The 135650-nt window shown below is 42.8% G+C and overlaps 4 protein-coding genes and 1 long non-coding RNA gene across 7 annotated transcripts; 1 reads left to right on the top strand and 4 right to left on the bottom strand.

The window, feature by feature from the left end:
- Positions 1-21723: 21723 nt before the first annotated feature.
- Positions 21724-26827, bottom strand: prdm14 (PR domain containing 14). The gene is made up of 8 exons (XM_085763155.1): positions 26106-26827; positions 25771-25824; positions 25516-25676; positions 25134-25404; positions 24752-24954; positions 24212-24313; positions 22866-23085; positions 21724-22433 (listed from the first exon to the last, which is right to left on the bottom strand). The coding sequence occupies exons 1-8, from the start codon at positions 26776-26778 to the stop codon at positions 22273-22275; spliced, it is 1845 nt and encodes a 614-aa protein (XP_085619281.1). The 5' UTR covers positions 26779-26827; the 3' UTR covers positions 21724-22272.
- Positions 26828-29132: 2305 nt separating this feature from the next.
- Positions 29133-83847, bottom strand: ncoa2 (nuclear receptor coactivator 2). Of its 2 annotated transcripts, none has more exons than XM_085763449.1 (22): positions 83624-83847; positions 70105-70190; positions 61008-61115; positions 59822-59994; positions 56155-56258; positions 53013-53190; positions 51200-51388; positions 48650-48751; positions 47248-47388; positions 46775-46922; positions 44884-46237; positions 39043-39280; positions 38630-38833; positions 37800-38003; positions 37167-37296; positions 36890-37055; positions 36498-36791; positions 35738-35815; positions 35361-35586; positions 34104-34281; positions 33783-33987; positions 29133-32537 (listed from the first exon to the last, which is right to left on the bottom strand). In XM_085763449.1, the coding sequence occupies exons 3-22, from the start codon at positions 61094-61096 to the stop codon at positions 32526-32528; spliced, it is 4413 nt and encodes a 1470-aa protein (XP_085619575.1). In that variant the 5' UTR covers positions 61097-61115; positions 70105-70190; positions 83624-83847; the 3' UTR covers positions 29133-32525. The 2 variants fall into 2 exon arrangements, with proteins under 2 accessions (XP_085619575.1, XP_085619574.1); XM_085763448.1 differs by having other exon boundaries at positions 30839-32537; positions 34104-34286; positions 35123-35586.
- A 1535-nt stretch (positions 83848-85382) lies between these two features.
- On the bottom strand, positions 85383-92384 carry tram1 (translocation associated membrane protein 1). The gene is made up of 11 exons (XM_085763679.1): positions 92104-92384; positions 90447-90510; positions 89288-89409; positions 89059-89175; positions 88793-88851; positions 88594-88678; positions 88283-88353; positions 87952-88056; positions 87644-87787; positions 86924-87075; positions 85383-86779 (listed from the first exon to the last, which is right to left on the bottom strand). Exons 1-11 carry the CDS (start codon positions 92224-92226, stop codon positions 86709-86711), a joined length of 1113 nt encoding a protein of 370 aa, XP_085619805.1. The 5' UTR covers positions 92227-92384; the 3' UTR covers positions 85383-86708.
- Positions 92385-94511: 2127 nt separating this feature from the next.
- On the top strand, positions 94512-96477 carry xkr9 (XK related 9). The gene is made up of 3 exons (XM_085763678.1): positions 94512-95057; positions 95376-95590; positions 95691-96477. Exons 1-3 carry the CDS (start codon positions 94729-94731, stop codon positions 96317-96319), a joined length of 1173 nt encoding a protein of 390 aa, XP_085619804.1. The 5' UTR covers positions 94512-94728; the 3' UTR covers positions 96320-96477.
- Positions 96074-130357, bottom strand: LOC146966543 (uncharacterized). 2 transcript variants are annotated; one of them, XR_015034534.1, is made up of 3 exons: positions 130185-130357; positions 113619-113779; positions 96074-96265 (listed from the first exon to the last, which is right to left on the bottom strand). It is a non-coding gene; the product is annotated as an uncharacterized LOC146966543 (long non-coding RNA). The 2 variants fall into 2 exon arrangements; XR_015034535.1 differs by lacking the exon at positions 96074-96265 and adding an exon at positions 98578-99070.
- Between the last annotated feature and the right edge of the window lie 5293 nt (positions 130358-135650).

The following is a 135650-nucleotide window of genomic DNA, read 5'->3' as shown; positions in this document are numbered from 1 at the left end:
CCAGCATCCTCGCTGGTCCGCTTGTTTAGTAGCCTGCTACGTCATCCGGACAGCTGGGACCGTTGCTGACCCAGCAGTGATTGACTGGTCACAGGCTCATATGGACAATGGGCTCTGTGCCTGGTGGTCCTCTGACGCAATAAATTGGTTTATTTCTTCAGAGAATACTGCCTTCCAGTAACTAATGAAAAGTGCTTCAAGCACAGTAGAACACTGAAGGTTGCAAACAAAAACACTGCCACATCCCCACTTGGAATGGAGAAATAGTTAATGCACCTGTTTGTTTGTTTTTTAACCTTTCTAATGAGATATTTTCATATTATAGCCTAGTACAATCATCATGATAACAAATTATGATTAGGAGGAGCATTGTGCTTGTTGGTTCAGTGTCTGTGAGAACATTTATAGGGAAAAAAGAATATTATTGTAAAATTAAAATGAAAGTTAATGATTCCAAATTTCTCATTTGCACATCTAAATTAACATTTTATTTTTCAGTGATAAATCTAAGGACATCACTGAAAACATCTGTGCTGGCGGGAAATAAACTGTCCCTTTTATTAAGTATATATTTTTTGGCTTTTTGTGCCTTTCATTTATTAGGCTAGATAGTGCAGGAAAGGGCCGCCCAATGCGGGATTCGAACCGGGAACGCCTGCAGTGAGGACTGTAGCCCCTACACATGGGGCGCCTGCTCAGCCTACTGCACCGCTCGACACCCCAAACTGTCTCTTTTTTAGTGAGAATTGACTCTCCGTGCCTGTCAAAGGGATGGATGACTTTCCCCAAGGTCATTAATTCATTTCCTGGACTAGGTAAGCCCAGTGATCAATCCTGCTGCTGCTCCTCCTGCTCTCATTCTGATACTCTGTGGTTCCTCCTCGGAGGAATAGCACCTGACAGAGGGCTAAATGTCAAATGTCTGCTCCACCAACCAAAATGGCAAGCACAAGCAAACATCCTCTACTCTAGTGATGTCTTCATACACCAAAAACACTTAATATCCTAAAGTGACACAGGCATACGCAGTCTACTCTCTCTTTGGCATCTAGGAGAAAATGAATATCACAGTCAACCAACATAAATCAATGAGAGGCATCATGGTCCATTATAAAGGCCTCTGTCGCCTCTCTTCAAGGGTTTATCATCTCTGTCTCTGGGTATCAGCACCGCAGGCTGATCAATATCACAAACCGCCATGAATGCACAAGAGCATAAAAGTATATGTGTAATTATTTAACAGAAAACAGCACTGGCATTTTTTTTGTAGTCCTATTGTTGCAGTTCTGCTAGTGTGGCTAAAGTAGACGGTTGGACACAGAGGTTTTTGAAATGCTTAGTGTTACTGTAAAAGCCCGGTGCAATTGCAGCTTTAGGGCCCTATTTTCTGTTCAAACCAAGAGTTACATCAGAATCATTTGCAAAAATAAATATTCTTCATGACGAGGAGGCAGTAAATGGAATTCAATTGGGTTTATTAGCTGACCTGCAAGGCAATAAGTGACTCAGTGTGCGTAGGTTCTCTAGTATCGATTTCCTTTGTGTGACTGCACATTCAATTTGCAAACACAATCCATATAGTATTGTAGTGATTGTTATTGGGAAGGTCCTGGCTTTTGTTCTAGATCACAGTTACCATACCAACTGCGCAAAGATACTTCAGGACAGATTCCCGAATCTGGCTTTTCAACATCTTGCTGCTGCTCCAACAAAATGCTGTAGCTCAAATCATTTGTATCTAAAAGAGGGGAGTTGATTAAGTTTAAGCAAGAATATGCAAAGCACTTTAAATATTCAGTGTCCATGAGAGATTTCTTTTTCCAGGCCAAATGCCATGGCTTTGGAGAAGATAGTGAAGTTGTACTGTTGGCCCAGGGACATTTAGTTTAGCCCATGACCTTTCCTTAAACAGAGGGAGAGAACGAGGAGACTTCACAGATGACAGGAACAGCCTTTCCCAAAGGTTAATATGTTCATGCCTTCTCAGAAATACTTTCAGTGGAGTTCTGTCTGGCTTCAGAAGAATTTGTCCTGAATGCCACAGCACTTATGAGAAGAACAAAACACGTCTGTTTTTCAGTACAGAAAGACAAACAGAAAACTTCCCATGTGAACGAGTGGATCGGGACAATGGACGCTGAACAAGCAGGCCCACATTTTTAAAAGGGGGGATTGATACAAAGCTTCCCTCGTATCAAAATGTTCCCACACTCGTTGCCAGTTGTTATTGTTATATTGCATTTCTCATATACCCAGCAATAAAACACACAACATCTTATTAGAACCACTGCAAAATGGTTTATTACTCATAAGGGGTCAGAAATAAAAACCTATTTAGAATATCAATAATGTATGGCACTGTTCCAACTGGTGCTACACAGAAATTGGTCATTCTCCGTTGCAGCCAGTGATAACTCTTTACAGTCACAGTCTGCTGTGGTCATTTAAATATGGTGTGATGAAGTGTTACAGAGAGAAAATTCAATCACATAGTAAACTCAAACTAATGGTGGCATAGGAGGCCTTAGATCTAATGCTGTTAGGAATATTTATGATGTGTCGCGGCAGTGTGCTGAACTGAACCCTGAGTCCACAGAGGAGAGAAATACAACACCACCCTCTAGTGCACAGACTGCTGCAGTGAAGCCAGGCGCTGCAGACTGGTTGTATTTTTAACTGATGACCAACAGATGGTGCTTTGACCTCAGGATTCTCAGCATCAGAGGTCAGGGCAGCAGATCCTGAGCAGGTTGGTGAGGTAACTAAATTACAAACATTTTGCAGGTTACAGTGTGACTGAACCTAAAGCGTTTGTTATGTAATAACAAATTTAGACAAAGTGTACTTTTCTTTACTTTACTTTCTTAATCTATCTAATTATATCTTAAATGGGCCTCTGATTTTAGATGTGAAGTTTGCTTAACCGACATGCACCCGGTCCTTGAACACTGTTGCATAGTGTCTTCTGTGGCTCCTCACATTATCTCAGACAGGGTTTGACACTTTTTTTTCAAGCTGAAACAAACATTTCCAAGTTTTGTAAAGGATAAATAATGTAATGCTCTGGTAATAAATTGTGTATTAACATTTTTTTTTAATCAATCTAATGGATTTATAAAAGCTGTAGAAGATAAAATGGTTATAAACAGAGACATTTTTCTGTTATAGCACTATTATTCAACTGTTGTTGTGGAAATTTCCTTTAACTTGTGAGAGAGAAAATCAACAAAGAAAAGTTTCACTTTAAGTACTTTATTTTTATCTTGGAAGAGGTGGACTGTCACACACACAAAAGTCTGCATGAGAGTGCACACTGAGATTTGGTTACATCAGGTTACATAGGCACAAGAGCGAGACGGAGCCACGTGCTCCTTCTCATACATTGTCATACATTGCCCAATAACATTCTTGCATTCTTGCAGAGGTTTGCATAGTACAAGTTTGCACTTAGCGCTTTTGATTTATCATTGGGCTATTATAAAATCAACACATGTAAAGGCAGGAAGCTAGTGGTTGTCTGTAACTGAAGGTTTGTTGTGGTTTTTTCACACCTCAGCATGTTGACATCTCATTGACATCTCACTGTGGTTTTGGATATGGAGACAACTGCTTGCTTAAGCGTAATCATCACAAAATAACAGGAACCAAGTCGGACACCTGCGTACTGCCCTATGCACAGCAGACACTGCAACTTGCACCTTCTTTGGAGTTCACCTAAAGTTCATGAGCATACATCTTCAAAGTTCAATCAAGGGTCATAAACATAAAAATTTCCATTACAATGTTAATTTTCTTTTTTAGCATTAAACACATTGTTGTACAACAGTTTGTTACAAGGATGTTGTGCTGGTGAGATCACCTCCAACGACGACGGGTGATGACATCATCATCATTATCATCCTCTGCAGTCTGGTCCGACACCTCCCATGGCCTTGGTATGGGTCGGTCTCCCCCCACCCCGGCTCCATCCCGCACTCTTCCTGTTAACCATTCCAACTTTATTGACATTACAGGAATCACTAATGAAACAGCGTCTGTTCCTCTGCCCTCTGCGTCTGCCTGCGGAGCTGTTAAAGGGAATCACACACAAACAGATATGCATGTTCATAAATATACTGTACGCCCCCATCCCCCACAGTTCACATCCACACACAGTGTCCTCTTCCTGTATGTATAGCCTTGGCTTATCATGTCCAGCGAGTGGGATACGGGAAGATGCAACGATGCCAGACACTGAGGTGTGTGCATCTGTAACTGGAAGTCATGGGTGCTGGATTCCTGCACCTCTGAGAAAATGTGACACCTGCCTCATAGAAACACATAACACAGAACCTAACTCTTCATCGGGCTCTTTATCTTATGACCCCGTTGACTCGTTGCTGTTTCTGCATCACTGAAAAGATGCAAAGGAAACAATCCAGTTTTCTCAGCTTCATCAGCTAATGGCTTTACAACAGCACTCAAAGATATAGGAAGGACTCTATGCTTGAACTATAACTCTCTGTGGTACCGTTTTACCACATTCTGCTTCCAGGAAGGCCATTCTTTTAAATTAGTCTTCCTCTTTTTTTTGTTGTTGTTGTTGCTTTCTAAGTTCAGCGTTCGCCTGTTGTGGACAGACTCCCTGCTCTGTGGTCAGGACTACTCCCCAAATTAGTTTACCCATTCAGGAGCTTGCAACTGGAAACTTTGCAACCTAGAGAGCGGCTAATGCATATGAATAAGGCGAGCAGATCAGGACAGAAGGGTGGTGTAGTAATTGTGTTAAAAAGTGCAAGGGCTCCAAAATAAAGACCCCTAGTATAAGCCTGCAGAGGCCCCCTCGCTGTGCAGAGCAATCCCAGCAGATTGGGCTCCATGCATATGTAAAAGTCCTCACCCCCCCTCTCCTTTACACCCATCACCCTCAACCACAAGCTTCACCAGGAGGCCAGGTCACCCAATGAGCGGACCTTTACACTGGTTCCTCCGTGACAGAGGCAGGCTGAATGTCTCTTTCCTAATAAATCACGAGGACATTAACAAATATGTGCCCTGCTAAAGAAAAGAGCACAGCACCTCCTGCCTCTGCAGGGATGTTTAACACTGATCACATACGGCTTTGATTAACAAGAACAACCTGAGAATTGTTCCCTGCTGAGCGGAGCATCGGAAAACGTTTTCATTAGATCTGTTCATGAAGCACTGCAATGCTGTCACACTTAAAATCGAGAAAACCTTGAAGAGTCACTGAAAGTTAAAAGTTAATACATTTTGTGGGAGACTTTACTGATTCACTTACATGTCTAGCCTATCTTACATACTGACAATCAACTACACACACTGGAAATCAAATTTTTAAATCAATGCATATAATAAACTAAATGTAAATGAATAATTGGTGTTTGTGTGAGTGGGGATGTAATACAGACCTATTATTTTCAATTTCATTATGTAAGCATATTGCAGTCAATTTAGCATTGAACAGCAATGGAAGCCAATCATAGTCCAGCAGTTATAGTTGATAATCAAACAGTGAATTCTAATGGGTCAAAATATGATAGGAAAATGGTAGGAAATAATCTCAGCACATGTTGTTTAACAGCACCTGATGGGTGAAGGTGCGGGAGTGGGTTGCTGCCATGAGTTGCAATAAGTATTTGAGCTGTATACTCAGCACTCTGTCCTTCCAGAAGCTCAGAAGAGACCCTGAGTTTACAGTAAACAGGGGGCTGTTTCAAGCCCACCTCAATTCCCCTAACACATATGGAAATGGGCCATACCTTCAGGGCTTTGTCCTCCTCCAAGAACATCCACACAGCCCTCACAATGTTAAAGGAGGGACTGCCAAACATTTCATATTCATGGGACACAATTACCTCCATATGAATGGTATAATTGCTCTTTAAAGGCTTAAGCTACCAAGTGAGGTGTGTGTGCATTTTCCAAGCCCTTGGGCTAAGGTGATCACCATCAGCCACCTAAGCAGAAGGCTCTATCATCTGTTTAGAGGGAAGGGAGGCTTGACTGTTGCATCTGTGACTGCTATAGCCTACCTGCCTATAGCTGGTCAGATTGCTGATCTGATTGCTTATCAGCTGAAAAGAAATGCTGAACTGTAAACGGATCATTTCTTCTGTTTGTTTTTATTATGGAAAGGAAGCAAATTTGTCAAAGATAGCAATAAAAGAATTTGATTTATCTCATTGACTGATGATAATTAACAAATTCACCAATACATCTGGCATTGTTTCTTTTTTGAGATGTAAGACATGTTTGCGATAGATGTTTTTATATATATAACAGGATCAGTTGATGACTATGACACATTACACCTGAAATTAAACCAATTTTGGGAAAACATGTGCTATTCATTGAAAATCAATAGGTTTTGGTGACTGTCACTCCCTTTCCTCTGAACAGGTTGAGTCCTACTCAGATAAATCTAAAGGGAAATCCCTATTGTTGCCACACCAGCCTGACACACATCAGCTCGCCTGGTCTTCAGAAGCCAGAGGTACTTGAGCGTGTGCCTTCTTAACCCCTGAAGAGGATCCTTCTGCCCGGCTCATCCCACTAATTACCTTCGAGCCATACTGTAAATGGGCCACTCCTGATAATCAGCCTAAGCTGGGAGGAAGGCTGGATAGAGGAGCAGACAGAGGGAGGCATGGGATGGATAGGGGTTGAAAGGAATAGGGGCATTTCAATGAAACTGATTAGCTGAAGCCAAGAGTCTTAGTTTGACAACTTGTTAAGTTTTGATGACATCATCCCTGCTGCATACGGTGACTTAAGATCAATCCCCAACTGAGCAGCTGATTAACTTCTAATCTTAAGTGTGTTTCTGCGCTCAGAGCTGGGAGACTCTGGTATAGCAGTGCAGAAACCACTTTTATGTGCCTGCTGCTGGTTTCTCTCCAAAGAGACCCAGTTTAAACTCCAGAGACTTTTGTGCAATGCACTAATGATGTAAAGTAGAAGCAGCTCCGCAGCAGTAGAGAGTGTGTGGCCCTGTGGTTTGCCAAATCTTAATATGGAACACATTTGTGGGTTCACGTGTGTGCTGTGAAGTTTAAGGGAAAGCATTCAAAGAGACGTGGAAGATAAGCACAAACAGGCCTCTCCTCATTGTGGTGTATGGCTTTTTTTTCTATTCCTTTTTAAAATTCTTGTCTTTTTTTTGTGAATTTGTTTTGGATTGAATGGTGAACTGATGAAAGGTGGTTGTTGTATTTTACAGCAATGCATGATACAATAGTGCTATTATAATTAAGATAATTCCATAATTTGAGGTGACTTGTTTCTTCATTAGGTGTTTGTTTGTCTTTTTAAAGCTGAACTGTAATTGATTTCTTGCTTGGTGAACTGATGAAAGATTTAATAAAACTGTGTTTTGTTTTTTTCAGATATCTGAAGTAAATCAGGTAATATTCTATTCAATGTATTAGAATCAACAAAGGACTTTAAATCCATCCCATTTAGGGAGCCCCACTGCTGTAAATACTAATGCACCAAATAAGCAGGTGAAAATAGTCGCCAACAAATACTAAGTGTGCTCCTCTTTGTTTAATGTTTGCCAAACAATAATGACAAAAAAAGTAAAGGAAATGCAAAAGCTGCAGGTCCCTCTTCCCTTGTTCTTCATCCCTTCGGAGCGGCCCCACACACACATCCTCTTCTTACAGTAATCAGGTTCTTGAGACACAGCTGCTAATAGAGCAATGCCTTCTGCCCCCGATCCACATGTCAGTACACACACACACACACACACACACACACACACACACACACACACACACACACACACACACACACACACACACACGTGCACACACAATGCAGTGGTGTTTGCACTGTAATTACTGCAACACTGTCTTTGTCTGGACTATAATCCGAGGGATCCATTGTTGGTCATACGTGCCTGTTCCTTCATTATTATCAATACTCACCCTCCTCCTTGTCACCCCCATAGCCCCCCCCCAAAAAAAAAAACCCTGCCAAAGGACTGTCTCTCTTTCAACCCCTCCGCCCCTACACACAAGAGAAGTGTGCTGCGTCTCAAAGGGGCCGAACAGAAGCACAATGAGGCCTGTGACAGTAAGCCCCGGCGTGGGCCAGGAAGCATGCCGCACAAAGGGCCAAACTTTTATATGACACCTTAATGCAAACACTGGAGTGTGCTGCCTCGTGCCTCTGTGTTTAGAGCCTGGCAATTAGAGCCTGGCCACTCTCATCACGGGCCTTTGTGACAAACACACAAGTGGTCATTCATTTCATTTATTAGTTACCCATTAATTGGGGAAGGCAGAGTGTTGCCAGTGAGGGAGATGGTGTTACATGGGGTGGATGGAGAAAAAAAAAGAAAGAAAAAGAAATAATCAGTGGGCCGAGCCTTTAATTGAATCCCATCCAGTCGTTCGGAGATTGCTCTGTCAATGATTATATGGGGATCAATGCAGTGAGGGGTAACTGCGACTGACATGGGATGAGCAGCCAATGATTTCAAGCGAAACCACCCAGTGCAAATGAATTGAGCTGTATTCACAAACTTCCATCCCTCCTGTAAAAACCTCTTACATAATCCCATCCTGCACAGAATCACACATCTCGTTCTGATCTTGTTTGCGCTGCTAATCTGTGTCGGATCACATCAACAGGTCTCCACTGCTGCTCTGTATCTGCACTGCAGGACCCACATTAATGATCGGCAGGCTTAAATAAACCCTCTGTGGTTGTTCTCTATCGATCAGGTGATCTGACTATCAGATAAGCTAACAGATCTATGAAGGGCTCGTGCTGTAATTGAGTTGCTCCCTGGGAGTGTGTATGTGTGTGTGCCTGTGCCCCTTGTTTAAGCACATGTTTAGGATTATCAGCACCCCTTAGATACATACAGTGGTGTTGCTTTTTTTAATGTGTGTGTTTCATGTTGGTGACCCAAATGGGAGATGTGCTGCTCCCTGTGCTAATTATGAGTTGTAAAGCAGGTTGTGATTGTGGTTGCTGGTTTGAGTCCCAGAGGGGGATCAGTATTCAGTCTGTCCACTGCACTGTGTGATTAGAGGGACTGGGGCAAGGAGGAGGGTAAAGTTTGGATTGAGATGTTGGACCAATTAATGCAAAGACTTTCGACATCAGCAAGTAAATCTCCTCATATATGTCATTTAATTCTATTTAACTGGAGTACATGCATCTTAAAAATCTGGTCTTCTTCATCTATTAGACAGACGGGTGAAACATTTCAATTTTTTTTTACTGTGCACAAGACAAAAGCCTTTATGAGACAATATATTCCTAAAAGACTTGATGGGATATCTGATCTAAATGTTAAAGGCACTACTGTATACAAAGGAGACACAGACCTTTGACTAAATAAGCAGCAAAAATAGCTATTAACAAGAAAATGGCAAAAAGTTAATTATCCAAAATGGACCAATGGCTTGATCTGGCTCTGAAGAACTGACCAAATATTTAAGAGATAAAAAGGATATTTTGAAAAAGTTTGGGAAGAGTTAACAAAACAGGTTATCATTTAAATAGGCATGGTGGAAAACAATATTGTACACATCTCACTCTTTGTTCTTTTTTATGTTATCCTTACTGCCTCGTCTTATTTGAGTTACTATAAATCAGCGTTACTGACATGAATATGAATTGTAATTAGGTCACAGTTTTTAACAAAACACACAAATATGGGCACCATTAGTGTGTATAGACCTCAGAGGGGATGCTAAATAAGTTAAGCAAGAAGTAATTGTGTCATAAACTGCATTTATGTGTGTGTGTGTGTGTGTGTGTGTGTGTGTGTGTGTGTGTGTGTGTGTGTGTGTGTGTGTGTGTGAGGGTATGTGTGTGTCTGTATTCCCACTTGTGTGTGTATGTGTGTGTGTATGGGACGTTTCCTCTGTGGATCTTCCATGCTTCCGTGGCCACCTTTGATCCTAATGTTACCTGTCAGCTGGCTCACCACAGAGGCCATCGCAGTGACATACACCGACTAACTAACACACTCACACACGCACATAGGCCCCAACCACCTCTGGCAGGAGATGGGTTACAAGACAACAACAGTCACAATTAATGGACATTCAGTCTGGGAGTTGCCTTCATTAAGTGTGTGTTTTTTTTCCACAGGAGTTGAAGGGACAGTCTAATGGTCAGGTTTAAGGCTAATAGGGCACAGGGGGATAGGAGCACCTGAGTGAAACACATGGACTACAGCAGGCATGACACACAAAAGAGAATAAAGAGGCATCATAGTGACTGTTACAGAGGCAGAAGCCTTTTTATGTCGATAGAGGCAGGAGACACAGAAAAAATAGACTGAAATGCCATTAACTCTTCAGTAGAAAGTCATGTCAGTAAAGCATTTCTCATAGAGGCTTTTTTAATCTCTCTTGAATCCATAACCAGCTCTACAGTAGCCTAAGCACCACAAAGGATATTCAACTCAGAATGGGATGGTGGCAATTATATCAAACTGTTTAAACACAACAACAGGATTGATGGAGAAAAAAACTGAAAATGTCATCATCTGAGATTTTCTGGATTATTTTAACCGAGTCTGTGACAAGGGATTTGAAAATTGTCCTATCGCTCATTCAAATATAAAAGGATTAGTTCTCATTTTTTTCTAAGCCTGTCTTAAAACAATACAGATATATGTAAATTTAAATAGTTTCTGGTCACTGTTACTATATTGTGAAATGATACCTGATTTTGACCTTAATAGTTTCGGACTGTTAAAAAATGTCATTACTCACAGCCTTTATGCCGAATTAGGGATATTTGTGCTAAAAAGACTGTAACTTTACACACTTACAGTCATTTGGCTTCTAGATTTTTGCACTGAAACATTACTGTGAATGTTTCTCCTCCATTCCCATTGAAATCACATTAGTATATGCAGCTGAGCATAGATAAATAACTACAGCTGTTTAAGTGTTAAGAATTTATGGCTTGTGAACGAATGTGAACCTACCTACCCTCTAAAACACTCTCCAAAGCAGGATGCCTATCACGAGTGACCCTGACCTTACAGAGCAGCTCCACTCTGCATAACTCACACACATTTACCAACAAGGATCCACATATCAGCCTCTCAATCAGGGCCTGTTGCCCATTAGAGTTCCCCCCCGCCCCGCCTTTCTCCTCCTCTGCTCTGCTCCAGACACGACTGATGGCTTTTGTTTTGCGGAGGAGCATCCTCACTCACAGCTGCTGCTGTAAATCTGACCGGCTTCAGCCATCCGCCATGTAAACCAAGATGAGCTCATTCTTTTGGCCACATGCTCTGTTGCAGTGGTGAAACATTGAGGGTGATGATGATGATGATGATGCTGATTATTAGTGATTTCCTCCCCTGTCTGTGTCATCAAAAGGGGGGAGGAGGGGGTTGTTGTTCTTTGTCCCTCGGCCTGCTCCAGGCGGGATGAATTGTCTGTCCTCAGGTCACTGTTTGGATCACCTGGCTGATTGTATTTCAGCTGTTGATTAACTAAGGCTAGATTAATGCTAGAGGTATATATGGCCAAAAAAAAGAAAGAGTGATGACTCCACCTGTGTCGTTCCTCAGCCCCTGTCTATATAAACTGCTGTATTATAAATGGAGCACTGAAGTTCTCTATCTCTTTCCAAGACAGACCCTATAGACCTCTCCTCTCTCCTCATCTCCATGTTCCCTCTTCCTTTAATTACTGTGTTCATGCTTGACGGGCACTGATGACTTGATTAAGCCTGCTGTGCGCAGTTCCAGTCTCTACCCTGCTGATGAATGAGCCTAAAGCTTATTAACTTACTCATTCTGATCAATAAGGTGCTGGGCCTGAACGCTGCAAGGACAGAGGAGGAAACCGCTGCTGCCCTCCACGTCGGCAGCCCCGGATGAAATCAGCACACATGATTAGCATGTGTAACCAATTCCTGCTGCTCAGTGGACAGAGGAGTACAGGTGGATTGATTTTGTGGATGACTCTCACTTGCAGAGGCTGATAGTGAGAGATATGATCAGGGCCGTTGTATAGGGGAGAACGGTGGCCCAAAAAAACCCCAGTAGTCTAATCTTTGTATGACTGAATTATTCTGCATAAGACCCTGACTAATACTCATAGTAATCCTGCATTAGCATCAAAACAAAGTAGGCTAAATAAAAAATGATAATACGTATACGTACTCTAAGAAAAAAAGTGGAAAAGTCAGGGGGCAGGGGCCCACTTTAGTATTCTTTCAGGGGGCCCAGAATTCCTAGCAACGGCCCTGGATATATGCACCTTTTGGAAACTTCTTTAATTCCTTCCTTCTTATAAACATGATATCATTTGACATATGTGAATTTAAACAGGAGATCAGAGAGGGAATGTGGATTTACCACACAGCCTTACATACATTTTGGGGATAATGGAATAACCACCACCTAACCACCACCTAAATTCAACCACTGACTTTCACAGCTGAAAACCTGTCATTCAGTAACAGTCTTTCTATCACCCATAGAGAATACCACTCATACATTAGCCATTCTCACACAGCTTATTCGTACTCAGGAGGCCTTGTCACAGCATCCAGGAGGCAGCGGCTGAAGAAGGGTCACATCTAAACCCTATTCCCCCGAGGAGACCTCTCAGCTCCACCAGGGCCTTTAGAAACAAGAGGCTCATCATTGGAGCTAATTTGAGCTCCAATGGAGGCAGTCAGCATGCATGTGGCCTATACAGTTGTGTGAAGAGATATTGTTTGAAGGTGACATCTCAGCTGCTAATCCTCAGAACAGGAGATTGTGACTGAGAAAGGAGCCATGTGTCTGTCTGCAGTCTGGTGCCACAGATAGAAAAAAAACACACACACTTCCCTTTTCTTCACATATCTGATATTGATCATTTTTGTGTGTGCTGGCAATTGAGTCTTTTTTGGTAAGAGGTGCCAGTATTGATGTATTGTGGTCAGTAATACAGACAGCCAGCACGCACACACACATACACACAGACACATAGGCACACACAGGCTCATACATGAGGGCTAAAAGGTGTTTGATTCATTTTTCATGTCAAGAAAACAGATGCTTCCTGTTGCAAGGAAGATGCAGATCACATGATACCACTCTTCCCATCAACACACATACACACACACACGCGCGCACCCTCATGTCTGAGGACTATCTCTGGTTTTGTCGGGGTCCTTAATGAACAGGATTTTGTAATGTAAGCCTTTAACTGTAAGCAGGCACGGCTTGGCTGCTGCTGCTGCTGTGTTTGGAGCATGTGTGGGAGTGTGAGCAGGAAGGTCTTCTGGTAAAGAGCCCTTTAAGATGTGCACACCATTACTGTGACTGCAGCCCGGCTCCATTTCAGAGACATTGATCTGCTGCTGAACATACAGAGCTGTGTGGAAGGAGAGCACAATTGGAACCAGGGAGAGGGACCAGAGGAGGATGTAAAGACGTTGTGCAGGGTTTAGAAATATTATGTTGATGATGAGTTACACTATCCTTTTTATATATCAAAAAAAAGAGAGAAAATACAAATACATTTTCTGCACAACATTTAATGCTTTTTCTTTTGAACAAAATGTGTGAACAAATATTTCATGGGTAAAATAACTGTCATTTTCAGGTGTCATGTATAATTATAAATGTATTCAACTTTAATGCCACATACAGTAGCAAAACATAAACATTTTACTGACGGAAACTGACTTTACTCAAAACATTGTTTTCTATGGAGATAAAGTTGGTATTTATGATGTGGATGTGCCGAGAAACTCTTGGCTTCTTAGACAAAGAATCAACTTTTAAAAGAATTATGTGTTCACAGGATAATGCGTTATTTAAAAAAAAAAAAAAAAAAAAAAAAATCAATAAAGAAGCTAGGGAGGGAGTTTTATACCCGGAATCTAGACACTCATCAGGCACTATATCCTGACTACAAAATAAATCCTGAAGTGAAGAAAATTCTTGCAGAGCTCTGCAGTTTTGTTCTAATGAATGTACATTATCAGAGATATAGACTGACTCCAGGGTATCCGCAGAACCATCTTCTGTGACTTCTATTACCTCAGTCAATAAGAGCATTGTCAATAATGTAGTCTGGGATGTATGGTTTGTATTAAGTAAGGCTTTGTGTCTTTATAGTGCATAAAACACATGGTCTATTTTACCAAACAGTATTTATGGAGTTGCATAATGTCATAATTGAAAAGGGTAATGCTCATGCTGTGATAACGATTGACTACAAAAGCAACGATGATTGCCACCACTAATTAATTGGTCTGGTGTTACCAGATGAATCAATGACCATCAGAAGATTGTCTGTGGCCGAGATGAATCTCATGTGTTGGAGATTGTTAAAAAAGCATAAACAGATCAATGGAGCTCCACTTTATAGGCTCGGATATGGCTTTAGATATCCGTCCCGCTTGATGCTGGAGTGTGTGTGTGGGGCCGACGCTGCGCCCGGTAACCAGAGCCGTAACACAAGCCCATTTAGCATATGGCATTTTTACCACGGAGAGGTAAACACAGTGGGGAGGCCAGGAGAGTAGTAAAACACACTGCTCAGGCCAGATCTCCCTGTGGACCCACACAGGGTGGACACACACAGAGGACACAGTGTCGAGTCCCAATGACAAGCCGAGGTCATTTTGCTCAATACAGGAAGATTGAGCCTTTCTTTGTGGTATACTTTTCTCTGATTTTGTTGTTTTCTTGGTTTTTTGAGAGAGGTAAAATGACAAACATGAACTCACCTTCTATCATCAACAATCCTCCAACTCCTAGCCTGTCTGACTTCACTTTTTTGGGGAGGTTGGAGGAGGGGGTCACAGTGCTTTTGAAGCTGTCACAACACTAAAGGATGTTGATATCAACTGTCAAACCTTAAACCCTAATGGGGCTTTTTCAAAGTGACAATCTTAACAGATCAATGCATCCTCTATCGGAGTCCGATTACAAAGACCGTCAATGGCCACACGTGAAGGAGAGGAGAAACATGGAGGGGAACAACATGAAACTGGAAGCACACGACAAAGTCAGCCTGAACTGCCCCCCAAAGACACCAAGCAGAGACGTGTGCATATACCGACACAACCGCAGAGCTCAGTTACCGAATGCCTTTTAGTCATTGTTTTGCAGTCGGCTGAGTAAAAAAAAAACTTATCAGGGCGAGGCTTCTACAACAAACTGCTGAACGGGCGCAAAAAGACCGGTGGTGGCGGGGTGTTAAGAAGTTAGATGCCGGGAAGCAGCACTAAGGTGGCGCTAGGCTAGAGAGGAGCCATAAAGGCCTGTTAGGGTACATTAGGTGGAGGAGAGGGTCATAAGGCTTCATGAATGTTTCAACAGGACGGGGGGCATTTGTCTTCCAGCTCTACTGTCAAAAAGCCATCACGACTCAGAGCTGGGGGTAGGGTGGGACGGGTGGCTGCGGCTCCAAGGGCCAAGACACTCTATTTTCCTTGTGGCAAAGCAAGCATACACAATCACAGACTTGGACAGACACACACACATGGCGTGACACAATTCACAGAAGTACACATTCTCTTAGCTGTGGTGCACTCAGTGCCCGCCTCATCCTTCGCAGTTTTCATCTCCATCACTGTCAACGCACACTTGGTGTTGAATCATTGCCTCTCGTGTCTGTTGGACAAGCAGCTTTAAGACCTTTCAGCTTCACACTCGCTAATGTTTGGCACCGTCGTGGCGCATCAGGTGCTTAAACAGTCATTCAAGCCTTGAGGTGGGCTCGTTGCTAAACATCCGCAGCCCGGGGGCCGTCAGGGTCTTCGCTCCTTTGACCCTGCAGACCTTTGGGAGCTGCCTGGGGTCACGGCCAATTGTCCCATGAACAATGGAAGTGTAGTTGTGATAGGAGCATTAACTATATAACCTGCTTTTTGTAAACTGATTTAAAAGGGATATTGACCCTGACGTGGGTGCTACAAGCTCTAATGCATCTGGTTTTGTGCATGAATCAGGAAGGTGCAGGGGCCAAGTGTATTTGCATGTTTGTAAGGCTCAATTCTGCATAACCACATGGTGATATGCTGCGAAGGGGATGTGGCATAAAAGTTACAGATAAACTCAGCAAAGCTTTGTAGCAACTTATGATGAATTACATAAAATCGATAAGCAATATGGCCTGTACTCACCTCAAGGGGTTTCTCCAAACACTTCCGTGAAAATGTCAGATGCCTCACAGGAAACAAGAGGGTCCTTGCACCAATTTTGGGAAGAAGGGCTATCTGGTAACAAATGATGCATTTTCTGATGTTCAATAACCTGAAAAAACAACATAAATACAAATAATAAGAATTTAAGAAAAACAGGGGAAACCTTGACAACAATTACACTGGACAGGACACGGGACATAAAAAGCCAATAAGAAACAGCAACAACCAACAACCAAAAAATACAGCAAAACATGAATTCAAGTTTGCACGGGCTCACATACACACAAGAGTCATCATCTGTGTTGTTGTTTGCATAAATCAGACTACGAGGTACGTAATAGAGCAGCAACATTAGAGTGATTAGAGAAGGCAAGGTGGGGCAGAGGAGGTGATGAGAGGAGGAGGGAACTAAGTAGCTGATAAAGCAGTTGTCCTCCCTTGTCTCTGTGCTGTTAGCTCCGTTAAATGTGACTGACAGTTATTGATGAATATGTTGTTGAGCTGCCCCCTCTCTGTCCATCGCTTCATGTGCATTCTTGTGTGTGTGTGTCTATGTGGCATGTTATGAATGCACATGAACAGCTATGGGCATGCATGTGTGGATTTTTTTGTGCATTTGCATGCATATGAGAGTGTGAGGGTACATTGTGTGGCTTATTCTCATGAGGGAATCAATCATCAGCTGTCCTCTGTGCGGCCGGTGACTGCATTCTCCACGAAGAGGAGACGAATGGAGCGAGGTAGGTGAGGAAAGGACCAGAGTGCTCATTAGCTAATCCACTTCAAGAGGTTTCAAATCTCCCACTTCCATCACTCTCTACACAACACTTACAAACATAAGGCATATGGTCGGAGAATCTTTCTGACTGGTTTTGTCTCATACTGTCCTAAACTCACTCAGTATCCCACTTGGCTCCCCCTCTCCAACAGAACAAACATCTCAACAGCCGACAGGATAGTGAGGGGTCGATGACTACCATACATGAGCGCTGCCCTCTAAGTGTTCATCTAAATGGACAGCTTAGTTAGGATTAGTTGGACCAACAGCAAACATCTTTAGAGGCAGCGAGGTCATCTTGTCTGTGCATGGATGCGCATGTGGCCGGAGTACAGTGTCCATATGTTGTAAATCCTTCCCTCAGGGACAACACATGCAGCCAGTAGAGAGTACAACATCTTGAGCTTTTGACCATTTAAACCCCCCTCTTCAGTCTCTGAACACCCATGCTATGAAATCTCAGTTGCAGATGCTTGCAGAGAGTTGCACAAGAAATGGATGCGAGATGTCTCAATGTAAAGATTTCAGAGGACTCACGCACCCAGCACCAGTATGCGTCTTTCTTTTGGTCAATAGTGTCACAGCAGCATGTGGTCCCACTGTCCTAAAGTATCGGTTTAAGATATCCCCGGGCCTTTCAACACCACCACCCCATCGAGTGAAACATTCGCCTGAGAATAGACCCCGGCACAACAGGGGCAGCCAAACAACATGAGGCAACTGTCACATGGGAATTACATGCTCACGGTCTACCAGTGCCTTACATATGAAGCATTTGCATGTTTTTTTCACCCGCAAAACAGGAACCAAGCGCCAATCTATGAAGCAGCATATGCACACAAACACATGGCCAGAGAGGGAGGATAGTAAAATCATACACACACTGGAGTGCGTGAGTGTGAGTGTGAGTGTGTGTATGTTGGGGGGTGGGTTGGGTGTGAGTACTGTAACAGTAGCTCCTCTCCTCTCCCTGCTACCCTATTGCTAGATTCATCACCCACAGGAATAACAGTTGGATACATACAATGGCCTTGCGCATAAAGACACACAAATAGCACACTGAGAACCATTGTAAAGCGTGACGCATGGGGAGAAGAACCCTATAACACTTTCTAACATCCCGCATGACAATGCCACATGTCAACCGACAAGCATTTTTACTCCTTTCAGCATAGTTACATATGAATTGGTCTAAAAGAGGAGCCCAGCAGTCCATCAGGGGTTAAACAGTTCAAACAGTAGCAAGGAATAATACTTTTTTATTTAGTTCTCTTACACATAGATAGATAGATAGATAGATAGATAGATAGATAGATAGATAGATAGATAGATAGATAGATAGATAGATAGATAGATAGATAGATAGATAGATAGATAGATAGATAGATAGATAGATAGATAGATAGACACATTGATCGATCAATATACAGTAGACTTGTGATGGGTTGCTTTAGGGCTTGAATGGAGTTATGGAGGAGTGTGTGTGTGTGTGTGTGTGTGTGTTGGGGGGCAGGAGGGCAAAATATGCAGCCCCACGGGACCACAGTGGAACCTCACACCAGCCCCCACAGAAAAGGATAAGGCCATCTGCCCACTTCATGCGTCAATCCCACCTAGAACACACACACACACACACACACACACACACACACTGAGTGCTGGGCAGCAATACGGAGAGGCTTTGCAGACAGTGTTTGATCTGCCTTTCATCCAGCCAGTAGCACGCAGGCCGCTGAGCCTCTCTGTGTGTCTCCTGCTGTACTGTCCAGTGTCCCAGTGGAAATCACTGAGCGACAATAACAACTCCAACCATGAGACGTGAATGGCAGGACACAAGCTGATCACACAACTCATCTCCTGACTGAGGGAGCGGGAGGGGGCACAGTTCAGAGGATCCATTGAAACTAAATCACTTAACTCAAAGGTTTCAGGGCAGAAGTTGCACCAACATAATGATAATGAATGAAGCAAAGTGTAACACAAAAAAATCTCAATGAAGCTTTAGGCATAATAAATAAAATGAAGCTGAGCCAGTTGAAAAATATCAATCATCAGTATGAATGAAACAAAATCTAAAGGAAACAAGCAGTTCCAGTGCATTTACATGTAATTTTAGATTTAGATACCATAATCTATTAATTTGGGGTCCATTTAGGATCACATAGAGTTACTATTATAACAAATGGTTGAGAAAACTGTAATATTCTACCGACTGAATAAAAAGACATATTGTTCACAATGGTCTTACATTATATAGGGAGAAAAGAGGCCATTACTACTGGGCTCAGTGAGACTTCCAAAACTCATGTCAGTGAATAAACCACATAGTGCTCAAATAGACAGTTTTTCTTTCTTCTCTTTAATGGAGGTGGATCGGATCTTAGGACTCAAGTCAGCTCAACCAGAGCAACCCCAAAGAGATTCAGTGTGTTTGAGGGTATGAGCAGATACATTAAGGAGACAGAGCAGGAAATGGCAGAGAGGAAGCTCAGCATAAAAGCAAAAAGTAACAAGTTTCAGAAATCTGCTTAATCTTCATCATCAGTGAGTTTTCATGTGGTTTGAGGCAGACAAAGACTGACAGAGAGCTGGTGTGGTTATATATGAGTCCACTCAGATGAGAGTCTGACCAGGACAGGAGCTCAACATCAGCCCAACTGCAGCACACGCACACACACACACACACACACACACACACACACACACACACACACACACACACACACACGCACACACACACACGCACACACACACACACACACACTGACAGCTATTAGGCAATCAATAGAAGCTAATACATCAGAGCATTTGACTACTCAGCTCCACTAGCGCAGGAAGAGAAGAGAAGAGAAGAGAAGAGAGTTATTTTCTTGAGACTCATTGCTCAATCTCTTTTTTATATCAATAAACATTACGAATTAATAACAATACTACAATCAGTTGTGCGTACATTTATGAGATGGATTTGAGTGTCTGTGTCTGTGATACATTGTTTTGGAAAGTTATGGCCTCTTGCTTCGACCTCAGAGGGAATTAACCTCAGAAAACCGAAGCCATAAAACCTCACTATCATTAATATCACATTAATACAGAGATTAATCTGATGGATAGTTCTCCAGAGGCGCTGTTAACTGGCAGAGAGGTTAAGTGTGAAATCAATCCGTATAAACAACCTAGATGCAAATTCTTCCATGGTGTAGGGTCGAGTCCTAACTCAGCCAATCAGAGAGGTGCTAGTAAAACCAGTCTTTTAGTAGGGCTCGCTAACAATCTCAGTATTTCAGCTCTGGCAGCTCATTCTCCTTTTTCTCCTTCTGTCTTTCTTTTTGTCTTTGTTTCTTGTCCCATCCTTCTCCTCCACCCCTCTGCTCCTGGAGGACCACAAAGGGGAGTATCCTCCTTTTTCACAGCAGGCCCCCTCATGGACGCTCGGGGGTTGTATACGTGGGAGGGGCAGGTCCAATGAAGGCTGATCTACACTTGTTCAAGCATCCATATTTTGGCTATTTAAAGGGAGAGGGAGGCTGTTAAACATTCAGTGAGGAGGTGACCCCTGACCCTGAAGTCTGCTGTCCATCCGTTATAGAAAATAAACAGAGAGGCCGGACAGAGTGGTATACTGACTTCACTGCTCTCCTCCTCGGACACAGCCCAGGAAGAAATAACAGAAAGTCTAAAGGTTCAGCATCTTCTCACTGGCAAATGAAGATGTTGTCAGCCTCTGTCTTACACACTAAGAAATATATTTAATCTTTTAAAAGCATTTCACTTCCTCAGCCACTTTGTTTTATCTTTTTGCTTTATTCCCTTCCCCTGCTGCTTTAATGTTTGTTGTAGCCCTAAAAACACTGGAGCGTTGTTATGTCAGACTACATGTCCTGATTGTGAAGTGTGTTGATGACCCAGAGGTTAAAGGTGACATAACAGAACACCACAACAAAGGCTGGACACTGTGTCATCTGTCAGACCTCATGCTGCTGCCACCACCGTGGTACCAATTGAAGCTTTCCCCAAATTAACAAAGACACAATGACTCTATCTATCTATCTATCTATCTATCTATCTATCTATCTATCTATCTATCTATCTATCTATCTATCTATCTATCTATCTATCTATCTATCTATCTATCTATCTATCTATCTATCTATCTAATCTAATCTCATCTCTGGAGAACATGGGGGCCAGTTGGTGACAGTGTGAGGGCAGATGTCAGTCATGGGGATCTTCTTTGTGCTCAGAGCAATAGACCACCTTACTGCTGCAATCTATTGTCATTCATTTGGTCCAGTGGGGTTTGTTCATTTTTTACAGAGAGCATGCAGCCTGCAATTCATCACATGGCTAAAAGACGGCAGAGTGTGGGGTCTGATGCACTGAGTGGACTGGTCTGCAGGTGAAAAATGGACCACAGCACACACATGTCCAAATGTTACCTGCATAATTTGGATAGTTCAACTTTTTTATGGTGGGCATTATTATTGCCACTTATCCAGAGAAGACACAAAATATACATATTTTACTTTCTATTAACCATTTTGTTTCTTCTCATTTATAATTTGTTGTAACATTTATTATAGAACTCATCCAGTTTTCTCAGGCAGACTGTATTAAAGATGCACTCATGCATCTAAGCAAAAGTTTATTTTGTCATTACCAATTCATTTGTTCTTATCTGTTTTTTAAAGATAAAACTGCTCAATTCAAATATAAACCAAGACAAGAATTATTGTTTCCATGCGCTTATTATTTTTTTTATTTGTCAACATTAAAGAGTGAACAATCATAGAGAAACAAACAAGGACACATTTGATTGCTTTTCCAGCATTACATTACAGTAAAAAATATTATCATACATTATAAATTAAGGGAGCGTTAAACATTTATTTTATACACAAATAGGCTCAAATCTACAATAATAAAAATAGCTTTGCTTTTTGAAGCTTAATTGATGCGAGAAAACCCAACGTGTAATAATAATAATTGTTATAATAATGATAATAATTGTTGTTATAATTATTTTGTAATCACACTGAGCTCACAAAACCATTGCAGAGTGAAAGCTTTAAGCCACAAAACAACACACAACGTAACTTATAAATAGATTTAGACACATTTTTGACAACAATTTAAATTATTAGGAGCCTATTTCAATAGGCTTGTTATAGAAACACATTTTTGTGTTAAGCAGCATTTACTCAAAGGAAATCTACGAGCTCCTACCTTGTCCTAGGCCTTTTATTTATGGTCCTGTTATAGAGTTTATCCCCCTGTGATATTTATATCATCTAAAATCCTCTAAAACAGAACACACGATTAGAACAAGTGAGTGCAGTTTTAGCTCAGATAGACTAGTTCCAGGGCCGGTATTCCTGATTTAAAATGGTTAGCCCGGTGTAAGGAAAGTTTTGTCCGCTTTTTGTCTGTAGTGTTGGATTGTCCTTCACGGAGTCCTCCTTTAATACCGTCCCCGATGACGGTGGAAGAACTGTGCTGTCCAACATTTGTCTTTCTGCAGATATAAAAAAGCACAATTAATGAACTGTTTTCAAATCAAAATGTTATCACATATTTGTTTTTTGTCGCCTTAATAGGCTCATGACATCTGCTTGTAAATTACAAACGAAAAAACAACCATCAAAGCCTGTAACCTACTGCATGAAAAAAAAGAAAATCACTGACATCTTTTCCACATCATTGCGATTTGTTAGGAATTTATAACCTAATATTATCCTAAATTGTATCTCATTTTGTTTAAATTAAGCGACTTCAAGTCTTTTCTAGCATTGTTTTTATGTTTAACATCACTTGAACGTCGAATTCAATCCACCAAATAAAAAGAAAAGGAGTGGAACAGAAGACCACAGGATAGATCTGCTAAAAATCAAGAGGAATAGGCCTGGTTGGGCCTTTAACAGACACTTAAAATAAAAGAATTCCTTACTTTTGTGACTTTTCGTGTGGTATAAAAGCTCCTGCTCCTCCTGGAAAGTAGCTCCGCACAGGTCGCAGGCGTGCGTCTTGTCTTTGGCGTGGGTCCGCCGGACGTGGCTGTCGTGGGCGGCGTGGGAGGCGAAGGCCTTCCCGCAGTGCTTACACTTGAAGGGCCGCTCTCCGGAGTGCTGGCGGATGTGTGTGCGCAGAATACTGGAGGCGGTGAAGGCCTGGACGAAGAGGAAATTAAAACAGTGAGCATAGGTGAATAGACTGTTATATTTTTCGCTTTTCTTTTTGTTGTTGTTACATTCACAGTTTTAGCTGGAAAGATGGACTGATTCAGGAAGCAGGGATACAGTTTTGATATGGTTTTATCGGCTAATCCAGAAGACAAAATAGACCCTCTTCAAAGCACACCTGTGTTGTACAGTTCAATAGGCTAATCCAAATGGCTTTATAACTAAAGGCACAGCACTAGAAGCATTTGCATCGTTTAAGGATAACAATTATCAGACATTTTAAAAAGGGACATTTTGAGTAATCTAACTTTCCTTCTCGTTTTTTTTTTCTCCAATAAAATGCCTCTTAGTTGGTAGACATAAGTGACTGTATTTGGTTGGTCTCATAGCGCATTGCTTTACAGTAAATGGCCCGGAGAAGGAGAAAAGAGGATCAGTTAAACAAAACCGTCTCTGGGTGCATTAAAAAAAAGGGGGAGGATATCGAGAACAAAGAAGGAAAAAAACTTCTGCTCATTCCAGGGTCGTAAATTAAAAGTATAATCTCGGCAGACAAAAGGGTGGGTGTACATCTGGCGATAATTAGCATGTAAGTGTCTCCGCGGAGCGTGCCCGTCCGCAGAGACAATGATGAGGCGCTCGAGCCAAATGCACCATGAAACGAGGCAGCGCTAAATGGATCCTGAGCACTGAGAGGCTTTAAAGACAAAAAGTATGGAGGAAAAGAAGTGAGGAGCAGAAGAAGGCCTGCAGCCAGGTCCTGTTTTTACAGAGCCAGAGGGGGGAATAAAAACATTAAAGCTTTAACTTCCATTAGAGGAAATGACTTGAGTCGGAAATAAGGAGATTATTGCTGGAAATTTCTCTGAAATTGTGGTAAAGTTTCCTGTATAGTTTAAATTTAATACAATATCACAAACTCTCATTCACAATTTCAGGTTGAAACATTTCATTTTAAAATGGACTACTTCAGCCAACCTCTTGTGGTAGCCTATTTTAAACAGGTACAAAGTTGTTCTATGTTATTAGAGCAGCAGCATACATTAAATTCGCGTACTAGGAGCTAATAAAGGAATAGTGGTCTAGAAAAAACAAAAATAAAACGGCTTCTTACCTTATTACAATAGACACACTTGTATGGCCTTTCTCCAGAGTGCACGCGCATGTGTTTGTTGAGACTGGAGGACTGGGAGAAACTTTTCCCGCACACAGAACACTGTAGAAGAAGAGAAGGACGTGTTAGCATGAAAGAGTATAGATGTTATTTATTCATTTCATAATTTGCCATAATTACATCAAAAAATGTTATGTAGCTAATGTGAGTTATCTGAGAGAGTTTGAGAGTCATTTTGACCTTTATTCAGTTTAAAATAAGAGTAGGCCTATTCATAACGATTGATTTCTGAAGGTAAAAAAGTAATTATCATGATCATTTTTTTAAATAAATAACTTATCCTATATCTATTTATCTATTCTGTGTGCATACCATCAAACAGAGGTTTTAGGCCTAATTTGTCTTTTAACGAGGCCTAATAAAAATCCTGAGTATCCGGTTTTGACTGAGCCTGCAGGGAGCTGTTCTTTCAGCACCACGCCAACTTGAGCGTGCACCTATAACACTATATGATGTAACGGTGTGCAGCAGCATCCATACCTTGTGTGGCCTGTGTTTCTCGTGAACGTGTAAAATGTGGATCCTTAATCTGTCCCTCTTCTCGAAAGATCTGTTGCAGAGGTGGCAGGGGAACTTCCTGTCGCCCTGGTCCACACACCGAGTGTACTTCAGGTGCTTGTCTCTGTAGTATTTGTATGCGAACACCTTCCCACATCTGTCGCACTTGAAGCCTTCTCCAGAATCTGCAGAAACAAATAGGATACTAAGCATATGTGTTTTTTTTTATTTTTAGCCTTTATTTAACCAGGTAAAAGACCCGTTGAGATCGAGATCTCATTTTCAAGGGTGACCAGGGGTGACAAGGGGTTGGTAATACAAACAAACAAGCGGACGTTGCTTAATGAAAAGGTTAAAGTCTGACCTTCTGTGGGGGGAACCACGTTGCCGTCCTCTCTGGGGTCTTTCAGGGTGAGCGGGATGCCGAGGAACTGCATGTAGCAGTCTCCATACCACACCAGCAGCTCCTGGCCCGGCCTGATCTCCTTGCAGGCCTCGTAGAAGATCTGATTCTGGACCTGCACTGCAATCAGGTTCTGTTCCTCTGGGAAACGAGCGCACTTCACCAAGGACATCCAGTTCCCCGATCCTCCTCTGCCGTCCACAAAATGACTCAGCCGGCCGTTCTCAAACACCTGCAGGAGGAAAGAGAAGGTTTAACCACCACGATCAGCTTGGAAACTGAATATAGCCTATATATTATTTAGATATAAATCAGGTTTGAGAACAAATTCATTAACACACACCTCCCACATCAAGGTGTTATCATCGTACGTCTTCATCTCGCTGGTGTTGACCAGTTTTCCTTGAAAAGGTCCGAAGCGCGTGCCTTTAGGGATGCTGCTCTTGTCTGTGAAAACTCCACAGTGGGACACGTTTCCCCAGGATGCCTGCAGGATGGTCAAACCTGCGACACGAAGGCGAGACATGGTCAGACTTAAACAGTTCAAACAATCAAACACACACACAAATGAATGTGATCTGCACAGGTTTGTACATACCCTCTGGAAGGTCCAGAGTTTCTTTGTCCAGTGGGAGAATGTGAGAGTCAGAAACTAAAGGGAAAAAAAGACGAGGGGGAATAAGATTAGTTGGGAACTCAAGAAATAATTGTTGGATAACTAGATATTATTATTCCATCAAATTGACAGATATACATTTGACCTACTGGGACCAAAAAGATGCTGAGATTTTTGGACATTTCTGGAAATGTAATTTCTTCCAGGAGGAGACATGAAATTGTAATTCAAATAGGCCAAATGATGCAGGTGAATAATTTCCTAATAAACTAAATGAACACCCAGTCATTTCATCACTGTTAAAGCAAAGGTCTCACCTGAGTTTTCGGGCAGGGCCACTCCTGATATAGCGTGACCCACGCTGCGCTCCTGGCTGCCAGAGTAGCCATAAAGCACCATGAACAAGTCGTCTTCGCTAAAATTATAACATGTGCGTGTTTTTTCCGGCGACAGGTCCACGCCACGTTGGCGAAACAAAATCTCCTTGGGCGGTGAGGTGGTGGTGGAGGAGGAGGAGGAGGAGGAGGAGGATCTCTCACTGGACGGGCTGCTGAAGTCCGAGGAGAGCGGACCGGCGGCGTGCTCCGTCACCACCGCGGCCAGCTCCTCCGGCTTGGAGAACAGCTGCGGGTGTCCGGGCAACATCTGGCTCAGGTAGGGCACACCGGCGGCGCTCAACACGTGCTCGTGCAACACCGAAGTGTGGTGGTGGTGGTGGTGGTGGGCGCCCTGTCCGAGGAACGGAGCCGCTCCGCCGGGCAGGCTGAGCGGGAGAGACGCCTGGGTGTCGGACACCAGACGGCCCAGGGACTTGAGCGGATGGAGGAGACTGTGCGTCTGGTGCGGGAAGAAGTCCATGAAGTGGTGCTGGTGGTGGGCGCCGGGGAGGGGCGCATGGTAGAAGCCCCGGGCCGGGCTGCCCTTCAGCATACCGGCTTGGTAGCTCTTGTCCTTCAGCACGACGGGGATGCTGGACAGAGACACCGACATGACAGCACGGAGGTGGAGCAGAGGTGCAGTGAAGAAAAGTGTTGTATCCTTCAGAGGATGAGAGAGAAGAGGAGGGGGGTGGGAGAGGAAGTGGGGGGGTGAGTTATAAAAGTTTAATGCAAGAAAACTAAAAAAGGAAACATGACATCAAAAGAGGGTGACCACACATGGATTGATTATTTGAATGCCATTAAGCTGTCACTTTAGCCCTTCAACATGTATAATCCTCCATTATTACACAGGGAGAAGAAACTGTAAACTTTAAGTGGACGACCACAATCCAAACAGGCTGTAGTCTCTACATGGAAACTTAGTGTTACTGACTGACTAATATTTATTTTTCATTTCATCTGCAACTTAAATTAAGAGAAAAAATATTAGGAAAATCTTGTGTTTTATAACAAACTAAAACCAATCAAATCGGACTGCTGCAGATGAGACTATTGGGCAAATATTGAAAAAAGCATAAGAACCAAAAATTCCCAATGAGGAAGTAAAAAGCAGTCCATAGTGAAACTGGTAAAGGCCGATTTTGCAATATTTCCAGCTGAGAGGACACAGACACATCATGAAGCTGTAAATGAGCGGCTGGGAACGTGTAGTGCGTTTTTTTTTAGGAAGCGTTCACCAGTCAGCCAGTAAATAGAGAGACAAATCAGGGTCATGACACTAATTAAAGAAGAGTCAGCTCGAGCAGAGGTCAACATTAATGAAGCTTAAAATGGACTTTACAATCAACGCTCAGTCAGTAAGAAAAAAAAAAAAAAACATCAGCAGGGTAATTGTTGGAGCAAAAATATAGGCTGTAGGAAATTACGATTGTGTTAAGGAGAAGGGGAATTATAAAGAAAAAACTGCAATAGACAAGCTATAATTACAAAAAAAAAGAAAATAATCTTAACTCTTGGTAAAGAAATGTTAAAATAATATAGAATACATTTTGAATGAGCATCACAGATCGTAATATCTTGTAAAGATTTGGCTATTAAGGTGCAAAAATAAAAAAAAAGCATCTTACCTTTCTAAAGCTGATGGTTCAAAGTGAAGTGGTCTGTGTCATGTCCACAGAGTTCAGTGAGTAGGATTCAGAAATCAAATCTCCCAGTTGTGCAACTTCAGAGTGCTGCAGGAAAACTGGTTTCTGTGTCTGTGGTCATCTGAGGGCATCTCTACTGTATACAGTCAGGTCTGCACGGAGATGCTCCCCAGCTCCTTCTTCCTATTGGCCAGGAATCAGCTCGAGCTCATGCATCTCAATGGCCCATAGGAATACATCTTCTCTATAGGACAACCCACCGCGTTAACTTCTCCACACCGGTCCGTTCTCTCTGCTACAATGAGAGCTCCCCTAAACATTTCCATGCGGAGACCCTCCCCACCCCATTACGGACACTCGATAAGATTTTATCTGAGGGACCCCCATGGAGTATAGATGGCCTATTTGTTGTTAGTGGATGTGGTGAGTTAGGAAGAGGCCAAACAATAGTCGTAATCCATTTGACATTTACATCTTTCTCTCTGCACCAAACCTCAGTGAGAAAACCGAAACGAGTCTCTATCAGTGCTTTGGTTCACACCGCATGTGTTTATCTTTGGGTTTTGAAATGATTCGATTATAATGTATCATTAATTGTTTTTGTGCTATTTCGCGTGTATTTTCTAATTGACTTTGGTGTTTTGTAGATAATGAATTGAAGAGTTTCGAACATGCTTTTTGTATGAAGGCAGCACGCACAGATCTTATTTATTTGTAGGCTGTAACTAGTTTTAGGCCATAGCCTACTACTTAAAGAATACAAATTCCACTGAATCGAATAATAAACAGGCCTCGACCTATCTATATTTCAAACTCTTCCACTTCTGTATTTGCATTTAATTATTGCACATTGCAGCTGTATCCAAAACTAAAACTTCATAAAAATCTTTCTAACGAAATTTGTTTGAAAAGAAAATTAAAGGGGAAAAAAAAGTGATTTTCGATTAATCTTGTCTTGTTGCTGCTTTCTTGGCCAGGCCTTGCTTGGAAAAGAGATTTTTTTTTTTATCTCAAGCAATCTGCCTGGTAAAATAAAAAAATAAATAAGGTTATCATTTTATGCCATTTAAAATTCATTATTATCATCGAAAAAGTATGATGAAGACAAAATTTAGAATCACTTTGTCATTTGGTAAATTAATTAAAATCTCATAATGACAAAACAATTACTTTTTGGTATTAGTCAAAATGAGCACATTGTCTCTTACATTTTTATATGCTGTAATACAATGAAATGTACCTGGAGGCCTTACATGGTTTTTCCAGAGCTCAAACCTCCTTCTCTTCAGCCACCTGAAATAAGTCACATGATTAAATATTGCAATAACAGAATTCTTTATTTACAAGGCAAATAGCATCAGCGAAGCCATATTAGTTCACAACTTGCATAACTGTGGTTTTAACTTCTCTTGTATATCTAATTTTGCATAAAACGCTCACACACTAAGGGGTACAAAGGTGGATGCGGGTGTACAGTGTGATTCCTGTGAACAATGCAGAAAAAAAAATATCTTGGGAAAACACAACAGTAAGCTTTCTTCAGAAAGTCCATATAGTATATTACATATTGCTTCAATATCCCTATGTATCATCTTTTCCATACAAACAGTGGAGGGGGGAAATGAAATAACAGAGTCAACTTCAACCCAACACACAACGGAGAGCAATGATGAGGGGAAAGTCCAACTGTGATCGAGTCTCCAGCAACTGAGAAGAGTTGAACTATGATGCACCCATTCAATATTGTACACAAGTCATTATACAAATTTATACAGACAGCGGTGTAATGTACAAGAACGAGAACGGACGAAATCTAAGGCATTATGCTAGGGTTTTTAGCATTTCAAGGTTGCATCTTAGCTCTAAGAAATTGGCAGACAATACAAAAGGGCATTTAAAGTTCTTCAAAACCATAAGTTAAAGAGAAAAAATATTTTGTTTAGTGGGTCCAAAGCCTGGATATTTGTAAGGGGCAAAATCATTTCTTTGCACCTGTCCTCATTATAAATGCTAAAAAATGCATTGCTACCACATGGCTTTAAGTCTTCAAAATCTTGACAATCTTTGGAAATTTGCAAAGGGCTCTGAATCACTCTTTAAAATGGCTCAAAAAGGCTTGATCTGCACGACTGTATTTTACAATCAAAACAGCATTTATCAAAGAAGTGTGGTCTCCTGTTAGGCCTTACAGCGAAACAACTGCACGACATCTGCCATGATGACAACCGAAAACACTGATGCAGACTTCCTCTGTCCCAAAGTTGGCTTGCTACAGCTTCAAACTTTTGTACAGAACTTGATTTTTTGTTTTTTTAAAAGAAGCAACGATGGGAAACTTCCTCCGTTTAAGTGCTGAGAATTGCGTGGTACAACACCGCGGTCCCAACGTGTCGACAGGAAAACATCATCAGTCACATCCTAAGGCCTTTAATGACAATACATTCAGAATGATTCTCTTCCCGTTTTATGCTGCAACATCTATATTAGACCCTGTGAAGTGACATCATCATAGGTTTCTTGATTTCTGTGGGCCTCAAAGCGTGCTAACCAACAGGTCGTCTTTCTCACGATGAAAATAAAAGCTGGTAGAATTCAGAAATCCAATTGAAAGGTGAGGATTATTTGGCTTTGCTCCAAGTCTGTCCTGGGTTTAAATAGCTGATATAAAAAGTTTTGTTTCTTTGAGGAAAATGTACTTTTGAGGTTAGAGAAGATGACTTGCTCTAGATCTTGTGAAGGTCAAACCAAACCCCTACTGGGGCACAAGAATAGCATGTCATTACTGAACACTTTATAGTTGAACTAACTGCCTGAGGTCATAAAATATGGCTAAGTGTCTGTCAGAGCAGGTCTCATGAACCGTGCAGTCTTAACTCTGACCTCTGCTATAGAAGAATGGCTGGAGGCAGAGAGGGCATGTGTCAACAGGGGGATCACAGACTACCTCCCCTCTCCAGGCCTCAGCCGATGCTGCATAATCTAATAGGAACGCTGTGTGTGGATGTAGACTTTCTTGGTACAAACTGCAATAAAAAACTGTGTTTAATACTGCATCCAAACATGGAGCAAAAATGTGTCCTTTATCTTCAGGAAACTGTACAAAAATTACAAAAACAAAAACACAAAAAAACCCCAAGAGATTCTCAAGTAATCGTTATTGCTTGTTTACATCACACCAGAACAGTTTGCACCTAGCAGCTTGTATGAAGCATTTTTCACTCCAGACAACATAGAAAGCACACTTCTGTTATTTTTATGAGTTATTGTATGGCTGTGTTGAAGTTGTCCTGTTGTTTTTTTCTTTTTCTTTTTTTTGTGTTCTATGCTAAAAGCAGAGAAGCAAGCGATAATCTGTACACTGTATACACAGCACACCCCCTTACAACCCTTCCCTACTTCCCACCCACACCCCTGTCTGCATCGTACCAGAACATCAGAACACAAAGGCTCCTACTCCGCTTCCCATTAACAAAACGAAACAAAAAAAAAGAAAAGAAAAGAAAAACAAAAAACCTGCTCCGTTTCAAGAAGCAGTTGTGACCAGACAGGGGGAACCAAACCATAAGGAATAAAATAAATAGGAAAGAAAATGTCTTACTTATTGGTATGTACAATCTCTGTAATTCATTTTAAACCATATTTTACTTCTTCTGAAACTACAGGACCAAAGTATAATCCATTATTCAGGTTAACAGAAGAATCTTGTCAGAAAGAATACAACCATTACTGTTAAAATGATAAAAAAGTGCCTCTTCCACACTTTTAGAAACATTTTTTCTTGTTGCTACTAGGATAAAGAATCATCTACAATAATTAAAATGAATCTATACAGAAAAATAAAACTTAATTTAATACACTATAGAAACCTCTTGACTAAATTAGTCTAATCATACAAATCACCATTCCACTCAAACCATTCTTCTGCAGTGTTTTTCAAGATCAGTTTTTCAACCATATATCTTCAATCTACATTTTATTTCTCACAAGAAAAAAAAAAAAAAAAAAAACTAAAAACAACATCAACAACAACAATAATAATAATAAAATAAAGAACAGCAAAAAGGCAAAACCGGCTAAGTGTTTGAGCTCCATCCATAATTGTGAACATAACTTGGAGTCTTTGCTGCCATTTTGGAACTATGTGGAAATGTCACAATTGTGAGAAAAGTAGGACATAAAAGAAAGAAAGAAAGAAAGAAAGAAAGAAAGAAAGAAAGAAAGAAAGAAAAGAAAAAAATCAGTGTACGTCATTTTTGAGATGAGATTGTAAATGGCCGCTGTCCACTGAGAGGAATACATTCATCAGAACGAGGGATCCCACCCACTGCTGTCCCCGTAAGTCAGCGTCCCCCACCAGGAGGCCTACAGTAAGTCACACTACGGTGAATGCAGCTGGACAGGCAGACAGACTGGCTCATCGTGAGGCTCTCCTCCAGGAGGGATAGGCATGTTGGACAGAGATCCACGCTCCTTCCCCAGCCCTCTTCACACTCCTGTGTCTGTTCGTGGGCCGGGCTCCTCCGGCTCCTGCCGGAGAGGCCCGAGCGGGGGACAGACGGCAAATTTTGGGCTGGGGAGACGGGGTCAGGGCACGGCCTCGCTGGTTCAAGGGGCCGTCGGTTGGTTTTACATGTTTGTACAATTTTTAAAGGGCCGACGCGCTCCTTGCACCAGCTGATCACTGAGGTTCAGGTTAAGAACTCCATGAGGGTCAACAGTACTTCTGCAGAGAGATGACAGACATGTATTCACAATTTTGTGGATCATTTCATAAAACACACAATTGTACAACACAGGTGACTGGTTAACTTGAACCTGCAGAACTTGAACTCATCGGCCACGTGTGCAAAAGACTATAAACAATTAGGAACCATCTAAGAACACTCATCCAGCCTAAAGCAAGTCAGTAAATCACAAAAGCCTGCACTAATGGCCAAACAGTAAATAATTGAAATAATCTAAGTGCCAATATATTTCTATAATCCTGGAAGGGGAATAAATCAAGTGACAGATATACTGGTATGTTACAACTGTCTGAAGTGCAGACAATCAAACAGCAGCACCTTGGTTAAATATTCATGGGCCTTTATTGGGCTTAAAAGCATCATGGAAAGCAGCGGTGCATTCTACACACTGAGCTAACAATACCAGGGAGACAAAGGAAGAAGGATTAACCTTGTTGATATTAATCGAATGATAATCACCAGAAACAGCACCATAGTGGACAAAGTGAATTATTTCTATGTCAGATAAGATGTAATCGCAGCTGTCTCTGTGCCAGCAAAGGTCTGACTTGTCATTTTGCCAGATCAAACTTTGCAATGTGTCTGAGTGTAGACAGAATATGGGTTTGAGCCACAAGAGTTAAGTTTTCCATGTTAAATGAAGCAGCTGATGAGTCCACAGTCCAGACAGGCCAGCCTTTGAACATCATATGGTAACATCTATATAGTCTAAATGGTCTGGCTCTAAAGTGCCTGCTGCTAATTACATCATTGTCCTCTAAGTTCAAGTCAAGTAACAGAACTCTGGCGAGAGGAGTTACGTAAACTACTGAGTAAATTATTCACTAGCACGGCCGTCCAATAAGTGTACCCAAACACTTAGGGTCTAACGATAAGACAAACACATACAGAAGCAGTGTGGAGTGGAGAGAAAGAAAGATGAAGCTTTTAGTTTTTCTTGGTCCCCTGACTGCTGTGTAAAACTGGAAAGGGTCCATTTTGTTAACCTCCGAGGCTTCAACTCTGAAATTGTCTGACTTTACATCACCACAGGGCACTGGTGTAAACAGCTTCAGGATATTACTGGGCAATGTGAAAAACTCTAATTTGGTCTGGCCATGCTGCCTGACTGAAAAAGACATTTCTCTAAAACTACATTTTGGGTAATTCTTCTAAAAACACCAAAAGATTCCTCATTTCCCCCCCTTGTTCAGGCTTTATGTGTTGGGACTGGTGGTGTTTACCTGTTCTTGCCCCATGGAGGGCAAGCCGGGTGAGGGCCCTGATGTGACGCTCATCTGTCCGGCCATCTGGCCCATGCTGCTCATGCTGCTGGTTGCCATGTTGGTGGCCATGGAGACGTTGTTGAGGTTCATACCATTGCCGTTGTACATGTTGCTGTTATTCTGCTGGGTGAACTGCGGTGACGCCTGCTGCTGTGAGAACATACTGGGGATACGGGAGGAGAGAAGAAAGATGTGTTAAGGAGTCAGATGAGCTCTAAAGAAAAGTACTGAAGCACAACAGAGGGGAGGGAACTTGAGGGAACTTGAAGCCATTTTTACCTGTTGCCTCCCATGTTGCCCTGTGGCCAACCGTTCATGTCAGGGGAGCCCTGAAAAGCAGCGTTTCCTTGGCCCTGCTGCATCATTGGGGACTGTGTGTGGGCCATGCGTGGAGAAAGCAGCGGGCTCTGTGGTGTGCCGGGACCTCCAAAGCCTCCATCTGCCTGTTGGCTCATACCTGAGGTGGATGCATCAAAACAGTACACTTATTTGTAGTCGAGTCTCTGCAGGTCCTGTGTGGTCGACCTGAGGGTAGTCACTGTTAGGATTCCACATAGTTTACACAAACATGCCACATGAGGACAAACCTCCGGACAGGCAATCGAATAGAACGAGCAGGCGTGATGACTAGTGTGCAAGCGCACATATATTAATTACTGACAAGGCAGTTGATATTTCCTACATGCATGTGAGCAGTGAACAGGCAAAGCAACCAGGAAGTAAAGGAATAAGGAGATGGTTAAGGAGAGAAGGGAAACAGAGGTCATTCTAACTGGTTGGTACAAACCAATGGGACAAAATCAGATTGAGGAGTGAGGGACAAGTCAAACGTGTCATTAGACAAGTGAGAATTATACTAGATTACCAGATCAGACTGACAGGGACAGGCCTGATTATTGCCCTGTCTGGTCACACTCTTTAGAGCCAGGTGTCAGTTGTATGCCAAGTTAAGCTCTGTGTTTTGGTGCCCCCTGGTGGAGAAAGGAGTGTATGGCCGAGGCACCATTTTGGACAGTGCACAGAACTATAATTACAAAACAGCACTTACTGATAACTACTCATGTTATGAAATTAAAGAGTAAATATGCAGCATGATTTGGCTCATTCCATGGCACCTGATTAATGCAGTCATCAGCAACATAACAAATCAGATGATTGCTCCTTTTTCAAAAGCATGTGATGCTGTGCAACTGTAGTCACATCAACACAGACACAATGGTGCGCACTCACACACACACACACAGGTTGTAAGGGGTAGAGTGTGTGTGGTAGGCTGGGGTGTGGGAGGAGTACCTGAGTTGGGAAACTGAAAGGCACTGTGCTGCATTTGGGGGCTGAGTACGGCCCCGTACTGTCCGCCCATCATGTTTGTGTTTCCCATCATCATCTGTGAGGAGGAGGAGGAGGTGGAGGAAGAGGAGGAGGTGCCATGCAGGTGGAGCTGAGGGTTGGGAGGGAGAGAGGGCAGGCTGGGGGAGAGAGGGGAGGAGAAGGGGCTGGTAGGGGGAGGTGGCGAGGCCAGGCCTGTACTGGTACCGTAGCTGGGCGGGTAGGGGAACTGCTGGGGGTTGGCCTGGGGGATCCGAGGGTTACTCATGCCTCCGGCGGCCATGTTGGGGGGCAGGTTGAGGCCCGGGCCCCTCATGGCCATGCTCCTTTGCTGCTGCGCCTGCTGGACCTGCTGCTGCTGCTGCCTCTGTCTCAGGTGATTACTCAGCAGCTCCCGCTGTCGCTGGGCCAACATCTGAGCGTTGATGGTCCCCTGGAAGAGAGAGGGGAATTAAGACAGCGGAACAAATAATAAATCAGCTCTACATTATATATATTACTCTAGATTTGTATGCCAACATAAACACCACCTCAATGCGACAGGTCTGTGCAGACATACTATATATAGTGCAGCAGGGACCTACCTGGTTTGGAGCACTGGCTCTAAGAGGTAGGTTCACATTTGACACACTACTCATCTGAGTCATCATTGGCTGACGGTTCTGCAGGGAGACAGAAGAGGTTTAGTTTAGTCAGTTTAAAAATCCACCAATGAACTGAAATTCATCTAAAATCTTGCACATTTCCATTTGATGTCTAAATGACCTGCATTTATTTCCTACATCTTACAAATAGTAAAAAACAAAACAAAAGACTGTATATTTCAGATAACAAATCAATGATTACAGGTGCATCTCAATAAAATGGAAAGGTTCCATTGCTAGTAGTTCAATTCAAATAGCCCCAACCAAGTATTGAATGTATATAGTTGGACATACTTTTCAGAAAGCCAACATTTCCATGTTAAAAATTAAAAATAAATAAAAAGACATTAAGTGTTTCACTCTGTGTGTAATGGATGTATATAATGTATTAGTTACACTTTTTCAATTGAATTTCTAACATAAATAAACTTTTCCATGATATTTTAATTTACTGAGATGCGCCTGTATATTAAACTGTTTCATAATAATTTCAGGCAGACATGATGAACATTATTCCAATAAGTGAACTGAAAGACCAACAGGTGGCAGGCAGTAGTTGTGTGCACAGATAAACTGCCAAAATGTCAACTTGACAAAAGACGTCAAAGGATAATTTCGCAACTGTGCTGAGAGCTGCTGATCAAACAGAGTGGGTAAGTCAGAACAATCGATACACAGTATCACTAGATGCACGTGTTACCTGCTGTGACTGTAACCGGTGCTGAAGCTGCAACCGTAGTGTGTTAGGTTGGTTCGGGGTGACCGCCGATCTGATTCCGGGCCGCGCCTGCATCCTCATCATGGGGTAACCTGGCCGAGGACCCATCTGGCCAGACATGGGGTGGAAGCCTGGCTCTTGCATGGGAGCGCCAGGGTAGCCCCTTTGGGCCATATGGGATGGTGGGGGACCAAATTGCTGGGTGTACATAGGGGGCTTCTGGTCTAACATCATTGAGGGGTCCTGAGGGAACTGGTCTGGCTCCAGGGTTTGGCTCTGAAACAAGTGGATACAGGAACATTAAGAAAAATAGGTCCGATGAAGAAACCTCTTCAGAGGGAGAGAAATGTGTCTAACATAAAGATCTGTTCTACCAGTGCAGGGATCCCGAGGGCACGATCGATCTCCTCCAAACCGTCAAAGTCTTTTAGTGCGGTGTACAGCTGGGACATCAGGGCCCCCTCATCTACTGCACTGCCATCACCAGAGCTCAGTCCCGTACTGCACAACAAGTCGTCCTGTGGAGCTGAGTGCACCGGCCTGTGCAGAGAGACCACAGAGAAGCGACTTAGTAAACTCCATATTAACCATGGTGAACTCTTTGCAAAATGAATAATAAATAATGATAATGTAGAAATCTAAATAGCTTGCCTGTTCTGGTTTACAAATGCCGTCTGGTCGATGGGCATCATGCTGTCGGGCCATGGGGCTGTCTGGTTGGGTGGAGCCTGTTGCTGGGAGAAATGGTGGCTGACCATACCAATGTCCATGTCAGCTTGGGCTGAATGCGGGGAGGGGGCAAAAAAACAAATTCAGTGAAAAGAGTAGACAATTCAGGAAACAAACAGGCAAACTGAAAATGGTTTATATTTCCCATAAAACCCAGGAAAAGGCAGACTGCAAGTTTCTGCAGTTTTAAATGAGTGTTATACTCTCGTAAACCACCAGGTGGCAGCCTTTCAAATTCAGTTAATATTTGTATTTGGGGTATTTTCACTTCAGCGTCATCAGACACCCTGCATCATGGACCACAGCTGATGATTATGCTTAAATGAAATGAATAATATCTGACAAAATGAAATGCATCAAATGTAAGCACTTAAACCTGGCTTCTACATATAATATAATATAATAACATGCTTTAGAATCTGTTGTATTGTTGGGGAATTTTACTTTGTCGTTTCTGTGTCTGGTCAAGCTCAAATCAACAGCGTGTTGTCAATTTCTTAAAAAGAAAAAGAAAAAAAGAGAATCTTGTGTTTCTAGACTAAACAATGCACTCACCATTGGCCATCATTGGGGACTGGAGCATCTGTCGGGGCCCCGGCTGGCTGTTGGGCCTCATGGAAGCACTGTTTGGCCCCATCCTGCCCTGCATGGCACCTTGCTGCCCAGGGCCGGATGCTCCCAGAGGAGGGGCGGAGGCCGAACCCACCCAGCCCTCCTGTTGCTGCATGCCCGGCCGTGGACCACCTGGAGTCATGAGTCCTGGAGGAGCACACAACACACAGAGGGAGACAAGAAATAAGTGAGAGATGCCTGCGAACAGAGCTCAGGGGATATTCTCTGTCACCATGATGCAATATCATCGGAAAAGCCACCCATGTAGCGCCGGGGCGATGTTTGAGGTCATGCTAATATGTGGGTGCGACAGTGAGAGGAACTTTGTGCCAGTGCAGGTGCCTGACGACTTCCTGTCACAGGAAATGAGTCACTGTGCCATTACATAACAGATAATAGGCTGTGAGGGTGACAGATAGAGGGGAAAGAGGTGTTTCCTCAGAATTTGGAAATCAGCTACATGCGTTTTGGCTGTCCTGAAAAACACCACATTGAGAGCTAAAAGGAGATTTACATTTGATAGTGAGCCAGAACTGAAACATGGCCATCAAACAATGATACCTTTAGTTAGAATGAATCCAGTTCTTGTTGAATTGTAGTCCTTTTAGTTTGAGGCCTTCTAGTTTTTTTTAGGTAGCTTTGTTAATTTTTTTTAGGTAGCATTGATGAAAGTGTGACTATGTCCAGTACATTTAGAAACAATGTTAGCAACACCCACAGATAAACAATGACATTATGAGCTGTCACTGCAAAGGTATGACCGTCACACCCACCTGCATTGACCATGCCAGCCTGGTTAGTCATCATGCCGTGGCTTCCCACCATGCCTTGCTGCTGTTGCTGCTGCATAAGCGCGTATGGGCTGGTGGCCCTGATAGGGTACTGTAATGAGGGCGGTTGGGGGGACACATTCATGTCCAGCGACACACTCCTGACAGGACCCCTGGCTGGCTGGCCCGGTCGGACACCTCCGAAGTCTGGACATAAGAATAGACAAGTTTTAGCTAAAAAGCACAACAGCTGAAAAATCTTGTGTGGAAGTAGATCACCTTTATAGATACATACTCAAAACATCATAACCTTATGACTGGAGCATTTTCTGAACACTTAAGTTTTAGTATAACGTGGTCTGCTGTGAGGGGAAACATTTGTGTTTACTTCCATTCCTAGTAAGTATGACACTCACTAGTTGGGCCCATGCCAGCGCCAATGCCCCTGTGCTGCTGCTGCTGCTGCTGCTGCTGCTGCTGCTGCTGCTGCTGCTGCTGTTGTACCATGGCCGGATTGGTCTCGGACATCTGCAGGATGTCATTGATGATGTTCTGTTTGTCCATGGGACTGGGCAGCGAAACGGGCCGCGGCTCGCAGAAGAGCTGCGGCTGAGCATTCTGCAGGTCGTTCAGGATGTCATCCAGCTCCGACGACTAGAGAGGACACACGGAGACAAAGAGTGAAAACAAGAAATGACGAATCTCTTAAACCCTCTATTTAGAAAACAACTGCTGCTTCACCTGCAGACACACACACACATACGCACACACATAAATATACATGCTACAGTCTCACACACTCTCCGAGAGCAAAATTGGTTTGTAAGCATGACAACGCCTGCGTGAGGACTCTTTATCTTGGAGATGAGAACAGCAGGATTGGCCTTGTTTATAACAACAGCAGTAACCCGGGGATAAAATGGACCGCTTTCCATCAAATCTAGGACACACTTCACTTTAACTTAGCTTATAAGACTCACAGACTACTCCTTGCTTACCAGCTGGTGTCGGGCAAAAAACACTACAGATGCTCTCCTTTTTTATAGTCCACAATATTTAAGCACGCAATGAAAGCCATACTGCCATAAACATTATTGTTTTACCCACTTGAAGAAGAAGAAATGGTAAAAACCTGGGCAACTGAAGCCTTATGCAGAGTGGTATGGATGTGAGTTGGGGGGGTGGGCAGCATGAGGCAGCAGGAGTTTGGTTGGTGCCAAAGTCTGAGCTGCTCTCTGACCTGCTACTGTAAACAGCTGGATTGAGCCAACTCAATACAGTCCCAAAGCTACATTCACATACAACCAAGCTTTGGACTGCCTGGACAGTTTTTGTTTAGTTTTTCACACAACTATCTTAAACAAAGACAAAACCATGCTTGGGTCTTGTTTCACTGCTGGAACGATGAAAGATGAATCTCCCGGAGACAGATTTTGTTTTAGGACACTGGCGCGGTCTCTGCTGCCTTTCTATGACACATAGTGGGTCGGTGCAATAACAGGGACACCTCAATAATGCAGTCACGTACAACACCCAGACAACCAAAGGCCTCCAAAAATGTATCGTACCGTTGACGAACACCGACCTGGCACAGCCCACCAGAAGCAAACGCATTATTACCTTTACAAAAGCCGAAGCAAGAGGCGGTGTTATTGAAATGAATGTCATTTTAATGGCAGACAAAAAAAATGTAGGTTAGGGTCAAAATTGAACTGCAACATTAACACAGGTGATAAAAGCTCTTCACAGAGTGGCCTGAGGGACTTTAGATAAATAAATTGCAGTGACTGTGAGAGGCCACCAGAGTGCAGCACGTTCAGTGAGTCAGTGACAACACACCAACAACTGATCGTGACTGTACAGCAGGAAACCAGCACACTGGCCACTGGTTCAATGTTATATTTCACCATTGTAGACAGGGACATGGATCTTAGGTATGTGAATGCTACTGAAGATAACAAGGCTGCCAAAAATGCCTGACAGAACAGTTATCTGTTGTGGCCAAGGACTATAAAGCCTTGGTCCTGCCTTGGAACACTTTTTTTTTTTTTAACTGCTGGATCTTTTGCTCCTTCGCCTCAGAGGATCCTGCTTCAAAAAAACAAACTCTCTAGATACACAAGGAGCAACAGTCACAAAATGCTGATAGTACAGAGCAGACAAGAATACAGGATATGTGGGAGAGCTAGAGAGAGGAGCAGAGTGGGGTGGGGGGTGGTGGCGGTGGGGGAGAGAGAAAAGCCCTAATGAGGTCAGGAATGATGTAATGCTCCTGTACGCTCTCAGTTTGCTCTCTTCCTCCTCCTCTCTAATTCTCTCTCCTCCTACTTTCTGTTCTCTCGACTTCTCTCGTTGCTTTTACCCTTAATGGGTCCTATTTCTATCAATCCCTGTTACCCTCTACCTCCAATGCATGTCTCTGCCTGTAATGTAAACCATGCAGGAAATGCATTTTGGCCACATACAGTAAGGTTACAATAGCAAGGATTTGTACAGCAACATGACGATTATTAAATATTTAGCTTTAAGCCATGTCCCATTTAGAGATCACAGATTAAACATCTTGACAGCAGAACGTTACTCACTCTGGAAGAGAGCAGCTAAGGATACTGTACATACATTACAAGATGTAGTTTGTTTGAGGGCTTCTATGCATATTTAAAACTCAGACTTGTTTATTTATCTTTAACACACAAGATTGCATCACTACCTAGCTGGAAAACTGGCTGGTGATGAGGGAGAGAAAAACAATCTTAGCTTTAATTGATTCTTGTCCTTATTTCATTGTGATTACTTTATAATTAAAAGAAAAAAAAGAACATCCCTGTGCATAAATGTGCACGTTATAATCTAGTCTTTTATTCCTTACCTATCCATTTCCCTGATGTCAATACAGACTTGTTATTGTGCCCTTGTGACCTGGTCCATGTCATTTTATAGGAAAGGGAAATGAGAAAACTGGGTAAAGCAGAAGTGCCACTGTCAAGAGTGGCAAAAGGAAAACTCATTTCACCCTAGAATTGTGTTGTGTTGGTCTTTGTGAGCAAAAAAGTAACAAAAACAACTTGCACAAACTCTATAATTTGCCCTATGTGAAAGAGCTTAACTGGCTGAATTATTAAAGTCACAAGACTTCAACATTGATTGCGTTGATTATACATGCCATGATGAAGGACTTCCTTTTTGCTGTTATATGAGATAAATGCAATTACAAAAACTGAAATAATTTGTAATAATAGATTTTTTCCCTTTCGTAATATCTTGTGCTTTAAATTGTCCATCCACTAGTTTCTGCTGGCCCCACTATTAGAAAGTTCTTTGCGAAAAGAGGAAATCAACTTAAGTTGCAATTAATATGGAAGAGGAAATTCGAGGAAACCCAGTTTTTCTATGTTCAAACATTCATATTTACATATACATGTACAGCCATGGCATCACTGAGTAATGATGGATGAGTTATGTCACCAATATTTGACATAAATATAAAAATACCTCCTTCCATGTCTGTCAGATGATTACTGGCTCACCAGGTTTTGTAAACCCTGCACATACTGTACAAAGAGACGTGTATGAGCTCTGGTACAGTGCGTGAAATTGCCCGAGAGTGAGTGCTCATGGAAATTAGTTTGTTTTGGGATGCAATTTGACATTATTTCTTACTTTGGAAGAAGGAAGGAAAGCTGAAGCACTGAGGCCAGCAGAATAAACTCTTAACATCATGTACTGGCTTGTATGAATTGACTTTATTTTATTTACCCCACTCACTCACATGCAGGGTCAATGAGGGGCTGTGGCTATTGTGACCTACATCTGTCACTTTATAGAAAAGAAATACTCAATAGTGAGCTGAGTGAGTGATTTCACAAACCAAAGCCATGAACAACTCACACTACCACCATGTAATTCAGGATCCTTTCTACAATATTCCTCATAAGAATGAACTTTATCTGGTATTTCAGTATCATCATTTCCAACAGAATAAGGAGAAGGTAAAACCATTAACTAAATTAACTGCATGCAAATTCTGGATTATTTACTTTTGGGAGACAGTATGTTTACATGAACACACACATGAAATCACAGAGATAATCCTGCCACCCACAGGCCCATGGGACTAGTCAACCATACCTATAGTTCCTTCAGCCATCAGCTAAGCCGCTACTGCTGCTCTCTGCTCTGATTTCTCATTTAGCTCTGCTCCAGCCATCAATAATTCAGCCCTCACACAATAATGAGGAGGAAAGGAGGCAGAGAGAGAGAAGAGAGGCGTAGCAAGAAAACAGTGGGTGAGGTTAGCAGAGAGAAGGATGAGTGGACTTTTTGACTAGTACAGTCATCTTTCACACATGAGCAAGCAGCGATTCCCCCAGTAAGGAAGAGAAACCCACTCACCACAAAATGGCTCTAATGAAGCCGTGGCTTACTTTGCGTCTAACAAATGCTGCTTTTCATTGTTAGCGGTATCTGTTAAAACTGGAAACACCCACCAACCATGAAACTATCAGCACTTTTATCACCATTTAAACATGAAACCCAGGATTCATCGGTTTCATTTGTCCTGTCCACACGAGGCGGAACTTAAACCAATTTATGTAATGTCATTAGTTTGTATTATTAAGTACACTGGCTCTTTATGGAGGACGAAACCCTCAATATCAAGCCATATACATGAAACATCTATTTTTCACAATTTCTATTTCCCTCTATTGTTTTGCGTATGCAGCTTGCTCTACAAACACACCACTCCCTCTCCCCTCTATCTCCATGGCAGCAGAGAGGACATGCAGGAGCATATGGCTCATCATTTTCACTCTGCCTGCCGAGGCTGGGCTCTCCTGGGGGTATCTACACCTCTCTCATCTCTCCTTCTTTGTTCAGTTCAACAGCAGTTCTTATTACTCATCCAATCACCTTTTCCTCTTTTTCATATGCGCCCAAGTGGCCGAGCACATACTGTACATACAGAGCCAGCAGGCACGGCTCTCCGACATTTGGTACCACCATCCCCTCCGTCTGAACGGGGAAAACAACAGCGTGTCTACAAAAAGGTGCCACATAGAGGGAAGGAGATAATAATAGAGTGACAAAGTGATGAAATCCCATTTTTTTCCTCCAGTACCCTATAGAAACCTACACATGTACGCGTTTTGAATGGCTCAATCGATACTCCATACCACGATGTGTTTTCACACTCTGTTCCAGCTTAGGATCAAGACTGGTTTGAGTACTGCTTTGCTGTTTCATAAAAAGGGTGAACTTGCATTTATATAAAGGAAAAACCTTTTGTTCAACGTTAGTGACATTTAAACAGTCACTATGTAACTATGTAGATTACCCACTGGGTCTAAGAAGAGGAGGATAATTAGAGAAATAGAGTGGAAGGGCATTCATGTAATTTTATGTAATTCTGTGGTTTTGCAGTGAGGGGTGTGATAGAACTACATTTGTCTAGAACGTGTGTTTAGTGGAGCGCATCATACACAGGTTTCCTGTGTGAACGGTTAAAGTCTCACCAAGCACTGGTTTTCTTTCCTGCATTAGAGAAATCAGAAAGCTGCAGCCTCTGCTTTGCAGAAATGTTGCGTTTTACCAGCAATACTCTGCCTGCTCACTCCCTTTTACTCTTTTCTCCTCTTCTCTCTTTCAGTGCCAGGTCTGACCTGAGCCTGGTGCCAAACCTGAGGATTCTGGCCAAACGCAAACAGGATCAAATGGCTAGAGAACCACAGGGGTTCCTTCCAAATGTCACAGTTGTTTGAAGCTGGCGGATTGCTTCCCTCAGCTTGTGCTGCCAACACAAAGGCAGTGAAAGGACCAGATGTGTTTATATATGTGATTAAAAAAAACATGCACCATGTCTTAAATGTATATAACAAGAGTGTAAATCTGAATCTGACTGTCAATAGGCCACAAATCCTGTTCGACCTCCAAACAGCCAGACCGTTTGTGTATTTAGCTGCAACATCCGGTATGGACATGGGACTTGGAGGAGCCAACATCTGCTACCTAACCCAGATTAGTGCTCAGATAGAGAGAGGAGGCAAGTGGAGCAGGACAGGGCAACAAGTTTTGGTTTTTGCAGTGGGCTTAAGAGAGGGAAGTTTCAAAATGACTTTTGGGGCAACTTTAGCACCCTTCATCACTTCAGAGAGGGAAATTATTCAGAATACAAGCTGTTTTTCAAACAGGAAGACAAAATGTAAAACTCAATAGCTCCTTTGTGCACACAGTAAAAGTAAGGCATGTTAAAAACTAACCTGCTCAGCCCGGTCGTATCCTGCATCTGGTTTCTCTGCTTTGACGTGGGTGTTTTTACCCCCTTCGACCTTCACTTCCCCAGGCTCCAGCTTGGGGACCTTGTCCTTATGTACAGTGTCGTCCTTATCCAGCAGGTAGCGGAGCAGGGCATTGTCCTTCTTCTTGGGGCTCAAGGGCTCCTGCTTGGGAGTTAGTTCTGCCCCAGACGTTGTACTACCAGCACCCTGGGCTTGGTCTTGGCCAAGCTCTTTGCCCGTGGCCTCTGCAGTGAGTTTGGCCAGGTCTACAGGAGACGTACTGTTCTGAAGCAGTTGATGAAGGATCTTGTGTTTTTCTTTGAGGGATGTGGCGTGAGTGTTCCCGCCCGCGTGGCAACCCCGGACCCCTGCCCCAGCCTGGTCTTTGCCCTCACACCCTGCGCCGGGGGACAGGGGCGTCTCCAGGGGCTCTGGCTTGGTGGTGAGCAGTTGCAGTAGCTTGGTGTGGCCCTTGTTGTCGTGAAGACGGTTGAGAGCGTCGTGGCCATCGGGGGGGCCTTCCCTCTCCTCCTTGGGCTCAACTAGGTTGCCCTCTGGCGGGCCTTGGGCATGCCCCTGCCCCATGTCTGTGTGAGGGCCAAATGAGTCTCCTGCACCACCAGCGGCGCCACCTCCCCCCATTTTTGACATCAGATGAGAGTTTACTCCTGACCCTTGTGTGACCCCTGCTGGGGAGCCTATCTTCCGGTCTGGAGACCCCAGTGTATGTGCATGAGGGGGCCCATGCCCGTGTCCTACACCGTGGCACTCGCTTAGAGCCTGCAGAGCCGACAGAGAACTGCTCGTGTAGCTGTTAGCGTGACCACCAGTCGCACTACTACTTCCTGCTCCACCAGGTCCACCGCCACACATCCCCGCCGGAGACGGCGAGTGCAGGCCTCCTGCTACACGAGGGCTGCCCGCCCCTCCAGGACTTCCTCTGTGCCTGGGCGACAACATAGAGTTCTGTTGAGGTGGGTGGGGTCCTCCTGCCGGGCTGGGGCTAGCGCGAGAAGGGCTGTTCATCCTCCAGTTCGGGCCCTGCTGTGGCGGTTGCATGCCCCCGGTGTGGTTGTGTGGCGGGGGGCAGCCAAAACGGTAGCCCTGCATATGGCCCATGGCCGCTGGTTCTCTGGGGCCAGCAGGACCTGGAGGGGAAAAAGGCGTGCTGTTGCTGCTGATGGTAGTGTCTTGGCCCTGAGGCCCCGAACCTGGCAAACTGCCTGGGGTTGGAGGAGTCATGGAGGGAGTGGAGGAGTTCATTGGTTTTGGAGCCATCCCTGTGGCCTGATTGCCAGGACCCATATCCTGGCCCATTCCACAAACTGTCTGCTCCCTAGAGGTTGAAAACAAACACACAGATAATCCAGCTGATTTATTCAGTTTTTTAACCAAGAATTTACTGTAGAAGTTAGGAAATTGAGAAAATTGCACGGCAGGGTCTCGGGGTTCATCCTGAGAAAGTGTGACCTTGCTGTTGATTTTTTTCCAGTATCATTTTGCTGTTCTTCAGGCACAACACACTTTGGTTGTTTAAAATGCGCATTGTATTGATGGCAGAAATTTCAATGGCAACTGGGTAAACACAGTCAGAAATATATGAAATATATATGTACACAGGGAAAAGGTAAGAAAATGTGTTTTTTGTTTTGTTTTGTTATAACTAACCCTCGAGTCTGATTTCACTGTGACAATCTCCTCTGAGATCCAGACCACTGGCAAACATGAAGTTGCACATTATTCCATCTCTGACAGAACACACAGAGCCATCAGGTTGTGCTGCAGGGCGTTAACAGGCTAAAACATGCAACGCAAGTTCACGCTGCAGAATTTGTCTCTCTGGTTCCTACACAATATGGAAAGTGAGACATACCTCTGTAGAATGTGCAGGGACATGTAGAGCTGAGGTTCGTTGGTGGCAGGCGATCGCACCAGTTTGCTCTTGGTGTGGGCTGACACGATGGTTCCATCGGAGAGGGAGAACCGGTAGATGGGGCTGAACGCTTGACCATGGCGGAGAACTGTGGACACATACGTACTTAAATCAGTAAATAAACATGCAAAACATCTTCACTTGATGATTCATTTGTGTAGATATGATGTTTTTTTGTTTTTTTCCCCCTCATTGAAACTGCAGTAAAATTTGTTTATTTGGACAGTGGCTTGGAGTGGATTGAGGAAGTCGAAGGAGAAGCCTATAATTTCCCATTAGCTTTGGTTAAAAGGGATCCGTGATCAGCATAATACTGTGCACTCTAACACAATCTGACGAAGGCATCAGAAAAACCTAAGTGTGTAACCGACAGGAGCCAAGAATTACACAGTACTTGCAGTTAACAGCTTTACCTTCCTGCTGATGTCTCTTGGCAAAAGACATCTCTCCATCGTTCTGTAAGTGGAACCTCTGAATGCAGCGCCTCACCAAATCCTCCCATCCTGGTTTCATAGATGCCCGCAGCAGACTGGTATCCAGGGATGTTATCTTACCTAAACACAGAGGACCGGATTAAGTAGGCCTTAGTCAGACATGGAGGCACAGATTTCTATACACATGCACAAACCCACACTAGCTGAGCTGATGAGGATTTAATGTCTCTCTCAAACATAAATATGTAGAGCAGCTTGTTGACCAGAAGATGTTCTCCACCGGGCCACTTGGCGCAGCAGCTTTGTGGTTTGACACCGCTTGAGGAAATGCTGAGGATTTATTCATTTTACATTTTAATTATAATTAATGAAAAGCTTTAGCAAGAGATGTACTTTGTGGTAATGAGAAATGTCCTGTCCACAAAAGATTAAAGAATTCAATTAAACAAGTAAAAACACTGCCAGTACAAATGAAGTAAGATCACCGTTAAGACACTTGATACAACAGGTAGAACAGCTTAGGCTCAACTATCTTTAGAAGTCAACAAATGCTCCCACTCTACACGTCAACACACACATACACACTTGTAGCAATGTAACAGTTGTCCCTCAATGGACTGCAATTTAAACAGAGGCAGCGGTGCATTTAAAGGGCTGACAGGCAGACTGCTGTGTGAATGACAGCCATAGGGACTGGGTAATTTTTGTTCCATAAACATTCACAACATGAGCTTTTTTATAATGTTGCACAATACGCAGCAAGATCTCTCAGGAAGAAAAAGGTTGCACTACTTTTTATGAAAAATGTTTATAAAACAACCACGAGAGAAGAATAAAACCTGCAGCTTTGAATATGAAAAAAATAAATCACAGGCACACAAACGTACTGTATGCATACATGGACACCTACAGAGGTCTGGGTGTGGCACGACAGGAAATTACTATATGTTACCGAGTTACTGTGTGTAGATATTATGCTGAGAAATAGTACAATCACATCAAAGACCAGGTGAAACACAGACAGCTGTCTACGTCTCTGTGCCAGTGTTCAGACAGGTACTTTACCTCCCACAGCGTAGACAGACTTTACATGCTCAGTCCTAAGGACCTTTACCAACCATATAATAATCTTTAAATACCCAAACTGCAGTGTGAGGTGATTTATGGGCTGGTGACGTGGTGGGATGAGGTGACGTGGGGGGCGGTGCACTACATAATTGTTTTGCAAATATTAAGTCAGGAGGGGAGTCACAACAGTAATTGGTCGCAATTATTGGCATAACCTTAAAAAATGGGTCATGGGGAAGAAATGAGGTTTGATGTGTTTTGTTTGTTATGATACTATTCTGCAGCTCCTGGCTGTATGACCGGTTTTGTGTACCTTGCAGGTCCTGGCGCGTGGTGAAGCTCTCATGCGTGGGAAGCATGGGTCTTTCCTTCATGGGCACCCTGCGAGCCACACATATCAGGCACGACTGGAAGTCTAAAAAAAAAATGATAGAGGAGGAGAGGGAGAATAGAGGAGCGGAGTACAGAAAAGATGATGTAGAGGATGTAACAAAGGGGACAGGACAGAGACATAAGGCATGAAGGGGGGGATGGGAGAGGGGAGGAGAGGATGGGGCGTAAATGATAGAGACAGAAGGAGGGAAAGAAAATGAAATGCATGTTATTCCCAGGCAGCATAATTAATACAGTTATTAATGAGCGCGGGGATCAGAGCTCCGCTCCTTTCATGAGGAGGAGCAACTATCGCTGGCAAGGGAAATGATGAAGTGTGACCTTTGAAGGTGTGTGTGCATGAGTGCGTGTTTGCGCAAATGTCTCCGGCTGGTCTCACCTACAGTGCCATCTCACACTGATGACACCTCCCATGGTCCAAACATTAAAGATGGCCATCGCTCAGTCGTGACAGTCGCCTCCAACACACACACACACACGCACACACACACACATAATATGACAATGCCAAGTTCAGGGCTGGGATGACCCCAAAAAGTCAGCCATCTAACTTTCCCGTGCCAGTAATACCCATAATCCCACACATTTCTGGCTAAGAAATGCATGCCAGGGCTCCCTCTCTCTCACACACACACGCACGCACACACGCATACACACACCTCATTTTGACTTGTAAACAGTGCCTTGTGGGTGGTCTGGCCGATGGATCTGCAAATCTCTCGCAATTCCTTCCTCCTCCCTTGTCTCCGTCTATGGCTACAACTGTAACCACTGGCCCCGTGTTGCCACTCAGTCAGACCTCAGAGGACATTACACTGACTGATATCAATTTCCTGGAGACTTACTCTAACTTTAGCCGTAACTACTACTTGCTTAAACCTAACCCTACCCTAACGTTTCAACATGTCTTCATTGTAAAAATTCACGGCACGAGGGTTTGACTTTTGTCCCTATTAGTAAGACGAGTAGCTATAATGTGATGGTGTAAACAGATTTAGGTCCTCACAACATGAGAAATACCTGGACCACGCACACACACATACACACACACAAAAAAACCTCTGGCCTGGGTCCTAGTTAGCGTATTTGCCAAAGTATGGTTGGCAAGCAGCTGGTGCACAAAGGAAGCCAGAGAGGGGAAAAGACAGGTTGAGACTAGATTTGGAGTGAAACACTTGCATTTTTACTTTACCGTTTTAATTAACCACTGAGTTATAGTTTGGCAGGAGGGAATTATGGTCTCTCATCAAAGCCACTGAGCAAACAGGATTTCGGCAGTTAAGATGTATAATATTGCATATGTTTTGAGAGCACTGTGAATCTATGCTTTACACATTTTTGGACGAATTACAGTCTCTTGTGATGGAAATTTTCTCAAACTACAGGATGTTGAGTTCCTGTCTGAGCCCATGAAACCACTGGAAAAGCCCAGTGACCTCTCAGTGACTGAGAAATCAGAGTCAACATACAATTAAAATAATTCCCCAGGAAAGGTCAGCATATGTTTATACTAGTGGCTACCACAAATGCAGCTTCTTCTCTTTTCTACTTCCATATTCGTCACGATTAATACGCTATTGTTGAGACCTATATGAAGCTCACCAGAAGACTGGTTCCCCGATGCTATACACATGATTAAATCGCATCCTTCCCTCTGAGTCATAAGCTCTGATTTGTGAGGAATGTGCATGAATTATAGATGGGCTTTAATGACAGCTGCCCAGCCTCTCGTCTCCCTTGTGTCACTTAACTTTTCATGGATGTAAGCTGAGTGGCACCAGCGCTGCTCTTCAGTAGTTGCTTATAACCCTTTTCTCATACAACACTGGCTATGAGACTGAATCTCAATCTGTTCATAAATGTAAATTCATATTTAAACCCACTTTCCATTCTGCATTCAGAGCTTACTTTGACCCAGGAAAGTCTCAAATCCCTTTTGTCATGATCAAGGTACAGGAATTCTTTCATCTTACTGTACACTGTCAGTGTGATGTGATACAAGGTGAAGATGCTTCTGAATTTGTCTTCTGATTTGTTGATCTTTGTCTGTTTGGCTTCTTTAATCTTTCTGCCGTGTTAAAAAAAATCTAAAACAATGTTTCCTTCCTGTCATTATGGTGTTTTAGAAATCTTCCTACCAATGTCATTAACTTTTGTATTTCAGGAAATATCAATTTAGAGGCTATAAAACTTGAAGCATTTTTCACAATTCCACTCTTAAATTTCCTGCTTATAATTACTATAGCAATTCTGAGGATATTTAGATCTAAGCATTTATTACTGCTCCAGATTTAATCATAAACATTAAAAAGGTAAGACTGACTAATACTATATTGATCAGGAATGGAAGCAGTTCAACAGATCTCAGAACTAATCTTGTACAAGTTTGTTCTGCAGGGTCACTACTTTAGTATCGAATGATGCCCCTGCTCTCTATCCGCTCTCACAGACTCTCTCTCTTGTTGCGTACCATCTCCTTCCTCCTTGATGGACTTGGGCTCTGACACGGCGAAGCATTGCATGGTCTCATATTTCTGCTGCTGAGGCTCGTGCTCGTGCTGCTCGTCCTGGTTCTCGCTGTGGGGATTGACCAGCATTCGGCAGTTGAATGTGTGACTGTTCCTCCTCGGACCCTCACTGGACCACGGGACGCCATTCACTAGAGGGGAGCGAGAAGGGGGAAAGAGGAGATTTTTCAATGTAGCCTCCTGGGGATTTTATTTGACAAATTTCAAGGCAGCCAAATTTGAACAACCAAACGGGGAAATCGGAAGCGGCGCCGAGCGAGCCAAGAGAGGCTATCACACTGCAAGTGAAAGACATAATGAGAGCAAGACAGAGAGAAAGACGGTGGAAAAAGTGGGGAGAAAAAAAGAGAAAAAGGAGAGAGCAGTTGCTGGGGAAAGATCAGTCATAATGAGCAGTTAAAACCCTGAGCCCTATGCCATCTATCCACAGCCATGCCAGGCTTCCATATGCATGTCCTCTAAAATATCATTGCCAATCTTTCTTCTTCTTTCCAACACTTGCACAGGCGCAGGCAAACACACATGTGCAAGCAGACATGCACACGCATACACACACGAGAAAGAAAAAGAATAAGAGCCGCACAGTCGCACACACACACACAACTCATCTCACTCTCGCAAACTCCCATCACACTCCATCTGGTTTGTGATCTCATTCAGTGCATTGATAATCTCCCAGTATCTGGGACACAGCCCACTGATCGTTTCCAGGGTACTCTGCTCTGTGCCGCTCTCCCACCCAGATGGCTGGGCACTCAGACCTCAATCCGAAGCACCAGGAGAGAAGAGAGGAGAGGAAGGGGAGAAGGGACTTAAGAGAGAGAGCTCCTGATGGGGTGCACTGACATACATTACAATCACCCCTTGAGTGAAGGAGATGTAGAGGTTGGGTGCTAAATAGACGTGATGGGTATAAGAGAAGAGATGGGGGGGAAAGGAAAAGGGAAAAAATAAAAAAGAGAGAGAAAAAGGTAAATGTCTATCACACAAAAATAAATGGCCTGTTTTCATGCGATGAGTAATGCTAGGATGGAGACAATGATTTTCATAGAGGGTGGGGGTGGGGGTATAGGAAATGGGAAAGTGAGAACATGAAAATGGGAACTTGGTGATGCTGTGTGGCAGAGAGAAAGAGTGAATAACACACAACAGGAAGAGAAGGGGGAAGGAAGGGCATGAGATGAGAAAATAGGGAGCGATGCTGCTGACAGGGGAGAGGAGCCGAAAAAGGAAGTTAATTAGGTGAAAAGAGAGGGAGGAAGAGGAGAAGAGGAAGAGCAAATGTCTGGGTTGAGCATCAGCGAGAGAAAATGAAAAACCTATAGCTCTTACACACTGTGCCAACCGTGTATATAAAGCTTACATAACAGTTTGTGTTCGGCAGCTTTCCCACAGCCTCTCCGGAGCTGTTTAACCATGAACAGTTCGCTGTTTTAATTAAACTGACACCACTATCAAACAGCCACCTACAATATACCTGTCTGAACAGGGAGAAGAGGGGAAGTGAGGGTGTTGAGAAACAGAAAGAGCACACTATGTAAGGAAAAAATAAAAACAGGAGAGATGAGGCCAGCGTGTAAATGAGAGCAGAGGTAGGAGTGATGCAACACAGAGGACATACATGCGGAGTCAGGAAAAGAGAGAGAGAGAAGAGAGACGCGAAACACAAGTGACACAGCGAGACCGAAACTGACAGGTAGAAAAAAGCCGGAGAGCGAAGCGAACACTGGCAGGGAAAATAAGCTCGAGGCTAACCAAGGGATTTGGGCAGCAGGTTCTTGATGAACTCAGCATGATCACCGACGTGCAGCACGCTGTAGACACTGGTATTCATCAGCTCCTCCTGGTTGTAGCGCAGGTACTGGGTCACATTCTCAGACACGAACACAATGTTACCCTCCATGTTCACCACGAAGAAGAAGCCGTCCAGGGCCTGCAGGAGAGAGAGGGGGAGAGAGACAGAGAGAGAGAGAAAAAGAGAGAGCATTTAGAGACAACGTTTGTTTACTGAATTCATTACGCCAATATAGAACAAATCTCTCACAGTGAAATGGAAGCGAAAGCAGGAGAGTGAAAACATGTTTAAGTACATTTACCTCCCACCACCACCACTCTCTGCTAATACAAATAACACTGCAGCTGAGTATGTTATTTATAAAACCTAGTTCCTACCATGATGTGCTTCTTGAAATCTAAAATTTCTGGGGTAATTACATTGTGTTAGTACTGAACTCTCATACTTGGTTCATCAACAGGGATTTGCAGTGTTGTGGGCAAATTAAGCCAAAATAAAAACATATAGAGGAAACTGTGCATGTCTGGTTGTCTTTGGTCACCTCAACAGTAGCAAATTTATAAAAAAGAAAGAAAGTGGGACAACCTATTCAAGCTGCACATAGCTGCAGAGTGTCTGAAAAGAGGTGATTAGTGATCTGCGTGCTCCGTATATCCATCACCTCTGCAGATGCTCGACATCGGTGCGGCTGATAGAAAGCAGGATAAAAGCTTGTGCCGTGCAGAGCTTGGAGGACGTGAAGGAGGAGGAGCACTTAATTGAAAAAATACAGCCCCAGGTCAGCCATTACACACAAGATGGTGTCAATTAGGCCATCAAATCACCCAGAGCCCTTAAAAAGGAATTCTGCTGGTTGTAAAACTGTAAAAGCTGGTGTCAAGATAAGAGACAAGGGACTACTGCCAAGGTGTCAGCTCCACACCTCTGCTTAGATAATCATTACCTCCACCTTATACACACTACACACACCTTTAGCATCAATTTGCATTACAATATTCATAGCAAATAATGCCTTGAACTGCATGTCTCTATTGTACAGCAACCCAGGAATCGAGTAGCAGGCTAAATTTTGGGGAGGAAAAAAAAAAACCTCAAAACATCCTAGATTATACATGATCTGATGGAGATGGATGTTTTCCCTGGCCTGTATCAACACAGCATGGTCTGAAAATAGACTTAGACAGATCCCATCTATCAATGCATAGAGCGAAATGGTTCCAAAAACGCAACATGGTTGTGTAAGTCCACCCTGTGTGAAGAAAGGCCATGTACTGGACAAGTAGGGCAAACAGAAACAGAGCAAACACTCTCTAGTGCCAACTCTTGCTTTCTTCCAGACACTCTTGCATAATGTTTTTAGACAGTACCTTAATTTACAATGCCCTGATTATATATACACTGTAGAGATGACTAAAGCCATTACAAATGAATATACTCTAAATAAATACACTTGCAGCCACCACACTCTGTGTACCTGTTCAATTTTGCGCCGAGCCTATTGTCTTGATATATGACCCTGTGTTGCTTTTCTTCCCAGTGCAATATACAGCAGGTAGTGAATTGTTACGGCAAAGGGAGTAGTCTCTCCTCCCCTCTCCTCTCTGTTATTAATGACTTGATTCTTATTTTGCAAACAGCATCTCTCTTCACATACGTTCTTGCTGAACATGGTATATATTCAGCATGTCAGAGCATTACTGTCTCGCTGCAATCAATTCTAAATATGTATGTATTCTATATGTATGTTTATACTTCTTTCCTTCACTGCACTGTAAGAGAGGTTCAAATATGGCTGTTCTCACAGTCTTACCACCAATGATAGCCTGGGACAAAAAGGTCACAATCTCACTATTGGCAAGTGTTGCTTCAACCCTGAGTTTACAAACCAACCAAGAGAAATGCAGCATGAAATGACGACTGATAAATATGTTGCTGTTCCGCTGTTTACTACCGTCACAGTGCAGAGTTTATTATGCAATGATTTGTGCTGCGGCCTTTAATATAAGTGTCACCATCCTGCAGTCTATATACATCACACTTGATGACGTACCAAAGTTTATTGGGCCCATGTCTCACCGTGTGAGAATTATCTCATTAGATTATAAAATCTCAATATAAAAAAGTATTTTTTTTTTTAAAAAAAAAGTTAAAATCCTGGAATCAGTGCCAAAGCACTTGATACTGTATCTTTAAAAATTTGAAGCATACTCGGCCCTATAATGATTTCGTCATACCACGCAACAGTAACCATACGGGGCAGTCTAACAGGAATGCCAACTATTTGTCACAACAGTCATGTGACGGAACAGGACTTGCTCCCAGAGGGTTAAAACAACAACACACTGATGTTTTTTCACGGCCTCCTTCGTCTTTCTGTGCTCGCATGAGCGTGGGCAGCGGACAGCCTCGGAGGAGGGTCATGGGGTGCGTGGGTGCGTTTCCTGCTGACAGCCATTCTCCTCGGAGCATCCTGTAATGAGCCCGCGCTGGCGGACGGGGACATGGCCAGAGCGGAGCAGTGTGAATGGCCGATCGCTGTGTTTTGGGGCTGCTGACAGATGGGAAAGCATGCAGGCTGTGCTGGGCTATATTTAGCCGCGAGTTAGCATGTCGATTCAGTGACGCTGGACCAGGAGAGCTATAAATATTCCATGACAGGACAGATCTAGAGGCGAATGTAGAGAAGATGGGGAGGCAGGGAGAGAAAAAGAGAACTGAACAAGTAAGAGAGAGAAAAGGGAGGGAGGAAGTGAGTGAGAGGACGGGCTCAATGGACTGATTCATTCGCCAGGCTGTTGCTTTCTTCCCATTATACGTAAGCACTTCAGTGGCCCTCCGTGGGACAACGAGGCCATTGCTCCGCTCGGTGATTTACAGCCAATCCGGGGCAGATACAAGATGCTGGCAGCTTTAACTCCACACAGCTACACTCACACACAACCACTACTGGCCCATTTGCGATTGTTCTCTGTGGATGGCACTCTTCATTATACACCAATCATGATTTAAAGAGTGTATATCCTATGTGAGGGTGAGTATGAGGTTCCCCAGTCTGAGGGTTCAGTCTGTGGTATAATAAGCCAGAGAAGACCCTCCACTCACCTCCAGCATCATTGGTCCCAAGGCATCTTTGTCGATCACACTTTGGCCTGTTGATGAGACATCGGCCTTCTGTACCTCCTCCTCATTTGCTGCCGCAGCTTTTTCTGTTGATGGGAAAAAGGTTTAGAGGCAAGCCAACAAACAAAACAAACATTTAGCTGATTCAAGACAATGTGGAGACTAGTAACTTAATACAGAAGTTATTCTATTCTAAAAGAAACAAAGATGCATCCCCAAACATGACACCAAAACATGGAAGTCAAGAGAGAAAAAAAGAGAGAGAGAGGGAGAGAAAAAAACAGCTTTTCCCATGTAATTGACCCACATACTTCAAAGAGGTCACTTGTTTAAAAGACCTTCAACAAATATCCATCTGGCTACAAAGCCGACACATTTTGTGCCTTTGTCAAAACAAGTTGCCATAGCTCAAACCCAAGCACAGAGCAGCGAGCGGAGTGAAAGGTTATTGTAAATGAGTGTGTCAGGGCACGCAGCTGCCACGCTGGTGGCAGCCACTGGATGGATTGCATTGTCATGTGCAAAAAAAAGGCTATTATGGAAACACAGTGACAGTGTGTAAACAACTCTTGTTCCAAACAGAATAGCAAGTTGTTACGATGTGGTCAAGCAGCAGAGGGTTGGACCTTTTAACTGAAAGAAAGTGACCTCTCTCATTTTAATTAACCATCATTAATAATTAATAATAATTATAACATGCATTTTTAAATGTTTTCTATGGAACCACTGTTTAACTTTGGAATTTACTTTGGCAGAGATTCTCTTTAGCCAGGAGCCGTCTTCCTTTTCACGTGTACTCCCTCTCTCAAATAACTTCACTGCAGTAATGCCTTGTGAGCTCTTATGCCTACTGGGTTTCCAAGTATGGATGCAGGGACACTTGCTGCATATACGTACAGACATGCAGAGTCTGTAGTATTACCTGACTTGACATGTGCACAAAAATTTTATTTGACAGGTACATACTGATTTTTCAAAATAATATATGTAGCGGGGCGTTGTATAGCTCGGTTGATAGAGCAGGCGCCCCATGTGCAGAGGCTATAGTCCGCACCGCAGCCGGCCCCGTATCGAATCCCGACTCGGGCAGCCCTTTGCTGCATGTCATTCCCCCTTTCTCTACCTCCCCATTTCCTGTCCCTTTCTCTACTACTACACTATCCATTAAAGGAAAGGCCAAAAATATACTTAAAAAAAAAAAGAAATAATTATATATGTAGCACCATTACGTCCTCGGTCTAAAAAGCTGCGGCAAATCTATTAATCTCGGGGCTCTGTGATTGGTTTAGTAAGAAGTGAGATTTTGGAGTATCCTTTAACTCCTGTACCTGCACTATGGCGCTGTGCATTTGTCCATGTGAGTGATTGGGTTAATAACCATGCAGAGAAGCCTTATGTTCAGCGCGTAGGCTGCCCTACTTTTAGAGATGATGAGAGGCGGAATATGAGTGGGCTGTTGGGGGGGACACATTTAACTGTCACACCACGCCGAGAAGATGGCGGACTATACGGTGAGAAAATGCTGTAGTGAAAAGCGACCAAAAAAAAAAATCACATCCTTCTTTTATTAGATGTAGATGTGTGGAATCCGACACAGATCCAGGTTTTGCCGCTGCTCTGTGGGCTCGAGCAACAGCACACAGACCCACATTCATCTCTTTCAGCATTAATGATGTGTGTATCAGCAGGACCTCTCCAGGCCCAGCTGGGACCAGTATACCAGCACAGCTGCCCTGGGTACAGACCCATCACTCAATGTCAGTGCGGCCCTCACTGGCTCTCTGCCCGCCTGCAGAAGTGTGCCACAGATATAGGAAGGGATTGATCACTTACATCTAATGATTCAGTGAACTCTCCCTTTAAAAAAAAAAAATTACATCCGATGCATTATCAATTTTTTCCATGTATACATAATGAATAAAAACAATGTATTTAACAATTCACTGGCTGCAGCTCCACAGCTACTGTACATCCCAGCCTTTGAGCGGTGGGTTTTTTACTATGTTGGCAAGAGTGGGAACAAGAGTGTTAAGGAAGCTGTAAAACCCTCGGCTATGCCATTATTTTATAGGCTCTATAAAGATATCATTACTACATACTGTCTGTTTACATGCAACAAAATGGAAACAGAGGAAAAGCCAAGCATATGCCGAGCACACAACTGGTGACTTCAATGAGTCAATGAATGTATGCAGACAACATTAGAGGAACAAACAGGGATGAATTAAAAGCTTTCAGTAGGAAGCCACTTATTCAAAGGCTGATCAGGAAGTGTTACAATAAGTCACATTAGTTTAACTTAATCTATTCAGTAGTGTCACCATAAACCTGCTACTTTTTATGCAGTAATAGCGCTGTCTGGGGGGGGGGGGTCCTGGGCCTATAGAAAAAAAGATGCACTACAAACAGTCCAATACAGAGTCAGAACATAACACTAAGCAGATGACAGATGAGGTGTAATGGCAGGAACAAATGGCGGTGGAGATGATCTCACATCTACTTATAGCATAAAAAACATCTAAATGAGTTTTCAGTGCACCCCTGCTTCAACAACAAGGAGAAAAAAAGAAAATAATGGCAACTGAAAATGCTGCCCCGTGTACAATAGGGTGAAGCAGCTTTCTGTGTTAAGTACAAAAATGTGTCTCTAGTCGGCCATTGAGAACAAAGCAGAGAGCAGAGGACTGTTAGCCCTCAGTGGTAGCTGTACAAACACAATTATGCCTTCAGAGGCAGGCAGAGGACGTCACTTTAGCCTGGTGTGAAAAAAAGGGAAAAAAGAAGAGAATGAGAGGAGGATGGGTCTGAGGGAGGGAGGGAGGGGAGTATGGACAGAAGAGTGGGGGGAGGGACCGACAGACGGTAGCCAGAGTTTGTGTGTGATTTTTTTTTTTTTGCATCACATTGCTCATCATTACATAACGCCTGGCTCTGTGAGTCATAAAACAAGATGACATCATCAGCTGCTCTGATTCATGTATACCTTGAGTGGGCCTTTTTTTGTTGGCTGGTCATACAGCTGCTTTTCATATATGAACAGTGAAGGCTTATTCATAATTTAACATCTGCCTTTATGTTCACCTGTAAGCTGAAGAAATAGTGTGATTTCATTGATCTTGGTTTTTGATAATTTTAACATGGAAAAGTAAAAAAAATACACCTCAAGTAATTGTTAACGACTACAGAGAAGGAGAAGCTGGCAAGTACAACTGAGCGCACTGATCCCTTTGCCTGATGTTCTGGCTCAGAGTGGAAGTGGGAAAAGACCACACAGCCAACAACAAAAAAAAATACCTCTTAGGTTCATGCAAATGATATGATGAAGTGATGGAGAGAACATTAAATCAATTGTGCTGGCCCATAATAACAACATCAATTACTGTGTGTGGAGCAGATCCCAAACCATAGTATTTATGCCATCAAATCTGACGGATCTGCCAACAGAGTGCCACCTGTGGCACTTGTGGTCTTAAAACCACGAGACCCTTATTGACAACAACAGTTTTAGTTTAAGCCATGGCTGAATCCATCTGTAGATATTCACTTCGCTATAGGCTGAAGGGGAAGCAAGTAGATGAACAGAGACTTTGCATGAAGTTATTCAGAAAAAGCAGCCAGCTGAAAGGGAACTCCAGGCCATAACTCGTACCTTGCTCCTTTATTTGTCTGATTTGTTTCACAGTTTCCTTCAGGATTGCACATTTGTCAGGCTTGACATTGAAGTTGTCGATGTCATTGAAGTTGGCAAAGATGAGCTCGGCGAGCTCTTCGATGTATTTGTTCTCGTGCTCGCGGTTGCGCTTCTCGTTGCTCCTCTTGGGACTACAGGGACAAAGAGAAGACTGGGGTAAGCAAATGCAATTATTAAGGTAAAAACAGAAGGTGAGGGGGGGTATGTATATAGAGCAACACAGAGGAGGGAGGCAAAGAAGATCCATCTACAAAACTACTCCGGGGTTGACTGTACACGCAATATCTTTGGACATTACTGAGGAGGCCTCTCATTTTCATAGCTGCCAAATGAAGATGTGTAACATCTACTGCAAACCTTGGCATAGCAGACAGTCAGAAGAGGAATAAGGCTTGGGTCAATTATGCTCCGTATGGTTTGAAATATATCCCTGGGCTTCTTCATTGTGCCAACATGGAGCACTACATCAGTAAGGAAAACCTACATTCTTGGCTGCTCGTCTGCGGATGAATTATGCAGATATATTGTACATCAGTGCTTCAGGGTTAGCTGCCACAACAGCACACTGCTATTGTTGGCAAATACTGGCTTGCCACTGCGCATATAACAGAGGCTGGGGCTTTAATTTACAATCTTGCAGTTGGTAAGAAGTGGTGCAGGAGGCTTTAGTTTGAAGCAGACATTTTGGCAAAGCAGTGAGTGACCAAGGTTATTGACAATTTAACCTGTGGTGGACTCGAAAATATAAAGACTACGCCCCTTTAAGATTTCTTGGGGGGGGGGTTGTCCTTCTTTTAATGACTAGGTGCGGGTGCCAACCACAGGCAGCCGCAAGAGAAGAGACAACTGTCTTCATTTTATCCTGTTAGATATTTCGTTAAATGGTGTGACAATTCATTTATGAGGCCTTACATGTTTGTTCGTTTTTTGTGAGGTCACACTGACTTTTACTTTAGACTGCCTAAATCTAATCACTTCATCCTTGAGTGAGTCCAAATGCATATTTGTGCCACATTTGGAGTAATTCCCTCAAGGTGTTGCTGACATATCTCATTCATGACAATGAGGGGGACAGAAAAACCAGCTAAAAAACACGACACCTCCTGCTCTGGCTGTCCAATACATGAAGGCACTGAAGTCTTACCTGGGTCCTAGAAGTTCTGCAGGACATTCTTTGCGTTTCCGTGACTCTGCCCTTGCAGGGTCAGATGGGTTTTCACCGACTCCACTCATCCTCAATGCATATCAGCGTCTGGAAAACGAAAGGCAAACAAGACAGTTTTTACACATGAGATACTGTATTCCACGAAATTTTCTGTGAAAACCACACATACAGGTGTGTGAGCATGCCAACACGGACATCTGCATAAAACACACACACACGCGCGCACACTCAATTGTGTGCTCGGGGCACAGGTTGATCCACTCAACCTGGAGAAATGAGCGAAAATGGAGCGGAGAAAGAGATTCAATCATTTCTCTCTGATGGTGCAGCTCTCCCCAGAGAGACTGAAATGAGAGCACGGCACTTTGCCCACAGCACCAGACTGCGCGCTCAGCCATGTACCAAGAAAAACCCATTCGTTACACGAAACCGAGCAAAGCCAGCTCACAGTGGGCTAGAGTGGCTTTACAATCACAACATGTGTCCGTGTTTACCCAGTGCCTCTGAGAATGCTTCACCTGTATCAGCTGGTAAGACTCACTCAAAACTGTACATGATGCGGGACTGATAATCTCGTCTGCTCTTTTTGAAGCCGAGCTACTGAGAGTACAATTTTAGTGAGTAAGAATTTATGTTGTGACTGTTTGGCGCTATCCAAAGTGACAAGCTGGCTGAGGGCTGTTTCTGTTACCAACATCCCACATAATACTATCTTGGGTTTCTCTGCAGCTTAAGTTAAAAACGCCATTAGGTTACAATATGAATTTGCATCGCGTCCTTCAATTTTAGAGCTCGGAGTAATTTGTGATGAGTCAAGAGCTTTCTGGAGACTCGGGTAAGACTGCCCCTATGCATGCATGGTGTTAAGCTTCCACAACACCAGCATATTTTGTTCTGCTCCTCCTCTTAACCCAGCGAGTCAGCATGGGCCTGAACTTCATGCCACTTAATGAAGGACAATCAATTATTGATCAAAGTGATATCTTATTAATTGCCACCATCATCTGCACCAAAACCTGATGTTGGCTAATGGACTGGGATTTCAGGGGGATTTGAACACATGTCTTTTAAAACGAATCATCACATTCGAGGATATGCATTAAAATCATTTAAGATGTGTGATCTCTGGCGCTTTGCTTTGATTACGGAGGCAGGGAGATGGAGGGAGGGGATCAGAAATAAAGCAGCTACCCAAAAGAGAGAAATTAAGGTCTCTCAACTCATCGCAGTGCACAAGGTTGGGGCATGCTGTGTTGTGATACACTCTCAGCCACTCTAACCATGGAAACGGCTATGACACACACCGCTCGCTGCTCAGCCATTACATAAGACAGAACGCAGCAGCAGAGTACAGCACTGTACAATGTAGAGCAGAGTGGGAGAGAGCATAGCTTAGCAGAAGCAGGCTAAAACTAAAAAGGGAGCTAGTGACCATGCAAACTTGAGTCTAGCTCCCTCCTGGCCTGGAGTGACCTACTTTAAGCTAATGGTAGGGTCTGTGCTTGAATGGATGAAGTCAAAGCGGCGGTGACTGGCCGGAGAGGCAGAGGAGACTCTGAAGGGTAAAACACATTTCCACTGTTTTGTTGACAAGTGACCAGAGCGCCATTGTTGTCCTGTGCAGCGTATGGACAGATAATGACACGCGCAAATGTAATCGGGGATGTGTCCTTGCATTATGCCCTTTCGAATGCCATCAGGGCGTCTTTATGCTGTGGCACTGTGCTGTCCACTGGAATTATAACAGCCTCTATAGCAGAGGTTGTGTGCTTTTATTAATGACAACAGAAACAGGCCATTAAACTCTCATAGCTAAGTGGCACTTTCTCTTCCTATTGGCTGCGCCCGGGCTTTCCAGCACAAGTTACCATGGGGATTCTGGACCCGATTGGCTGCGGCTGCCCCGCTCGGCCGGATATGATTGGTTGCCTTCATCTCCTTGACATGGCAGTAATGATGGGTCATTGTACGTTGAGACGAATAAGGGAGACTGGAAATACTAGGCACGTTTCAATGACACCAATGCAGACAGGCAGACGGGCCGGCCAACAGGCTGGCAGGCCGTTTGTGTTGCTGGGGTGGGGTGGGGGTCCGATCTTTACATGGGCAGACTAGTGAGGGATTTCTAATCCTACAGAATGCCCTGAATCCACGGGGAGCCATAAACAGCTGGGCAGTGGTGTCAGCACTTCCTGTAAATGTCACAGAGTTAATTATCAACATCAGCCACTAGAAGAGTGTTCCTGTTTGAGCAACAGTAAACCTGGAAGCACATGAATGTAGCATGTTGCATCAGTCTTGTTGTGTTTAGGATACTTCTAAGAAACAGCATCTTTTGTATTTGTATTGAATATATCATGTACATCACATTTTACCAACATACAGATGCTGAGATGCTGAGGTGTTGATGGAGCTCTCCGTAGTAACACAGACAGGTGGGGGCAATGATGATACCTGCCAACCTCTTAAAGTATGACACCTTCATAAATTATTCAAATCATACTTCAGCCACTTAACAAAGAAAAGAATAATCACCAGGGGTATCCTGGGAGCCAACAGCTAAGTATGAAGTTGGTGCCAAAATTCTGAAAACATGACGGTACTTGTTTTTCTACAGTCCAGTACGGCCGAGAACAACATGATAAACATGCAGGTGTTTTAGTTTGTTACATTAGTAAATCAGAAAATAATGAATCTAAACAAACCTTGGTTGTTTCCTAATTTTTTCCATATTAAAATATGAAAATGATATAGCCTATTTGATATTGATATCTACCAAATGTCTGATTTTGTGAAACCTCTGATAATATAACTAAGGAGCTGTGATGGCAACTTAACAACATGGCTCAGAGAGATGACAAGCAGGGTGATTGACAAATAATTTCTAATATTTAGGGATATTTAGGATTCCTTACGAAGAAGATCAAGGAGAAAATTCCACCTCACATTATCAACTGAACTCTAAACAGTAGCCTAATATAGAGGAAGTGCCATTAAAGAAAAGCACTAACCAAATGGAGAACATTTTAAAAGGGAATAAATTATATACCATTTTAACATTAACTGAAGATTGCGCTTGCTTCAGCATATAATTTAAATGCCACATTAACCCGTGTTAAAAGCTACAGCACAGTAGATATAGATTCACGCATGTGTACCATTCATTGCTACACCTGTTCTATATGTATATACTATTGACACATAGCAATCTAGGGTAAATGGGGGTGGGGTGTGTGACCTCATTATGTACAAGACTGACTGCCTCTACCAAATTTACAGTTCATCAAGCTGTCAGCTCATTTAGTTAATTTGTTTTGTAAGTTGAGACATATGAGCCATCAGCTACCGCATGCTACCTTATGTTAGTCATAGAAGGTGTGAAATCAGTGTAAGGCTAATTGGAGATTGATAAGATTCACACAGACGGAGATGAATGAAAGCGAAGCAGCTTTCAAACAGATGTTCTTCAGAACTCCTTGCCAGGGGAGTGAGGGGTAGGACCTCAGCTGGTCGTACCATATTTCCACTGTGGTGAGAAACAGTGAAAGGGAAAAAGCGGCACCTGGTTTTACTTAAACTTCCCCCCTTTATGAACTCAGACAATGCATACCTGACGGACAAAATAAAACTATAAGAAGAGGACATATCACACCATCCTATTGACAAACTAAGGCCCATCAGGCTTTTGAGGAAAAGGTCATCTATAAATGGACACCAAACTGAAAAAAAAGGGAAGCAATTCACACTTAAACTACGAACTTCTATTTACAGCTGGTTTGGCCAACTGCTTGCTGTTGTTGGCAAAGGCCTGGCATGCTGACGGTCACTAGGAAAGAATAAACGCAAGATCTGACTGGAAATGGTGCTGGGGTCATGAGGTTTACAGGAGCACATACTCCTCTCCATGTTGCCGTTTAGCTTTTACTATAAAGGTTGTGATGAACTTCGGTTTCCGCTTACACAAGTGTAGTAAACGCCTCGACGAAGGCAGACTCTCCCCTCTTCACATCTCTTTTACACACACAGTAAACATAATTGTGAATTTGTGTGATGACAGGTCAGCTCTGCCAGCGTGAACTCAACACCTCTCACTTCATTACAGGTTTTCATCTTCACCGTGGTCTATCTGTGTGTCTGACTCACGAGGCTAAATGGGGGGTTACGCTAGTTAACCACAGTAACAGCCACAACACTGCCTCAGCAACACAACTTTGATGATTTTCCAATATTCACAGTGTTTATCAAACTGATGCACCACAGTGAGATTTGAATACTAGGGCTACATCTTGTATAAAATGTATTTTTACTATATAACTTTGCAGAAATGAAGTGACAAACAGGTAATTTGACCAACAAAGAGGAAGCACACAACCAGGATAAACTTGTGAGTGAAAGTTTTAAAAATCAATTGACTTTGAAAGCACTGGGTGCACTTGGGGGAGGTGATCATAGGTGTGTGTCATTGCTTATATCTTAGGTGTCACAAGAGCAGACTCTCTAGGACTGAGCTGGAGCCAACCAGTCTGGCCAGGGAGGAATGCAGAGACAACAAGGGGGCTGCTGCAGCCCGGAGCGCTGGAGACGACAACGTTTCCTCTTGTCAAACTCAGCTGGTACAACCTGTACACAACATGGTGTATCACACTACAATAAACACCTCAAAAGCTCAACAAATTAAACCTTCAGCTATCCCTGTGAGGATGCCAGGCTGTCTGAATGACAGGCTGACATGATGCACCTGACAGAGGACACACAGTGCCAGGCGGGCGGTGATGCTGCGCTGCACAGGCGTGACATGGTTGCTGCAGGTTGAATGGGGGCTAAAGAAAACCTGTCAGAGTAGCAGTATATTGCTAGTGTACAATTTCATGTTTAGAAGTTAAACTCAAGGTTTTGTTTTGGCTGCAAATAGACAGCTCCACCACATGATGTGTCGCTGCGTTTTCTCTTGTTTGTCAGTTTTACAACATGTAATCCAGAAAGTCTAAAACTGTGTCACAAATTATTATTTTTAAGTACTGAAAAGGGGATATATCTAGCAATTCTTACTAGGTAACAATTAAATTCAAATGGTGAAAGGTCTTGTATTTGTGAATGGTTAAATGATAACATTTATTGACCTTCAGTCAATTAATTATCAATTTATCAGTACATAAATCTCTGTGTGAAGTTAATGATTTCATGCAGGCTTTAAATCAAAGTGAAGGTGGTGCTCCACCACACAGTATTATACTGCAATATAGTCATTCAGCTACCATAAATGGGGAGGACAATCATGACACACTTCTCAATAAAATGTGTTCAGGTTCAACAACACTGCAATTGACAACTTCAATAACAAACAGTTCAATTAGATAGTGCCAAAAAAAAACTGAACATCATCATCTTTCTAAAAGTAGAGAATTGATGGCAGAGATTGTGATGACAATTTTAACTGCAACTGTTTTTCCCCCACATTGGATGCATTTATAACAACAGTATTTGTCTTTCCAAGAATAACAAACAAACATGTTGACACCACCTTCTAACAATCACATGTACGGTCTACTACGAGACAACAAAACTCAGCTGCCATAACCACAGGAAGTGAGCCAGGCTGCAGGCACATCACTGGACGGGGGTCTCCAAAAAACACTGAATCACCAATTCCAGTCATAGTATTATGGAGGGAAAAAAACACATGCAGGGGTGGGGGGGAGAAAAAAAAAATCAGTGTCTGATTGCCAGGGGGAGAGGGCATGTGCCAGTGTGCCATTCCTGTAATCATGTGGGTTAGCAGGGCTTTGATTATAGAGACACACCCAGTGCTTCTGGAGCTCACAGAGTGCTGGGCATGACTGTGCATTAAACTGAATCAAAAGCTATTGGGGAAGTGTTTGAAGTCTCCTGCACTATAATAACGAGGGCCCTTCTGGAAAGTGCAAAACCACTGTGGGGCTCTGAACAATGTCTCGCTGGTGTGTAATCTGTCCTCACATGGCTTCTTGGCACAACAGGCCCCGAGAGAGAAATGGAGAACAAGAGCGCACCAATAAAGCCTGCTTCTGGAGGAGTGCAACATGGGCCATTTATTTCCCTCCAAAGTGAAGAGGAAATCGTGGCAGGGGAGGGGCCCAGAGGACTCAGGTCTTCTCGTTTTACATCTCAATATTTGCGAGGGTGAGAAAAAGTGCTGAGAGAGCCAAAACACACAGACACATGTTGGAACCATGTCAGATGGTATTAAAGACAAACATGTATTTAAAAACAATATCGATTTCAACAGAACGCAACTTGGGTGGGGGTCTACAGTGAACTTTCGCCCCGCTGACAGCTGCTGTTACCTTGAACCAGATGTTGTGATATTAGGTTTGGGTCGAGGGAGAGGCACCGGGAAATGGGGAGGGAGAGATGTGATGATGGATTGAAAGAGATTAAGAGTAGCTGAAACCTTGAATCTTGGGTGAATTTAACAAGACCTGAGTGATGGGAATGTCACTCTGAACATACAGAGGAATCCGATCAATGGCCGACAGCGAGCTCGGGAGAAAATGAGAGATCAGAGTGGTGCGATAGGAGGAGAGGAGGATGGGGAAACAAAGGGAACAAAAGCAGGTCATGGGCCTTTTTCACAGTAAGTGTATGAGGTGTGTTGAGTAGATTGTGGGTTTAATTTTTCTGAGACTACAATCTGTAACCACAGTATAATAACATTATTTAAGTGCATAGGTTAACCATCAGTTATCTCATGCTACATTACTCTCCCTTGTGTGCACTGTGCAGTTTGCAGAGTCAGCGAAATTACATCGACCCCCCCCCTCCCCAAATGTATTTTATTCAAATGATGTGTCCAAAAAAACCTGACCAGAGGTATGCACCTTGCCTTAGTTCTACCAAGCCCCACTCAAGAGCCTGTCCACTCTTGAATCACTGCAAGGTAATGGCTCTAAAGTGCTGGAGTGCAACCCAGAGCCAGGCCACCCATTTACTGAAAGCTGATCACGCTCATGAATCTTTAACACAGGCAGCCACTTCAGGATGTCGCAGGATGGGAAGGGGAGGGGTTTTCTGTATAATAAGCACAGAGCAGAGTCCTGCATGGCGTCGGTTTTTGCAAACCCGCACCCGCAAAGCTGTTGCGACTGTCTAAATCAAATCTGGTCCAGACCCATAACGTTGATTAAACCCGTAGGCTGCGCAGCAGTCGCTCGGCATCGTGGAGATAGTGTTTAAACAGGGCCTGCATGACGGGCCGGTTAGAGGCTCTTGTTTTATGTGATGCACTGTCCCGTGCAGATGTGAAATGCGCTCACTCAGTCTGCTTCCACTTGTTGATGTAATGCACAGTGACACGAAGATAACCAATTTTGCAGTAATCATCTGTCCACATATTCTGAATGAGTGCCCAGTTCAGAGTGATGAAGAGGTTGCACTGTAAGCATTCATTAAAATTAATAATAATGGCAGCTAATTAGGCTTGATGTTTGTTTGTTTTTTTTCAGCCCACATTTACCTGTGCCCATACAATTAATGTAATTATTTGTTTTCATCCATTACATCTCTTTTTTGTGGGTTACCAGTGTAAGACACTGAACGATGAGAAAAACATTCAAAGGAAAAGAGAGCTGTAGGAGGAGGAAGAGAGACAAAGATCAAAGGAGGGCAAAATTGATTAACTGGTATAAATAAGCACCTCTCCACAACAATACAGTCAACAGTTTGTCTGTGGCTGAGAGCACTGCCAGGGGGAAAGAGTCAGATGTCACTATGGTAATCAGATTATTGTATAAAGGTGAAATACAGTGACGTCCTGAGCCGATTCATCATTGTTATTCGTTTTAATTGATCAGGATTGCTGTATGTCCGTGTCCATGATCCTTTTTGTTCATTGTAAGCTATCGTGCTAACACCCTGCTGTTCTCCATTTGAACAGTGGACATTATTCCTAATTCACTGTGCCTCTGTGGAGTAGTACAAACAACGAGCTAGCAGTTTCAATTCATGACACCGACAGACTGACAGAGTGTAGCTGCTTTAAGCAAATAAATACATTTGCATTTTTTCAGTTGCACTGTCAAGTGCTTCTGTTGGCAGAAAATTGCATTTGAACCTCTGCATTTTCTCCATGACACTCACTTGTCAACAGATATTATCCAAAACACAGCAGGACACTAAAAGGCAGCTGAATTAGCTTCCAACATTTTGCTGCAGGTCATCTTTAAGATACATGTGCACTGTATCAGCTCCAGTCTGACAACATACTATCAGATGACTCATACCAAGAGCAAGAAAACAACAAAGCTACACATATTCTGATACGCAGCCAACTGCGACCAAACCCGTGTCAGTCAATGCAAATCATTATTCTGATGATAAATGTGCTTAAAATGGTTTTGTAAGAACAGCTGGCAATAAAGTAATCCTAAAAGACTTTATTCTAGCCATCACCAGCTGAACTGTAACCTGTAAAGAAACACAACCCTGCAGCAGGAATGATAATTTTAAGAGTCAAGCTTTTTTTTCATACAAGACAGATGAATACCGCAGACCAAGGGGACTATTGGATGCAGCCCTTACAGTACTTTTACAAAATCGGCTGGATTTTGGACACAAGCACGCTTAAAGAAAAAACATAAGACTGTAATGGGAGGAAGAGAATTCAGCAGGCCTCTATCTGACAGCATTATCTTTACAAGTCAAGGAGATCCTAAAACTAAATCAGTTAAAAACAGAACTCTGGTCGGTAAACAAAGTTTTAACTATGAGGCTCGTTTCTTGGCAGTGGAAAAATGCTTCGGGGCCTTTGTATCAAAACCATCATCAAAGGTCTTCCCTCGTAACGAGACCTATCTCCTAAGAAAGACTTAAATTAAACAGCACAGATAAGGACACAAGCCAATAAAACAAATGTAGCGGGAGGGGACATGTGAAATTGTTTTCACTGACACCAATAAGTGCAAGTTTTTTTGTTTTTTTTGTCTAGATGTTTGCATCATCTGTGCGATTGGTCATTTTGTGTTTGGACAGAGGACCCAGTTGCCACACTGCACAGAAAAGTTGCGTAAAAAGGAGAGTTGGCTCTGGCTATGCCTCTCACCTTGGTTTCAGTCCAGAGAGTCCCTCAGGCCATTGCTGCAAGACGGTAATGCTAGGAAATCTTTAAGCATCATCCACTTCTCCCTGCTGGAAGAAATAACAGCAAAATTGGGATATATAGCACACAGTATGAATCAGCATAGAGGTAAAACAGTGTGTCATGACGCAACACTCTGGGACCGTAGCTGTAATACACTTTGCTATTTTTATACTGAGACGTATGACGTCAAGAGAAGATGTGATCATATATTTAGAGCAGCAGCTAACAGTTGTTTTCATTATTGATTCATCTGCTGATTATTTTCTTATGTTAATCAAGTTCAGAGGGAGACGGCAGTGTGGCAAATCATGACTGACAAGGTGGAACCAAAGATTTGTTTTACAATTTTGCATGATTGACATGATTAATCAGGCCAATTAATTCCCTTTTACTGATATATTGTTTCGCTGTTTATTTTACATTTCAATAATGATAGTCTTCTTGTTTTGCTCATTTGTGTAGCCTTTATTCCCTGCTCTGGTTTCAATGTTCAGCATCATTCACTTGGACCTTCACCTCAGGACCAAAAATGAGCCTTGAAAGAAGAACTACTCAGAGGGGGATACAAGGTCAAACAATTCAACCTCATATGCTGTTTATGTTTTATCGTTACAAATAACTGAAAGATGTACACCCCTACAGTGAATACCACACAAGATGGACATAGAAAAATACAATGCGATACTGTAAACTCTCACAGCCAAACCCCATTGAGCAATATTTTCTGAGTCATCAGTTTCAATACAAAGCTGAAAAAGGGCTAATTAGAAAGAAATCAGGTATTAAAACAAAATGCTGTACTTTTGTACTTGGATTGCTACAGTAATCATTCAACAGAATGCAAAGCCCCAGTGTATAATACACCAAAATGTCAAAGGCATTTTCCAGCGAACTAACTTCAGCAACTATATAGGTTAACTGGTAATGAGCTTCAAACTCACAAGTCATCTTATCTAGTGCTAACTGTTTGCATTAAGTTGGTATAGAGCTGTAAGTTGAGTGTCTACAGAGTCTTTTCATTTCCTTTGGGACCTCAAGGTCTATTAGATTGTGGAACACAGTGTGCCTTTTTAATCACGGCACACAATTAATTAGACAGGAGAAAAGTTTCAATTTTAAAACATATTCCCATTTGGATAATTACAAAAAGCAAGTTTTAACGACAAAAAAAAGGACTTTGTCAGGCTATTTGGCCGTGCTGAAATAAAGTTCCAATGAATATTATTTCTTTGGAGGAACTTGTCTTACTACTACATGTAGTCTGATGCAGAGAGAGCCAGCCAACCCCTCTTGGCCTGGGTGATTTCTCCCAAATACCTGCCAAGTGAGCCAGCTGAGGAATGCACTCACGTGATGTCATGTGCTGACATAACTGAGAGTAAACCGATTCCCCTTTTGAACCCTGCACAAGACCATAGCTGGAAGCCGTGTCGAAAGGTGATATTCAGTATTCTGAATCGCTGTGCACCGACCGCACACAAACAAGCTGAAATCTGTGATGAGTCAGAGTTAAAGCAGGAGGCAACAAATTGCACACCTTAAATATAAATTCAATCTTCTGCTTCTGTAAACAAATAAACATCAAATATAGTGAAACTGTATAAAGTGTGACGGTCATGAATGACGTGGCCAATCTGATGTTTTTAAATGTAATTTCATAACTTTATTTCTCAACTCCACCTTCCTCTTTTCCTTTTCCCTTTCCTGCATGGCTCTTAGTTCTCATCCTCTAGAGGAATTTCCTCTGGGCTTTAATGCTGTCACATGCTCAGTCTCAGTCCAGCCCTTGATCTGTGGACTGAGTGACAGAATAAGGCAGAGTGTGAAAACACTCCATTGAACTACTTTAACAGTAATCATTTTTAAATGGCCAAACATGATCAAAAACTTCTGAGTGATAGTTTTGTGAGACGAGTCTGTTCTTTGATCATAAATTTAAGTCAATTGCTTAGAAGATCCACTAAATAATAGTGATTTCCTCTCAAAAAAATCAATGAGCAGCTACAGTAGGAAGAAATTAATCAGATAGCAAAACAGAAAAAATACTGTTTTACAAGCAATACTGCACAGTTACATTACTAAAACTGACTACTTGCATCCCATGATGCTAGTGTATTCACCTAAACCATCAATTCCCTTTAAATATACTTTAAGATGTGAGGTCAATACTCTGTGTGACCCTGTGTTGACAACATTCATTGTTCAAGATTGTAAACAAACACCTTCCACGTATTAGACCAGCTGAGCCAATGCAATGTTTCCTGTGAGATGAAGGGTGGGGACCTGCTTGTGACATTAGTGGAGAGTGATACAACACCGGCAGCAAGTCACACCAGAAGTATGCATGCACAAATGCCTCCAAGCAAGCCTGCACGGCGTGTAGACACAGTGCAGCAGAGGATCTCGTAAGGAAAAGAGTGTGTTCCTCGGGGAGCTCTCTATCCTTGAAGGGCTATTCTACTTGGCACAATAGCGCTGACTGACACATGGTGTAACCTAAACAAAACAAACTTTCCTGCCAAGCCTGACACTGAGCTTCAGCAGCAACATTAATTGAGTTTCATGTTACCCTCCGATATCTAGCATGACACAATCAGTGACACTACACTCGCGAGTTAAAATGAGGCTTGTTTCAATAAGTAATAATTCAAGACAAATATGCAAAATCACAAAGAAAGAAGGAGCCGGGGAAATATACACCAACACAGAGAAGCTCACACCTCGTCCAAAACCTGATACTGGATCATGGGAGTACCTCATTTGCCCAATACACTCTGAGTCCAACCATCTGTTGGTATTTAAAGGAGGGGGGTCAAAGATCATCAGGTTAAAAGTTCAAGCTCCCCTTAAACAGACTGCTGCCAATTAACCCGTAACTGGTGATAGACGGTTTCATTACACTGAGCAAAAAAAAAGAAGGAAAAAGCACAGATTGTTACCACCACCTCACCATCAAAACAAACCGATACCCGGCAGTTCAAAAATGAAGCAACACCTCAGATGAATGAAACAACATAAACCGAGTGACCTGATGACTACAACAGATTTCACGTCCAAGTTCAAATGGTTTTGAATGCGGGACACTCATCTTATCAAGACGACAAGGAATTTCTGACACCAGCAGAGTGAACGTGTGAGGTGATCAGATGTGTTTTCTAAAGTCAAACCTTGGGAGAAGTTGTAATCCCCCCTCCCTCTCTCTCTCTGTCTCTCTGAGTTGGCAATAGGTTCCCTCTGGGTGAAAGGCTTTGTCACCCAGGCTGAGCTAACAATGCTAATGAGCTGGCTAACAAGGTTCAGACAGGCTAACGCTTAGATAGTTCATGTGCTAGAAATTGACCATAATGGCCAGGTCACAGAGGGGCTAAACGCCAATGGAGCCCCTACTGGGTGCCTTTTGAATGGCCTACTGATGGCCTTCAATTCAATAAGAATTAAGACTGATGTCTATCCTAATGAAAACACCTGGCCTATTGGCTCCAGCCAAAGCTTGGGTCAAGATTGTCTTCCTAACCAATAATCAATAGATTATTTACGTTGGGGGTGGGGGGTAAATAGCACAATTAGATTATCCAGCCAAACAAAGATTTCCTCACATGTATAATCTGAAACAAAAGGACATGTTTCACCACAAATGGAGCTTGTCACAGCTTAAAGGTTGTGTGTTGATTTATGAGGACACTGTATATGTTTGATGTATGTTGTTTATAGACATCTTAAACTTTCCTGCCTCAGAACAAGGCACCTGATACTGATTTAAGTCAGAAGATGTTCAATAGCAAACATCACAAGAATGTGGTTGTACTGGGTTTCTGTGGGGAGCGTTAAAGGTTTACATATCTTTTAAATGGCAACACATAGCGAAGGCGTCAAACCCCTTTAAACATACATAAAATAAAACAAACCAAAACAAGGCACATACTGTATTTGGCGCTTGGAATTCTCCTTGGCCTTGACACTTAAAAGTATCATTACTGCTTGAAGGTCACAAACTAAATACAATACTGAACTGAGTACTGAAATATGACACTGTGTACAGTTAAATAAACAGATTATTAAAAAGTGAAAATGAAATATGCACACTTAAGGCTAATGTGTGTCAAACACATCATAAAATCAATTACCCCCATAAAAGGCTACCTGTGTTATCAGGATAAATGTAGTGCAAATGGTATCCATCTACATTAACAACACCAGATATTTATGATTCAAGTAGAATATATCAAATACAACTTAAAAACTTAGAGTTCATAATATTTTCCAGGTAAGCAAAAAGTGAACTGCAGCACTAGTCAAATATGACTAAAATACACCATAAAAAAGTTTTCAGTTTCAATTTGAATGTCTTGAAAGAGGTACAGGAAGAGAGAAGCTACCGAAACCGTGTACTATTTTAACTGGTTTGACTGAAAATCCTGGAGGAGTCTTGCTGAGATCAGCATATACACAGACTCACAGTATTATTTATTATCATTTCTCTGGAGTCATGCCAGGACGATTCACCGGGTATCTCTGGTGCAGATGCAGCCCTGTGCCAGGTGCCTGTACATCTGTTGCTCCAATAGCAACACCCAGCTACTTCAGCTGTGACCTCAGGGATGTTAAACACAAACGTGCAAGAACCATGATGAAACTGATAAGAGGTGCTGTAAAGGGTGAGTCATAATGACAAGAGAAAGCAAATGTGTGTGTATAACTGCGACTGCAATGTAAATGTGGATTTGCTGTGTGCGATAGGGTGTGGGCACGAAGAAACAATTTGTATGCACGGCCGATTGTATCATGGTTTTTGAGACAAACTGGAATTCGTCTTGTGACTGGTCTGCATGTCAACTGCATATCTATTGTGCGTTTGTCCGCCATCTTTTATTGCACCGTGACAGTTTCTAAGAAAATAGTTCCCATGGAGGCCCGAGGCTATACAGTGGAAGCAGACTTCCACAAGGATAAGGAGGTGCCATGTTTGCAAGGAGGGGAGGGGAGGGGAAGAGGAGATCAGCTGACACAACTATGTCACTTTATCAGCCAAAGACTGAGACAATGTGACAGGCCGACACTCGGTCTCGCAGCAAACGCACACACAAAGGTCAGACAAATCTGCGAGACATACTAAACAGAAGTAGCTCCATTTAGATTTAAATTAGGCAAAGTAGATAGGACAGATAGAAGTTTTTAGCGTTTTCCTGCTCCACTGAAGCAAAGTGTGAGCGAGGTAATAATCTGTGGAGCACGTTTATGGGGATGACTTTAAACCCCAGCATTACCTGATTAAGAGTGCTGCTGCTCTGACAGTGGAACATGTAATTGGACCAGACAGAGCAAAGAGAAAAGTGAAGCAGCCTTCTCTCCGTCTCTCTCTCCGTCATTCTCTCCATTTACACAGTCCCCTGCTGAAACACTCGGTGACAGCCAGGTCAGGCAGACCCTACAACTAAGGCTATTTAACCTCTATCTACAAAGTGAGTCACTGACAGAATCAAATAATAGGGGCTATAGTGGTGCTATATTCAATGTGTTGGATTAAATCTAGTTGACTCTGGTCTAAAAATGTGGTATTAAAACAAGATAAATGTCACCAATAAACACATCAAGTAGAGTACTGTAGACAGAGTGTGCAAGATGAAGAATTCCCGACATGGGATTCATCTGCAAATAACAAACGCTTTGAGGGATTATTTCATACTGACATAAAGTGACCTCCTCTTTTTACACCCTAATCAGCCATCGACCACTGATGAAACCCTGCCAGGTCAAACAGGACTCTGGTCTTTATTTCAGGCACACGTGGAGTCCATCTGGCTGAGTAGCTTGCTTCCCATTAATATTTAAGTGTTAGATATTGTTGGGGATTCACTACCCCTATATTTAATTTTTGTAATCAGAAGATGTTGTCATCTTCTGGTACATCTGAAATCTCCTGTGTCTTCTCTTCAAACCTATTTTGGGTCAGAGATCTCCATCCTCCTAATGTGTTTTTAAACTGAGATACTGTCAGTGAGCTACTGTAGCTGGAGCATCAGTGTAACATCACAGCTTTTCTCCTTCTGTGCAAATTCCCTCTCCATTGAGTGCCTTTGTTTTGTATTCCACTGCCAGATGAGATGGGAATCGGTTTTGTTTTGACGGCCCACATCTTCAGGTGCCAAAACCACAAATCTCTGGAGTAAAGGTGTGAATAGAAGCACTTCAACATGTAAACAAAAGCATGCACACTGGCATAGTCCATGTGGGAGAATTGTAGGTAATTTTCTAGTTTTGAGGGAAACAACAACTCAGTTATGATGCATTCCAGTGCTACCAAATATAATATTGCATAGACAACCTAATTACCAAAATTGTGAGTGGGCATTAAGAGCATGAACATAAAAGTTTCAAAATAAAATGATTTTTTCAAGTAGCCCCTTAACAGCTCAGGAACTTGAGCCATAGATTTCAATTTCTCTTCCATTATTAAAGGCAAAATGTACTTCAGCTCACCAACATGGTGTGTGTGTAGAGGGGTGTACTCGCACTCATATCTCAAAACATATGTAGTGCATAGTCAATGCTAATTGTATACAGGCAAGTGGAGAGAGAGGGTGCTTTTGTTCCTCCCTACCCCTCATTAAAAAGGACATGACCTGCCTTATTTTATCTAATTACTATCAACAAAGCCCATAAAAACAGACCACAACAAGAAGGTTATAAAAAAATATCTTAACACATGAAAGTGCCATGTTCATTCCTTACAATCAACACAGCAGGTGCAGTTCTTTTCTCTCATCTTGGAAACCTGGTTGAGTAAGAACTGAGCTCTCTTGTTTGCATTGTTTGAGCCTCTTGATCATAAGAAAAAGTCTCCCACAAAAACAAATCTGGATTTTATACAAATATTTCTGAGAGCTTGACAACCTAACTAGATCAGAAAGTAAGTGAAGGACAACTCTTGATATGACGCATGCATGACTTTTACTTTAGCCTGTTCAAAGAATGTGCTCGTAAATGTTTCGATGCTTTCTGTTACTACTTCAGATCTTCCTCTAATTACTTCCTCTCGTCCACACTTTATTTCAAAAAGTATTTCAGTCTTCTTCATTTTAACAGTTATTAATAGAAAGTAATTTATCATCTAAAAATCTGATAATTTGCTGATTATATCTTCTCAAATTAGGGAAACTAATGGTTGGATTCTGGTTTGTGCTACTGTACGTAAGAACCCTTTGTACCAACTGTCAGGGACATAATGTTGGATATGATATCTTGATACGATAATCACACTGGCACAAGAAAAAACATTTATTACCCCTGAATTATCTGGATTATGTGGACAATTACTACATTACCTCTTAATTAGAAAGAGCCTGTTAGATACTGCAGCATGTCCATCAGGTAATGAGGAGCTCATTTACATGCTCACCTATTCACATTGCTCGTTTCATTCACCATTTATGATTCATAGTGGGAGTTAACAGGGTGTGATACGAGGCTCATGAACCTGTGCAACATTTTATGTTCCCTGTGATTAACAAAAGGAAAACAAGCGCCTCAGCTGATGGGTTTGTGTTTCGTTTAATCTAGTTTAACCTGCTGTGTACCTCGCTGTACAGTATGGATGGAAAAGACAGGTCAGCTAAGGAGATTCCCTCCCCACGCTTAAAACAGTAAAGATAAAACAAGCAAAACCATATTATAGGTCACTGAAGGAACACTGCTGAGTCAGCGGAGAGCGAGAGACAGAGAAAAAGAGAGAGGGAGAGGGAGAGAGAAATCACGCTGGTCAGAATTTGACCCTCACAATGTGTACAGAAATGAAAAGCCTGAAACTGAATCCCCACATTCCTCTGGCTTTATGACAAGCGAGTGAGAAACGCTGCCGCCCTGCACGTCATTCCATACTACCTTAACCCGGCCTGTGATGGTGGCGAGCGCCTGCTGTTTAGCTCGACTCATATACCCCCATTAGACTGTACACTAGATTTTTTTTTTTTTTTTTGCAGGGACTGATTCACACTGCATATTTTTGGACCACCCACCCAACTCCAGCAGGCAGCTTGCTCAATCCAAGTTTTCTCTCCCTCCCTCGGTGCCAAGGATTCCACCCCGGGCAGTGGGAAAGGTGCCAACCACATGCTAGCACCCTCGCTAGCACCCGATGCCACAAACACATTGTGGCGGTGGGAAAAGGCGATTCACCCGCTCGCAACAAATTAAGACTTCAAGCACGCTCCCCAACCTTAATCCTCAACTGCACGCTGTCCTGTCTCGCTTTGTGTTATTACACCTTTGACGGCTGTGGAAAGAGCAAAGGGAGCTCGGCTCTTCTTAATGAAAATGAGCCACTTACATGCCCAAAATAGTAACAGTTATTAGATGTAGCATATTGTACAGCTAAGCGATACTGGCCTCCCAACACAAGGTAAAAAAAAAAAAAAGAAAAGAAAAAAAACAGCTGCAGAAGCATTGTCATGCAGTCATGTGACCTCTGTTGTCTCCTCTGTTCAAGCCAAACTGGCTAAGGGCACCTTCTTTGCAATGAGCAGTAGACACCACAATATCATTTAGCTTGAGAGATCAATATGCACTTTGCTGTGGCTGACCTACATAAGTAGAGGAGTGTGGACTGTCGAAATCATTGGATTGCCTCTGAGCCTCAAGATCCTTGGAGCCCTGGTGGAGTCTCCATGGGGGTAGGCGATGAGGCAGCCCGTGGTGTGAGGTTACAAATCTCAGTTTTAAAAACATTACTGATTTAAATAACTCTCAAATAACTAGCCATATCATCCTAACTCGAACTGACGGCCACGGGCAGTTTCCCCACCAGGAAAATGATCTCAAACACGTCAAGGACACTTCAATGGTGCATTTGTTTGCCAATACGCGGTAGCTCTTAAATGTTCCAGGAGCAAATTTGAGCTCAATATTATCATCAAACAACTGTAATGTCATGGGTATCACTCCTGTCAATCCTGAGCAAACCCTGCAATTTAGTTTCTAAGTAACTGACACAATATTCATCTCTTTCATGAAAAAACACTGTACTTGGATCATTTCTGTATGATGCACAGAATCAATTAAAGTGAAAACATCCTGCGCAGGCTGCTGATAACGAGACAGGATCTACTCTCTTGGCACAGATAGATGGGTCGGCTGATTTGAGGTCAGCTCAACAAGACAATGACAACATGCCTTGAAGCGAAGAGGGAGTAAATACTCCCCGCTCCTCCTCTTCCATGTCAGAGCCCTCTCAGCTTTCCATCAAACGCCGCTGCCTCGCTCTATACGTCTCTCCTCCGTCGTCTCCCCCCTCCTCTCTTCGCTCTGCTGTAAAAACCTGGCCATTACCCCACAGCTCATCCCTCACGCCCACCCAGGACCTGTCACACGGCTGTTTCCATGACGACGCAAACGCAGAAACAGCAGGGTGAGATGCCCAGTGAGACAAGGCAAACAGATACCAGGGGGAGGGGTGTGTCGTGTCAAGAATACACGGTGGACCTTATAAAGCATATGATGGACACATAACACGATTTGTTACAACTAAACTTGACTGGAAGACACATGGTTCCTGGTATGATTGTTTGACCCGTCTTACCGTACAGCCAGAGTTTAGCCTACCGTAACTTCCAGTATGGGGATCAATCATACAACATAGATCAGATAATAACATTATAAATAAATAAATCAAAGACAGTAATCTATAACTGGGAGGGCAGGAGTAGCCGCTGCCAAAAGCAGTAGCTCCTTGAAAGGAATGCGCAGATTTGAGCAAGAGCAGTAATACTTTGCAACATCCTTATGAAAGCTCAGATTCTTAGCAGCCTCTGAGCACTGGGTGCTGTCATTTGACACTGCTTAAAAAAAAAATAGAAGGGAGCCCACAACTACACACTGAGTCTGTGTGAGACTGAGGGGTATGGTGTTGTTCTGGGGGTGGCCGTACTAAGTGGTAGAGACAGGGATGTCATTTTCCAGCCTGGTTCAAATGAGTCAACTTAACGTTGTTAGCAAAGTAAAGTGTATGGAAACAAGAGCGGCAGTGTGGTAAACTGTGACAACCTACAAAGGGGATTCATGTCACCAGTTATACAGAAGAGTTTTGTACATTGTTTAGATATCGTACATCAGTTTATGGTTTGACATGATGCAGGATTCAGCACCTCAGTGCGTTCAAACTAAACTCCGAGCAAAATTTGTATTTTTCTGAAGTGGTCCAGAAATGAGTAAAGCATTGAGGCGAGTGTGAATGCGTTCATTCTTCTAAAAGTGATTATGATTTGAATGGGGCTTTAGTTACGAGCCTGCAATAAGTTCACAAGCTTAAATAAACCTTAATGCCCCATTAACAATGAGTCAGAAGTACCTGAGGACCGCATGCAACTACAGAAGAAATTCACCTCCACGTTGCACTCCATGTAGTGCATTCATTCGGAATGAATACAAACACTCACTTGAATTTGTGCTCAAAATATGAAGTATCTGTGCTCAAAATACAAAGCATGAGTTGACACAAATGCATATCCAAAAAAGAAAAAGAAAGAAAGGAGTAGGAGGGGAAATGAGAAGTGGACAGAGTTGAGAACAGGAAATATTAATTATCTCAGAAAGGCCTTAGCATAGGGGTCAAACTCTTCAAATCTTGTTTTGTTAATCAACAATCTAAAACCCAAAGACATTCAGTTTACAACCATCAAGGACTAAGGGAGCCAGCAAATGTTCATACTGGAAAAGCTGCAACCAGAAAAATTTGGCAGCTTTGACACAAATTGTCTGAAGATGATTTGTGGAGATTTTATCATACAGCTGCATGCATAAAATACAAACCACAAAAGTAAGATTCAATTTCATATTATACCGGGGGTAGAAGTACAAAAAAACTCATTACTGAACTAAAATATTAGTACTGGTGGAAAACAAACCAAAGCACTGGGAGCGTATATGCAGCAGAACAAGGGTCAAACGATTAGCCTACCGTATCACTCAGGTGATGCAACAAAGCGACCTATCACAGGGCAAAAGTCAGTGATTACAAGATGACAGGTTTGTCTCCAAGCGCTCTGGAACAAACTGCTTTGTTTTATGTAGTTATGCTCAGGCAATGACAATAGAGGCAACTAAAAAGAAACTCATGACAGATAGAGGGGGTGTGACAGCAACTACGGCAAGAAAAGGACAACTAGCCAGCAAGCAGGAGATGAGCGTGGAGATTGTGTCCACATGATGTGACAAGTTGGGCATCACTCTGCCACACACCTGTTGCTATAGCTGCGGTTTACTGTTGTGTGGTGTGTTAAGGCAGAGAACTACTTCTAATACCCATTACACCAACGGTGCCAGGTCAATGTGAGAAACCCTCCAGTCAGTTATCCTTGTATAAACATCCTCACACAGGCACTTGCATACATGCTCGCATGAATTGCTGGACTGTCAACAACCCAACACAGTCATTCTTTTGCATTGTTATGTTGAAAAAACATAAATCAAATTTTCCCAAGATGAGGGAGAAACAATAGCCCTGTTATGTAATTCTTAATGCAGCCTCATATGTTTCTACCACAAAAGCAAATAACAAAACCTTGAACATCCAACAATACTACATAGTGTATCAATACATGCTTGCATCTGGAACGAACTGCATTCGAAAGGCATCATGCCTGCTCCGTGTCCTCATACAACACACCCTAAAAATTTAAATCAGGTCAGGTTAGGAGGAAATTTTCTCCTGGACATGTCCTGTCTTCCAAGGACAAATGGTTTGATCTCCCACTATCTATCAAAAAAATCTTTTTGAGAGTGGGTTTTGTTACACTGAAATGAAAAAGTCAATAACTTCAGGCACTATGCCTCGGAGATAAAACGCTTTTCAGGCTGGCGGGAGCAGTGTTTTTTAAGTGGTTAACAGACAACACATGAACACATTTGAAAGGAATAAACACATATCTATAAACTCAAAATTTCATATGCTCGAGCTAGCCTCTGTGTGTGTGTTAGTGGTTAATGAGAAACATGAACCACATGCCAGTGTTTCTTTTAGACTTCTGGAGAATTTACTTTGCATATGCCTACCAGCAGGTCCGACTGAAATCCATCACATCACATCTCCTCCGAAAACCCTGAAGTCGCAGCCAAACCGGAGCTGAACAACATGTCATGTTAAATCTCAAACCAGTGATGTGACACAAATACCGTGCACCATCAGGTGGGCAGAGTGATGCAACAGAAGACTGCTCAACTGGTTCCAGGTTATGCATTCCAGTGGCATTACTGAGAGGAGCGTTGACAATCACTGAAATGGCACAAGCTGTCTGCCTGTATAGTCCTGAATCAGTCAAGCAGGAGAGCCTTTAGAAGTAGTGCACTGCACTCTCGACACACACATACACAACACACGACAATGCAACACACAAGTCAACCCCTCCGAGCTGCATTCCTCCATACTGCATTAGTGCCTTGCCATTTCCACAGCGCATCTCCTGCATTCAATTAAAAGGTCCTGCCTATGTGTAAATTCACAATGAATCCTGCATGAATCTCTATTAGCTGCGTTTTATATGTTATTTATTTATTTTGGAAAGCAGAGCCACAACAAGCTGTAAACACCATGCAGACTACTCCTCCAATTTTGCGCGCACAACTTTCTGAATCACTTTGTTTTCCTTTTACAAATATTCCAAACTACTATTGCTTTAGGTGTCAGAAGTGCTCACATTGTGGCTTGGCTGCTAACTAGCCCGTCAGTGGGAGCAACGCAACCTCGACGAGATAGACAGTAACGCCAGCCAAACACAGGAGAAACATTAGTTCAGCAGGGAAGGGAGAAAAAAAAGAGGTCCCTGCATCCTGAAACAAATGCAGAAATTTCCTCAACTTACCTAATGAGGCGAGTGGTGGGGAGCCACGGCGAACACCACAACAAACAAGGTTAACAGCCCGCTCAAACACATGGTGTGGAGAAGTGTCCCGACTCCCTCATATATTCTGACAACGACGTTCAAACAAGCCAGACTAGCCTACAGCTAAACAGTTAGCATGCATGCTAACTACGCTCCTGCTGCTACACTGGCGAACTTCGCCCGGTGTTGTGTGTGTGGTGTGTGTGTATGTGTATGTGTGTGCACGGTCACTCGCTCACTCAGCACAAAAAACAATGACATATCAAAGTACTGTGCACGCTACGTTTTTTTTTTTTTTTTTTTACACTTTACGCTAAAATGTACACGCCACCACATTGAAAAAAATGCCTCCTAAACATTGCATTAACTCGGCTGCAAGCTCGCTGTCTGCGCTGTCTAACTGACTTTGCTGCAGAAAACACTATTGACAGAGTCAGCGAGCTTAGCCAAGAAGCTAGCGCTTGCTAATAAGCTAACGCCGAAGCGAGAGCCTGTGCCAGACAAGACACACAACCGAGATTGAAGACCTCGCAACTGGGTTCATGGATTTCACAACCAAAAAACACCACGTCCCATCTCTCTGAGCAGCGCCAACGCGTGTGGCTACTTACAAATTAATACTTTCGGCCGTGTCCTCGCTGTTAAATCCCGTTTACCAGAAGTAGCTCTGACCTTCGCGGTAGTGAAACAACATTTCTGCTGGCTAACTGTGCCGCCATGTTACTCCTGCTCTGCAAACCAATACTGAGTGTTTATCTGGCTGGTGTAGCTATCCTCCCCCACACCAAACCACATCACGGGGCTCCGGCGGTATCAACTCAGCTACCGCCGGGCTTCGTGAGCAACCCCACAGGCGATTTTACCTGCGAAGATGACACGACAGGACTTGTTAATTGATTCAACGACATCAATTGCTCGATATTTAATTTGACAACCACTAACTAAGTCCCACTGTGTCACCGTTGTCAGAAATGTTTTTAAAAACGTGTGTCGCGGTTTTAAACGTGCTCAAACTATGACCCAACTCAGGGGTTTTGATCACAAAACAAAATATATCAAGTATCTTATAGCTACACGTTACATTAACAATCTCAGCCTTCTTGAGAATACATGCTCACCAAGATGTGTAAAATTTAAGGTCATAAAGATTTATGTCAGCCTATAAAATAACGTGTGTAAGCGCTGTGTCGCATTATAAAAAGGCTGGTAAAAGGACTGTCAGTAGACTGAGGCTTCCCTTCATCTCATAAAGTTCAATTTCAGTCCAGTCTGGTTGATTTTAAGAAGCTATAACATTTATCACAGGCAGTAACTAGTGATGAGAAATTTGTGCAAGGAAAGGGGGCAGGGGTTTGTCTTTCAACAGGCACAATGGTTGCTATTTAAAGAAGTGAATAAAATGTATTATAACATAATAAACAGAAGGGAAACATAGCAAGCTTACAGTAGATAACCGTGCCCCACTTACTCTGCTACCTTGATTTACTGTCTGGTCAAGTATCCATGGATCAAACCAGCGGGCAGGCGTTTTCTGCCCCAAAACCTGTGCAACAGCGACACCGTGTGGTCGATACATAAAAGCATCAACACGGTGGTTTCCACATATTCTCACGTAGGACTCACTACCTTCAGGTTTTCTCACAAACTCACATAACAGCAGCCTCTATAATATTTTCCATCATGCCTCGTTGATTTAAGCAACATGGGAGTTAAAATTTAAACCTGACTTTCATACAGGATGGCTACTTTCAGTATTAGTGTTATATTTCTCTAGAGAATGAGACCCTCACCATAAGAAATAAAAACATTTTGATTACACTCAAGATTTTTTGTTTCATCTTGACAAACTATTTTAAAGCTTTTATATTTGGCATAGGCCTATTCCATGGTTTGAAACACTATTTAGACTTTCATTTTTGGAAAGGCCTATAGAATACACAGAATAAGCCAGTAAAAAGAACAAAACAAACAACAAACTAAATCAACATTATTGCAAGTTACCACAGGTGCATTGACTTTGAAATAAAATCCCCCATCTTCTAAACCCCCCAGGAACCTGCTTCTTGTGCAAATTAGTGACATTTACTTGTGTGACTCCTTTTTGACTCACTTTCTTTATCATTGTTCCGGAGCAGCTGCGCTGATAAGTAAAAAATCACCAGCCAAACAACAACAACTTTTTTTTTTTCAATAAAACATTTTATTCCTTTACAGGATAAACCCTCAGGACAAGTTGAGAAAACCACTGATGTACTGCCAGAGGCAACCGTGACTCACTGTGTACCTAAAATTAGGAAATGGCTTTATTCTTTAGAATAAACCAATGTTACCCAGGTGATTGATTTTCACAATACAGCTGACTGCACTCCATAGCTTGGTAAATGTGTTTAATGGCATGTGAGTAAAAAGGCATATATCAAGAGTCAACCAGGCTCATTTGGCACAGTCAATAGTGGGTGAGGGTTTAGAGTTAGAGCCAAACAACATATGGTTTTCTCAGCCCCAGTCCATGCTTTTACAACAAATCGCTCTTGTGGGCATTTTAAGGTAAGCAATAGTATGCAAGGTAAAACAAATACAATAAACCAATTTCACTTTAACTACAAATGAAGAGGGACACACAAGGTTCAGTCAACCTGACTAGCGGGATGTTTGGCCTCATTGTGTCCTTTTCATCTCTAATAAAATGATCTTGCATTGCTCAAAACTTAAACATTAAGGTGTTTATTCATAACAGTATCATTATAGGCAGCAATAGATTCTGAATAATTTCATGGCTGTTGTGATTACAAAGCTTTTCCGAACTCCATCAAATGCTACGCCTTTGTTGGACGTTTCACACAATACTGAAATGTGAATCTACTTGGGAGTTCTACAGGGTGAAGTCTCCCATTTTCATTGGTTTCTTTTACATACTCTCCCTTATTCTATCCATGAGCGGATAACAAAAACTACTTCCATATTATACCTTGCTTTGAATCTAAGGTGTGTTGGTGAGTGACGTGGTGAAAACCCCGTAACAATGTCTTGCTGTGTAGGTTTAAACAGTCAGTGATGTGAACCTTACTACTGTTTGCAGCCTCCGGTAATGGAAAAAAGGGAAAAAAAAGGTATTACAAGGAAATTCACAAACTCCGTACAGTGTCCACAAAAGGAGGGACAGGAGCCAGTGGAAAAGAAGAGGCGAGCTGAGCTAGCAGGTATAAATACAAGAACAAGTGGAAATAAAACACAAGCTGGAATACACAGTATTTAGGAGAAGCGTCAAATGGCCTGACTTGGGAGAAACATTAAACACTGAAGTCATCATTCCTGAAAATTTAAAATTACACACCCTGTACAAAACAATCCGTATCAATAGGCACTTCTTAAATAAGGTCTTTTTTTTTTCCTCAATATAGTTTATTTCTGAATTTGTTTTCTTATTTCATTGGAGATGGCACAGCAGGGCAATGATTTTCAAATCAAGGCGCGCTGGACGACTGGCAACAAGCAAAGCTAAATGCATTTCTGGCCCTCTGAAGTCCAGCTGTGGGAGGGGGCTGGGGGTCGTCAGTCCTGTGTGAGAACTGAAAATGCATATCATGGTGGAGAAGTGGAGGATCTTTTGGTCGGGCTCGGGCCACAGAGGCATCGGGGTGAGACGGTTCCTTGAGAAGGGGGGGGTGGCAGGATGGCCGATGAGGGGGAATGTATTTATGACGACTTCTCTTTTCTTGCTCTTGGTGAATCAGCTCCATGGGAGTTCACTCCATTTACTCCATTGGCTGAAAGCAAAGAGCACATTTAACTTAAACCCTTGTAAAGAGTCGGTAAGAATGGATGTATATTATTATTTCATTTTATTAAAAATGAAATGACTATTGCATATTTTAAGCCTTGGTGGTTTCCCATCTCCCTGTTCCCCTCACCTTTGTCTTTCTTTGATTTGCTCTTGGAAGGAACTTGTTTCTTTTTCAAGGTCTGAGCTTGGGCATGCTCTCTCCACCGGCGCAGCTGGAAGTTGATAAATTTCCACATCATGAAGGCCTGAGTGAGGCAGATAGCGGCCAGGACAGTTATCCTAGTATAAAGAGGAAAACAGTCAGTAACTCAAAAGTTTCATTAAAAACATGCATATTGCACAACAACACAGTCCTATTCTCAAACATTAGTCAAAAAATGGGGGAAGCCAAACACCCTCAGATAAAGATAACCATCGTTGTTTTGTTCGTTTCTCACAGCTACCTCAAGCTGCAGCGAACCACGCTTGAGGTCGATGGCGTGGAAACAGTTCCGCAATAATTCTCTCACCGGCATCTGCTGCTTCTTGTTATGTGGTTGCATTACATTCAAATTTATTGAAGCTGGTTTTGGTGAGCAAGTCTCTTCCTCTTCTACGGTTGAGTGCTTCCTGTGTGATTGCTGTACCTTAAGGCTATATGATGAGTCTAGAAAGAAGCTATTGTTCCTTTTTTCTAAATTAAGTAGCTGACCTGATGTCAGCACATGATCTCCATAACCCCCAGTGTAAGAATTCTATAGATATTTTGTGGTTTATAACATAATAAATCAACTTTAATTCTGTGACTACTAAAATAAAATAAAAGATTTCAGGATTAGTTCCCATTTCTCTTCTCAGACACACTTACCGCACAAAAAGGACATTAAAGTTTCCTGCAGCCAAATCAAACCCTTGATTCTCAGCTGTGGCGAGGCCGAAGCCGACGGTGAGGACAGACAAGGACAGGGTGAGCAGCCGCCCGAGGACAAACAGCACAGCCCATACGGTGAATCTGGAAGACGAGAGGACAAGTATGGTGACGCATTGAAGACTCCTTCTCCTTCTCTAATTCTTACCAGGTGAAAAATTCATAGGTTTATTTTTACATGCATAGAAATGAGAAACGCTGACGACAAAAAACTGGAATCTTTAAAAAATGAGGAAATGAGAACTCACCCCATTTGTCTGTTCTCATTGCTGAAGTAGATCAGGCGGGAGACGTGGAAGAGCAGCTCTACAAAGTAGTGCAGCACGAGCAGGACCAGACACAGACGGTTCAGACTGGAAGACACAAGGAGACATGTTTCTCCTTTATTACAAGTGACAGGAACAACAGACGGGGGACACCACTAGAAAGCCTTCAGCTTCTGTTCTGATTGCAAACAATGCTGCTTTGCTTGTAACTCGCTCCTGAGGGGCAGCACACGAACACGAGAAATGTCATATGTTCCATGCAATCACACACACACAAGCCAAATGTCAGGCTCTGCTAAACAGCAGCTCTTACTTCAGAATGTAGGCGCCGGCGATGTGGACCAGGTACAGGAAGATGTACACAAGCTGGCGTGGAATATCCTCCTAAACAGTAAACACAGAAGGATGAGAGGCCAGAAAAAGAGTCCAAATATTTACAGCAGTGGATGTAGAATTAAGCAAAAAAAAGAAAAAGAGAATGATTCTTTTAAACAATGCGACATGACCAAGGAAGTCAAACAGGAAACAGCATCAGGGTCCAAACAGAAACTACTCTACATTACACTATTCTAAAAATGATGGGCCTGCTATGTACAAACCACACACACACACACACACACTTACCTTCTTTGTCTTTTGGAAGTACAACTCTGGGAGAGCATGTAACCAGTAGCCCAGCTGACAAATGTAATAGAATTTCATCTGGAATCTGAATGAAAACACGAGTTGAATTTGGCCACAGTCACACTTGAAACAACAACAAAATTTAAAAAATGAAAAACTCCCAAAATACACTGCGGTTTTCAAGAACAAGCCTACTTACGGCATCAGTGTGTGGGGATATCCTTCCCACAGGGTGACTGGATTGGACAGGAAGTTTTCCTGAAAATAATCAATAGGTGTTTCAATGAAAATCGTTGGACTGAATTTACGATTCCCTGTGAAAGAGAGCTGCAGGAACATAAACCACAATTAAACATCCAAAGGAACCTTGTGTTTTGTTTACTTTATTATTATGAATATTATATTATTAATTTGATTATATGTATGCGAGTGTATGTGTGTGTATGAGATAGCTACTATACGTACAGACAGCAGGATGCTCGCGCCCCAGCCGAAGGAGAATAAGTAGAACGCGCTGAGCTGACCCGACTCGTTGAACTTGCTGTGTTTGGTTTTGGAGAAGTGCTTCTTCCTGTTGATTTTCTGGAGAAACGAACAAAAATAATCAATGCAGGACTTATCCAGATGTAGATTACAGAGTCACAGCGATTAAAGCCTGTGTATGAAAAGTGTGCTGCATGTTTCTCCGACTTACATCGAGCACATATTCCTGGATGATGGCGTGCATGATGATGGCAACCAGCATGTAGAAAAAGATGGTGGCCAGGTCCTTGATGCCATGGTGGAAGTGGTTCACAGCCGTCTCCTCGGGGCCTTCTGTAGCGTACACACACAAACACACACACACACACAAGCGTGAGTCAGCAAAGGTGACAGAAGTTTTTCTTATTGACTTACATCTGACAGTGTTTGTTTCATTTGTATCATCCCCGCTGAGTCATTTCACCCCAGTTGAGTCAAGTGATTCATAACTTTAATAACCTTAAACCCTGAGGTGAGACATTTGGATTAGTGAGTCTCGACTGTGCGGTGTTACACCACAGTCCTACACTCCAGCAGCAGCTGTCACACACAGAGCCTCTTGTGTCTTTCCGAAGTCGTACATCATCTGTACAGCCTGCAAGTCAATGTTTGTGAAACACTGAATAACGTGATGAGCTGTGGCACAGGAACCGAGGATACACCAACGCTGTTCCCAGCTTGAGAAAAAGCCCGTGGCTCGAGAAGTATTAATCACATCAAGAAATCAATCCAATCATTTGTAAAAGTCAGCATCAATAAGGAAAAAATATTGAATTTGTTTCACTGCAGGGAGATTTAGGTGCTGTGTGTTATTTACTCTATTAGATACAGGCTGTAAATAAGTTACAGAGCCAGGTAAGTAGTGAGGTCTCTCAGATAAGAACTAAATCACCAGCTTGCAGATCGCAAACCTGCAGCCTGTACAACAGAGCATGAATAAACTTTGAGTTTGTGCACTCTTTTAGTGGTATCTGGACTTGGCAAAGAAATTGTTAACCTTGAAATGAGAAAGACTTGATTTGAGAGGCCTATATTACACCTTAGCCCAAATTCGTCCGGCACAACCTTGCCACCAGAGAACTTTATAAATCAGGCGGACTAAATTTAGCTGCAAAGGGAAAAAAAAGCTTTCAAATGGGTTTGTGTAAGGCCACGCAAGTACCGCTCCAGAATCCAAATTAGAGGCTTCAAGCAAGACAACTGGAAGGAAGTGCTGCATTAAAGCCAAACCTTTCATCATTACTCTCAACACATTCACACATCATCTAAAATAAAAAATCTTATCTGTTCTCACCACACAGCTCATATTCTCCATTTAATCTTTAACTTACCATTTGTTGATATGGTGACATTGTACTGGACCGTAATGAATAACACTGCAAACTTTGATGTGACCTGTGGATGAAAAAAAAAGAAGAACAAAAAAAACATGTTAGCCATGAGAACATGCAAATATGTGACTGTCATTCAAAGTAGGACTGAACCAAAGTGCAGCTACTTAGCATTGCATTTACATTTCAAGGTTTCCCTGCAAGAGCCATAATGCAATTGTGACTTAATGTAACAAAATGTTCTAATCATTCAAAACAAATTATTTGCTTTTATAGCCTACTGACTAATGTTTTTTTTTCTTTCTTTTCTTTTTTTAAAATAGCAATAGGCTATTTTTATAGCACTGATGCACAGAGCATCCCAGAAACAGAGGGACCATATGGAAATTAGGCAATATAATTGTAACAGCAGATTAAAGGTGATAATCAGAGAGTATTTTCATGGGTTTTGGCAAGAGAGAGATTGAACAGAATAAAAGAAATGATCTGCTGTTCTTAAGGGACTACCACTGAGAATGAAAAAAATAATATAAATGGAAGTAATTGAATTGATGTGTGATTAGTTATTAGATTAATCATGATCAAGCCACATAAACGTACAGGAGAGGAGGATAGAGCTGACTGCAAAATAAGGTTTAAAGGGGGAAGTAGCACAGTCTTCCTTCACAACAAAAGGCTACGTGTGCATATGACTGACACCAAACACACACAACTGTCCACTAAATACACGTAACTCGCTCCACAGCCGCGTTTCAAAAGGCAGTGGTAGAAACGCTGCCATCGTGGATCTCACCCATTTTCCCCCAAAACGGTTCTTTTTAAAGGAAAAACAGGAGTTTTACTTTGGAAAACAAAAACAGGAAGCAGTTCTAATAAAGGTCGACCTGACACTAATGGCGGTGCTTTTCAGTGAGGATGAAACACACTTAAAAAAAAAATAAGGAGACACTATTATGAGTGAAAGTAGCCCGGCGTGGAGCACGGACACGGCCGGGGAAGGGGTCGCACAGCTGCCGGTTGTGAAGCCGCGGGGTCGGACTCGTATTTCGGTCGCTGTTTGGTTCCAAGGAACAACTTTCAGTTTTGGTGCAAGCGGGTTTCAGTGATGACAGCCCCGCTCCGCCGTTGTATGATTGCCACGTAACACATCTACGCATAAACTAACCAAGTCCAGAGTGTTGCACAACATGGTAACGGGATCGATACACTCCTGCAAAAAAAAAAAAAAACCCACAACACACTCAGATACTCCGACTGATATCGATGCACATAAGTTACTTTGTGTCTTACGATCAAACCGCGGGCCTGTGGACGAGAGCTTTGAAATATCGATTTCAACATGGGAAGCAGCCAGATGGAAAAGTCGGCACTGTAGTTCCCCACATAGCTTTGGTTTCAAGAAAAAAAACAGAGAGAAACTTAAAGTAAATGCGAGGCTACATAAATAAATGGAAGATCTCGTAGGGGAAAAGAGCAAATAACAAGTTAAAAGTTTCGATTACAAGAGGAAGTAGTGGGAAGAAGAATAGATGAGCCAGCCATGTCAGTTTCCAGGAGAAACAGATGGGGAGTATTCGGCGTCCGTCCGCGGTTCCGGCCGAGCATCCCTGTGCGTGATCCACTATTAAAACCCATTCAACATGTGGACGGGACTTACTTCAAACATCAGCCCGAGCAGGAACACCATAGCAACACAGGAAACAATATCTGCATGGTTCTGGATGACAAACTCATGGCTCAGCACCGGCGGGTTCTTGTTAGTCTTTTTCCGGATCCCCATGTCGACGCGGTTCGGTTCAACTTTTGTTTGCCTTTTTTTTTTTACGCAGCGCAGATGCAGCCGCTTTGTGTCAGATTAGAAGAATTATCCTTGGTGTAGGAGAACGCTCAAAGCTCCCTCCTGCTTCCGACAAGCACAGGGCCAGGCAGCAATTGAATGGCGTGTCACTCTTCTGTAGTGGGAGGGTCCACGGAGACAGAGCCGCTGCGCCTGACCCAACGAGACTCTTTACGCACAGGAGAGAAACAGCTGGGGCTCTCTATCGCTGCCTAGAGGTTTGGAGTTTCTGACACAGCTTCCACTCCACTCCTCAGGCCTTTCAGACACACTGATCTCAGCTTCAGTCTGGAAAGATGTGGAGAAGAAGGTTTTCCACACACAATAGGCTAGATGACAAATAATAGCAGGTTTGGCTGAACATGCAGGGCTCAGTTTGTGGTAGTTTGATTGATGGCGCACTGGCAGGAAACACAATAACTGAAATAAGAGCCTCAAGGTGTTTTTGTATTATCACACAAAATCAAATTTTAATAGGCCATCTAATTTTTTCAGTTGATAATTTAATTCAATTTTAAACAAAATTGATTTAATATTAATAATTTCACAGCTTTTCAGTACCTCTGTGGGTTCTCAGCCATCAGATCGTGGGAGTTATTAAATGCAAAACTTGAAGGCACTTTTCAGTTCTTGGAAGGCTTCCTCAAAAACCGATGTCCCGTGGTGGTTCTCAACATGACTCACCCCCAAAGTGTCATCCTGGGAAATATCTGGGACTCCCACATCAGTTTTCTGAACTGAAGAAGCCTTTAGGATGAGAGACAAAACCTTATTTGGATTTGCACAGAGGGCTGGCCTGAATTCACACAAAGAGAAATTCTGCTATGTCAAAGCAAAACTTCCCACCTGTGGTCATACAGTGAGTACAGTGACGGGAGCCAGGGTAAGATGGTGATAGAAGTCATGTGTGGGCCTACTGACTCAGAAATGACAGCTACAACATGGCTACAATCTGACTAACGTTAAGTAAACTTTATGTATCTTAAGAAATTGCTCTTACCAGACCACATAAGCCTGTGGCAGAGAGCATTGAACTGAGCAATGGTAGGTTTTGCTGCACACTGGTTTAAGCATTAATAGTTTATGGTAACAGTGTTTGTTTAATCAGTAAACTATAGTTCCTGATCTCAGGCAAAGATGTTCCCACACTGACTGTAAGTCGGTCAATTACAGGAAAGCCACTGTGCAAAGCGTCACCTCACCTCACCCCACCCGCCCTTTGTGTGCACTGCAATTAAACAATACACCACACTTTGTTCCATTCGTAAAAATGAAGTGAAAGCAACCGGTCTCAGGGTGAAGGTGTTTTATCACTGGCTGGCTGATAGTTAAGCCGTCCTGGAAAACCAACAATAAAAAGAACAGGACAGGGATCTTAAAGTATGACCTGTCACACAGTCACGCATATGTTCACACAAACACACACACACACACACACACACGGACACAGGCACACGCTCAATTATGTAATGACATTCTTCCTGCTCGACTATGAGCTCAGGGAGGCACTGAGGTGGAGCCGGTCACGGGGGAAAGAGGAAGAGAAGTGTTGCGTGTAAACGTGTTTGCCTCTGAAGCTGTTCACGTCTGTCTACCATGAGGACAACATCCTGGTAAGTTCATCTAAGGTGTTCTTTTTTTACTTTTACGTTTGTATTTCACCGTAGCTGTGATCTGCATACAGGATGGCAGGCACTGATATCGTGTGTAAGTGGAGCTCAAAGTGAGATTTGTTTATTAGAATTATTTGTGAAGAAACTCTTTAAAACTTTAACAAATAACAACAACTGACTTATTTTATTAAAGAGAATTGTATATGATTATAATTTTGAGTGTGATATCTTGAATTTGTTTGCTTTCAATATATTCTTTGTCTTAATCACAAGTTTCGCTTTCATAAACAGTTTAAAATAATATTAAAAAAGGAGGAAGTGCAGGTACTACATGTAATTATTCTGTGAAAATAATCTATATCAAGATATTATTCTGTCAAAACCAAGTTTTGTGAGGAAAGTACATCTTATCTCATAGTTATGAAAGCTCAAGTTAGGTTTCAGTCATTTTATTATTCCCTGATAACACCATTGGTTGTTTGCCCACTGCATAGGATGGCCATTTATCAGAGCTCCATATAATAATGTGTTAGTTTATGACAGAAGGTCAAAGGGCAGAAGTGGTCATGCAGCAGCTGACTGCAGTCACACAGCATTTCAACACTTCAGGTGTCCCACGCAAAGTTTTGCGTTGCGTTGTGGTAAATCTGCACAAGGTTTTTCCGCATGACACTTGAGGTTTGTATCACATTGTGTTTTCTTTTAAATAGACTGACCAGAATGGAACAAGAACAGTTGAGAGTCCAACACGGCACTGTTCACTGCACTTTGAGGCGAAACAGACACTTTTCTACCTGCACTACAGAGTGAGACGTCTGGCTGAAGCTGTCAAATGAAGACAAAAATGCCTCACCCGGACATTCAGTACACGAAACTACGATGGTTATTAACCATCTTTGGACTTGTCTTATATGTGGTGGACATTTGGACGGACATTATACTGGCTCTGAAATATTTTCTAGAGGAACAATATATCTGGACTGGACTCACTCTAGCGTTTGTTCTGGTTGGACTGCTGGTCACACAGATCTTCAGCTATGCCTGGTATCGGGACGACATGAACAATGTTTTGAGAAACCCAGAGGGAAGAACAACCATGTCAGGAATGTCAAAGGCAGGACTGGTTGCCTTGCACGTTTTCGGCGTGGGTATCTTCACCAGGTATGTAAAAAAAGAACGATGACGCTGGTGTCTGACTGCGATAAGAACAGTGTAGCTTTAGAGTGCAACGATTACTGTTATTATATCTCTAGGCTGCTCTTGTGGCCTGCAAATAAGGAGTGTCTGTGTGAACCGACTCACAGTGCAACATGTTAATCATACCCGATCGTGTGGCATTATGGAATGAACAAACTTGAATGACAACATTTAAGTCTTGCAATTCTATTTAACCTGTACAGCCACACCAATGAATGATTGACAAAAACAATAACCTGTTTATTTGTACTTTAATTGCGTTGTTTTCTGACCTGTTTCTAGGTATTTTCAGCTGCTGAGAAAGGGGTTTATAATAGTTTGGAAACCAACTAACTCATATACAGAGGAAAAGAGGAGGGATGTGCACCACAACCTGTTTTGCCTGGCAACTGATCTGAGCATGCTCAAACTGTTTGAGACTTTCCTGGAGAGTGTTCCCCAGCTCCTTCTACAACTATACATAGTGCTGGGCCATGGCGAGTCCTCCGTTTTGCAATGTAAGTGAATGCAGAAAGACAGATGTACTGTAGTAGGATTTTCTGAAAATTCATGAATGTACAGAATTTGATTTTTTTTTTGTCTGTGTTTTTCTTTCAGGTTTATCTATGGCGTTTTCCTTCTTCAATGTTGCCTGGGCGCTTGTGGACTATCGCCGCTGCTTGCGTAGATCCATCCCCCAGATCAGAGAGATGCCCTCTGGCCTCCCCACACTAGTCTACCTCCTGTATAAACTCTGCACCATCACCAGCTGCATCCTTGGCTACAGCCTCCTCCTCATACTGAGCACTTTCAGCACGATAGCCCTCGCCGTTCTCTTGGTGTTGAACACCACCTGGACGCACTATCTTAAAACCAATTTCTGCTCATCCAAAAGCCTCGAGTTTCTCTATCGGGCAGTCGTAGGAGTCATCCTCACCTTCACCTTTTTCAACGTCAAGGGACAGGACACAAAAGTAGCCATGATCATCTATTACGTTTTCCACTCTGCTCTAAATATCAGTGCACCGTTTCTCTTAGCTTATGTGAAACCAGATTTGCAGACTGCCACCTTTTTTCTGATAGTCAGTGCTTTAATCATCGGAGGTTCACTGCTGGGGCTGCTGTGTCTCGCGGTCTACTACCTCCGCCTGCATCCCAGAGGGAAGTGGCGGGAGGCAGATGAGGTGGACGGCCTGGGAAAGGAAACAGAGACCACGAAGAGAATAAGGAACTTCTTACAACCTTGATGCAGATGCTTTCATTTTAAGCCTTACAGAAGGTTCAATAAGCACTTCCTGGGAATTTGAATTTGAATGGAAATTGAATTGTGTTCTCTTTATTTTGTAGTCATGTTGCTGTCAGCTATCCTCTACTATTCTGTGATTGAATTTGCTTAGTTTAATCTCATAATCTAATAATACAAATATCAAGCTAAATATTTCTGTGTAATATATCTAATATAATAATTTTATTTATTGTCGTTTTAATCTAAAAATATACTTCAATGACATATTTATTTGTTTTTAACATATCTATTATCTCTTCATCCTGATGAACAACTGGAGACCCAGCATCAGATTGTAAACAAATAAAAAAGATATTTAAAAAATATTTTCTTTCACTTTTGTTATGTACAAAGGCACAATAAGATTATATATAAATCAGATTATTACATTCTTTTTACATAATCTCTTGCCAGCTTGTCATATTGTTCTGTTCTTCTTGTTGACAGTTCAGTCAAGCCATAGCCAAAAGCTATTTTGTGGGTATATTGAAATATATTTCTCCAGTCTTGTAACACGTAATCTACCACAGGGTGGCGTTATTGCCTAGGTTGAGTTCCTTATGTCTCAGTGGGAACACATACTGCTTTGGTTCCACATAAACAAAAATACTTTCAGTCAGAATATGCTCTTGCGTTATATTTCCACTGCCCAGTTGGATATAAAACACCACAAACATACTCACAATTATTTAAAGCTCATTCTTAATATATTAAATTAATTCTTTAACTTCAAGATAATGAAAAATGACAACAAAAGTCTGACGTGATACCAACAGACGAATGAAAATGGATCTTGTTCAGTGACAGTCCAGCAGGATATATTATCTCCTGTTTAAAATAGATGTCTTACTACCTCTGCTGGCGTGAAAATATAAATATCAGCTACTACTACGCTGATCTTTCTCACCCTAATCCCTAGAAACTCAAAGGTGGCAACTGAACGTTTCCCCCTCCTCAAAAATGATGGACACGGGGCACGGATGAGCTAACAAGAAATAACAAACCAGTGCTAATTTTGTTTTGACTACCAGCAAAATATTGAGTGAGTCAAGCCGGAGAGCGGAGGACGCTATTTCTTCCTGGCCATGGGACGTTGGGGGAGGGGGGGGACGGCTGTGATGGACTGGCCCAGTGTGAGCTCACCTGGGAGGAACGCTGACAAACCGCAGGGTCCAGAGTGCACGATGCTTGTTGGCTCTCAAATAAACTCAGCCTTTTTTTTTTTTCCTCCCCCCTCCTCCCCTCTATTCCCCTAATTCAGCCAAACTCAGAGCTTTTTGATTTGTTTACTCCACTGGGCCACTTTAACTTTCATCTGTCAGTTGTGCTCTGTCAGAGGCACTCTATAAAATGACAAATTTAAGTGAGGAACTTGTGTTGGAGAGGAAATGAATCACTGCCAGGTAGTTACCACACAGAATTCAGTTTTACTGAGGAGCTACAGTGGGTAGACTCTAACTCTTTGAGGCAAAGGTATCTGCTCTATTTAAACAGCTATAAATAGACGCACAGTGTTAATGTAGAGAATCCCAAAACGATGCTGATAACTTACCTTGGGAACCAAAAGAAGAATATTGCACCTGTAGGTGGGACTTGTCATTAGGGATAAAATAAAATGACTTCATCCTTTGCATTGCAGATGATGGATGCTCCCTCCTCTGTCCTCTACTGTATATCTCCTTGGGTTCAGTGGATTAATGCGATGTAAACCTGCCAAAGGGACTTTTATTGGGAGAAGATGCATGTGTCCCGGGCTGGAGTCCTAAGCGGTCTCTCCCTCTCTGTCTTCCTTTGCTTTTGTCAAGCTACACATACTTTTGGCTGTGACTCACCACTGATAGAGCTGCCAGGGAGCAGTCACAAGCCATTGGGATGAAACGTTTTGAGAAAAGCATTACTTCGCTCTCTCTAGGAGAAAACAAGCAGAGAGAGAACTCTGGCGTTGACAAGCTCTCTGTAATTTCCACTTCTGGCACTGAGAGTTTAATACCCAGTAATCTCTGTCTCTGATCTCACTGTAATGCACCTCCAGAAGGGCTGGAGAGCATGGTGAGAATCTGAGAAACTAATTGTAAATCAAAGATGATGATATGTGACACTGCAAGATGAATCTCCAGAGCACTACAGGCCAAGGACAGAAAATCTTGTGCTAAACGTTGAGCAGTGAGTGCATCTTATCATACACACACATACACAAATGCACACATAGACAAGAGGACAAATGTGCAAATACAAAGCCATGTAAACTCACACTGCTGTCCCTGTCAGCAACCCAGTTTTGTCTGATTGAATGGCGCTCAGCGTCTACATAAACAACCTTGACCACTGACCTCTCCATAACCAGCTCTAGACTTTTCACCAAATCTTATCTTTTTGTTTTCCATCACCACATCCTGTAACAGCCGGTCAGGAGGGGGGCAGTCCTGGCGTACGCCATCCCCACAATTTGTACAGACACAATAAACCCAGAGAGGCAGGCTGTTTTTCATTAGGGCTTCAAAGTCCATATAAACCATGATTAATGAAGCCCTGAGATGCTGTATGTCTTTAATTATTATGACTTGACTGCTGCACCAGCGCCTTAGATGCATTAGCAATGTTGGCGATCTGTACACGTCTGCCTGGCTCAGTCTGACATGGCAGCTTCGCCTCATTCTTGGAGAATTCCCCGAATGTGGAGGAGGGCGGGAGGGAAGTGATAGAAGCCCCCTTTCTGCAATGGCACAGAAGTTTCTTTAATCACTGTACATGCACACTTACAAATTAGTTTGGGCAGTGACAGATTGGAGAGCAGGCTGAGGATAATTACATGCAGTGGGCTGGTGTGTGTGATCAGAGCGTGGCATTGCGTTACCCAGAGGGTTCTGTAAATAAAGTCCTCATGCAATGAATGAGGATATTGTGAAGTGCATTATACTGGGCACAATAGTCTTACCATTGTTACTATTTGGAGGTCTGCTCCAGAGTAGCAGTTGGTGTTGTATGACAAGAACTGCAACAGGGAAGTCAGTCTCGGCTTAAGCAGAAAATACTGTAGATGAGGTCAGATGTTACCAAATCTGACATAAAGACACTGATTACCTGGGGAACTGGTTATATACCATAGAGAATTAACTTTAGGTAGGGTACATTGTTATTCTCTTGGGCTTTAAAGGGCTACTATCATGGAAATATTTTCTTCTCATTACTTAGATGAGTGGCTATTGTAAACATATTTTTTAAATTTGAGGTAATCTAGAGCCTGACGCACACAGTGCAGCTAATACTGTTGTAGAATCACGGTCCTGAATTTGAGTGCGACTGTTATACTGCCAATTCAATAGCCTACTATTAAATACCTTTTGACTGGGATGAACAAATGGGCCAGTTTTCAAACTGAAATTTGTTACAGTTGGTAGATAGTAACAAGAAGAGACTGCAGCCATATTAGCGGTTCTGTTAGGCCGTACTGTAGCTAAACGCTAACAATGGCAACTTACTGCGATCTACCAGGTAGCCTATGATGTTTTCCTTGTTTCAATGTGCTAGCATGCTAACATTATCTAATTAACACATTATACAAAGTAGGCTACTCCTAAATCTAATGGAAATGCCACTGGTTTCACATGTGCCAAAGCAACCTGCTAGCACCACACTTATTACCATTGACCTTGAGGGCATGCTTTTATGTTACCTGAGAAAACTCACTCAAAACCATTGATGTCAATCTAATGATGGCACTAGAGGAAAAGTGAAGGGATTAACAATGCCCAGTCAAAATGAATGGTCTGGGAACCATGGATACCTGCAGAAAAGCTTATTTAGTGTGGGGAAAAAAAGATAAATATCCTACATGATGTAGTTTTTCAGTGATATGAACCGCTTTTTCCCTGAAACCAAGTGAACTAGGAACTCTTCACACCTGCGGGCTGCCTGAAACAACCACGGTCTTGTACAGTTTTCCTCAGAGCTGCTCCACTGGGACAGTCAGTGTTTACAGTCAGCTATTTGGGAATTTAATGATACTTGTTAAGGAAGGAAAGTATGGTGTTTAATCGCCTCCTGCTTCCAGATTTTCCCAGCCAGTCCAAGGATACAGCTCAGAACTTAACAGTCTAAATGCATGATTGTTTGACACAGTGTCAATCATTATTTTAGCGGCCACGTTCATATGCAAACAGTTCTACACGGCAAAACTGATAAAATAAACGGTACACGAGGACAACGAGCCACTAGGCTGCCATCTAATCATATCAGCACCACTCTGGAAAAGGACAAAGAAGTGTGGGAGTAATGACACAAAGTGTTTTCTCTACTTTGCGTCTTGTCCAGGCAGACGGACAAAGAAACAAAGAACATAGAGGAAGCTCATTTGTATAATCCTCATTTAATGCTGGCGGTTTATGTTTCACAGTCATGGACAATCAGTGAGCACTAACATAATCGTGCTACCCATCCTAGCCCTCACACGCAGTCTCTCTCGCACAGATAGAAAACAGAAGCCATGTTTGTGTTGGGCACGCTCCCACAGCACACAGGATGATGGATTATGGAGTGTTCCTGTTTATTTATGCTGCGCTGGGTAGAGGAATATGGGCAAAGACCTCATGCATAAAGCCTATGTATGGCAAATACAATCAGCCGTAAAATAAGATTGCATATTATGAATGAGCAATAGGTTCACACATATAAACACACACACAAGAAGCACTGGGCTGCAATCAAACACACACACATACACACACATCTTTTTGCAGGAGAGGCTTGTCTTGATTAACCTGGCCGGGGGAGCCCGACATGTTTTTCCTTTTACGTCATGGCCTGTTCCCTGAGTGGCTCAGTGGAAGCCATCAATTCTAGTTTGTCTGCAGTTTGTCTGTTTGAATTTTTTGCTAATCTGTATTATTCATTGATGTCCTGTTGGCCCTTTACAGGAAGTGCTGAGTGAAGACGGTTGTGGTATTTTTTTTTACTCAGACATCATACATCATGCTTTCTTTTTTCTCTTACAAAAAAAAAAAACCTGCACCACTCCTTCCTTCCTCTGCCGAGCAGGGGCCTTTTAAGAATGAGCAGTTTCTGGTATTTTGAAGCCGTGGCTTTATTCCTGCACGGATTCTCTGCTGAACAGTCAGGGAAGGAGGAGAGGATTATCAGCATGATGCATGAAAACAGTGAGGAGAGGCGCGCAAAGCATCTGTGACTGTGTGACTATGAGGGACAAATGCTTTTCTCTCATACAGCTACTCTCTGAGCTGCGTACTCCACAGCTGATCACCCCCTTGACAATTTTCAGTTTCTCTCAGTATCAGAAGAGCCATAGATTTTGAGTGGAGGAAAAGATGCTATGCTTGATTATAACGAGAGGTCAGGTCTTTGATGCTAGTACAGTGAAATTTGTTATACGTTAAGCCAGTGCTAATGTGATTATGGACATTGATCCATTAAATCTACTGTAAAAACGCAGTCTGCACTAGTTTTGAACTCGATACTGAAGAGAAATGTGAGAGGTACTGTGAAACATTAAAGTCGCTTTGATGTAATATTTAACCCATCTGCAGTGAACAGGGTTGGGGTGGTGGGGTGGGGGGGGCGTTCATAAAACGCATTTTGGGCCAAACTAAGAGGGACAGAGCTGGTGTGAGACGTGCGATGTGTGCCTTGTGGTGCCGTTGCAGTGTGGGCATGAAAAGGGGCAACTGCCTGTCACGATTACCCCGGGGGGACATTTTATCAGGGCAATAAAATCATGCTCTATGTTGCTGGAATACATTGTGTGGAACTCCCCCGCCCACCAGGATCAGGCCGAGACTCAACCTGTCACCTCACTTCTCCTCTGCCATGGACAATAAGGGTAAAGATTTACCCTACGTTTGACCCGCAAATGCAAAAAGCAGCAAAGCAGTTAAAGCTGAGGGAAAAGTGTTTTAAGTTTTTAAATGAGTGAATTCAGTAGAGAACAGCTCGTCACTTTAAGCCTTTCAAGGATTAATGTTTTAACCAAGAAACACTGCTATAGGGGAGAAATTCTGTATCTTGGTGAAGACAAAAAATGTGAAAGTCAGATCCTGGTCTTAACCCAATCCTGACCAAATACATAGTATGGTTTAGTTGACAGCACAATGATTGTGCATGAAGGTCATCACTTAATATAGCAAGGATGGAGAGTGTAACAGAGGGGCTTGACTTCCATCTCTTTACCACACCGTGAGGAAATGACTCAATTTAATTTTGGGTTAGCAATAATTTCAAAGAGGGTATCCCACTTTTTTTTCCCTCAAAGTGTGCCTTTCTCATTTTGTAATCGTAATTTGTCCAGTACATTGGATCGGTTAACATAGACCGTATGAGACCACCACCACAGACGTACCGTATGAGGTAGTCTTTAGCTTTATCTGATTGAGTAAGTCTGCCACGAACAGTTAATGCAGTGTAACTGATTATACTGCTGCACCGACAATGCCATTTTGTCTGTGATCAAACATTTATCTAGAATTAACCAAGTTGGATAGAGCCGATTCCTCTTCCATCCTAAAGGACGGGAATCCAGACAGAGGCTCAGATGAGTGATGCTGTCTATTTTCATTCAGGTGTCAAAACACCGTCAGTATTGCGTCTCATTGAGGTGCCTTTCACGTGGGCCCATAATGCAACAAAGGTGTGGTGACTGAGTAATCTCTTTAAACAGGCTCCCTGGCAAAGCCACAGGTTCACTCCTGGGCCCCAGAGTCTCTGCCAGAAGAAACTACACCCCCCTAAGATCCCAACACAGATAAAGCCCACTGATGACATCACCGTCTACCCCATTTCTTTTTTCTTTTTTACAAAACATCCCAGTGGTCCTCCCTTATTAGCATGTGCAGTGTAGCGGGCAGTGGGAATAATAATGTGTTCTCCCTCTCACACCAACTGAAATATTCGAGTTGAAACCACAAAGCCCCAGGCAGCAGCCAAGCTAAATAACAGTCAGAGGGAAGATGGTCGAAGCATCACAATTAAGGGTCGTTTATTTTGTATCCTGCCATTGCCAAAAGGATTGCAGACTATAATTTGCGCCAAAGATGTTTGAGAGTTTATGTTGTTGGAGAAATCTGTGGAAAGTTGACGAAGGCTGAAGATAGAGGAGTGCGGTCAGAGGTGATGCTGGGTAAAAAGTTGACCAGCAAAGTGGAAATGATACAAGTGCTGTTTTATTGAAAACATCTACAAGAGTTGAACAAAATTCCAGCGAGTCTGTGTGAAGTTCAGGGATCATACAAAGGAGCAAAGAAGCAAGAATGAATGAAGTGCCTTGTTCTTAAAGGGGCAATGGGGAACTCAAACAAACACTCCCCTGCGTCCCAATATTAACAAATTATTCTGTGATAGCAGCTCTAACTTTGACTTATGATTATTATTGATCGTTTTATGAACCGTGTGAAGAAAAAGTATAGTTTATGCCACCCAAGGGTCCCGTCCAGACCGGGCTCCACCATATAGCCTATATACCAAGAGAGGGCTCTGAGTTCAGGCAGGCACATGTGGGACTTCCCCTCTAAAACACACACACACAGTTTCAGCATTAGTGTAAAGCTCTGTTTGGGATTTTTGGCCTGTGTACAGTATGTTGCTTGTAAAGCCCTTTGCTGCTTTGTTGACCTGCGCAGGGTGAAGATAGGGCAGTCGGTGCAGATTACAGACGCAGACGTAAAGGTTCAGGTTCTACGACCATGGTCGACCACACTGCTCAGATTCACTGTGACAAGGTGAAAGAGTATCCTACCCCTCTGCCTAATGTGTTATTTTTTTGTGTTGGGCCAGAGGCAGAATGCAAATTTATTCATCACATCCTTCACTCTTTTATTGTCTGAAGATTGAATTAGTGTGGTAATGAACCTTTATTATACTCATTTCCATTTCATCCCCATATGGAAAAATAAATTGGAGCATCAGACTAATATTTTAGTAATTGAGAACACGGTGTCTATTTAAAATATCCCAATTATTGCTTGACATGTGCTTCAGAACGGAATAGACTTTAAAACAGAGAAATATGAAACATTAAAGACAACTAATATTTGTTAATGTTCAACTAAGGCAGGTGTGTTCTTCAGCCCACTAAAAACATCTCATAAAGGTTTGTGTTATTTTATTTTGAAGAGTTTTGCTCACTGTTCCATCTTTCCACTATAAACCCATCATTAAAAGTTTTAATTAAAGATCCTTCTTCAGAATAATATTTATTGTTAATGTGTCATTGTGTTATTTAAAAACTGTGTCCACAACTTGTATAGAAAACCTACTGTGACGTGCATTATGTGACATTTTGTCAAAGTAAGACACTGCAGTCAGCTGCATGTCCCTGCCCCGCTGCATCAGGCCAGCAGATGGCGGTATATGTATATGATAGCAGCTCTCCAGCCACCTCACGGCCTCGGCCACTCCACGGCTCGGCGTCGCGAGCTGCCCCCGGTGTGAGCAGAGGCCAGCGGTCAGAGAGACACCTGATCCGGCCTCATTACCCTCATCACCACTCTAATTAGCCGAGCGCCCAACGCTTCAGTTGCTCTCGAGCAAACTGTCCTTTGCCTAATTACGTTTTTAATGAATAACTTTTAGTGCATGCGCTGCTTTAAGACAATAAACCTCCAACTCATATTACTTCGATGCACAGCTACTTTTAAAATCTCAGATTTGTTTCAGGGTGAAAACCGGAATGACAAAAATTGATAATTGATTGTCTAAATATCCCAGCACATAAGATTATTCTAAATAAAATCTAAAATCAGAAAACAGGTAGAGGAAAAAAAAAGAATAATAATTAAAATTTTAAAAGTAATAATATAAAAAAGTTAATAGGCCTATTATTTTTGCAGGAATAATACGACCATTAGGCTACTTGTCCCAGTCAAAACTGCTGAATATATTAAATCAGTATCCACATTATAAATAGGCTTAATTCATAATGACATTATATATACTATATAATTACAGAATAACTGTAATCTTTTGCCATTATAATAACCTGTTCGCCATGGGGTGAAATAAAAAAAAAAGTGTAGCCTAAATTACACAAGTGAGTATTTAACATAATAGCCTACTGAAATTACACTAACTTAATTATTTTATTTCGTTTACAGCACAGCTTTCAGCAGCAGAGCATTCCAATATTATGTATAATTTCAAATGTTCTAATCTAATTAAAATTGTAAATTGGAGTTCATATATTATTATTATTATTTAAATATGGCATAGTAGGCGTGTCGAAGTTGAATAATTTAAGACAATATTATCTATCGATTGAGTGTACAGAAAACGAGGTGATCCGCGCGCAGCTCTCCGGTGTGCAGCATTATGGGCTACAGTAAACGTCTCACTCACGCCGGCGGCTGATCAATAATCCCGGCGGTTTGGGACAGTGGGGGCAAGTCACATGACGGCAGATTCCATGAGAGAGGCAGCAGGACAGGGCCCAACCTTGACACTAAAAGGACTATTGAGTTTCAAGACAGCGAGAAGTTCAGGTTTCATACCTAAAATGAAGTGCCCACACTTAATGAAAGCAGAAAAATCACAGTTGGTAGCTGGATATCTAATCAAAGCTGGCCTGTATAGGTTTTAATGTTGTCATTTTTTTTTTAAAGAGAGGAAGAAAATGTGGAAATGTGACTGATATGTTATTCTCATTTATAATTAACCACCTTTTTAATGGTTAAAAAAAAAAGAAAAAAGTTCACCTCTAAATATTGTCTTTAAAATCAAACTCCCCCACACAGGTTAAAGCTAATACAAAACAATTAAGAGCTGAAAATGACTTTTCACTTTTGATTCAGGTCTGACACTAACACTGCCCTGCCTTCAATAATGTTCCCACCTGTCCTGGAAAGTGATAAAGCTCTTCATCTCGCTCGCATGCTTTGCCAGGAAGTGACGGCCTAGTGCTCCTACTTAATGATTTCCACAGGATAGGCTGCGCATGACAGACGCCAGAGAATCAGCCCTCATCACACTCACACACACACACACACCAACCAATACTATCTATCAGTGGGGATACTACACTTGGTCCAGCGCGTCTCAGTCTTGCCCGTGTTTGTATAAGCTTGATTTTCACAACTGGAAAGTAATAGCCATCTGCCCAAGCAGGCTGGAGGGGTATCATATGTGAGCAGGTATAACCGATGGCTATTAAAATCACACACACACTTGGTCGTGGGTTCCTCTCACTCTCTTCCTCTCTCTCACACGCGCGCTCACATACACACACACATGCTACAAGTTGCTGCAAGAGACGGGGAGAGAGAGAGAGAGAGAGGAAGAGAGACAGATGAAATATAGTTCAGGCGCCGGTCTGTGAGAAACTCTAACACTGGCAGGACATACCAGGCAGAGCAACATGGCATTGATGATGATGATGATTTATAAGTGTAATATCTGATAAACCTACCGTAGAATAGGTTTCTTTCCGCTGCGCAGAGGGCAAAAGTGTAGACGATATATATTTAGAATAAGTGAAATGTTTCTTTTTATAGAAATATATCACATTGCTCAGGCAGTTTTCTTTTAGAGGCTGTAGTATTACAGACAGACAGATGCACATATAGATGGGCAGAGCCAGCCAGACGGGCCCACATAAATCCAGGACATGCTTATGACTGGAGTGACAGGTGAGTGGAGTCAGTCAGGCCCAGGTTAGCCGCATTCCCAGGCCCCCCCCCCCCCCTCCTCTTTCTCTCCAGGTAGTGTGGGAAGGCGACCCCCCCACCTCCTCCTCTCCTGCTCAAAGGGCGTGTGCGACCCCGTGATGACATATGACCTCTTCAATGGCCCTCCCGAGCCGCATCTGTCATTTCCCACAATCCTGCCCCCATTTTCATTTCAGGGTAAGCTGGAAATTACAGGAAAGACGCTTTCCCCCCTTGCCACCAGGCTACAGCTCAATCTGTTTCACCACAGTAGGGACTGGACTGTGAAAATGCACTTTTTAAAATGTTTTGCAGAGCACATAAATCAACAGAAATGTTTTAAAGACTAAAATTCAAAGGATTATTGCAGACAAACACGTGCTGTGCTCTTGTTTCTTTATTCAGCGTGTTATCTATTTGTGCAATATCGTACTGGTTTTCACAAATAATGAGAGCACTCCCAAATGCATTACTAATTGAAAAAAAATAGCTGCACATTTTAACATCTCATTTATTCGGAAGACATAGGGAGTGCTCGTTTATTCCCTCGGCTATCTGTAATGGTCTAATTACCCTCTAAAAGCTTCTCCATTGGCGTCGGTGTAATGAGGCCCCTGTAGACTACAGGTTGACATAAGACTGCCTTCAGCTCACCCCCGCTGCACCTTAACCCCCCCCACCTTCCTTCTACACTCCCCCCTGCTCTCGCCCCACCTCCGCCATCCAGCCTCAAGGGCCTGTATCTGGACGGAGCAGCAGCGGCCCATCTGCACAGGACAGGCCGAGCACAGACGGAAGCCATTGAGGTGGAACATACAGGAGAGGTCCTGACAAGATAAAGATATCAGGAGCAGACAAGGGCAAAGGAACATATTGATGGAGAGGGCCTCTCTCAGGGCATGCTGACACCAGATACCTGCTATTTAAAACAGTGGTTTCGCTTGCTCATGGATTTTGTCCACGCTGCAGTGCCATAACCTAACTGGGAGGGCCACGAACTCTCTCTTTCTCTATCTCCCTTCCTCCCCCCCCTTCTTCCCACCTCATATCTACATATTCTGTGCCTTAACCCTCTTTTACGCAGTGTCAAGCAGGCAAACACAGTCACCCCTATAACTGCTAATGCTGCCGACATAAGGCTCCATCTTTGGCCCCTAATGAAACTGGAATATGTGTTATAGACTTCCAAACTGGATCATATTAAAATGATCCTCCCCTCTCTTCCCCGAGACTCTTCCACACGGCTCGATCAGAGTTAACCATTAGTGTTGCTCTAGTCTTTCAGTGCGACAGGGGCCCCCAGCTCAGGCTTGTCTGGCTGAGGGCCAATGCCCCTCTGAGGACGGATGCTGGGATCCAGTCTACCCATTGGCCATGCATTGTGTGCGCGGAGCCAAGTGACAGTGAGTCTTCGGCAACAGCTGAAAGATGCTGGCAGTATGAATCCGCATGGGGGGAGGGTTCGGTCTGGTTTGAGCTCTGCCTAAATCTCACAAAAAGTGGAAACAGTGGAAAAGAAAAATGTGGTTGTTGTCTATGTCCCCGTTGACAAAATGCCTGGATTCATTAGGCTTCCAGTTGAACAGATCTTTTGTCAAAACGTTTATATTCTCCAAGTTTCCTTAGTAAACAGAAATATGCAAAGATGAAAAAAATTACTCTGCTTGGTAAAGTCTGATTCAAAAGTCTGCAATCACATGTTTTTGGTGTAAATGTATGTATGCCATGAAACTGAAAATATACATCCAATCCATTATTAATGTTACAAATGATTAATGCTGCTGAGAATTATTCAGTTATGATAAATCATCAACACACACGGCTCAATTTTCATTTCTTTCCGAAGATGAACTCGGTCAGCTTCAGTGATTGAGTTTTATGGAGAACATGAACATTTTGTGAGTGAGTCCAAACTACTTTCTCACTAATTTCTAAATATTAAATATTTAACTTTTGTTGCCAAAACCTGTGTAGGTACAATTGGGAATTGAAAAGACTTTGGATTTTATAAGTGCATTTCATTCTGTAGGAAAAGTTACTTTAATAATACTTCAGTGACTTTTTGTGTTACACACACACACACATACGTGCGCGCAAACCAGACCCCCCCCCCTCTCCCCCAGTCCATTAACCCTCTCCATCCTTCTACAGTACGCTGGCCTTTCCTTCCCTTGTACCCCCCCTCCTCTCTCCCTCAGTGACTGGCCCCTCCCATGTCCCAAAGCCCATTATAGCCCCTCAGTCCCTAACCCCCCCCCCATCACCAGCCCTGGTCTCTAGACTCCGCTCCTGCCCCCTCCTGTCACATACCCCTGCCCCTGCCTTGTCACACCCCTGCACTGATGGATGGCCGGGGTCACTGGTTCAGCTGTGGAGTTCAAGCCTGCGGGCTCCACGGACTGCCCTTCTCTCCTCTCCCCACCCCGATCCTTCTGCCCATTGCCCCCCCCAACCCCCCAACCCCAAACCTCCCTCCACCTTTTACTACTCCTGCTTTCCCCTCCCTCTCGGATGAAAACAATGTCAGAAACCCAAAGCTGGGTGCTCAGCTGAGAAAACTCATAACCCCCTCTCCAGCGCCCACCTTCCCCTACACCCGCTTTTAACACTTTCATTCCTCACTGGGCAATCAAACGGACCCGGCTTACTGGGGCCACATAAATCAACAGGAGGGGTCAGGCTGGGCCTCGAGTCGAGCCTCCCCTCATGTAGAATGGGTAGAAGCAGGTCACTCACTGTCACTGCATGGTGAGTTATCTCTTTATAATGACGCCCTCTGGCTGTCTATGAATGTGTGCGAGCATGCGAGTGTCTGTGAAAATGTGGATACTTCTCACAGGAACTCTTCAGTTTTAATTTGGCCGTTGAGTCTAATCAGGAGAGCAGTTTTAGCTACTTTTGGCCGAGAGTTGCATTAGCTCACCGTGCTCTTTGTGGTGCTGTTTACTGTCTGATTACTTGCTCTCACATCTGTTGAGCTGAGGCCGTGTAGCGCCTGATCGACCCTGTCCTAACGACTCCGCAACCGAGGTATCTGGAGAGGCTCAGACCCTCCAGCTGAATCCGTGCTGACACACACTCCGCTCTTATGCTAATCACAATGTTTAGGAACATTGAACCGACAAGGGGGGTCAGGACAGGGCCGGACAAGAGTTTGGGTGGGAGGCCCGACGGATTCCAGTAGTTTTGAAATGTAGCAATTATCAGTATTAGCCTGCACTCCCGACCCAAACCGCCAAAGTGAGCGGAAATGGCAGCAATCAGGCCCGATTTCCCTCGGAGATGCTGGATGGGCCGGACACACACATCTCGGAGACGGCGCGGGCCCTCGGTTCGGGGAGGGAGAGCAGAGCTGCAACCGGGGCCCTGCGAGGCGAGCCCCTGACAGATGGAAGCTGAGCGAGGGCAAGTCCTGGGGCTGACAGCAATGTTGCCAAAATTGCTCTTGGATTGACTAACAATTAAGATATCAAAAGAGATCACGGCAGCTCACTGACAGCTGCTTCAATTGTTTGCACCTGCTCCTCTGGTGTTCTGCACATGTCTGGCATGGATTAGGCCTGACTCGTGCTGGCCACATTTCACCTTTCCACAAGTGATTTACTCCAGAATCATCCTCCTGACTCACTGGCCTGCCGAACGCACCCTGTATAGCTGCTCGCCCATTAGGAACAGGGAGGGCGGGAGGGAGTGGGGGTAATGGCACCATTATCATTATTATTGTCATTAGCCGCATTGTTATGTATCTCTCATCATTTCTTTCACTACTGTTTAACTGCTGCATTGTTCTATACACATCCATGTGTGTTTGCTTTCAGAATTAACTATACATGATGCAAACATAGGCTTGATGTACAACCACTGCTCACACATACAGTCCATGTAATAAATGTGGGGGTAGGGGGGGTTTGGTTTTTGAAATCCCAGGGGTGTTTTTCTCATTGCATGAGTGGCTTTTCAGCACACTTGCAGAAGATCTAGATAAGCTCGTCACTGAAAACCGAACTCTGGGTTTGAAGCCCTGTTGTGATAAATAAAGTCTTTGTGTGGTGCACTCCTGCCTGATGCTACGGCGCTATACCCCTCCGTCCCTCTGTCAGGGGCTGGACGGACAGATGGACAGCTGAGCGGACTGATGGACAGAGGGAAACAGGTAAATCAATGTAGAACCCCTCCCGGCTTACCACACCTGTTATCTGTTGTCTCCTTGCAGGTGAACAGAGCTGGGTGTGCATACGGTACATATGTGGGTGGAGTTAGCTCAGGTGCTGTTGTGATTGGTCAAGGAGAGATATGTTCTACTGTCTCTTTCCTTGCTCAGCACTGCTGCCTTTTGTCATGTGTTTGTGGGAGAGAAGCAGCTGAAGGCTTTACAGCGAGGAGCACCTGGGAGGAGCAGCAGTGTCACACACACATACATTGATTCATGTGCTCACAGCTGTGTGTTTGTATGTGTGTGTATCATGCAGTGCAAACATGGCAACTCTCTCCTATTATCTCTCCATCAGCTTTAGGCTCCATTAAAACTGTGCTCCCCTCAGTGCACAATAACACCAGTATTCTTCTATCTGTGTGCTGTCATTGTCCAGGCCCATAAGGCATAGTTTGTTTTTTTTCCCCTTCCTTCCTCTTGCATATGCGCGTGACCACTGCATTGCTTATGGACCTGTAGACAAGCCCATTACAAAAGTATGTCTCCCAAAAAAACAAGAGCAGGTAGGAAGGATGTAGAGGTGGCAGCCGGTATACCCCTCCCTCAAACTACCTTACACAACACACACGCATATACACACACACATGCATACACACACCACTCCTCCCCTTGTCTGGCAGGGGGAGATGAGGCCAGTTGTACTCCCTGCCAACCCCTCTGGAGCCAGGCCAGTCCCGCTGGACCCTCTGGATCGTATTCTGGTCGGGGCCGTTGTGGCTGGTTGGTCCCACTGTGTAACTCTAGCTCGGTCTCTGACACAGTACAGGTATGTCCCCTGTGGCCCAGATTACCAGGGGACTGTGTAAACAGCTCTGCTAATCTGAGGAAGTATCCTGTTGGCATATTTCTGAAGCCTGCCTCAGCGACAGGTTTGGTATTTCATTTGGAAAGCCACTGAAAATATCATACTGAGGAGGGATTCAGGAAATACATATGCACATTTTTCATAAATTCCTTGTTTCACTTCAGAAACGGAAAAGCTCCACATAAACACTTGAGAAAAGTCGTGTTTTGTTTGATAAATGTCATTTGGTCATGAGCTAAATAAAAATATTAATTGAACTTTCTATACAAAATCAATACATAATTACAGATGAAAACATTAAAGATTAAAAAAGTAAAGCTAAAATGTTCACATCTAGAAGCAGAATGCCATTTAAATTCAGTTTTTAACATATACAGTTTTGTTCGGTCATGCATTGCAGCAAAGCGAATGCCTATGTAGCATAGATGCAAATGAATATCCAGATGGTTTGTATTATATCTGTTGTCTGTGGCTTATAATACTGTGAAACCCTTCAAATGACCTTAACAAAATCTCTGTGTCACCTGCTTTACCTTTGTCATGGAGAGTTCGGATCCCTGCGTCTTTAAGTCACTTTAATCTGCTAACAGCTTGGGCTTGGGCCACTCGGTCATTTCTTCGGCCCTCTTTCCATTGTCCTATATGTCATCTCCAGGCAGACACTGTTTAGATATTAATGGCTGCATGATGAGATGGCCTCCTTACAAGGCTGCCCTTACTGGATAATTGATCATGTAGTGAATGACATGATGTGGTTCAGGTTTAGGTCTAGCTGCTCCACCAAGGAGGAGACGTGATCAACTTTTTTCTTGACGGCACACCTTTTCATTGAGGTATCAGCTGTATGGTGTCAGGTGGTCAAATTAACGTCGATAAAACATGACGTTGAGATTTGATAAAATACTCATTCACACCCAATATACAAAACATAAGAGCAGAGAACTGCCGAGCCAAAACTGGAGAAAAAAAAACCCAGGAGTTACTGGAAAATCCTGAGAGACATAAATCACACGTTTAAATAATAATTCTAACTGTGTAATGCAAACAAGTTTAAAGAATCTCGATGTGGTTTCTTTGATGACTTTTCTGTTGCAGTAACTAATCCAAGGCCCAAATGAGAGAAGTAATGAGCATTCTTTTCTGACGTGAGTGTGTTTATAAGAGTGCAACTCTAGCATGTAAAGAGAGATGCATGGAAGCACTTCTCTTCCTTGGAATAAAGTAATTAAGGATCTCTCTCGCGTTTTTTTTTTCCCTCCTGCTCTCAGCCAAGGAACGTAGCTTTTCTGTATGTCGGTCGATCATCGCTGCAACTTGACATCCTGACCCGGACATTTAATTTATTGATCTTCATTTTTTTTCGGATGTAAGGACCCTTTGCTCTTTTAAATTAATCCAGGTTAATTTGGCCAGGCCCCCTTATCCCACCCAGCATGAATGGGCCCTCTGTTGGGCACTGCTGGACCCGGCCACCCAGTTTTATGGGAATCTGCAATGAATTAGAAAATCTGTCAATGCGAGAGGAGCTGCGCTGCGCGGATATGCCGTGTCACTCCACCTGTAAAAGAACTGCTCTTTGTTCATTATCTCCCAGGCTTACCTGAGGAGAGTTAACCTTGAGGTCAATAACATCTCCATGGTGTTTCATGACTGGCTGGGCCTGGGCCGGGGGTCTGAGGAGAGCCATTGTTAACACGGGGGCTGCGGACCCACACTTCCTCCCTCTTTGGCTCTCCCATCAAATACCTCTGGGAAACAGATCTGTAAAGAGCAGTGACGGGAGCCATAAAGATGTGATCACTTTCACAGGAAAGAGCAGCCACTGTACCGCTTTATCTTCATTGTAGTTAATATAAATGGGTCATTTTATTTAAAATGAAGTTACGGCATCGGGGCATGTTGCCCCAGGATGTAATTTCTTGGCATCCTGTAGAACATTTACCTGGCAACCATTTAAATTCATCCTCATAATTACACATAATATACAACTCTACACTAGTCCACCAACCGTGAGCCATGCTGTACCCCTGAAACCAAGGATGTGGAACCTTTGGCTGGATGCTCTCTTCCTCTTATTTCCCCCATTCATATGATTCATGTTCTTCTTTAGCATGGTCTTTGTAGTTAAGCATGCTGGTATTCAAATCTAAGCATCCCAGATTGGACTATAATTTGCCTGTGCATATCTGTTGCTCTGCCTGTAATCATCCACATGGTAGAAATAATTGTAAGATTGTAGGAAAGTTTAGGTCGGGTGCCAGACAAATAACAAGTATTTTGTCACAGCAGTGCAGCTTCATTTCACCCAATCCCAGCCCTATTGTGAGTAATAGGAAAGTTATTTTTGTTTACAGTTGCCAGAAACAGATTTAAGATGATCAAGGAATAATCTTGTCTTATGTATTAATTTAAAATGCTTGGTATCCAATTAAAAATATTCTAGGCCTATATGGGCATTATAAATAAACAGAGAGTATGCAGCATTATTTTGATCCTTTCCATTTTTGCATCTGTGGTGTCTTCATACAAACTGAAACATAATCACAAGTCAGTTGCAGATGTCTGTTTTGAAATGCTCCTCTGCTTAGATGGAGACATTTGAATAGGATTTGACCTGCATGTAAATGGTGGGTTGGGAGAAGTTTACACTGAAAGCAGACAGGCAGGTGCAGAGCGAAGGAAAGTCCAGGTGTGCTGTTGCTGACAATGACACAGATCCTCTGTGTTGCAGTTGTTCTTCCAACTAGAAAACCAGACGAACAGATAATTTACTCTACTAGAAAATGACTCGGCTAAATTAAGTCTCATTTCCTTTGCTTGTTGCGGTGATATTTTAGTACTTTTAAGCCCGTTCAACTCTATGTCAGAGCGCATGAGGAACAAAGGAGTTGCCTAATTTGAATGGATATTTTCAAGTCAGTCAAGCATTTGTCAACAAAGGCCAACAAAGTGAGACGGACAGTTCTGCGCTACGCAAGCTGACAGCAAATTAAACAGTGCTGGACTGATTACCGCTCGCTGTCTAACATGGATTTATTTTACCAAACAAAAGCAGAGACAAATGTCTTTTATTGAGGTGCTCATGGGAAACATGTCTTTTTCCCCGTTTTAAACACAACCATGCATGTCACAGCTCTGCATCTCTTGGGCTTTACTAATCAAGTATTGATCCGTATTGTAGAATAGAAGGGCCCTCTTTGCCTCTGCTGCTTTTTTGGAAAAACCATGTTGTCATTGCATTCACTAACAGCCCCAAGGGGGTGGTGTGGAGGCAAGGGAACACGCTGGGCCAAGTGCATCACCTGTTCCTCAAACCAAAATAGGACACAACTTGAGATTCAATTTTAGCAGCCAGTGGGGCTAACCGACAGCAGCGACAGGGGTGTAACGACTGGTGATGAGTGATGATCACAGGCCTTCACTCACAATCAGCAGTCCCCAGTGGCCTCATTTCACTATACCTGCCACTTACTGCAGCCTGCCATCACCCATGAGCACTATTAATAACCCCGCTGGTTCTCTATTCAGGCCTTATTTGAATTTATTGTGGAGCAGAAGAGGTTATACTGTCTGTAGGCCTATTGTTGCTTGTTTAGAAGATGCAGTTTATGTTTTATACCTCATGGTTGTGGGAATCCTAAGAAGTTTGACCTCTCTAAATCTGAGATGATCTAACAAGTATAACAATGGAAATTAGAACATAGTCGAAATGAGAGAAGACACAAGAAATCAAGCAAAGAATGTGAAAAAAAGCTCCTATTTTCTATGAAACCTTTATCTGAGGGATGTAATCAAAAGGTTAAAACTCCAATAATCAAAGTGGGTAGTAATCAAAATCACAAATCTCCCTCAAAGGAAGATTAAGTCATGGGCTGTTCGTGATTGTCAGAGAGACAGATCCTTTTCGTTGATTTCAGCAGCTGCATCTTTGGTTCTTTTTTCTGCGTTCACTTTACATCTCATCTGGCTGCCATATTAAAACACAATAAACCACAAAACAAATATTTGTTTTTGTTTTCTCCCTGGATGTAGAGGGCTTTGAAATCCACACCGGCCGCCTCGTAGCTCAAACTGGTGCTGTGAAATCTAAAGTGACAAAGCATTTTTCTCTCTCCCTCCGAGCTCTTGGCCAGACTTTTTTAACCTGCTAAGAACTGCAGATGTTTCACTTTTTCATCATTTGGAAAATGTATACCTGCCTTTTTTCTGCTATTGTATATTTAATCCTTTGTGAAGGCTTGTGGTTATTTGCGGTTGTAATTAGGCTGTTTCCATTAAGGAATATTACTGCTAAATGGATCCATTACTCTCGACCGTACTTCGTCATAGGAAAATGCCCGACCACCACAGTGATTGGAAGGAAGCCCGGCCGAGATCTCAAAACAGAAAAGACTCACACCTGAGAGAGACAAGAGGCAAAACTAGAATTCCATATCGTAATCCAAATCCATTTTCTGCCACTTATCTGGGACCAGGTTGAGGTGACTATGGGGTTAGGAAAGAAAAAGCCTTCCAACTCTGACCAGGAGACTTTACTGGGCCAGTAGAGGTATGTTATGCAAACATCTTCTTCAAGATGTACTATCTTTGCAAGGAGTCATCTAAGGCATCCTGATCAATTGCTTGAACAAACTCTATTGTCTCATTTTAATGGAAAAGAAGTATTTCCAAACATCAGAATGGATTATGTCCAGTTTCGTGGGTTGGGATAGAATTTTTTTTTCACATCATCTGGACATAACCTCTGTTGGCATTGGGGGTGGGGGTTACAAAAGGGTCTGAAGCTTTGAGGATGAGTCAACACATCCAAGTCTGGACACGTCCAAACTTGTTCAAAAAGTGAGAGTAAGAGATCAGTGCTTCAGTCATCTGTCACGGTGACAAATGACTGAATCTCAACTCAATCTACTAATCACTCTGCTTCCCAACAGTCATAAACTTTAGACAGGGACCAAAAGAACGGGATCAAAGATTCAACAACTACTCAAGCCCTGACTTTAACCCTAATATGACTTGATGCCACTTTCAAAACTTAACAAAAACTTATCCTGAGAGTGATGATTTGTGTGGAGATATGTAATGGTCTAAAAATAGTTGAGTCTCTGTAAATCATGTCCTTCCCAGATAAGTACAGGAGAGATCACTTTTAGGGAAAACATCCATCACCTGGTGAAAGAAGGCAGCATTTAGCATGTACAATAAGTGGGGCCTCGTGTAAGACACACATTGTCTACTTAAGGTCTGTGTTGAAAACTTTGACTCTTTTCCTCCCTGTCAGAATCACGCCAGCATTGACGGAGCCCTACAGCCTGCAGCGGTTGTTGTCACTGATATGGGTTTGCTGTCCCTTAAATGGGCGACACTGACACTGGGATGTCACCTGGACTTTGTTTCTTAGCGTGCCTCCACCTCTTCACCCTCGCCCCTCGGGGTGATTCCCAGCCTCAGCACCTCTGACTCCTCCCTTATGTATTGAGAGACTAAACAATACCTCCCAATACCTCTGGGCTATTTTTACACCTCCTAGCTTTGTTGTCCTGCTTCTCTTTAAATGTACAAAATGACAGGGCCGATCAATTGCTCCGAAAAAAAAAAAAAACCCCAAGAAAATTTGGAATAAGTGCATGTGGCCCAAAGGGTTGTTCCACAAAGGACTGAGGGCCTTATTGTTGTTGTGTGCCATTATGGCGGCAGCCCATAGCGTGACAGCACTTTGACAACAGCTCCTTTCAGATTTAATGCTAAATGACGTATTGTTGATAATCACGAACAGATTGAGATCCTGCATGTTGCATGTATTAGTGAGTGGCGCAGTTGGCATACATTATATGGAAAAATACTGCTATTACGACTGTTCTTTCTACAGTGTTTGATTGAGTTGATGGGAAGTACCCTCCTCAAAAATGAAGTATTACTGTCCATTTCCACCAGATTGAGCTTGTTTTGTTAACTATGGTAGAAGTGGTTTTGGAAAGTCTTTTATTCTATGTCGAGTTCAAAACCATTTCCTAAAAAACATACAACTGTGTCACAGTAAACCAGGAATCCTCTGGCTGATGGTTAAATATGGACCTCAAGTCATTAGAATATAATGTACTTCCTTAAATTCTCCAGTGAATATAATAATAAGTGCCTCAGAAAGACATGCCAGTCCACAGTTTACTAGTTATGTGTCAGTGTATGAATTTGGCGCTCGTTCTCTCTTACATTCTGCCCTGTCAGTGAAGCGTGCCCGTGGATCTTTTTCTTCATTGTTATTAAGTGCCTCGTATCCTTTCCCTAGTCTTAACCGTGATGACAATGCTTTCCAAATCCCAATCATTTAGAATTCTGTAAACAGACCACTGCTTTCATGTGAGCGCAAACTACACAGTGAATACCCTCTAATAGTGCATATCAATTGCTATTAGGACTAAGGGAAAAAGAGGAGAAAAAAGAAAAAAATCAGGGGGGTCCGATTATCCCTGAGTCTCTAACAGGCCAAATAAATAGTACCATGTGAGTGATTTGGCCCAGATGGACACCCAAGTCCAGGGGAGTTAGAGTTGTCCAAAAACCATCAGAGTTTAGGAGGGAAGTCAGGGTACCTGCCTTACCTCAGCATCCCTTCATCATTAAGGGCTTAGTGTCCCAAATGGATTTTACAGTCACTGCTCTGGGACACACGCCGGCATGGAGGCTAGGAGCTGCTCTAGGCTGCGCAGCCCAATGAAAACCACTTGTGGAGTCAGCGGTGCACTTTTGAAAGGAAGAAACTTTTGATTGAAGTGGAGTGATCATGGAGCATTACAATGTTATCATTTGACAAAGTGGGCAATACCAGTTTAAAAGGGTCAGGTCACCCAGAAAACATGTTTTCTTACTTAAAACCAACGGTGTATCCAGACATGAAAATATTGGGATTTTACTTGTACAGGTTTTGCGATACCCAACTTCACTGTAATATGCCAACAATGTGCTCGACCACACCTCTGAGATGGGGGCAAGTTTATTTGCTATTTCAACAGCATAGGCACTGGATGAGAAAATGAAAAATGCACTGGCTTGAAATTAACGTGGAAACCTGCATTACACTCTATGCTGGGGAAAAGATAGGGCTACTGTGCTAATATGCACACAATGACAATGCTAATGTTTAGTAGTTAAGTCTATGTTTCCATATTCATTGTCAGGTTTGTGTGTTATCATGCTAATATCTGGTAATTTACACTGAACACAAAGTTGTGCTGAGGCTGATTGGAAAAAGTTGATTGAGAAATCATTCATTTTGCAGGTATTTGGTCATTTTTAACTGGAAATCCACTAAAGAGAAGTCGGGTGATCATTTTTTCCCCTGGAGTTCAAGGGTATCTGTTCCAAGTGTCATGGCAATTCATTCAGTAGTTGTAAGGTATGTAACTGAAGGCCACTAGAGAGACTTTGCTTTGCTATTTCTAGTGACACAAGCAGTGTGTCCAAAGAATTTTAAATACAAATGTCCTCACAGTTTTCCTCGTAACTATTTTGGAGGACATATTCTCCATAAAGCTACTGACAGGGAAGTCTGTGGAACATCCAAAATAAAGGCAATGCTGTTTCTGGAAAGATTTTTTTTTTGTCCGTCTGGGCTATTTCTGGAAAAAGATTTTTTTTTTAATACGGTTTCTCAGATTTGTACATACAAGTGAAATTACATTCACTTACAGGGGATTGGGGTTGACACAAATTACAGGAGCAGATCATTCAAAACATGCAAAAAACAAAACTACCCACATGGCTACTTCACACTGGGGATAAGTAGCTAACTGCTGAACCAACTCTCCAAAACTTTTTTGGTTCAGAACAGACAAAAATGTGGACAAATAAAATACTAAACATTCCTGGTGGTAAGTGAGAATTTTTTAAAACAATGTTCAAATGAGGAATCCAACAAATCATTGCTCCTGTCAAATGCGGATTCTGGCGATCTTCCCATCAGGGCAACGTCTGCATCTACTGTCGGCCTCATTTGTGTGTGTAAATAAGCCTGAGCCAGGACTACACTGGCCTCTGGCTCACACATCAGCTATGGAAATGAGCCGCGGTGTATCAACAGTCTCAGAGGAGTTTAGATCAACTTGATCATCCTGCTTCATTTAGGATGTGCCGTGCCGTGGCGACAATCCTGCCTGCCTGACTCGATAGCTCTTGTTGTAACACGTCTGTCAGCGTCTCGTACTTAGACTGATGATTTTGTTTTTGTTGATCTGTAGCCCAAACTTGTTTTTGCTTCGCTCATAACATCTCTTGGAGAGTCGCGGTCCCGGCCGATGGCCAACGTTTGTCCATGTGTCAACTTAAACAGCTTAATATCTCTGAGAAAGCTAAGTGACCTCATGTAGCCGTCAGCCTTCTGTCATGCTGTTGTGGGGAGTGAAGCGAAACCAAATGAGTCCAGAGAAACCATGTCCTGCTTGCTAGACGTGGGCCTGTATGTCTAAATGCAGCAGCACATGGAAATGGTTGCAGTGGAGCTGACCCCGAGCTGCCCAGTCAGTCCTGTTTGTGAGAGATGGAGCCTGTCTTTTATCAGTCTCCATTAGAGGGGACAAGGGTCTAGTGTTAGTGTGCGCCTGTGTTTGTGTGTGTGCGTGTGTGTGTGTATGACTCCGTATGTGTGTCTTGCTTGAGCAGCCACATTAATCTCCATGAGTGAGCACTAGCAGGTGTTAACCTATGTCACTCCTAATCGCCATGGCAACAGAGTCATGGCACCTGGAGGTGTGAGGGTGTGTCATGTTTTTATCATCTCCTCCACCGGACACATGCACGCAAACACACACATTATGCATAATGTACAAAACAATTGTACAATATAAAGAATTTTGTGAGTGGGAATTAAATTTTGTATCTGTGTTGACTTGCAGGTGAAAGGAATATTTTTCAACTGCAATAGTTTCAAATAGGAAGTAGGACATAAACTTCTGCTTCCTCGCTGACAGTTGTTTGAGAATATTGATACCACTCACAAGCAACAGCCAGTAATTCATCATCTTAGCTGTTTTGTTGCCTACGAAAACTGAAAAATTCATATTTAAAAAAGTCAAAAGTTGTGGTTTTGCAGGCAATCCTGCGTGACTATTTCTGCTTCTGCCTCTGTGTACATTAAAGAAACATTGATATTGATTTCAGAGGTAAGTTTCAGAGGTGCTGACAGCTGGGTTTTTTTTTTAAAGTGTACATAAGCACGCTAGTTGTTTCTCCATTCCCAGTCTTTATGCTAAGCTAACGGTCTCAGGCTTCAGTTTTACATTGCACAGACATATAACTGTTCCCTATAAAGGTAAATCAGGTTTCTGACTGAATCAGGCGTCTCCTGAAAAAATAAGCAACTAAAAGAATCGGTTTCTCCAAAGGCAGCATCAATTCATCCCCCTGTAGGCCTTTAAGCACATGATGAGACTATCTTTTGGGATCAACTTCAAAATATCTTCCTTACAGTGTAATCATTTCAGCTGAGGTCAAGTACTGATGGTTTTCGGAAGAGCTCTCTTAATGCACCCTTAAGTCCTTTGGCTTTTTGACTACGTTCGTCTGGCAGACAGAAGTAAGCAATGGCTTGTGGAGGAAATGCTTGGGGAGGACTTCTGGCTGGAATGCGGCGCGGTGCGCTCCCAGAAGGCTGTGCAGCAGAGGCCCCAGTGTGGCTGCCACACGCCGTGATTGCCAGGGGTCACCGCCCGAGCCCGGACCCCTTCAGCTGCAGGCTCCCTGCGCATGATTTGGGGTTCACATGTCAGAATATTTCTCAGCTTGCTTGACCAGCCCCCACATTGTTTCTCCACTAATCATCCTCAGGGACTGTAAGAAGTCATGGGATGTGTGCAAGAGGGGAGGCCAAATGTCAGATAAGCACATTCTGATGAGAGATAGAAAAAGATAAATTAAGAAAATTATAGAGTATGACATAGAGAGCAGTGATCTTGCAGAGAGCTGTGTTGCAGCAGTGTTGTTTACCCTCTGATGAAGGTGATGGTGTAGCCAAACGTAGCTAGCTAATGCTGGGTGGCAGCTCTCTGAGGCCGCCCCCCCTCTTGGGCTTTCTGTTGGCTGGCCCAGCTGTCATCTTTCTAATGATTTCTTTATTTTGCAGGAAGAGCTTGTCACCAGGGGAAACGCGCCACTTCCGGCATGGGGAAACCCGACGCTGGGCCAGGCTGACGCTGGGACCCGCTACGTCTGCAGCCACATCACAAGGGACCAACACACTCTTTCATCCTGCTTGTGTTTCTTTGCTTTCTTTCTCCCTGTATCCACACAGTCATCAGTATCACCCTTTCTTTTAGAGCTCCCACTTGTCCTCGGGGGGTTTAACTTTTCTTCTCAGTAGTAATAGTTTTCTTTTGACTTCTAAATGATTATTTAGCACAGCATTCTGTAACGCACAACAGCGTCATTGATACTTTGATAGGATCTAATTGCCTTACAAATAAATGTATGTTTTCCTCCATGCAGTGGTGTATTCTGGGTAGTATATAAGAGATGGACAATAAGTAAAATTATTTCCCAATGTGCATGATGTCAGTTTTATTTCTAACTTTATGACATTTGCTTTTGAAAGTCAAAACTGGAAAACTGTTCAGTAAACTACAAAAAAAAAATGCACATGTTATACAAACTCAAACCTATTATTATTCATGACATTTGAAACATTTGAAATGGTTGTTGTAACTTCATGGTAGATGAACATACCAATTTCTATCATAGTCGGCCACATTAAAACCTTCTTTGACCACATCTGAACCTTGTGATTGATTTTGTAATGTATCTGAAATCCATTAGTAAGTTTGGCCCTGGCCAGTTGGATCGGGGTGAGTGGGGTTACAGGCCTACAAAGGCTGATCTCACCCCGGTGAAGCTTCTCTCCGCGGGCGAGCTCGCGCAGATCCCCTGAGCCGTCGCTTTCTTCCAGCCCCTCCGTCAGAAACCTTGAGAGGGCCTTGAAGAAAAGAAAACTACCCCCGCCGCCCCCTCCCCTCCGCCCCTTCACTGAGTCCAGCATAATCAGGCCCAGCCTCCCAATCATGAAACCTAAGTTGAGCGCAACTTACAGCCGTTTCCCTATGCTTCTCTCCAGGCCCCTGCTGCTGATTGTTCCAGAAACAACAGATGGAAATTGTGAGCGTAAACATGTAAATATTGCAGGAGTCATGGCTGAGAGCAGTGCGGAGCAGAGGTCCTCTCCGCCATCATTGGGAAGCTATTACAACATGAAACGGAGCAAAGCCTTCAGAAAACAACCACTTTGTGTCAGAAGTGATAGCTGTCAGGATCCAACACACAGAAGCATAAACACGCACATACGCACATAAACACAAGCAGTCCAACCAAACTGACATAAAAGAAAAGCCTGAAATCAAGCATATGTGTCAGTTTTTGGTCAATATAATCTGAGGAGCGGTGCCGCAAAGCAGACGATGACGGGACTTTATACTTTAAACAAGCAGAATTGAAAATGAAGCTGAAATCGCTGGAATTAAAACAAGATTCTGTGTTTTCTTCTTTTTAACTACAAACACCATCTTGAGAGACAAAATGTAACAATGGGAATCTCTCTCTCTCTCTCCCTCTCACTTTCTCTCTCTGTGAGTGTGTGTGTGTGTGTGTGTGTGTGTGTGCTAAATTGCTCCCATTTTTGATAGATCTTAATTGTGGTGGAGTAATCTATATAGGGGCACCTGAGAGTCAAAGCATGCAGCACAGTCGAAATGTAAACATTTTCAGAAACTGATTGGTATCCAAACCACAGGACCGTTACCTGTCAAGTCCGAGCAGTTCTTACTAACTTGATGAGATGTGTGTGTGTATGTGTGTGTGTAAATCTGTGTGTATGTACATGATTATGTATGATTGAAGCCGAGGCCTATACTCGAGACACTAAAAAAGCTCTGGTTAAAATCAGAGAGCCTGCTCCGCTCCAGACTGACAACGCCATCATCTAATCTAAATTCTGCTTCATTTGTTTTCTGACAGCACAACGGGTGGGGGGGGGGATCAGCCTTGATGATCTGGGCAAATGTTTTTTTTAAAGATGATGTGATGGTCAAAAAAGCAGCCGCGATATGAAACTGAGATAACTGAACAAAAAGAAAAATCCATTCATCAAAACATCCATGTACAGACTGAAATCTGTGTGTAATTTGAAAAGAATCAATCAATAACACTGTAATATTTTGTAAATATTTTCTCCTAATCATGTCACTGGGGACAGGACTTTAGGCTTTGATTTTGAATGCTCCAGACATTAGTCATGATTTTTGACATTTTATTGACTATAAATTGACAGAATAAAAAAATATAGATTTGTTAGTAATCAAAATCTCCATTGATATAATAAAAGTGTCTCTTAACTCTTTTGTGCCCCCTGTAAATTTAATTATGCACAGATGTTTGGAAAGCTGTCTGGTCGGCTATATAATCAGCATTGAAGAGAGTACGAATGATGAAATAATTTAAACTTTTTTTAACGTTTTTTTATTTTTTATTTTATTTAACTCTACAGATTTAAAGCCTGAAGTTGTATTCTGTGAATTTCCAAAACGTATCAAGCCAGTTCCCTTATTTTCTGGCGAGGGAACAGTGTTGTGCTGTGTGACTATATGGCGCTCACTGCATGGCTTTGCATTGTGTTAGTTAGCGTATGCCGAGAGCTCCATCATTAAATCCCAGTGATTGACAACTGGGCCCCGCCTGGAAACTCTGCTGGGGGCTCAGCACTGTGGGGAGGTTGCCATTGATATCTGTTGTGTAATTTTCTATTGGCAGGTGGGTGATGGCTGTGATTAAATCTGGGCTTTAGCCCCTGCCATCAGCATTATTGTGTCGGGATTCCCCGAGTCCCTTCTCTCCGGATCCTCTGTCACATTCTGTCATGCCAGCTTTGGGCCCTGCCAGCTGGCCCCGTGGCATGGCATAACACAGAGTATGTTAGCCCCACATGGGCCCCTGCCTCTGCAATCCTCTCTCCCTCTATCTCTCACACACACACACTCATACAAACACCCTCAGTCATGTCTTCTCACTCTTTTTCCCGTCCTCCCCCTTTCCCACCACCCTCCATCACCCACCATTTAAAGCCCCTCTCTGTCACCCTGCAGCAGTTTTATTTATTTTAGCCTCCTGTCGTTCTCTCAAGAACTGCTTCCGTCCAGCGTGCTTTCGCAGATCAGCTGGGTACAGCCACAAGTGGCGCAGAAGGGGTCAACCCAGGTTTACGATGTACTTTGCTTGGGCGAGCTACGTGTGTGTGTTAGTGATTACTGCTAAACGTCTGGGACGTGCAGGTCTGCTGTTTGGTGGGCACGGGCGGGGACAGCGGCTAAAGGTCAGGTGTGCTAAAACAGAGACGCTTCCTATTGATGTCTGACTGGTGTGTTTGTTTAAGAGCAAGGAGGCGAGGAGAGCCACAGCCGCTCTCATTGGCTTTGGCTGAGGCCTCTTTACCTCACACATATAATTGGCGAGGCTTCACGACGAGTTTGAATCATCTCATGTGCCGTCAACATCATAATTACCCCATTTTCCCTCCAAACACTGACAAATTATTCCGAGGTAATCCGACTCTCTGAGAGGCCAAACATAGTTGATTCAGTAATTCCAAATACTTAACACTGACACAAAAATAATAATCCTAACACAGTGTAGAAAATTAACTTAAATCCTTTAAATAGCTAAGACTGATTATGTAGTAGCAGGTTCTCTAAATGAGTGGTTATTAAAAATCAAAAATCAACCTAAGTGACATGACACAAATCTTTGGATGAAAGTTTAATATCTTTTTTGAATAAAACAAAATAAACATGTACATACAGGAAATGTACATGTGTGTGTTATCTCTTGGACTTATATTAGAATATTGTATTTCCCTATAGCTCAGCTTTCTTTTCATTTCGTCTCGTGACCGAGGTAGTTTACTGATTCAGAATTAGCCTGTGACATGTCAGGTGTGTACAGTATATCATCAGTGCAGCCACCTCTTGAATAGCGCACCTCATGCTGTGAATGTGTCAATATTATGAAGTGCTGTCATCTGATCTAATGGGATCCATGTCAGTGGACAAGCTGTGACCCATGCCTACGCACACAGACGCTCTCACACACACACACACACACACACACACGCGGGCAGAGCCTGTGTCACTGTGCCTATTCCTGGCCATTGTTTTAACAAACTGGTTTACCCATGCGCAATTTGTTCAGTGTTGTATTTGTGGCTGGAGATGTATCTGATTACATTTCTCCTGCCATGGAACCTACTGTAGCTCCGTTGACAGGAGCGCTTTCCTTCGTATTCGCAGATTCAGTGACAGCGTTCTTATTCTGTCAACTCAAAATCAAGGCCAGACGGTAAAACGTATTACAGTCTGGTCGGAGATCAAAACTTGTGTGCGTGCGTGCATGTGTGTGTCCGTCGCCCATATGGCTGTGTACATTCTCATGTCTGCGTGCACATGGTGCGGACACTGCTGTGATGCCTGTAAAAAGCAACAAATGCCAAAACACACAAGAGCCATTGGACGTGTGCTCAAAGAGAGCCGGTCTGCCTAATTTCAACATTGCCGACATTTACAAAGACGTGGAAAAATAGATGTTGAAAATCATTATTACCGCTTGTTTTTATTTCATCTGCTGCAGTACAGTATCTGCCATTGATGTTGCCTACTTTAAACTTACTTTATTGTTTACCTTTAGTATCTATATCTGTTTACCTTGGGTGTGGGTGATTCCTTTGGGTGCTTAAAACGATTTAGCCGATGACCTCATCCAGTATACACACTTGTCAACTGAAGTAAGCGTGGAATCGGTTCATACAGCACATTTTGGTGGAGCTCTCTCTCTCTCTCTCTTTTTTTAAAAGTGGATGTAAATGATATATTTTCTCAAATAGTTGAATAGTCTGGGAGTGGAGAGGGGATGTCACAGAGGTAGCCAGCAAAGCTCAGCTGTGAGCGGTGAGTGCACATGCAGACTGGCAGTATACTCATCACAGAGGGACACAGGAGCATACCAAAGCTGTGACATATATCACCCACAATCTTCTCCACAGTTGACGCTAAACTGTGACAATTAGATTCATGATTAGTGAAATGGTTGAAATAATGGTGCATGATTCTTGCAAACACACACACACACACACACCGGCTGTGTCTGGGACACGATGAATCCCAATGGTAAAAGCCACATTAAAGGTGAGTGTTGTTATTCTGCCTTTCAGCCCTGCTAGACTCATCAGTTATCCTCTATGGCCTCCAGGATGTCTGCCATCCCCTCCCTCCCTCCCTCCTGTTTGTTTTAAGAAAAATCCCACTCTCAAAGTGGGAGTATGGAGTGGGTGCGTCTGACACAAAAGTAAAAACACATCTTTCATGTCTAAATAAATCTGACAAAAAAATGCTTTATGAACTGCCACCTGAAGGTAGTCCTAAAAGCCGCACTGAGCAAAGTGGCCATAACGTTTAATCCAATTGGCTTCCTAGCTCCAAAACCGTCTTAGCAGATGGTAGGCTGTAATATGAAAGTTATTCACCCACTCACTACGGCAGTGTGTCTGTTATATCACCATGTCCTGTTATTCTTTATGGCTTCCATAGGCACTAAAGAGGAGAGAAGTTATTTTCTTTTCATTACTTCTCTCTCTTGGGGGACTGGGAGACTTGGTCCAGCTCTTCCCCTTCAGTTCAGAAATTCTTTTCAATTAAAGGCCTATCCTACCAGATGGTAGAGACATTAGGCCAGCGCTCTGTTGACGTGCTGCCCCTGCAGCCGATGGACAGCCATTTCATTTACCAGGCAGTAAATCTTAAGGCACCTAATGCCCCGCAGCACAGGCCGCCAGCACCCGACAACGCACACCAGCTCAGACAAAGTGTTGTGCTGAACTTTCACCGTCGCAATCCTCCGCTCTCTCAATCACACATGTATTGTCTTTGCCACGGATCAATTAAAAGGATGAGGTCTAAAAAAAGGGCCATTTGTAAAATGGACGTCCTCTAAGAACTGAAACAGCAGCAGAGAGCATTGGAAGCGTGAATAATTTATCCCGAAACCCTATCACAGTGTTTGTATCAGTTTCCATCATAAAGCTTGGCCAGGGAGAGGGGGTGGAGGGGAATACATCAGCCCCGTGTGACAGGCTCTGCAGGGAGGGTACAGTAGAGGGTCTTCTGAGCAACCACATACACATAAATCCACTGGCTGTCACAGGAGACAGAGACAGAGAGGAAATGGCACAGTGAGAGTGTGGCATAAGAACCTCACCAAACCTTCAAGTTAAAATACTTAAAAACTCATTTTTAAAGGACAAACATCCTTTTTTAAGGTGGTAACTACAGATTTTTTCAAGTTAGAAAGGCCTTTGCTGCACATCAAACAGAAAAGCATGAAAATCCTCAATTTTTACACTCCCTTTTTATGACACAGACACGATTTACAGCATGGAGGCATGTGAACGCACATAGATCACCAGCCGATGCGTATGACTTCAGCTTCTTCTTTTTTTTTTGCACAAAGCTAAATAACTACTGCAGCTACTGCAAAAATATACGAGGTGAAATGAGAAGTCTCTGGAATCACAATTAATTTCTTCCTGTCTTAATCTAGACTTTGTTTAACAATGAATGGTATGTACCTGTGTCAAAACAGTTCTTCGACACCACATACCTCGCTCAGTTTGGGGAACTGGGATGAACTTCGGAGTTGTGAGATACATGTAAGTGAGAAGCAGGCGTCTCTCGTTGCCGTCTTTGTTTTCCTTTGTGTTTTCACTGACATGATGAAAAGATCATTTTGCATTAGGGAGCGAATCTGCTCTGAAGCAACGTCTGATTCCATAATACATATACCAGACACTGATTGCTTATCAAAGGAAATTGCATGTTCAATTTCACATATGTTTTTCTGTATTGTTTTAGCTTGTTTGAAATATGAGTGTGTGATGAGAAGCAGAAAGGCTCCACGGCCGAGGAGGCGGAGAGACAAGGAAGGCAAAATGCAGGAAAAATATTAGTTTTCTTGTTTGATAACAGACAAACACCTTTTCTTTCGTCACCTGCAAAAAGCTGGATGAATAGCAAAGACTGAAAAGAGGGTCTAGAATGCAGATTAATACTGTTTCCTGTAGCCTGTTCAACTGATTTTATGGTAATATATATGAAGGCCAGCTATTGTGTAAATACTGTCTCTGCAGTTTCCTGAACATAAATGTAGATTTGATATTTGATACTTGACAAATACTGGCAGCTTCTCTTCTATCTTGATTTTACATCTTTATTATACTATATATTAAGTTGACATAGAGACAAGTGACAAATGAAAGTAGAAACTCACATAAAGTATCCTTGTAAGGTTTTGGGGTCACTATGTGCTGCCAGAAAAGCTTCTTCTTGTCACTGATTTTAAAAGTCACTGGATCTCTGCTCGGGATGAACACTATTCATTGTTTTAATGGAGAGGACTGTATAATATGTTGGTCCAAAATCTCCCATAAGTGTTCATATATCATATGATTCAAGTTATTTTCACTCTCATTGACCTCTGATGCCCCGTGGAAGCTGATTTCTATATTGATTTGCAGATACTTCCCTCGATGGGGACAAATGGACCCAGACCATGCCAAGCATTCAGGCCTGTACCATTCCTGCCAATTTGTGGGGAACATAGTGATCATATCGCTTTGTTTTCATTTCTCTGTAGACCAGTGCCCATGTTTTTTTGCCACTGAACATTGTAATGAGGGGTTTCTGCAGCCCTACAGTACTATAATACCCCACTCTGTGCAACTGTTGACAGACCATCCTCAGTCAGATCATGTCCCGCACTGACATTGTCAATCATTGTGAAGAAGAGTTGCTGTTCTGTCTGTTTTTTCTGTATCCCACTAATGCACAACTGTATGCACAGTCTCCCCTTACATATAAATGCAGACGCAGTCATATGTGTCTCCACTAATTCATCCAGGTCACCGTTGTGTATGTTGGATTTTAAGGGTATAATTGTATGATATAGTTTAGCCTGGTGAACTGATTTCTAATGTGGTGTGTTTTGATGAAGGACATCATAGCTCATTTTCGACCCGTTTCCTGTCACGTTTAGTGGCTAGTAAAAACAGAGCTCCTGGTGAGTGAGTGAAAAGCAGCTAGTCTGAGCTCACCTCTGCTCTGTCTTGGCCAGCGATCACAGCCCGCAACTCCCACTGTTCCCAGCTGCCAGAGAAGAGAAGAGGAGCTGGGGGACCGACTGGCCGCCACTGCCAGCAGGCTCACCGTGATGTGCGTCTGAAGCCCGGGCCAAACCTCGCCTGTCCCAGCGGAAAGTGCCATTTTCTGCAAGAGTGAGTGAAAGCCTGGTTTTAGACGAGAAAGCAGCTTGTTAGGCTGCTCCCTCTTTACCCACTCCTCGTTCAACGGGAGCACTGGGACCTTGGAGGAAATCCCACAGAGCTGAGAGGAGACTCAGTCAAAACAAAGGCCGCTGTCAGGGCCAGAGCCCACAGCCATTTTCACACATTGTTATACCTGGTAAAGGTGTTTGCAGTCACTTTACTTATTACATGGATGGGTGGAGAAGGGACCGGGGTAGTCTGATGGGTTTTACATTGAAGGGAAAATTCCACTTCATCACAATTTGGGCCATGGTTCAGTAGTTTTGGTGAACTCATTGATAACATGTGTACACAATGATGGAACCACAGTAATAGGTTATAAAAAGGAAGAAATGTAAAAACAAAGTTGTGGGTTTTATACAGAACTATTTGTTTCTATGGTGAGTTCCTGAAAGCTTTTTTATTTGTTGCAATAAATATCCTGCAAGTGATTTATTTTCTGTTTTTATGACATGCATATTTTTATAGAAATTCAAACACTGAGTTCAATCAAGGTAAAAAAGAAGAAAAAAAAAGAAGCCTATCTACAATACTTACCAAAAATGACAAATGAATCACATATTGAAACAGCATGGTTCATATTAGACTTTCTTTGTCTTCAGTAAGAAATACGACAGGAATGGCAGAGCATATAGGAATGATTCCTGCTTGTCCATATCTTGTCCTAATCTGTCCTGCATGTAATATATGAGTGGTCTCTGTCTTGTTCCTTTCAGACAGAGGAGTTTGAGGGTGAAGTGTCATTTTACTGAGCATCCATAAATAGAACGTGCAGAGCATATCCCCCATGGAGGTGAATGCATATCATGTTAGCACGGCCGAGGAGGTGCTAACCTGCTGCTGGCAACCTCCACACTAAACAATACTTGTTACAGAGAAACACAGAAATTGGATCACTGTTGTGTGAAAAGTGAACTAATGTTATGCGGAGTAAAACACAAGAAAGTGTAACACAATCTATTGCTTATTGTTGTCAAGTGCTGGTTCCCTTGACAGAATTATATTACAAGTAACTGAGTAACAACAAAGGTGTCTATAGGTTTTACATCTGGTTCCAAATTAGGTAAAATCCCCCAACCTGAATAATGTTAAAACCTAGTTTGAAATCAAAATAAAATAAAATAAAGAAAATACTGCACAATAAAAATGTTTATTCCATGTGCGTTTCTCACATTGGGGATTTGCAGAAAATGCAGACCGAGAGTTGGAACCAGGTAGCTACAGAGTGATGATGAGGAACAAATTTACTACGTAGCCTATGAATGAAACAAAGTAACTCACTGGGGAACACAAAAGCAGGCAGGAAACACGCAGGAACATCGAGAATGAACACAGGGCACGGAGGAGTCAAACCAACAAAGGGCAAATGAGAAAACACTGAGGTAAAATACAGGGAAGAAACGAGGCACAGGTGGAGCACGAGGGCAAGCACAGGAAGACATCGCAGGAATATCAAAATAAAACAGACAAACCGTTACCAAAGCCAAAAAATATGCAAATACAACACACCATTCAAATGAGGTGTAACTTATGAAGGTGGATTCATTACAGTTGGGCAACATTGTACCTGGGAGTGCTTTTATTTATACTTGAATAACAGTCACTGTTCAATGCTAAACTGTTGTTTAGCTAAATGTTAAGACAATTTTCTAAAATGCTGCTTATGTTAACAGCATTTTGCAAAGCATGTCATTAAAATACTAAGTAACCTACCAGTAACACTAGGACAAGCAGACAAGACAGAGTTGTTTTCGAGGCAAATGCAAAGCCGGTGTTATGCCGAAAAGAGACTCCTTGACAAAAAACGACAGCCCCTGACGGAAACGCGCATCAGCGGCTTTGCATTTACCCATGCATTTGCCTTGAAAGCAACTCTGTTCCATTATTATCTCATAGCGTGGTGAATGAGCAGGTCACGACTTGTCCATGAGAGCGTTTTGGAGGTGTTGGATTTTGTATTTGATGAGTTTTGAGGGAAAGCCCAGAAATACCATGAGCCTCCGTAGCGTTAGCTGAGCAGCTCGCATCGCATCTCTGCCCGGCCGGTCTCAAAATAGCTTGCACAATTAGACTAGATTAGACTATATGGCAATGGACGAATTGGCCAAAATGTTGAAATATCCCTTTAAAGATTAGAAATCTTTATATCTTATTATCTTTTTTTTTCTTCTTTTTTTTGTAAGCCCTACCTGAAAAATTTCCAAGGTTAAATCTGTGACAAATTATCTGATCCCATCTGTCCTTTATAGGCTTAATCATCCCACCCCACTCTTAAATACATGTTGAGCCTTGTGGTTTAGTGAGCGTGTAAAAATTACACACATTAAGACGGTTTCAATTACACAAACCTCAACATTGCCATTAGCGCTGAACAGACGTGCCACCATTTTGAGTTTAGACACCTTACACGCCTTGATATTTACCTGCACTCACATTGGAAAGTCAATCGCAAACCAAAAAATATCTCCAGGCATCGAACAAGCCGCCTGAGAAACCACTAACAAGCCTGCTTCCTTCCGAAACACCATCCTCCACCCTGTAAAAAGTCTCCGGGCCATGCCAGCGAACATTAAGACATAAAGACATGATAACTAATATAGTCTTGGCTATCCCAGTGTGCCCTACAGTCATAATCCTATTGTTGTCATGCTCTTTTGAAGCCTGGGAGAAAAAAATCAAAGTGTCGGAGGCTGACAGAGCTTTGAACAATTAGATTTTGGCTCTGTGACAGGTAAACCTTAGACAACAGCAGAAAGAGAAAAAAAAGTCTGACAGATAATGTGTGAGTGTGTGCGTACACGTGTGCGGTGATTTTGGCTCTCCCAATTTCTGAGTGATGGGGAAAGGTGCAGATGGGGGGGGACCTCAGATATTACTGTGCTGGAGCGTGACAGCTTGACAAGGAAGCCTCCATTTGAAGATGTACAGGAAGAAGCAGGCCACTCACAAGCCCTGGCACATGAGTGAACTGCAACAGATAATAGGGACACACACTCACATGCATTATAGACATGCTCAGGAATGTGCGCCTGAGAAACTGTGTTACAAAAACGGAGTTGGCCTCTCTGTGCATTGAACAGAAGAGGAGACGAGGACCACGGCCGATGCCAAAGAACCTCCGATCAACCCGTTTGCAATAAGAACGAGCCTGTCAAACTGTTATCCTCTATCTGACAGACTGGGTGAGAGAGGAAGAGAAGCAATGGCACAGGAAGAACGTCTGGTCTAGCTACAGCCTGTGCAGCCGCCCCTCCACCCCCACCCCCACCCCCACCCCACCCATCCTCCCAACCCCCCTGTCCACAGCCAATGCAGGAAATGAAGAAATAGGATAACATCAAAATATGTAAGCCCTATCATCCTCAGCACACCTTTCCAAAGGCCACAGACAACCCAACGTAGGATTTAGGGAGATTAACCTTTCGCCAGATGAAACAGTTTTACGCAGTTTATTAAGAAATGTGTTTTAACAATGAGCAAAAAAATTCTTCTGATGACTGCAGTAAAAAAAAGCCACATGTCTAGAGCGCTTCCCTAAAAAGAAATTATGACGTAATAATCAAACAATCAAACCAAAAAAGAACACCCTACCTTCCTCCATTACAATAAACTTGGCCACTGTAATTTAAGTTGACATATTCCCCTAGGATATCTGCTCCTTCTGGTATTAATCCTCAATTGAAAATAGTCCCCATCAAAAGTAAATTCACTCTTGTTTGAGTTGTTTATAAAAAACTTCAGTGCCTATAGCTTCTTTCTTTCTTTTCTTTTACAGCAGTTTACAGAGCCTAAAAAAGGAAGCTATAGGTTTATGTTAGACGTAGATTTTCAGTAGGAGTGATAGGGATGGGACTGAGTGCCACAGACAGGGTAGATACATCAGAACTAGGCAGTGTGAGTTATAGTGGGTGGGCGGCTGAGGTGGGATGATGGCATGAATATATAACATGAGAAAAAAGAAAGTGTGAGGAGAGGAAGCTTGCATGCGATGGCTCTGGAGCAGGTGGGGCTGTTTCCCTCCTGGTGGGCAGTGATTACTGTTGGCTGAGATCCACCCAGCCTGCAGCTATAACAAAACATTATCTATGGCTCAGTAAAATTCCCTTTTATTTGATTTGATCTTTTTTTTTCAGGTTGAGAGTTTCTGTGGTTCCGTGACAGAAGCCCATAACGCGCGCGCACTTGGAAGCCCAAGAGTTTGAAACATGGCTTCATAAATCCCACCATAGTTTATAAGTTTGTGTGTTCTGTATGATGTTGCGGAGGGGAAAGTACATTTGTGAAGTGTAAACACGTGTGTCACAGTATAGATCATATGTGCTATAATCAGGGGAGCGAAGCCCAGGCCGCTGATTAATTTACTGCTGGCGAACAAACACACACTGCTCACCGGCTGAATATTATTAGTCAGTCTGACATATATTCACACACATATACACATATTTATTATGATTAATATATGTTTTTTTTTCACTGCAGCCCGACTATTAATTTTCAAGCAGCAGTGTCCTAAATCTCCCCCTGAATGAGATGAGTATTTTTCTTTTTTTTTTTTATTACAGGTCTTTATAAGCTGTGGATGTTTATGGGATTCTCTCTGAAAGGGTAGGAAGAAGAAAAAAAAACGTGCACATGGCTATCAGCTGGGTTTCATTCCTCTCCTCTCTCTCTCTCCTTTCCGTTACTCTCTTCATTGAGACGTGGGGAGCTCATAAAGAAGCTGAGAGAGAGAAAGAGAGAGAAAGAGAGAGGATCTGGGTGATGTAATTTGCTCTTAGCGTCAGCGAGGAGCAGTCCGGTGATTTAGCAGGAGTGTGCTGAAGACATGACAGAGACTAATTGCTTTCATTAATCACGTTTTGCAGGGCCCATTCCGAGGTAAACTAATTGAAATCCTCTTACCTGTCAGGGCGCCAACCATTGTGCGCCTGGCAGGAGTCACGCAGGGAGGAGGGGGGGGAGGCGGAGGAGGTGGGGGAGGCAGAGGAGGAGGTGGTGGGGGTGGGGAGGGGGAGTAAAGGTGCAGGGAGAGAGTGCAGGAGAGGGAACAGGCAGGAAATGAAGCTTTAACTACAAATAAACCATGTCTTTGTCTAGACAAATCTCTTTTCAAGCCGTAATGCTCTCTGAAATGTGTTAATGTCATGTAAAGTCTTTCAGGGGGCTGCGAAGCTGAGGAGAAGCCAAGCGCAAATGTGGCTTGGGAAGAAAGGCTCTTTTCCAGCATAAAATACC

This window comes from Trachurus japonicus, chromosome 20 (genome assembly GCF_045865225.1).
Source record: "Trachurus japonicus isolate A0001 chromosome 20, Traja_1.0".
NCBI lineage: Eukaryota > Metazoa > Chordata > Actinopteri > Carangiformes > Carangidae > Trachurus > Trachurus japonicus.
This window is presented reverse-complemented; position numbering and strand designations above follow the sequence as displayed.

Coding starts and splice junctions, on each gene's coding strand:
- prdm14 (XM_085763155.1), bottom strand. CDS start 26,778: ATGTCGGTGTCTCTGTCCAGCATCCCCGTCGTGCTGAAGGACAAGAGC. Junction 25,825..26,105: donor GGCCCTGCCCGAAAACTCAG/GTGAGACCTTTG, acceptor TTTTCCCTTTAG/TTTCTGACTCTCACATTCTC. Junction 25,677..25,770: donor AACTCTGGACCTTCCAGAGG/GTATGTACAAAC, acceptor TTCGTGTCGCAG/GTTTGACCATCCTGCAGGCA.
- ncoa2 (XM_085763448.1), bottom strand. CDS start 61,096: ATGAGTGGAGTCGGTGAAAACCCATCTGACCCTGCAAGGGCAGAGTCA. Junction 59,995..61,007: donor GCAGAACTTCTAGGACCCAG/GTAAGACTTCAG, acceptor TTGTCCCTGTAG/TCCCAAGAGGAGCAACGAGA. Junction 36,792..36,889: donor CCCTCGGGATCCCTGCACTG/GTAGAACAGATC, acceptor CACTTGTTTCAG/AGCCAAACCCTGGAGCCAGA.
- tram1 (XM_085763679.1), bottom strand. CDS start 92,226: ATGGGGATCCGGAAAAAGACTAACAAGAACCCGCCGGTGCTGAGCCAT. Junction 90,511..92,103: donor TGCTCGGGCTGATGTTTGAA/GTAAGTCCCGTC, acceptor TTTCATCCACAG/GTCACATCAAAGTTTGCAGT. Junction 88,679..88,792: donor TATCCCCACACACTGATGCC/GTAAGTAGGCTT, acceptor GTTTTCATTCAG/ATTCCAGATGAAATTCTATT.
- xkr9 (XM_085763678.1), top strand. CDS start 94,729: ATGAAGACAAAAATGCCTCACCCGGACATTCAGTACACGAAACTACGA. Junction 95,058..95,375: donor GGCGTGGGTATCTTCACCAG/GTATGTAAAAAA, acceptor ACCTGTTTCTAG/GTATTTTCAGCTGCTGAGAA. Junction 95,591..95,690: donor CGAGTCCTCCGTTTTGCAAT/GTAAGTGAATGC, acceptor TTTTTCTTTCAG/GTTTATCTATGGCGTTTTCC.